Genomic DNA, 144,179 nt, shown 5'->3' with positions numbered 1-144,179 from the left:
TCTGACCATTACTCACCAGAGTCGGCAGTCCTGCCAATTCAGTGATTACCAGGCAGCAGGAGCTGAGTGGGGAAGGGAAATGTGCAGGCCAGCTGACGCTGCAGGGGGGAGAAGACCAGCCAAAGTACAGTGACTGAAGCTGGCATTTGGACAGAGGATGGGGATTTTGCTGGTCTTTGGCCAAAGGTCTGGCAGTGTACCCTTAGGTCTTTGGGGCACAATGTGTAATCTGAAAAGGTAAGTCAGAGCAGTCTATTATCGGGGATAATGCGTTGTTTGTAGCCACATTTACAAAGATTAGAGGTCTGAGAAGCGTTACAGTGTTCCCTCTATCACGAATCCATAGAGTTCAGAATATAATCCAAGGCCGCTTGAAATCGAAGTGAAGTGTGACCAAAACATTCTCTGTTACAAAACTACTGTCCGTGCAAGAGGAAAGTGTTTACTTTTGCACCCAATGAAGGAACTTTTTAGATATCCTATTTATCCTGCTACAGTATGCCATTCACAGAACCTATAAATCGTCTACTCCTCAGACTCAAAAAGGTGGGACATCCTGAAAAACGCAGTCAACTGAAGGAATTCCCACCTGCCTGCTGTAGATGAAATCAGACTGAACCCTAGGACTCTGTCTGATGATCCCTCAAGAGCTCTGCCACACCTAAGTTACCTAGTATGTGAACAGGGAACAAATTGAGAGTTTCAAGGAACCTTAGAGACCTCCCAGTCCAATTTCTTCTTTGTAGAAGTTGTGTTTCAGAGAGGATAACTTGCCCAATGTCAAGCAGCTGGCTCATTCCTTTTTTTTTTTTTTTTTTTTTTTTTTTTGCGGTACGCGGGCCTCTCACTGTTGTGGCCTCTCCCGTTGCGGAGCACAGGCTCTAGACGCGCAGGCTCAGCGGCCATGGCTCACGGGCCCAGCCACTCCGTGGCATGTGGGATCTTCCCGGACGGGGGCACGAACCTGCGTCCCCTGCATCGGCAGGCGGACTCTCAACCACTGCGCCACCAGGGAAGCCCTAGCTGGCTCATTTCTATTCAACATATGTTTACTGAATATCTACTATGTTCCAGGCATCCTAGTAAATACTAGGAATTCAGGTAGCATGAATCATTATAAAACATGGCATATTAGTGAAGCATGTACACTAGAGCCAGACTCACAGTAAAGCACTGAATGTGCGTTTACCTTAGCTTCACTGCTTACTAGCTGTGTGACCTTGGGCACACTTAACCTCTCTATGCTTCAGTTTCATTATCTGCGAAATAAGGTAATAATGAGACTATAACTCATGGGATTGCTATATGACTTGAAAGAATCAATATACTTAATGCACACAGAACAGAACAGTGGCTGGCACATAGTTCTCTCTAAGTATTTGTCAATTAAAACACCAGGTTTCTGCTCTGCAGAAGCTCTCCATCCTTTGTTTAGACAGTTAGCTTAGCACACTGGGGGAGCGCTAGGCTAGCCATCCTAATTGGTGCTATATGTGGCTTGAAGGCACAGGCTCGTCTAACTGACTAGTGAGTCCCCCCACCCGGTGCCAAGTACCGCTCCTGGCATGTGATAGACTTCTCAGTATTTGCCGAATGGATGATTGAATGGGTCCCAAAATTAAAGAGTCAGGGAACAAGTATCATGGGAAGCAAATAAATATTTGAATGGTACCTTAAACGCTGAGAAAGAAAAGCAGCATTTCTTCCTGTAGAGAAGGGACAAGAGATTCTAGACAGTTGAAGCAGCAGGAGCAAAGTCACTGGGTTGTCAAGGCGACTAGCTTTCTTCCTCTCTCCATATAGCCTACTCTTCTCACTTCCTTTACCCAAGAGATTTGGGAATTGGATCTGGGTGTGCCATGGAATCTGCAGCTCTCAGCTCCTGATGGATTATAGAGCCCCATTCTGATGAAACCAGGTGCTGATGAAGATGCTCAAGGGATATCCGTTTTTCTTTCCTTTAACACATGTTCCTTCAGAGGGAGCTGGCTGATTTCAGAAATCCAGCAGGGATTAAAGTACTGAATGTGTATTTACTTAGCCCATCTGTTCATGGCGAGAGTTTGATTACATTTGACTGTTAATGTAATTGATATTTTCCTTGAGTTTGATCCTCCTCCACGAAGGACTAGTTTTATAGTTACTTTCAATTAAACTACGTATAATTAAATAATTTACTTTAGAAAAATTTTGACATTTATTAATCATCTGGTGGTTCTCATGGCAGAGATATCTGATTGTGCCCCAATATCCATTCTCTCCTTCTTCTATAGCAATAACATCCTTTTTTTTTTTTTTGGACATGCTGTGAGGCTTGTGGGATCTTAGCTCCCCGACCAGGGATTGAACCCGGGCCCTCGGCAGTGAGAGCACAGAATCCTAAGCAATGGACCGCCAGGGAAGTCCCAGCAATAGCATTCTTGATTTTTATCTGGGCCCATGAACACTGAGGATAAAGACTATATTTCCCAGCTTCTCACACATCCATAGGTGGCCAAGTGACTAAGCAGACATGACATGTTCAATTTCCAAAAACAGTGCATTTTAAAAGAATGACATTTTCTTCTCCATGTTTTCATATCCTCCCCTCTGGATGGAATGTCGATGTAATGGCTAGAGTTAAAGCAACCATGTGAACCTTGTGAGGTGAATTCGGGAGTAGAAGAAAATGTTTAGGAGAGCAAGTAGAAGTCTGGGTTTTGATACTCCATGGAGTACTGTATCGGAGTGCCTACCTCCTGACTTTTCCTTTTTTATTTTAAATTTTTTCCTTTTGGCTACACCACGCGGCACGCGGGATCTTAGTTCCCTGACCAGGGATCAAACTCATGCTCCCCCGCAGTGGAAGCGTGAAGTCTTCCCACTGCCAGGGAAGTCCCCAGACTTTTATGTAAGAGTGACATAAACTTCTGCTCATTTAAGCTACTGTTAGTTTTGAGTTTGTTGTGGCTTTTTTTCTTGCAGCCACACCTAACCCTAACTTAAATGGCTTCGTCTTGCTACCCATCCTGACATCTCCTTTGTCCCCTCCAAGTCATTTGTTACTACTCAGAGAATAAAAACTAAGGTTTCCCAAGCAAATAAGAATAATAATGACAAAAATAATAATCAAAAGGATAAATACGTTGCAAAAACTTTGCTTCTTCCTTCCCCATCGGAAAATATCACCTTGTGAATTTCACGGCCACTTTAGTTTTTGGAAGGTCTCATTTGCATTCTATAAATGTAGATGATTAAGAGTCATTCTGGGAGTGGGAAGGGAAGTAAGGGATAAAATACGTGGAAAAGGAGCAGCAATGTTACTGAAAGCAGTTTAGGCAGAGGAAGATAAGACTCCAGCAGTATGTAAAATTATGATACAGCCATAATGCAAAGCTCCCCAATGATTAAAGAGTGTGTTCTAGAATCACATGTATTGCTTTGGGGAAATCTGCAGGATATTTTGTCAAGTGAAAAAGTAGATTCCAGGCGTGGGGAGGCGCGGCGGGGGAAGCCCGCGGCGCCCGCCTCCAGGGGGCCCAGACCCGCCGCCGGGCGTCTTGGCGTCCCCGCGAGTCCGAGCCGGAGCCGAGCCCGAGCGCGAGCGGGAGCCGCCCGCCCTGGACCACAAGCCCCTGCTGCCCGAGCGGCCGCCCGCCTACCACCTGGAGGCCGGCCAGGGCGACTAAGCGTGCGGCCCGCACCGCTACGGCGCCCTCCCCGCGGCCGCCCTCCCCCTGCCTCGTCACAGGGTTACCCCATCACCACCCCAGGGTCTGCAACATCCACAGTCGAAATGTCAGCCGGCACCGTGCCAGTTCCATCGTTGTCGTTGGAGGCTGCCCTGTCTGCGGGGTCGGGGCTCTGGAGGACTCCTTCACCTTCCTGGGCATCTTCCTGGCCATCGTCTTGTGCCCCTTTGGGTTCATCTGCTGTTTTGCCTTGAGGAAGCGAAGATGGCCCAACTGTGGAGCAAACTTTACTTAAAGGGAACAGCACACCTGGTTTCCCCACACCCAGCTCTCTTTTTCTAATGTAAATGTCGTGTACAATAGCTTTATGGGATTCAGCTTCAGGACTGTTCTGTAAAGTGAGGTGGGACTGGACACTGCCAGGAGGAGCTGAGGGCACAGCGGTCGGGAGTGTGGACGCGCACGGCACTGCTCCCAGGTCAACGACAGCTCAGTAAAGCACTGCTTTTATTTTTCACAGTCTTCCATTTGAGAAAGGTGAGAAATAGTGTTTTAAATAAATGAGATCCATCCCATTGTCAAAAAACAAAAAAAGATTCCAGTATAATAAATAAATACATATTTATATAGACTTAGAACAAACAGGAGCTACGGACACCAAAATGTTACCAGTTTTTATCTCTGGCTAGTAGGATTATAGATGATTTTTATTTTCTTTTATTCTGTTTATTTGTATTTTCTAATTTTCCGTGATCAACACATATGATTTATATACATTTTAAGTTGTTTAAAAAGCAATTCTTGGGACTTCCCTGGTGGTCCAGTGGTCAAGACTCGACGCTTCCAATGCAGGGGACACGGGTTCGATCCCTGGTTGGGGAACTATGATCCCACATGCTGCTCGGCCGAAAAATAAAGGCAATTCTTAGGTGGTGGCAGGAATAAACCTCCACACTTGCCTGAGTCAGAGCAATGTCAGGTTATGCTGTGATGACAAACAAAACCCTAAAATCTCAGTGCCTTAACGCACCAGAGGTGGATATCTTATGCATGTGTGGGTCAGTGGGGACATCTGTCCATCACGTGTGGCTCAGGGATCCATCTCAGCTTGCAGGTCTCAAGGTCAATGCAGGGGAAAGGAGAGGTAGAGAAAACATTTCCACTTCTAGTTGACCTGTCAGAGCTTGCGCATAGCCCTTACCTACCTGCAAGGGAGGCTGGGAAATTGGGGGAAATTGGGGGAGTCTATGGGGTATACTAAGTGAGCACATACACATACAGTGATTACGTTTTTCTCATCCAAAACCCAAAATTTAAAGCATGACAAGTAAATAATTGACTTTAAAACTGATTTTTAAAAGTACACACACAACAGAATAAATGGTTGCGTACTACAGTTTTTAAAATAGTCAACAATGGCCTCGGCTGTGAGGAAGGGGGAGGAAACTGGGAAAAGATGAGGCCAAGACCAAAGGTGTCCTCTTCCCCCTCCTAGCTCTTTAATGCATAAAGTTAAGTCTCAACTGTAGTCCGAGTGGAGAGAGGGAAGACAGGACTGAGACGGGAAAGGGCTGGCCAGGAGAAAGAATGAGGATTTCTGAGGGACTAGGAGGTAGAACATGGACCTCTCCTCGTAGACCATGGAAATACCAGGCAGAAGCGTGAGCTGGCTAGAAACTGGGGAGGAGAGCTGGTCCAAGTAGGATGGAAAAAGTTAGGAAGACTGCCAGATCTGGGCAGTGCCCAAGGTGGGAATTAATGTCGGAATAAAAAGCCAAGAATGTGGGGTGGGAATGGAAATGGAATTTGAGCAACTCCCTTCAAATGTGCCCTACCATTTGGTTCATACTCTCAAGAAACTGCAGGTTGCGACTCGTCATCAGTTTGATTTAAAGGGACATGGGTAAGACAGACAACAGAAACCAACTCAGCAGTACCCTGGCCTACAAGAAGAGTCCACAGTCTAAATTAGGGACCAGGGCTACATGGAAAACTGAAGGCTGAATCAGACATCATTCCAGACATAGACTGGGGCAGACTGTGGAGACAGTGGGGAAAGATGGCTGACATCAGGAAGGCAGCAGTGACTCCAGGTGAACTGATTGGTTGGATCAGGACCCCAGCAAGCAGCTGGGGATGGTGAGAGGAGGGTCCAGCTCCCCAAAAGGTTCTAGCAAGAGAGACTGTGACTGGGGTCCTACTAAGGGACAGGGCTTCACAACAAGTGCCACCCGAGAAGGAGAACTAGAATACCTATGTGGAAAGCAAGGAAAATAGTCATCGTAGGCAAGGATAAAGGAGAAAGGGAGACCGCAGCTTTGAGGGTATATGGTTGCCCAGAGCTTCACTTCTGATAAAGGGGTAGGACAGAAAGATCTATAGATGAGGCAGCTTCTCTCCTGCCTGACTTGGTCTGCATTGGCTTCGGGATGGAGTAGAGTTGGGCCCATGGATAGAAGGCATCAGTACCTGAATCAAAGCAGGTTTGGTGAGGCTGGATGCATATCTACTAACAGAACTTGCCCAACAATTCAGAAAAGCTTTTCTGAGACAGCCTTGTAAAGAGGTTATTCACCTTGTAGGTAGGTTCTTCCACTCACCCAACAACAACGTCCACGTGGCTAGGTATCACCAGTTACTGACACAGAGAAGGAGGAAACACTTAGACTGGCCGAGTTACCATTATTTACCAAGCTACTGCTATTGGTTTATTGAATACCTTGAGTGAAAATCCCGTGTTTTGTCTCCTTGAAAGATATTTTAAGACACAGATAACCTTTTTTTAAAAAGTTAGCTTTTTTGTTTGTTTGGTTTTTTTTACTTCTTTAGCTGAATGTATCTATCGTGCATGAATGCCTGGGCTTGAGTGCTCAGGACAGCACGGTGTGGAAGGAAAGCTCTGGATTAAGAATCAAAGATTCCAAATTCTCATATGGTTCTAGTGAGGACCAAAGAAAGCAATGTTTAAATGACCCAATGTAATCGAAAAATGAGGTGCGTGTGGGTATCTACCCATCCAGCAACTTTGCATTAGTGTGATACGAATAAGGTGCCGAGGGCATCTCACCCCAGGGTCATGCAGGGACCCTGCTAAGTGAATGAGAACCATGTGCGAGACCAGGCAGCCTTTCAGAAAAAGTGTCCCCGGCTGGGACTCCAGGAGTAAGAGCAGTGGGCGGGGCTTGTCTGGAATGGTCAGATTTCTGAAAGTAACCCTTCCAGAAGCTGCTGAGAATTGAGGTGATTGCGAGGCAGAGAGAAGCCCAGTAAACTGAGTCAGTGTGATTTGGCCTCCTGGCAGCAAGTAAGGGATGCCCGGAAGGGCCAGAAGGGACAGGTTAGGGGGCACGGTCTCACCTACCATTCCTGGCTGAGAAAACCTCCCTCTGCCTCTGAGCTGCCACACATGGCAGGCCTTAGGGATCAACATGTCTCACTGCCCCTCCCTCCGCTATGACCCCGAGTAAAATGTTTCCTTTGAGACTGCAAAAGATTTTCATGTTTTAGAAGCCACTTTGCAGGTGTGATAGGAGGTCTAGCAAAACAAGTCAGGCTGGGTTCTCAAGCCTTTATCAACTAATGCCTTATCACTCATGCCTTATCTCTTAACACCTCCGTAGGAATTAATTAGCTGAGTGTCAGCTGAAAGTAAGAATGGATCAGAAGAGGAGGAGGAAGTAGTTGGAGAAAAAGGTCCTTTGTCATGACAAGTAAGTGCATCACAATGTGCTTACTGCAGTTTTGCTTGCCTTGGTCCTGAATATGCCACCTCTTCCCCTTCCCAAACTATGGGGACCATTGGATACAGATGCTTAATTATCAAATGGTGTTAACTCATTGTCATTGTAATTTGTTGATGCCCCAAATCACCCAGTTGCAAAGGATGACTGATCCAAAAAGGTATCCTAAAAATTAAGGTATGGGAATTCCCTGGTGGTCCAGTGGTTAGGACGCCACGATTTCACTGCCAAGGGCCTGGGTTCGATCCCTGCTTGGGGAACTAGAATCCCACTGGCCGCTCGGCTTGGCCATAAATAAATAAATAAATAAGATAAAAATCAGGGTATGCCAGCTGGTATTTATTAAATGTCTCTATCCTCAGAGAGACTAGGCATTGGGGGAAATATATATATATATATGGAGAATTCCTATAGAGTTTACATTCTAGGATTCAGATTCAACTATTATTTACCAAGCTCCTCTCATGTGTTAAGTATATATCATCTCATTTAATTTTACCAAATCCCTACATAATAATAATATAAGTATTATTATCCCAGTTCTTATTCCCAGGGCATTCAAGTCCAAGCCCAGCACTGTTTCTACTATGTTACGGTGGGGTGGGGGGTAATATAGTCAGTACACAGAAGCTTGAAGAGCTGAGATACATAAACATACTCATGAGTCACTAACACAGCTTGACACATCGTAATTAAGTGTCACGTATTTGGGAAGGGGGGTGACAAGGATAAAAGCTGGGAGAGGGAATTGACTGAAGGGTGGGGAGGGTGAAGCAAGGTGGAGCTCCTCTGAGCTTTCCCGGATGAGGTGAGGGTGGAGCCGATTATCCCGGGGGGACAGGCTGGGACCTCGTGGAGAGGTGGTAGTGGCAGGAACAGCCTGCTGTCTGAAATAACAGAGACAGTGAATCTGTCGGTGACATCCTTGTAACCTGTGGTTAAGGGTGGACGCTCCCAGTCTCCTGGATGCAGGTAACCAAGGAACTCCACAGCTGCTCAAGGTAAACTGTAGAGTATCAGCCTCCAGCATAGACACTGATGTGCTAATTCCAGCCCAGGCTGGCAGACAGCAGGGGCTCTGTCTAGGAGAGCTGGAGACAACACATTGGAAAGGAGGGAAATGAGCTTTGAGCTATTTTTGGTGCTGCATCTCTGCGCAGAGCGGACTTGAGGCACGTGCATGCCTGCAAATTCATCAGATGGGAATATATTCACGTACAGCCTGCTCACGAATGTCCTCTCCAACCAAAAGATGCCTTTCTACAACCTAACTTGTGGTGACATCATTTTCTACCCACTGTCATATACTGATTCTCTGCTGGGCAACTTCCTAAGCCCTCTGCCGAAGGTGTGTCCAGGGAAATAGCAACCACTGAGAAATCAGCAGCTTTTGACATCATAGAAAAAGGAAAGTTTCTCAATTTCCCAAATTTTTAACAAGTGCCAAATACAAACTCAGCTTGGTTGGAAATATAAGCACAATGGAACTCTGTAGAACCTTAAAGGAAGCCACAGACGATTTTCCCTGAGCTGCAGTGGAAACTCTACACCCTCAAAACACCCAAGAGCTTTCCCACCAATAAAACTTGTTGGCAGAGCATTACATCATCAGAAAAAACTCTGATTGGCTGAGTACCGTCCTCAAGAAAAGACCCATTTCTGGCAGCAAAAACTTTTCCAAGAGCCTTTTGGGGCATCAGACACCATATTTAGTTTCCTCCTTTTAGCGCAGAACTTTCGTACGATAACCAGCACGTAGGTCCTTTGGGAAGCTGCTTCTGCCAGCACTTAGGCAAAAACTCTGAAGTTGCTTTTGGCGCCTTGGCGCTGGCCTCTGGGCTGGTGGTACCTACCCTGGTAGGTGGGAAAGTGCAAAGAGGTTTAATGAGGAGCGTGTTACTCCTTCTGTCACCAGCTTCCAGATTAGACATGGCTAAGGTGTCTGAGAGCATCTGCCAGGGAATGTCATAACAGAGGCTACTGTGAAGCCAAATTAAAGGAGCCCAGCGAGCCAGGTAGTCTTCAAGTTAGAAATGTTCATTCATTGCTTGTATGCGATGTATTAGGCTAGGCAGGTGGGCCCTTGCCTTCAAGGAAGACAGGAACATTCATTCAGGCCGCCTTTCCCATGAAGAGATGCAAAGAAGAAGCTGAAACAGAGCAAGTCCTACATATTTCCTGAAAGAAAACATCGAGGGTTTTACTGATTGTTCTTTGGCTGGAAATAAGTAAAAGGAAGTATAACCCCACTGTTCTGACCATGCTCTCCCCCCAAGCCCTGCCCCCATGATTTTCTTCTGCCCTGTATAGTTCCTGTTCATCTGGAACAACCTCTCAGGTGAAAGCTGTAACTTGAAAACAGGCAGACAAGTTAGAATTGTGTGGCACCCAGCTACCCCTGCTTTATTACTCTGTGTTTACTCTTTATCCTTCCCCATTTCCTCTCTCATTTTTCTTTCTTTCCTTCCTTCCTTTTCTTCCTTTCCTTCTTCCTTCCCTCCCTCCGTCCCTTCTTTCCTTCCTTCCCTCCCTTCCTCTCTCTTTCTTTCTTTCTTCCATTCTTCCTGTCTTGCTTTCTCTCTGCCTTACTCTCTTACAATACAGATAGATCTCCTTGGTTCTCCCTTAGAGAACACCCTCTTTCCTCCACATGAACTCCCACCTGACTGACTGTGGTTAAGAAACCTCTTTGCTCGAGAACATCCTTGTTACTGGTCCTGAATTAAAATATCCTCAGGGTGGGGCGGGGATGAGGTGGGACCAGTTTGCCAGAAGACCAACCAGTCCCTATTCGGATCAGGATGGCTATTTCCTGCAAATCACTTTCCAGGTAAGCACAGCACCATCGTCAATGGGTCTTGAATCCAGGTCATAGTTTCCCAACACTCAAGGAGAAGGAGAAGGAGGCCATAAATCCTCCCTCAGGAAGTAGGAGATGGATTACATCACTGTGGGCAAAATGAGGGTAAAGGGTGGATTTTAATATGGTTAAATCTTTCGTCTTCACAGTTTGGGTTTCAGAGGAATGAAGATAAGAATAGAAGGATGCAAGGCTTCCCTGGTGGCGCAGTGGTTGGGAGTCCGCCTGCCAATGCAGGGGACACGGGTTCGAGGCCTGGTCCGGGAGGATCCCACGTGCCGCGGGGCAGCTAAACCCATGAGCCACAACTGCTGAGCCTGAGCTCTGGAGCCCGTGAGCCACAACTACTGAGCCCACACACCACAACTACTGAAGCCCGCATGCCTGAAGCCTGTGCTCCGCAACAAGAGAAGCCACCACAATGAGAAGCCCGCGTGCAGCAACGAAGACCCAATGCAGCCAAAAATAAATAAATAAATTTATTTAAAAAAAAAAAAGAATAGGAGGATGCAAGTTTCCTGTGATAGAAAAGAAGAGCACTTGGGAGGAGGATGAAAGCTGGGAGGGATCACAGGGGCAAACAGAGAAGCATGTGAATTCCCAGGCACGAGAAAGCAGCGGGCACATGGCAAGTCCAGCCTCAAACATCTAGAGAGGCTGCCAGGTTTCTGGTCGTGTCTCATTCTTTTAAATGGAACAATCCGAGATGACGCCAGGCCGCCAGCCTGGGGTCAGAATGATCTGTCACCAAGCCTGACTCCTAGTCTTCCTCCTGGACCACGCTCTGCCTTGTGACTCCCTCCCCATCTCCCGACTCTTCCTGCGGCCACGAGCCCCTGCCCTCAGCTTCACTGCGACCATCAGCTCCTCCAGGACTGATCTCAGCTTGCCTCTGTGAACATGGCAACTGACCCTTTAAGCATGGTCAGCTCAGCAGGCCCTGGCTGGCACAGAAAAGCCTGTGGCAGACAATAGTGTTTATTCTAGGCAATTGTCCCAGACTGGTTACTCCCTGCCAACGCCCCACCTTCTGCTGTGTGCCATCTTTTTTCCCATCGTCTGAATTCATCCTCCCCAAGCCTTGGCTAAGAGGCTCCGCCTCCCAGTCCCACCCAGAAGGACCCAAGCCCCTGCGTTGGGGGAAGGGAGTGTAAACAGCAGGTGAGGCGTGATTTATGGTTGCGCTCTGGCTGTTTTGGGTAACAACTGCCCTGGGTCAGGTCAGCCTCAGGGCTCCGCCCCAGCGCCAACCTGCTGGGCCAGGTTTGCCTCAGCCCCTGCGGAATGGACAAAGGGCGAGGTTTGCAAGCAGCATGGGCCGAACTTGGGACCTCTAGTTACTGTGTGAGGGAGGAGAGTGCGAGAGGTACCACCGCCCAACCTAGACCCTGGCCGTCCTCTCACCCTTCCTGCCTCATAACTGAGGAGCATTCTGCCTTGGAGAAGGCACCTGCCAGTGCAGGTCCCCAGCTCCAGCTCTGGAAGCTGGGCTGCAGTTTGCCCACAGAGCGTGAGCTGTGGCCTCACCTTCCTTGGGTTGGCTGTCTCGCAGGGAACGCACCTCTGAGCCCCACCTCGGGGTCCCTGGCTCCCCACCCTCTCACCCTTCCCAGCCATCGCTCTCCTCCTGTCTCTCTTGCCTCATTGAGATCCCTTCCCTTCCCAAATGATTATTTTTTTAATACTTATTTATTTTATTTATTTGGTTGCTCCAGGTCTTGGTTATGGCAGGGGTGCTCTTTAGTTGCGGCTGTCAGGCTCCTTAGTTGCAGCTCGTGGCCAGATGATGATGATGATTATTTTTTAACAAATTAATTTATTTTATTAATTTATTTTTGGCTGCGTTGGGTCTTTGTTGCTGCACGCGGGCTTTCTCTAGTTGCGGCGAGCAGGGGCTACTCTTCTTTGCGGTGCGCGGGCATCTCATTGCGGTGGCTTCTCTTGTTGTGGAGCACAGGCTGTAGGCGCACGGGCTTCAGTAGTTGTGGCACACAGGCTCAGTAGTTGTGGCTCGCGGGCTCTAGAGCGCAGACTCAGTAGTCGTGGCGCACGGGCTTAGTTGCTCCACGGCATGTGGGATCTTCCCGGACCAGGGCTCGAACTCGTGTCCCTTGCATTGGCAGGCAGATCCTTAACCACTGTGCCACCAGGGAAGCCCCAGATGATTACTTTTTAATCTCGTGGACTTCGGGATAAAGGACGAGTAAGGGCAGAGAAAGCCTGGGGTGGGGAGCGAGAGGCTGGGGTCACAGTGGTGACAGCAACAGAATGGAATGTCTGTCATTAAACTTCCAGGACAGAGGGCAATTTTGGGAGGAGGAGAGAGAATCTCACTTCAAGGTTTTCTGTAAGTCTGATTATTTCCATTCCCCACCCCACCCCACCCCCGCCTCCCACAGCAAGACGGGGGCTTCAATCCTACAAGGCGGTGGTGAGGGGAAAGGGAAGGATAGGATTTAGGACATTCTTGCTACACTTTGATGGCGCTTGTGTCTGTCTTAGATGGAGTCGTCATCCCTGGTCTCATCTGAGCCTCCTGAGGATAGCAAGCGTGTCCTGGAGGTGCAGGGGGTGTGTGGAGCGGTGCAATCCGACCACTTAATGTCTGCGTGACTGCAAGCAAGGCCCTGGGCCTCCGTGAACTTCAGCTCTTCATCTGTAAAAGACGAGTAATAATAAACGGAATAATAATAACTCCATTTTATAGGGTCCTGAGGACTATGTTTAAGATACATCAAGACCCTGCCACATCGTAAATACTTAATAAATGTCGCGATGACAGGCAGGCTTCAGTTTCCTCAGCTGTAAAATAGGGATAATAAAATACCCATCTTTGTGAGTTGTTTTGAAGATTAACTAAGTTCATGTTTATACAGTTCTTAGAAAGGTGCCTCGCACATGGTGTTAGTAAGTAAAATTCATCCTCCCGTCACTTTCTACAGTATCTGGACTTTGCCTTGCCCAGGCAGGGGCTGTCATAAGTGTTGCTGACATGAGTCCACTGCAGCCATAAAGCTCAGGAAAGAGACGAGGAAGGCGGCTATTGATTCGACTGGGAAGCAGGCTTCTGTTTTCTCCCTCTCCTTGCTTATTCTCCTGTTCCTGGTTCCTTAGTCTGTACCCTCCCACCAGCCCTCTCCCCTATTCCCCCGGCTGGTACTTCATCTTTTAAGGAAGGAACAGCAACTGACTCCAGGCTCCCCGCATCTACTGAGAAAGCCTGTGACTGTCCAGCTCTCCATCTGCATTTCCTTTTGTGACCTCAGATTGAAAGACCCAGAGTTTCCACTGAATGAAGTGTCTCATCCTTATGAAGTACATATTTATTAAATTTGGGTGAGGAATTCAAATGCATATTCCAGGGTACGAAGTCCAGCAAGGAAACAAATCCCCCAGAAACAGTGTTAGAACAGTCCACTTAGTCACTCTGTTGACTTTCTTTCTTCCCAATTCACAGAGTGCCCTATTCATGATTAAGATAACGTTTACGGTGCCTTTACTATGAATCAGGTGCGCCCTAAGCCGTTTCCCATCTCATCCTCAAATCACCTCTATAGAGTAGCTGTTATGATGTCTGTTTTATAGGTGAGGAAACTGAAGGTTACAGAAGTTAAATAACCCATCCCATGTCACACAACTAGTCAGTGGCAGAGCCAGTCCTTAAACCTGCTTCCAAAGGTCATGCTTCCTCTGTTATATTCACAGGAACCAGCAAGTTCCCATAGAAGTTACACTTGACTGTTCTCTTGGCCTTCTCCAATCTGCTCTTTAAAATACATAAGGTGTCCTCGCTGGCATTTTTGGTTGTCAGAGAAACCGTGTGCATAACTGCCCTGTAAACAAAGGGTCTTTTGCATCACGCTTCCTTTACATCCAGAAAGCATCTTTCCTGCTGGACCCCCTCCCCAGGGCCAGCCCCTTCCGGCTCTCAGCTCCGCAACCTGTCACTGACTCTAAGAGAAGTTTTAACAAAAGAACTGGAACAGGAAGGGTTTTTAAACCGACTGTCCCTTTCTTTAAATAATTAAAGAAGCTGCTATCTGGGAGATCAGGTTTTTATTAGCTCTTCTCAAGTTCACCGTCATTTGGTTTCACCAAGGCAGGATTGAAGGCTGGGGTGAATGGTGGACAAGGAAACGTGCTCTCATTTGGACAGAGTTGGGGAGCCCATTGTGGAGGCCGGCCATTCACCTCCGTCTTGACTCTTTGCCAGTGGAATAGAGGGTGGGCTTGAATGGCAGGTTACGGTTCTTTGGAAACAAATTCATAGGAAATGAATGAACGAAGTAATGAATGAAATACTTGTTGAACCCCGACAATAGCGGGTGGATCGAGGGCGGTGACGCTTTGAGAAAGCTGGCTCCAGGGCTTCGGAGGGTGCAAAGCAACTGGAACACTGGGAAATAAGCATCAAGAAAACAATTTCTAAACTGGGGAGTGGGAACACAGCTCCCATTCAAAATTGTCTCCTAAATCTCAGTCTGAGTGGCGTGTGTTTGCGGCAATTCCTCTTTCTGGGGTTGGGGGGGAGGAATAAACGAGCCGGGAGCCCCATCCTACACAGCGGGGTGTCTCCCAGCAGCCTGTAGGACAATAAGGAGGAAACTGGTTTTCCGGGAAGCAATTTCTCCATCAGCAGAGTAGTTCTGCTTTTGCATAGAGGAGAGCTTAGGCATACTCTTGGAAGGAGTCCATCTGCTACTTGGAGTCCTAATTTGGACTCCACAGTGTTAAAAGGACACGATGAAATGCACTTTTAATATGGGAAGGAGTGTCGGTCTAGAGATTGGGGGCCTCCAGGCCAGAGGAACTGTCTGGGAATGGACTCATCCTGAGCCCTTGAGCTGGTTTTTTGGTCTGCTTTTCTCCTACTAAATATAAAATGAGGTCACACAGTGCACGAGGCAAGAGTTAGGGGCAAATTGAAGATTTAATAATACATATTTATAGTGCCTAGCTCATGACAGGGCTTATGCAGATCCTTATTAAATACTTGTCAACTTGACTTGTTTCTTTGATTTACACCAGAATTTAGAAAGCCAGAGGAGTGATTATTTTATATCTTGTCATTTTAACATCTTGTTTCTGGGAGGAAAAAACAAAGGAAACCCCAGAAAATAACATCTCCTTTCCACAGAATGCCACCCCCTGAAGGAAAAGGACTTTTAGTTTTCCAGATCCCTTTCGGCCTAGCTGCCTAGGTCTGGAAGAGCTCAAGACCCCAAGATTTATCTGGCTTCGAATGTTATTTCTCTGGTGTGTAGGGGACAGCCACACCCACTCTGGATTAAAGCAGGCACTGTGGAGTCAGATCAGTCCACTGGAGGGCAAGCTGCCTGCAACAACAGCCCCTTCTTTATTCCTCCCACCCACACCCTGTTGACTCAACCTTCAGAGTTGAGAAAACAGCAAACATTTCTGCCTACGGACCTCCGGCAAGTCACTGAGCCTCTTCGGGTTACAGTTGCCTTCACTGTGAAATGAAGGGGATTGGACTGGATGATCTCTGAGAACCACAGCCATAAATCCCTCTTTTCTGGGGCATCACCAATTCAAATAATCTGTTCGCTGTCCCTGTAAGTACACTTGGGTTTGCCAGACTGAATGTCCTAGTTTTGGGTTCTGCAAATATGGTCCCTGTACTTCTAAGATCACTTTCAGCACTGACATTCTATGCCACTATAGGATTCTAAGTAGGTAATAGCCTTAAGTGACTGTTCTAATTACTCGAGATATGACCTTGGGCAAGTCGGTTAACCTCTCTGGGATTCAGGCCCTTATCTGCAAAATTAGGGATAATAAAATCTTATCTCCAGGCAGGGATCTGGGCTAGATAGAGATCCCTCCTTGCTAAAGATTTATGATTCCAGGACTGGGGCCCATCTGCTTGGGCAAAGGCATAGCTGGACTCCTAGGCTTTTAAAGGAGGCCTGCAGACTGTCCCCAAACGGTTGAGTAGAGGGATCAGTGGTGTCCCCGAGGGCAATGTCCCTTCGCAACCTGGCGAAGAACCAGAAGCACCATCCTAGCTGCTTGCTGTGGAGAAAGGAATTCTTCTGGTGAAACATCGGTGGCCTCTTAAGCCGTTTCCTGTGCAAACTTTCTTTTGGGAACAGAGGAAAGCCTCTCAGGAATTCACTCCAAGGTCCTGGGAATGTCAAAATATTGCCTCTCCTTCCATTATCCAAGAAGATTCTAGAGAGAGAACATCAAGGGAATTCAGGTACTCTAAATCTGGGTCCAGTACCAATCTGGGTGATGCTGGACAAATCCCATAATCTCTCTGGGTCCCGTCTCCTCATATGAATAATTAGAATATTTGATACCATGAGCTCCAAGGTCTCCTGTGTGGAGGTTCTATGGACTCAAATGGAGGATTTCAGGCAACAGTAGGGAGATATTTGGGGGGCAGAGAAAACTCCCTTTTCCTTCAAGTCGTAAGTAGGCAACCATGTCTCCCATGGACCTGCTAGGCTATCAATAGAGCAGATTTTTTTTTTTTTTTAGTACTTTTATCCATGTCTCCACACATCCTCTCTAACTGCTAGCACTGTGCATGGCATACAATATAGGCCTCCTGGTAATTTCGGTTTCTGTTAAAAAGAAAAATAATAAGGGGACACATTGTAAATACTCATAGTTGATTCATATTTGGTAAAGAAAAGGCTGTCAGTTGCGTGCAGAATACAATTTCTTTGTGTGTGTGTGATATATATATATATATATATTTTTTTTTTAATTGCAGTATAGCTGATTTACAGTGTGGTGCTCATCTCTGCTGTACAGCAAAGCGACTCAGTTATACACAGAGAGACATTCTCTTTTTAATATTCTTTTCCATTATGGTTTATCACTGGATATTAAATATAGTTCCCTGTGCTATACAGTAGGACCTTGTTGTTTGTCCATCTTATATATAATAGTTTGCACCTGCTAATCCCAAACTCCCAGTCCTTCCCTGCCTCCACCCCTTGGCAACCACAAGTCTGTTCTCTATGCCTGTGAGTCTGTTCCTGTTTTGTAGATAGGTTCATTTGTGCTGTACTTTAGATTCTGCATATAAGCGGTATCATATGGTATTTGTCTTTTTCTGACTTACTTCACTTAGTATGATAATCTCTAGTTGCAATTATGTTGCTGCAAATGGCATTATTTCATTCTTTTTTATGGCTGAGTAATATTCCATTGTATTTTGTACCACATCAAGATATGTACCACATCTTCTGTATCCATTCATCCATCCGTGGACATTTAGGTTGTTTCCATGTCTTGTCTGTTGTGAATAGTGCTGCTATGAACATAAGGGTTCATGTATCTTTTTGAATTATAGTTTGGTCCGGGTATATGCCCAGTAGTGGGATTGCTGGATCATATGGTAGTTCTATTTTTAGTTCTCTGAGGAACCTCCATACTGTTCTCCATAGTGGCTGTATCAACTTACATTCCCACCAACAGTGTAGGAGGGTTCCCTTTTCTCCACACCCTCTCCAGCATTTGTTATTTGTAGACTTTTTGATGATGGCCATTCTGACCGGTGTGAGGTGATACCTCACTGTAGTTTTGATTTGCATTTCTCTAATGATTAGTGATGTTGAGCATCTGTTCATGTGCCTACTGGCCATCCAGAGTAGAATTTCGGTTGAAGAACGGGGAGCCAGGTGACCCTGCCAGGAGGCTGCTTTAGTGACCCCTGCACAAGGCACTGAGAGCTGAGAGGCCCCCAATTTTCCAGCCTGACCACTGAGGTTGATTCTTTCTTCTCCTTCCCTTCTTCTCACACCTCGTTCAACCTCAGTCCCTGTGGGGTCTCCCTCCTGGTCTGTTCTCAAGTCTGTCCACTCGTCTGCATCTTCCTGGCCTCTGCCCGAGTTCAGGACCTCATGAGGGCATCCCGAGGGGTCACCTGCAGCAGCTTCTTGCAGGTTCACTGCAGCCAACCTGCCCCCTTCCTGTCCACTTAAAAACAGTTTCAGAATATTGTGAGCACGGAGAAAAGTTTAAGGAATAGTATAAAAACTGTCAGGAGAGGCAGTAAGGCTCACTTGGGAACTAGTAAGAGAGGATCTCTTTAGTAATAAACAGTTTCGGCTCAAATCCTGGTTTTAGCACTTTCTAGCTGGGTAACGTGAGGCAAGTTCCTCGATTGCTCTATACCTTAGTGTCTTCACTGATGAAATGAGGGCGATGAGACCGGGCACGCATGGGGCTGAGAGAATGATTCATTCATTTACAGGCTGTGTGTGTTAGCCTTATTCTCTAGCTTTCTCTAATTTTGTCAAACAGCCCAGTCTATTTTCTCCTCTTTCTCCAGAGCGAGCCATCCACAGTACAGATTGAATGCTGTCACACACCTCCCTAAATCCTCTGATGGTTCCGCGTTGACCTCAGGACAAAGTCCCGACTCCTCAACAGGGCTTAACTAGAGCCTCCAAGGTCGGACCCAGTTTCATCCATCCTATGCAATGGAACGAGGCCCGGGAGAGAGGGCCCTCCAGCTGGGAAGGCTTCCTGAGACGCAGAGACAGGCAGGTGGATGCAGACACAAGCAGCTCGTGGCTGTGCGTAAGCCTTGGTCCGGCAGCTGGATTGCAGAGTTTCCTACCTTGGTTCACTAACTTCTCTGTATCTGGGTTTTCCCATTTGTCAGGTTTTAAAAGAGGTCGCGGCGGGGGCAGGGTGGGGCAGGAATTGCACGAGCCACTAGAAGTAAACTGAGAATAGTTCTGTGCACGTAGCACTCAAGAAATATTCGTTATTTTGGGTAAGAGTAAAGGTAAATTGGTGCAGATTGTGTGGACTCTCAAAGGCAGATGGAGGAGTTAGGCTGGGCTTGGTCAGATAAGGCGATGGGGAGTGTACCGGATAGAATTTGGGTTGAAGAACCTGCCCCGGGCTGCCCAGCCAGGAGGCTGCTGCTGGGATCAAGGTATGGGGGTGGGGCGGCCGCGAGACAGATCTCGAGACTGAATGACAGATCAGATACAGGGGAAGAGAACTGCTTCTGAAAATTTCCACAGCAGCATTTTCTAGAACACTAGATCCAGAAACACTCCATGACATGAAAAGTATCTGTTCATCTAAATTTGAGAAATGCCACGTATTTCCCTGTTTGAAAAGTCATGACGTACGCTAACAGGTTAAATCAGTCTAAGAACTCTGCAGTAAACAAATAGTTAAAATGTTGATAAATCCAGTACTTCTGAAATAGTTTGATCACAGGACATCCCTCCCCCTCATCCCCCAGCAATAACACAGATGAACATCTCGAAGAACAGCCTCTGTTGGGCAGGACCCCTCTGGAATCCACTGCCCTGGTACATGTGTGAACCGTACAAACAGTTCAGAGAGAAAAGGACACACACACAGAGCCCAGAATGTTACTGTTTTCCCTTCCTCTGTTCGCTGGTGGGCTCAAGCAGTGGGGAGCCCGGGAGGACAGCTTAAAATGAAATGCATATTTCCCTTTCCGTGCCTGGTGTGAAGCTGCCTTTCTCACCCTGCCTCCTACACGCTTCCTTCTCCAACAGAGTTTGCTTGCCCTAGAGAGAGCCATCTGGATATTAATGTTACAATATTGACTCTTTCAAGGGACCTCCTTTTGGCATCCATTCTAGGTCATGGTGTTTTACTTCGGCTTCTCTGTGTTAGAAAATCATCTGACTTCTCTAAGTGGTTTCTTTGGGGGTAGTATTATTATTACAATTTTTCCTTTTCTCCAGATTCAAGGCTATTCTCCCCCCTCAAGGACTTCTTGGCATTTCCGTGAGACATATTATTCTGTTGTGCTTGAATTAGGTGGCATCCTGTTTGCACGGCAACAGTAAAATGAGATCCCCCCTCAGGATCGCCAAGGAGCCTCAGGCTACTTCTGCCAGAAGGAATCCCATCTGTCCTGGGTCGGCATCTTGACCCAGGAGACGCGTCTGGACTGGAAAGGGAAATCGTACCAGCAGAGGCGATGCTGACTTTGCAGGTTCACGTTTGGGTTGTGATGTGAGTAGGTGCAGGTGAGAGTGATTCAGGGACGGCCAGAGGCCACGAGACTGTGTTAGCCATTGAGATTCAGGAACTGAAAATGGACTGCCCAGGCCGGTTCCACTTCCCTAAGTCCGGGCAAGTCACTCTCATGCATAAAGAAAATCCACCAGGGGATTCTCCTGAAAATCTGGTTGTTAACTCACATGACAGAGCTGTGAGGAACCACCCACGGGGCAAGCTCCCGGACCTGGGCTCCTGGCCGGGCTGCCATCTGCAGTTAGAGTTTGGTCCTCTTCTGTCTCAGACCTTCAGACGTGGTCTGCTCTCTTTTCCTTCCTCAGCAGGTCGGTGTCATCAGCACATTTCTGCTTGGTTGGCCATTAAGAAGTGTTCGTAAAAGGGAGGAATTTGAGGGTTAAACAGACCTTTGGCTTGGAAACCGTCTGCTACACAAAGCTCACCACATTCAAGTGCCTCTCTCCTGTCCACACCTCTCCCCTGTGATTCCAAGATTCTTGGCCCAATTTTCTGGGCAAACCAGGTTCTTTGGGGTTGGGATTCAGGTACCAAGCCCAGTTCCAGGTCAAAACTGCATCTACTCAGCCACTAAGTTCTGAAGCTCTTTTTTCCACCCTCCAATATGCTGATTTGGCCGCATCCAGTAGCCTCCAATCCCACACCAGTTCCCCAGCAAGCTTCCCCCTCCAGCTGTGACTGTAATTCCGGAGCTTGCTCTGCAAGGATTGCCATGGTTTTCAGTTCTTAAGCCTCCTTTTCCTGGTTGGCCAGATAAGAAGGATTTATCCTAGGAGACTGAGAAATAACCGGAGAGACACTTTAAAGGAGGCTTATTTCTGGAATTTAGGTAGGTGGGGATTGGTACTGAAATAACTTTAGTATATAAAAAGTAAGTGGGGGACTTCCCCGGTGGCGCAGTGGTTGGGAATCCGCCTGCCAACGCAGGGGACACAGGTTTGAGCCCTGGTCTGGGAAGATCCCACATGCCGCAGAGCAACTAAGCCCCGTGAGCCACAACTACTGAACCGGCGCTCTAGAGCCTGCGAGCCACAACTACTGAGCCCGCGTGCCACAACTACTGAAGCCCACGCACCTAGAGCCCGTGCTCTGCAACAAGAGAAGCCACTGCAGTGAGAAGCTCACGCACCACAACGAAGAGTGGCCCCCGCTCACCGCAACTAGAGAAAGCCTGCTCGCAACAACGAAGACCCAACGCAGCCAAAAAAAGTTTATATACCTTCAAAAAAAAAAAGAGAAGTGAGTGGGCTATCATTCTGTTCTCCAGTGGCATATGAATTACTTGTGGCGCTGTTACTTGTTGATATTACTTTCCTACCCGACTGAGACCATACCATACTCAGCTTTACATCCTCAGAAGCTAGCCCAGTACTTGACCATAGAAAGTATTCAATGAATGGTTATTGAACACATTTCCCTCTTCAAAAATAATCCCTCAATGTGACCGGTTAACTCTATGTGATTATCTGCAGCACAGGGCAAGTTTCTGACCTCACAGACTAGCCCATGCTGGAACTGCACAACTCAGACGGGCCTGGAATGCGCTGGTCGGCACTCGAAACCAGCCAAAATTCAGATTGGGACTTGAGCCCACTGTCTTCTAATTGGGATCACATATCTGGCCTCAGGACTTAACGAAGCTCAGGTTCTTTATGTCTCATCGCAGAGAGAATTCAGCGAGAGACAAAGTGATAGGTAAGAAGTGGATTTATTTAGAGAGATGCATATTCCATAGACAGAATGCGATCCTTCTCAAAAGGCAAGAACGGCCTTGGGAGGAAGACACTCCACAGACAGTGTGGGCCATCTCAGAAGGCGAGAGGCCCCCAAATATGGCGTGGTTAGCTTTTATGGGCTGGGTAATTTCATAGGCTAATGAGTGGGAGGATTATTCCAACTATTTTGGGGAAGGGGCGGGATTTCCAGGAATTGGGCCACCGCCCACCTTTTGGCCTTTTAGGGTTGGCCTCGGAACTGTCACCGCGTTGGTAGGTGTGTCAGTAGCTAATGCATTACAGCGAACATATAACGAGGCTCAAGGTCCGCTGGAAGTTGAATCTTCCACCATCTTGGACCTAGTTGGTTCTAACCAGTTTTTGTCGTGTGCTATGGCTACGTCATTCTTTTAAAGGTTGCACCCTGCGCCCTTCCCTCCTGTTTCAATTCCACTAACAGGCACTTATTAACTTTTTAGGAGATTTTTCTTACATGGAATTGAAATCTGCCTTTCTATTACTTTCAAATATTCTTCCTACTTCGCCCTCTGGGGTCAAAACTGCAAATCAAATACCTCTTCCTGTGTGATATTTGATATTCTAAGTCTCTTCTTCTCCATGTTAAACATTTCTAATTCCTTGAATTTTCTCTTACATGACAAGCTTTCTTAGTGCTCATTGCCTGGGTGACTCTCTTTGAATATTTGTTCATATTTATGAGCATATGTCTGAGTATTCTCCCCTGAAACCACTCCTGCTTATTTTTTTTTTTTTCTTTTTTGCATTACGCGGGCCTCTCACTGCTGTGGCCTCTCCCGTTGCGGAGCACAGGCTCCGGACGCGCAGGCTCAGCGGCCATGGCTCACGGGCCCAGCCGCTCCGCGGCATGTGGGATCTTCCCGGACCGGGGCACGAACCCGTGTCCCCTGCATCGGCAGGCGGACTCCCAACCACTACGCCACCAGGGAAGCCCCACTACTGCTTATTAATAACCCTTTTAAGGTGAGTGCCAGGAATTGCCCTCCAGGCTTTGGGGCAGGCTCACCTAGGCAGAGTAGCTGGGTGTAATCTCCTCCTTTGCCTTCTGCTTTCTTTTTCTACGGACTGATGGAGGAACCCGAAGAGCACTTAGATTTGTTAAGAGGCCACCACAATAGAGTGCAGATTCACAGGAATGCAGCCCTGGGGAAATGCAGGACAGGGAGGCTGAGTTTTGATGAGAATAGGATGGAGAACTATCTGGGGAGTTGGAGTTCTGTGGGAGAGGCAAAGCCGAGTTGGGAGTTATCGTGGGCGGAGAAATGGGGAAAGGGAAGGGATCCCGAAAAGTCAAAGAGGAAATAGGAGCAGGGGTGCCTGTGGAGGTCATCCCAGCCAGGAGGCCAAGAGGAAAGGCCTGGGGGTGTGGCGGGGAAGAGAGGGGTGCCGAGAGAACCTTCCCCTCGCCCATAGTCCAGTGCTTAAAAAGTCTTCGAAATGGCAACTTCTGAACTAAATCTGACGCTACAGTTATTGAGTTTAAATGTCAAAGAAAAAGGATTCCATTTTAATTTCATTTTCATAGGCTTCTTCTCTATGAATTTTGCATCAAAATGTTTTACATTTCCACTTATACAAAATGTATGATTGAATTCAGAATAAAAAATGATAAATTACAGAGATACATGTTAGATCTCCTATTCTAACGCCAGCCTATTAGTTAAGCAAATTCAGTCTTCAATTCAATTCAAATAGGCAAATATTTTCACTAGTAAAAAGCTGAAATATAAATAACTGGCTTATACCTATAGTTTTTTTCCTGGTCAGTTGGTAGGATAATTTGCTGTGTATTTGGTCTCTTTTCATCAAGAGAAAGCAGTGAGCCTCTAATTCCCTATCTATCACTATCTCTTCTCCTTCGTCTCGACAATTTCTTTCTTCAGAAAAACCTCCTTGGGATGGCTTAGCAGAACGAGGCTTCCATAGCTAGATGGGTGTCTTGGCAATCATCGAGTTCAACCATTATTTCATTGCAGATGAAAGGACCAGAGATTGCTTACTTGCTTACAGTTACACAGCTAGCTGCTAGCTGACTGTTAGTCACTTAAGAGAGTGTTGTAATGCCTTTTCGTAGACTTCTGGCGTTTGTTTGGGTAATTCGTCTTCTGTGCCAGAATTCCCAGTCCTCCATCTCTCCTCCCCAGCTCCAGTGTTGCCTCCTCTTAATTACAACAAGTGTACACACTTGGAACGAACAGAGGCTCTGCCTTTTCTACAAGAAGTGTGAAGACCACGCAGAGAGATTTAGGGACTATTTCTAACACATCATCTAAATCAGGTGGGGAATATTGGTGTGGAGGATGCCTGAGAGAAAAATACAAGGTGAGTATAGAGTAGGCAGGTTGCAACTGGTTATGCTTTATGTCTAGCTAGTCTCTAGGTGCATCTGCCTGATGTAGACATGGGGATAGGGGAGAGCAGGGAGAGGCTGATGAGACCATTGTGTTTTTAATTTGATTCCCCTGGATGACTGGGAATGAATGGAAACTTTCTGAGTAAACATGTTAATTAACTTCTTTGTGACTCAGTTTCCTCGTCTATTAAATGGGGATAATCACAGTATCGTTTTTCCTCGTCCGGTAAGTGTGAGAATTGAATGAGTTATGCATAAAGCATACAGACTTCTGCTTGGCACAAAGTAAGTGCTATGTATGTGTTGGCAACAATAGTTATTATTACAGACGAGTATACCATATGGGCACAGAGGAAAGAACAGATAATTCTGGAAGATCATAGAGGAGATGACATTTGAGTTGAGCCTTAATATAGTTGTTTGCTGGCAGAGATAGGGCAGGAATAGGTACAGGAGAGGTTAATCCATGCAGACAGAACATCGCATGCATGAACAAGGACTCATGAAAGAGGATGGGGTGACTGGAAGACTAACAGTCGACCGATTACTCGTAGGTCCTTAAATACATTTCTTTTCTTTCAAAGATGCAATAAAGGGAAAATTACCAACTTACTTGGAGAAAATATACTCTTACTGTGTTTTGTTCTGCCATTGTCTTGAAAGCACTGATTGCATGTGTATATGTGAAGGCAACCCCCATAAGCTGACGAAAGCTGTCTTTACACCTACAAGAGTATATAGACACTTCTATGTCCACACGCATACCAGTTTCTATGCATGGAGACAATTGTCCTTTGTGGTTGGTTTGGAAATCATCCTGTTCCTGGTCTTGTAAAGTTCAGACTTGTATTGACTGTCGTGATCACAGACTTTTAGACCACAGAGATGACATAATCCAGTGACCTCATTTTATAGCCAAAAGCCTGAGGCCCAGAGAGTAACTTGCTCAGCGTTACTACATCACCTGGTTAGTGGGAGAGCCAGGATGAAAACTGGGGTATTGTTATTGGCTGGGTTGTGTACCCCCAAATGCATATGTTGAATTCCTATTCCCCCAGGAGCATAGAATGTGTCTGTGTTTGGAGATAGGATCTTTTTTTTAAAATTTATTTATTTATTTATTTATTTAGGGCTGTGTTGGGTCTTCGTTTCTGTGCGAGGGCTTTCTCTAGTTGTGGCGAGCGGGGGCCACTCTTCATCGCGGTGCGTGGGCCTCTCACTATCGGGGCCTCTCTTGTTGCGGAGCACAGGCTCCAAACGCGCAGGCTCAGTAGTTGTGGCTCACGGGCCCTGTTGCTCCACGGCATGTGGGATCTTCCCAGACCAGGGCTCGAACCCGTGTCCCCTGCATTGGCAGGCAGATTCTCAACCACTGCACAACCAGGGAAGCCGGAGATAGGATCTTTAAAGAGGTGATCAATTTAAAATGAAGTCATCAGGGTGGGCCCTAATCTAATGTGAGTGGTGTCCTTATTAGAAGGAGATACTGGACACAGACACCTGCAGAGGGAAGACCATGTGAAGATACAGGGAGAAGATGGCCATCTGTAAGCCAAACAGAGAAGTCTCAGAAGAAATCCACCTGCTGGCACCTTGATCTTGGACTTCTAGCCTCCAGAACGATGAGAAAACAAATTTCTGTTGTGTAAGTCACCCAATCTGTGGTGGGCTGTTACGGCAGCCCTGGAAACTAATACAGATGTCCAACTGCAGGATTCACACTCTTGTAACTACCTCTACAGATGAGTAAGATGAGGCCAGGATGCCCGGCAGGATTTTTCTGCAAGTCCTCAGCTGCTGAGGGGAGATCGGGGCCTGCACTTGGCACAGGGAGAGGCCTCTGACACTCGGCCCTTCTCCAGCCCTGGAAGACTCTTGGAATGAGTGCCTACACAATGTACAACCACACCCTATGAATCAATTGGTACCCACAAGACTCCGAAGGAGTTTCACCAAGTCAACTCAATGAAAAGCTGACACCAATGGTATTTATTCATTGATAATAACGATGGTGATTTAATTTGGGTACAGTCGATAAATATTACTGGTTTATTTGCATGTCTTTATCTTGATTGTAGTCTTGTCGTTGGCAAGGACTATAATAATGTTCTCCTTTATGTATTCTTTGCTGTCAATAAAAAATCTTCATTACATGATAAAAAGAGAAATTATCAGCAATAATTCAGACAAACAGTGCCCCTGCTTTGGCATCAGCACAGGGTCGTTTAATTGGGGCCTCTTGGAAACTCTCTGACTCCCTGTTGACACACTGCCATCTGGTGGAGCAGGGCCTGTGGACCGCCTTTCACAGTCTGATGCGCCTGTGTCTTGACATATGTTTGTTCCCGTTTCCTACTGCTTTTCCTGACAGCTGTCCAAATCCAAGGGCGAGATCCATGCAGGTCTAGGTCTTTGCAAAATACTGCAGGAGGCAACAATTGTCTTTGATTTTCTCCTGCTTTGCCTTTCAATGATGCTAGCAGCCTGGTGTTCCCTGTTTTTGGATGAAAACTTGAATCCCATTCACCATATTAACATCTCTCTCCCTCCCCCAAATCCCCTTTATTTGCATAGAACTCACAGTTTAGAAATTTCTTCTGAAACTACTCTCTCATTTGATCCTCAAACAGATTTTTGGAGTAGTCTGGTCTAGAATATTACCCTCATTCAACAGAAATTTATTGACTATTGATCATGCTCAATACTGGCATCTACGGGCACAGAGATGGAAAGACCAGGGCCACCTTAATCCACTGGGTACACAAGGCCCAGTGCCTGGACTCCACAATATTTTTAGGGACCTGTGAAAATGTTTTAATTCTTTTAAAATCAGAACCAAAAAAATGAACTTTTAGGTGGAATAAATATCACTTGTTACGATGTATGATCCTTTTAATGTATTGTTGAATTCAGTTAGTATTTTGTTGAGAATTTTTTTTTTAATAAATTTATTTATTTTTGGCTGCCTTGGGTCTTCGTTGCTGCGCGTGGGCTTTCTCTAGTTGCGGCGAGCGGGGGCTACTCTTTGTTCAGGTGCCCGGGCTTCTCATTGCGGTGGCTTCTCTTGTTGCAGAGCACAGGCTCTAGGCACGCAGGCTTCAGTAGTTGTGGCACATGGGCTCAGTAGTTGTGGTGCATGGGCTTAGTTGCTCCACGGCACGTGGGATCTTCCCAGACCAGGGCTCGAACCCATGTCCCCTGCATTGGCAGGCAGATTCTTAACCACTGTGCCACCAGGGAAGTCCCTGTTGAGAATTTTTGCATTCATATTCATCAGGGATATTGGCTGTAGTTTTCTTGTAGTGTCCTTGTCTGGTTTTGGTATCAGGGTAATACTGTCTTTGTAAAATGAGTTGGAAGTGTTCTCTCCTTTTTTATTCTATGGAAGAGTTTGAGAAGATTGCTACTAATTCTTTTCAAATGTTTGGTAGAATTCAACAGTGAAGCCATCTGGTCCTGGTCCTTATTGGGAAGTTTTTGATTACTGATTCAATCTCCTTACTACTAATTAGTCTGTCTAGATTTTCCTTTTTTTCATGATTCAGTCTTGGTAGGCTGTATATTTCTAGGATTTCATCCATTTCTTCTGAATTGTTCAATTTGTTCATAGTAGTCTCTTATGATCATTTCTATTTGTGTGGTATCAGTTGTGATGACTCCTCTTTCATTTCTAAAGTGGCATCGGATAGTCGGCCCTCTGTATCTGCAGATGCAAAACCTGCAAATATGGAGAGCTAACTGTTCTCCAAAGATAACTCATTAATTTAAAAAAATAGAATTTTGAACTCATATACTAAACCTGTTTGAGGGGTTCCAAACACTTGCAATTATTTTCATTTTTGAAGCTCAAATTGTATTTTCTTTGACCAGTGAAAGCCTCTTTACTTTGGTTCCTGATTCTTTTTGGCAAAATCCTAGTAGTATTTGATAGCTTCCTTGCTATCTAGAAAGACAAGATGTTCTAGGCTTATCTTATACATTTCCTTCCCTAGACCTGAAAGTCAGCTGTTTTTGTCAAGAAGTACTAGCTTCTTTTAGTGGGAAACAGTGTTTCAATTTGAAATCTGATACTAGGTACTATGGTCTGAATTGTGTCCACCCACTTCCCCAAATTCATATGTTGAAGCCCTAGCCCCCAAAGTGACTGTATTTGGCAACAGGACCTTTAGGAGGTAACCAAGGTTAAAAGAGTTCATAAGAGTGGGGCCCTAGTCTGATGACCAGAGAGTTCTACTATGTGAGCACAAAGCAGGAAGGTGGCCATGTACAAGCCAGGAAGGGAAGTGAATCAGCCAGCGCCTGGATCTGGGACTTCTAGCTTCCAGAACTGTGAGAAATCATTGTCTGTTGTTTAAGCCACCCAGTCTGTGATTTTTATTTTTTTTTAATGGCAGCCTGAGCAGACTAATACACTAGGGGTGCTTATTGTTCCTGGATTGGTGATTACTTCTAGCTTCTTTAACGGACAAGGCCAAGTAAACTTTATTCCACATTATACAGTTTACAGCCCCAGGATAAAAACACTGAAACTACCAACTAGATTATATAATAGAATATTTTTGTCACTAAACACTAATTCACTAAAAAGTGATTTAGTTATAATCACTAAAAGGTTGAAAGCTTTTCCCTATACTTTCCCCAGATAGCTGTACTGTATTTTTAGGGAGCATAGAATTGCCATTACACAATGTTCTCTCCCTTTTAATCTTCATTTAGACTTACTTTTACAAGTAAGCATGGGCTTAATGCTCATCACCCATCTTTTATTTTTCTATGTATCTGGTGCCCAGGATCTTGAGTTTTCCTCCAGCCTTACTGACGTATAATTGACAAGTAAAACTTGTATTTATTTATTTATTTTTAATTTAATTTTTTTTTTTTTGGCTGTGCCACACGGCATGCGGGATCTTAGTTCCCCGACCAGGGGTTGAACCCGTGCCCCCTGCAGTGGAAGTGCAGAGTCTTAACCACTGGACCACCAGGGAAGTCTCCCAAACCTGTATTTATTTAAAGTGTATAATATGTTAATTTAATATATATACAATATTTATATCTGTATCTATACTGTGAAATGATTACCACAGTCAAGCTAATCAACACTTGAATCACTTCACATGGTCATCTTTTGTGTATGTTCTGAGAACACTTAAGATTTTCTTTCAACAGTCCTTGTATCATTCTCTCTCTAATCAATTTAGTCACCTGAAACAAATTCTCTTAAAGAGTCCTCAAGGAGGCCTCATGAGAACCATACTCCCTGTGTTCTTGACTTGATAAGAGGAATATCACAAAAGTGATGCTGGGCTCTTCCCCTTGGATCGCATCCGGTACCAGGTGGTGTTAATTTCGTCCATCTCTTTTGCATTACGCAGGCCTCTCACTGTTGTGGCCTCTCCCGTTGCGGAGCACAGGCTCCGTACGTGCAGGCTCAGCGGCCATGGCTCACGGGCCCAGCCGCTCCGCGGCATGTGGGATCTTCCCGGACCGGGGCACGAATCCGCGTCCCCTGCATCGGCAGGCGGACCCTCAACCACTGCGCCACCAGGGAAGCCCCCACCTCCACTCCTATCAGAAAAGATAAGCAGAAGCATTTTGCCCTCACCTGGGAGGAATAAAGGATGACCTTTACAGTTCTGTCTCAGAGCCTCGCCAAGTCTCTTGCTCTCTAGCACATATAGTCTAGAAGGACTTGACCATCCTGATCTCCCACAGAACATCATGCTGGCCCTTGACATTGATGACATTTTTCTAGTTGCATCTGGAAGATGGAATTACAAGGCACTCTGGTAAGATGCATGTGTGCTAGAGGGTGGGAGCTCAAAAGTGCTTGCTCTATCAATGAAACTTCTAGGGTCCTGTGGTCTGGGGCATATTGGAACAGCCACTGTTTTTTTGTTTTTTGTTTTTATTGCGGTATAGTTGCTTTACAATGTTGTGTTAGTTTCTGCTGTACAATGAAGTGAATCAACTATATGTATAATTATACATCCCCTCCCTCTTGGACCTCCCTCCCACCCATCTAGGTCAGCACAGAGCACTGAGCTGAGCTCCCTGCGCTATACAGCAGGGTCCCACTAGCTATTTATTTTACACATGGTAGTGTATATGTGTTGATCCTAATCTCCCAATTCATCCCACCCCTCCTTCCCCGCCCCCGTATCCACACGTCTGTTTTCTACATCTGTGTCTCTATTCCTGCCCTGGTTCTTCTGTATCATTTTTCTAGATTCCACATATATGCGTTAATATACGGTATTTTTTTTTCTCTTTCTGACTTACTTCACTCTGTATGACAGACTCTAGGTCCATCCACATCTCTACAAATGACCCAGTTTCGTTCCTTTTTATGGAACTGTTAAGCGAGGCACATGCTGCACCTCGCACTGCTCTCCACAAAGGAAGGACATGCTGTTTGTGGGCCTCTTTGGATTTTGGGGCTTCATATCTGACGTTTGGCTGTGCTGCTCTGACTCAAGCACTGGCTAACCCGTTAGGTCGCCAGTTTTGAGTGGAGACCAATACAAGAAGCATTGGCAGAGGTCCAGTCTTCATTTCAAACTGTCCCACAAATTTCACTGTAAAATCCAGCAGACCTAAAATTATTGTATCTCTGGCAGACAGAGATGCAACCTCCAGCCAGCTCCCATACGAGACCCCAGGGCAAGGCCATGCCTGTTCCGTGAACAACGATTCTCTATTTGAAAATACAGTCAACTTGCAGCTGGGCCCTGGTAGAGACGAGATGTCTGACTTACAGGACACCAAGTGAGTATGCAGCCTGAACTACTGACCTTGAACTGAGTCTTAACTGCTTGACTAAACTACAAGACTCATAATACAACTAAATTCAACTACAGAGCAGCATGACAGTGTAGGATGGAAACAGTATCTATGAGGTCAAGCCTGAACACGCCCAGAAGGCCCAAGTGTTTCAAGTTATCTATGGCTGTGCAAGAAACTGCCCAGAACTTCGTGGTTCAAGACAAGCACTTATTTATATGTCAATTCTAATCTCCCAGTTTGTCCCACCCTCCCCTTCCCACCCTGTGTCCACACGTCTGTTCTCTATGTCTGCGCCTCTATTCCTGCCATGGAAATAGGTTCATCTGTATATACACTACCATGTGTGAAATAGATGGCTAGTGGGACCCTGCTGTATAGCACAGGGAGCTCAGCTCGGTGCTCTGTGGTGACCTAGATGGGTGGGATGGGGGAGGGGGTGGGAGGGAGGTCCAAGAGGGAGGGGATATAGGTGTACATAGAGCTGATTCACTTCATTGTACAGCAGAAACTAACACACTGTAAAGCAATTATACTCCAATTAAAAACAAAAACCAAGGGCTTGTTATTTCTCATGATTCCATGGGCTGAGAATTCAGGCAGGACTTGGCTGGGCCGTTCATCGTCTCCATGCTGTGAGGTCATGAATGTGCTCAGGCTGGATCATCTGAAAGGGCTTCCTTCACATGCTGGGCTCTTCAGGGCTCCTTCACACGGCCACTCTCTTGCCACGTGGCTGATTTGGGTTTCCTCACAGCTTTGTGGTCTGTCAGGGTAGCTGGACTTCTGACCTGGTATGTGGCTTCCAAGAGAGTAAGAGTGGAATTGCCAGTTCTCTGAAGCACTAGGCCTAGAGCTGCCACTTCTGCTGTAAGGACTTGTCAAAATGAATCAGAAGGCCAACTCAGATTCATGGGAGAAAGGAAACTAGAGTTTAGGACCAGCAAAGAAAATGTGTCCCTTGATCTGCTTCACAATTTCAGGACAGAATAGCAACTCGTGGCACTTCTGACACAGAATTGAGGTCCAGGAGGCCCCGGAGTGGAGAAGAGGGGAACTTGTTAGCCAATGGGGGAATTCCTTAAACGTCTGCATTGAAAACCAATCGAATGGTACCTCCTGAGGACCTCGGGAGCTGGTCTGGGCCCAGGTGATGCTCTGAGCCTACGGGCCCCTCGCTGAAGCCGGTCTTCGGTGATGGAGTTTTTTCTGCTGATAGGGGGAGACGCGGCTCCACAGCACAGACGCAGTTCTGGCTTTCTTCCGGGAGGGGGCAGTGCAGGCCACACCGCAGGCCGAGACACCGCGGCTCCCTGACAATCCGCTCCTGACTCCAGCGCAGGGTCGCTCCAAACAAAGCCGAGGCGGTTCGGCCTTAAACCTCCGTCGGGCGCCGGGCTGAACTGCTAAGAGGTGAAAAACCTGTGAGAACTCAGAGAAAGCCCGCTTGACAGTCTACACTCTACATGATTATCAAATCAGTTTCCTTGCTCATGAGATTTCTGTTAACTTTTAACACGTGATTGAGACTGTCTGTACTTATGCGGAACACATGAGATGCTTAGGGTTACTATCTGAGACCTAACTTGGGTATCTCCTGACTTTAATATGTTTTCGTATCAGCCTTCTCAGTATTCAATATATCTCAGTTTTATCTAGTGCTGGGCATTTTTTTAAATGTGGAGGATAAATGAAAAATAGACATTCGTTTAACTGTAATCCCTCCCCCCGCTTTTGTTGTTGTTGAAAATTATAACTGAGATCATTGAGGAATCACTGTCCAGTGGGAGGTATGGTGAACTTGGACTCAGAAGACCTGGGGCTGGACTCGGGTCTGCAAAGTCATTAGCTGTGCATGGGGTCCTCAAGTAAACCACTTACCCTGATTCCTCATCTGTGAAACAGAAACGATGAGATATGTCCTTTTTTCATTCACAGGACTTTGTGACGCTCCCATGAAGCAAGGTATCTGGAACTTTTCTGTACATGGAAGTGTTCTGCACATGTAAGGTATTGTTGAATTACACTTTATACTTTTGAACTTAAATGTTTTTGAGGGAAAATGATAGAGGTTAATTGTAGAACAATTCAAACAATACTCAAAACTACAGAAAGGAATGTAAATCCCTCAAAATTTCACTATCAAGGAATGATCACTGTTAACATTTGAACATGTCTTCAGACAATTCTGCATGTACATATATACACATGTATATAAACAATGTTTCAAAAATTGAATTGTATTATACATTGTTATTTAAATGCCTCCCCCCACACCCTCAACATTGCGTAATAGCCAATATCTATAGATCTTTAATAATGCGTCAGGCTTTGTCTAAGCCTTTTAAGTGAGTCCTTATTTAATCTCAGAGCAGTGGCATTGAGTGTGTACTTTTTTGTCTGAGTATGTACTTTTATTGTAAAGACAGGAAACTGAGGTTCAGAGAAGTGAAATAACAGATTTTCCGATTTCCTGCCATTTTAAGGAATCTTACAACAAACATGTTTGCTTCTGCTTACAGCTTTTCCCACTTTTAGTATGTCTTCAGCATTCTGTTTGTTAGTAGACAAATCAAGAGGGCTGCTTGTTCCAAAATGTCAATTCTCACACCTACAAATCTCTAGGGGAAGAGACATGGGTTGAGAATTTTTAAACAAGCTGTCCTTGGAGGTTGTTATATGTACAATCATGTTTGAGAACCACAACCTTGGTTTAAATTCCTAGATTGGGATTGCTGGCTCGATTTTGAACTTGAGACATAATGCCAAACGGCCCTTCAGAAATGTCAACCAGTTTCCATTCCCACAAACCGTGTGTGACTAATTTAGGCTCTTTTGTTTGGATCTCTCTGTATTCCACAATATTACCTTGTACATTGCTTCCTAGTTTGTCGTCAGGACAGTAACGTACTTGTAGGCTATTTAGCGCACGCGTGTGTGCACCCACTAAAGTTTCAATTTGAGGTTGAGCACTTTTCTTCAAATATGTTAATTATTTTGAGGTTCAGGAGGCTTTCTGCATATTCTGTTTAATGATACCCTCTCTTTCTCTCTCATCTCTTCAACACCTTGCCTCATGTGCTGCTCTCTGTCTGGTCTCTAAGCCGTTGTCTTCGGGGCTGTAAAACCTACTTTTCTAAAATTATACTGGATAAATGAAGGTATAAACTCTGCACAATTAGTACCTCCAGATGGAAAACAAATTCTCGTTCTTTCCACAAGAAGTCAACTACAGTCTGCCCTCTGCCCCCCGTTGGATCCCCCTAGTTTATCCTATTCTTAATCTAGAGTCCTTCTGCTGAATTCTCCAAAGTCTTAATCCTACCAACTTCCAGTCTCCCCATGTCAGAACTAAAATCCTTCCCCTTAGCTACGTAAGCATCGTTCCTTTACTGAACTCCAGATTTTGTAAAGCAAGATTCTCCTCGTACTAAAGTTCTAAATAAAACTCTTTTTCTCCTTTTCAAAAACTATCTTCCTCCTACCTAGGAAACTAGATTTCTTTGAATTTCTTTGTCCTCAAAGTAAAGAGCTATTTCCTCTCCTAAAGGAGACAGAAAGACTTTTTTTTTTTTTTTGACTAATTCATTAACAACTAACCTTTGACAATTAAGATACAGACATCTTACAAGGTATACACAGACAGCAGCCTAAGAGGTCATGTACCCTGGAATATTTAGTAGGAGGGTGGGTCATCTCAGACTTAATATAAAGTTTACATTAGTCAGTTTATGACAATTATTATTTCTAATTGTTGTGTCTTAAAAACAACCTTTAAATCTATGCAGAGAATAAAGCTGTGTAAAACTAGACATAGGTAGGTTATCTGTATTTCATGTTGCCCCCAAAAATATAAAAATGTCTTTTTCTTCTAATACATTTATGCAAGTGGGAGCTTGCATTCTAATACAGCTTTCTGAACCAAATCATTTTATAAACTCTTTTGGATCAGAGGATTTTAAATCCATGAATGAGAACATGAACGTGAAAGGAAAAATGGGTTAATACAAGCAGAATGTTGGGCTGGGGACCTGAAACTTTCTCTTCCCTTCTCTGAGCATTTGTTTCTCCCTGGGGCTGTCTCTATGTGATCTGTAAAGATAGTGAGCTGAAATTCCAAATATTCTTTGACAATTTCACATGAGACTGAAAAAAATAAAAGGATTGTATGGTTTTGATTTTATAGAGAAGCATTCTGTGCAACAGCGATTTAAAGAAAAAGCTGTATTCGCCTATATTTGGTCATTCAAATAATGTATCAGATTTCCTGAAAATGAGGACACAGGCGAACAGGAATGCTAGTAAATTCCAGGAGAATAAACACTATTTGGTGATTTCTAGTACTGCTGATTTTATTTTTCAACATTTAACAAACACCAGTCTGGCTTAGTTCTGGCGTGGTCTCAACCTTGAGAATGTAGAATTCAAATGAGCACAGAATTGTCTCAGAGACATGGCTACGCCATCTTCATACCCATGACATTTTGGACTGAAGATCTGTCAGAACCCCTCCCAAACATTAACTGATAAAAATCAAAACCTCCTTCAGGAACTGATTTCAGAAGAGAAAATTAAAACCTTTTGAGCTATATCCACTTACTGTCTACCCTGAGAAAACAACCCATTGTTCTGCTGTACAAATGACTAATTTGACTAATTTTTTCCCCTGGCTTGGCAGAATCTTTTATTGAACTGATTGAAATGACCAGATGTTTCTGCAGCTTATGTAGACATAATCTAAGAGACTCAATAATTGACTTAAGTAAACGTATCAGGATGTGGACTGGCAATAGAATTTGAGGATTCTCTGTTCTGTGATGACTTCAAATCCCTTTTTTAAAAGGCAGGCTGCTTGTGTAATTGAAATGCGCAGAGATTGGCACCATCTCAGTCATTTACTTTAGTAATTTATAGCCTATTTAGATCTGAGCATCTCTGTAACTTTTGAAAGAAAGCAAGGAAAAGCTTCAGTATTAGAGACCTATAAAAATTGTCTGTGAGGCTGTCTGCTCAAAGTGAAATGAAATACTTCTCTGCAGAAAAATCCCCAGATGAAAAGATTGCAGCAGAATTTCATTTGACTCAGATTATCTAGAAAATGATACAATTGCATTTTCCTTAAGTTTTTGAGTATTTTTTATGAGAATGTTTAATGCCAGAATTCTCCACATTATTTTTTGATTCTCCATTTTGCTTTGAGCACAATTGCTGTGTTGTAATCTCTAGTGAAGATAAAAATATTCATTATAAATAACTCACCGAGGTCAACTTTCTCTTAAAAGCCTATCACCAGAAGAAAGATTTCAAATTGTGGTTTATTCCTTAGAAAAGGAAACAGTCTGCACATCTTTCCATGCCTAAAAGCCTGCTAACCTAGGCTGAGCGTGGGACGGAAAGATACAACAAATGTCAAACTTTGGGCTGGACGACTCACTTAGCCTCGGTTTTCTTTTCCCTCCTCTAAGATTAAAGATTCCTCTTGAATTTGTTTAGTAAACAAGGTTTCCGAATGTTTCTTATTTCCTTTTTTTTCCATTGTCCTTTCCTACCCCTCTCTTCATTCCTATATTAAAGAAAAAAACGTTTATAGAACCTAGGCACAGGCAGGCGTGCACACGCCGCCCCCTACACTTAGACCTAAGTGGGTGATTAGCACCTGTGTCCAAGAGTGCATACAAACTTCCTTTTCCTTAGAGCTTGGAGAGCAGAGACCATTCCATTCTGGTTGGCACTCTGCACCCAGTGCTCTTGGTAAACATTGTTCTGTATTAGCATAATAACAATCACACCAGCAAGTTAATCATTCGAGCGTTGTTTTTCCTTCGTATGGTCAGAGGCAGACTGGCTCCACAAGTCTTCTCCTGCGCTGGCTGACACAGGAACCTTCTTGTCCTTGATAACAGCCCATGCCAACGACAGACTGACTGCTCATTTTCTTTGCAACCCTGCCTCGCTGGGTTCATTGCTGCTGGCCGGCTGTGTTAGGGCGGATTACAGAGAATTCACATGAAACCTAATCGAGGCCTGCGTGATGCAGAGAAGAGAATAAAAATACTTTACGAGATGATTTGGATGAGATGTCACCCAGTGGGTGCAGGATCATGGCGGGTTTTTTCTGCAGACAGAAGCCATAACAACGATATATGAGCCATTCTCTTGTGAAGTGCTGGTTAGAATGATTGACGCCTGCAGATGTGCTGAGTCTGTGGCTGCAGGTGCCAGATGTTGAGTAGCACTTAGGGACGCTTGGTGGCCAGGGCCATTTCCTTCGGTTAACGATAGTCCCTCACTCTAACGCCAGCTCCTCTCACTCTTTATTTCTTGGTTGATTCTGGGTTCTAAACATTGAACAAAAACCAACTCCAAACACATATGAAACAGCAGTGGCTCTGATGCTTTTTTAAAAATGCAGTTTTATATGGTAATGGTTTTTGAAAGAGAATTGCTTCCCATGTTCTGAACATTGAACAAAAACCAAACACATGAAACAGCAGTGGCTCTGATGCTTTTTTAAAAATGCAGTTTTATATGGTGATGGTTTTTGAAACAGAATTGCTTCCCAGGTTCTGAACACTGAACAAAAACCAACCCCAAACACATGAAACAGCAGTGGCTCTGATGCTTTTTTAAAAAGGCAGTTTTATCTTGTGATGGTTTTTGAAAGCGAATTGATTATTTTATTGAACTCAACGTGAAGGCAGTGGGAAGCCTGGCATTTCATGAGTTAGTGCAGTGCACACAATCTTCCATCAAATCCTCCAGTAAAGCTGAGTTGGCTATCATCACCCCATGTTGTGGTTGAAGACCAGAGGTCAGGGAAATTACTAAGTGATTGGGCTGGGAATGGAACACAGGTTCGCCTGACTCAAAAGTTCTTTCCACTTGCCCCAGGCAGCCAGGGCACTGCTCCATGACATATTCAAAGTGATTCTCCTCTCTTGTGGTAGCTTTCTCATTAGTGAGGGGTATCATGTACAAAAAAAGAGTCAAAATCAGTGATACTCCAAACATCAATATCCATTTCTACAATATTATGGAAAAGATAGGAGTGATTCAATTTTATTTTCCTGGCTATATCCAATGGGATAATTGAGACACACAGGCAGAAGTAAGGCTGTTTCATGTCAGGATAGCACAATTTTAAAAGGGAAATAATCAGCAAAACAAATGGCTTTTTAAAAAAATGTTTTTAACGAATGGTTTTAATCTGTATACCAAGCTTCTAAAAAGTTGGAAACTTTGGGATGATTTACTGCATTTTCACTCTTCACATAACTGTTAGGTGCTTTGTAGATACAGCCATCGTCTTTTTTTTTTTTTCTGTAAACTTTTGCTCCAGAAAGATGTTTCGAGAAAGAAAGACCTATTCAGACATTTCCAAGCCCATTTGTCAAGTGGATTACATTTGTGCCCTCTCTTAAAAAGATGCTTTACAGTGTATGAGAGCAGTTTTTGTAAATTAATATCATCATTAAAAATAAGCTGGCTTTCTTCTCTTCCTTCAGCTTCTTGTTGTGCAAGTCTGCGGTGCTGGGCTCCACAGGCAGGAGTTTTGGCATGGCCCTGGGGCCCAGGGGAATATTAACTTACAAGGCTTTCCCTATTTTGTTTTTACATGTCTGAAACCATTTCAAATCTTAGCAACTGAAATACAAGTTATTAAACACACTTTACTGGAGTGTAAGGAGGGCTTCCGCTCCACTCCCCCCACTTGTAGAAGATGATTGCAAATGAGTTCATGTATTCGGAAGACTTGTGCCCCGGCCGCTTCTGACATCTACCTCGACACAAAGCCCAGGATTATAAAAGGATAGTTACACAAAAAATGAAGCTGAGCTCATTTACCTAGGGTTAGATCCTATTTAAATGCCATCCTAGGGTTTCTAAATACCATTTTGCTTTAATAAATTTCATGTGTTCTAGTTGAATGGAGACACTGGCTGTCAGCTGAAATGGGAAAGAGTGATTCTTTGGTTTCTAGTTGTCAGAACCTTTTAACTTTGCACAGGTGTCTTTGCCTCCTTCCTTCTGGCTGGGCTCTATCCCCAGGAATCAGGCGCCGGATGGGGGAGGGGAGCTGATCTCCTGAAGCCTGCTGGTGATGTGCATTTTTATCCCCTTCCATTCCTGCCTGAGCAAGCGTGGCTGGGTACAGACAGGTCTGTTCCTCTCCATGTGTGTTCCTCCCGGTAGAGGGGCAGACACTGCCGGGGTACAGTCACAGGAGGCTGGGAAGTGTCTGTGGGTCTCCAGCAGCTGGAAAAGGTTTGAGGCTCTTAGGCAGATGTTTGCTGTTTCAGCCACTTCATTAATGTTGGAAACAAAACCCCTGACTATTCCTGACCAAAGCCCCACTTCATGATTGACAGCTGGGGTGTGCTTCTTCCCACGAAAGCCCTTTACAGTCTGAGATCAGGCGAGAGGGAGTGAAAAGAGAGAGATGAGTGCAAAATGGGAATTGGGCTGGATGCCGTTACTGAAAAACCAAAAATATAAAGGAAAGAGAGGCTCATTTAAGGAGAAAGACAAATGTAGTACAACTAGTGAAGATCTGAAGTCCCATCGTGTGCTCGGGTCTTACACACATTATATAATTATCTCAGCTTTCATGCATTAATTTATTCATGACGGGTACTGAGAACCTACTATGTGCCAGTGCTATGCTGGTATTGGTGATACAAGACGAATTGTCCAGTGGGTGAAAGAAATATGCAGGAGGCAATAATACAGTAAAGGAACCTCTAAGATAGAGGTAGGAACAGCAAGGACAGCCTTGGGGAGTGTGGGATCTTTCCCAAAGGAGGTGACATTTGAGATGGGCCTTGAATTAGTTTTCCAGGCAGCGAAGGAGGGAGGGGATGGGGTGCCGTGGGCATTCCCACTGAAGGGAAGAGCCGTGTAGGCATGGATTATGAAAGGCTAACCTTGTGAAGTACGTATTATGATTATCATTTACAAATGAAAAAACTGAGGCTCAGCTTTGATTATAAGCGACAGAAAGCTGAAGGTTCCAGACTCCCAAGATCTGGAATCTCTCTTTCCAATACCTGGGGACTTGTGCTCTCAGACCCCCTATGAGATTTCTTGCCTCTGTGGTAGAAAATAGAAAAGATGGAAAATCCAATAAGCTATTATTTAATTTATTGGGTCTGAAGAGAGGGAAGGAAGAGAGGAAAGAAAGGAAAAGAAAGAGATGGAAGATGCGGAGGAGAGATGGGGGAATTCGATCCAGCAGAGGAGGCCCGGAGTGCTGGGAACAGTGGGTAAGGGGAAATGGACGGAAGCGGAGGAAAGGGGCCTGTGGCGGTGGAAGGAACCGGAAGAGCCGGCGAGGCTAGAGGACGGGACAAGAGGTGGAGGAAAAGACTGGGCCCGAAGAGTGACGGGGCGCGCGCGTAACGTGAGGGCCCGACAGAGGGTCCGAAGGGCTAACGCTCGGTCCCTCTCCAGGGTCACCGGGTGCGGTGCAGAGACTCGGGGGTCTCCCCCACGCCGCGCCCTCCAATCCCACCAAACACGCAGTTTCTCGGCGCTGCCGACAGCTCTGCACTTTCCAGCGGGACATATAACTCCCCAACAATGTCCTCGGTGCGAACCCCGCGCCCCTGGGAACGGTCCCCCGCTCGTGGTGCATTGAGTCCTTGCTCCGCCGGCGTCCAGGAGGACCCCTGGGTCGCAGCGCCCAGCGGCGCTGCCCGGGCTGAGCTGGGAGCGTTCTCGGCCCCGCGCGGGGCAGCGGACAGGCCTTGGGACCGGCCACCGCAGCCGCAGACGCGCCGGGCCCAGCGCGGCGACCTCTGGGCTCTGCGGCGGGACGCGCGCCGCCACCGGGACACCCGGCCGCAGCTCTCGCGGGCCCTCAAGCCGCCGCTCCGGGAGGAGAATAAGCATAAGGAGATATCGTGAGAATAAACGAAAACCGTTCTAAATGGAGAGGAGGAGGGGAGGGGAGCCAGGGCGCACGCAAACACCTCGGGAATGAAGTTCCTCAAAGGCGCGTTGCGGGCCACGTCTAATGCAAGGCTCTGATTCGGTTTATTACTATTTTCTCTCAGTGCCTATTAGTTCTCCAGGCTTTCCCCTTCCCTCTGAATTGAACCACTGGCCCTGGCGCGCGCGTCCACTTGCTTCCGCGGCGACTCGGGCTGCAGGGCGAGCAGCTCTGCAGCAAGCCCGCCGTTACCCGGGGCCGCGAGATGTCACCATACCCAAACTCGGTCTCGGAGAAGACCATCCGCGTCTGTAATTCTCAGTCTCTTTACCGTGCGTTTCCCTTCCGGCCCCGTGCAAACTAACTCCCAGGCATAATTGCGCGAAACCGGCAGCACCGGCAGTTTCTGCCGAGCGCGGGCGAGGGGGCAGGACGCGGGCAGCGGGACGGTCCGGGTGCCGAGGCTGGGTGGGGTCCCCTCGCCCCTCGCCCAACAATTCCAACTGAAAACAAAAGTTCGTTCAGATACTGATTGGGACAGACTCGGAAGTTAGGCGCCCAAGAGGCAGAAGACAAACCACCTAATGAACGCGTGTCTTCGCGGCTCCCCCAACCCTACGCGTCGCCAGGGACCCGGGGGACGAAAGCCGTGGTGCTAGAGTATCGGGCACCAGGAGCCACGACCGGGCTGACTCGCCGCACCCGGCAGTCCCGCTGCGCTGGCCCTTCTGGGGACGAAAAAATGTTTATAAACAGAGCTCAAAAATAAAAACGGAACACGTGCTTTTGATTACTTTTTTTTTTTAACAGTTTACTATGGGGATAACGGACAGGGCAAAGGTCATTGATGGTTTGGTATCTCCGTGGAACGGTCAAGTTCGCGATCGCGGCGTAGGCTCCGGGTGCCAGAACGCGCGGGCTGGGAGCCGGCTGCGAGCGTAGGGGACGCTAGGGGCGGGCGCCGTCCTTGGGAAACGGCGCGCGGAAGTCCACGTGCGGAGGCAGGAAGGCACTCAGCTCCTCGGGGGAGCCGGTTCTGGGGCCCGCAGTCTCGGGAGCCTCGGCGAAGTCTTGACTTCTTTCTACTAACAGACCAGGACGTGCCCGCCCGCCGGGTGCCGGCGATGGGAGCACGGCTGGGAGCGCGGCATGCCCGGCGCGAGGGTGGCGCGCGGGGCTCCGCGTGGGCAGCGGCCCCCGGAGGCCTAGCCCGTTGGCGGGGGCGGCGCGCGCTCCCCGCACCGCGCGCACACACGGGCGCGCACACTGCACACACACACACACCTGGAGCTCGTCCCAGGAGGGGGGCGGGGAGGAGAGCCGGAGCGAGTGTCTTAAAATAGGCACGCAGACAAGCGTGAGACGCTGAGAGGCTGGAGAAGGCTATCAAGAGCGGCGGGCACGAGGCGCGCAGGTCCGCCCCGGGTGGCACACGCGGGCTGGGCGGGGTGGGCGCCGAGCGGCCGGCCCTCCGCGCGGCTCAGCACCAGGCCCTGCGGGAAGCGCGCGGTGATTGACAGCTGCACTGTCCCCAAAAGGCTCGGCGAAGATGCTGATCCGCGGGTGGGTCTAGACGCGCAGCCCGCGCGCCCGGTGCCGGCTCCCCTCCGCACCTCCTGAGCCCCGCCGCCTCCCGGTCGCCGAGGAGCCGGCCGGAGGCCCCCGCCGGCGCGCCAGCCCCGCGGCCTCGGGCGGCGGGCGCTCGCCCGGGCTCACCATGCACTGCCACGCAGAGCTGAGGCTGAGCTCGCCCGGCCAGCTCAAAGCAGCCAGGAGGCGCTACAAGACTTTCATGATCGACGAGATCCTCTCCAAGGAGACCTGCGACTACTTTGAGAAACTTTCCCTCTACTCCATGTGCCCGTCGCTGGTCGTGCGACCCAAGCCCCTGCATTCCTGTACCGGTAAGACGGCCCGCGGGAGCGCAGTGGGGTGTGGCCGCTTTCGTGCCGGGGTCGGGCGCTTGACCACCTCTGTCCTCCCACCCAAGGGCGAGAGGAAGGGGCCCGGGAATTGTGGGCCCCCGCAAGAGGACTAGACTTGTCCGAGGCGAGCATTGCAGAGGCCTCTGCAACCTGGAAGGGGCCCGGCAAGGTGTCAATGGCAAGGTTACAAAGGCAGTCAAGGCAGCGCGCCCCCGAGAGCCGGCCGCCCCGCAGCGCCTGGGATCTGCTGGCAGGAGAGCCTTCCTCCTTCCCAGCGCTGCTGTGGTTTTCAGGAAGAAAGTTCAAACCCTTGACCTGGTTGAGCACTTAAATCATTGTCTCAGGAAGTGGCGTTGCTTCTCACCTTGAGTTAACTCGTCCAACTTCCTCCAGTCTCCACTGGGAATTTTACAAGTAAGTCAGTATCCCGAGGTTCCCCGCAAAATCCGCTGAACTTTACTTAAAAGGATCTCCCTCTGGGGAAGTAGTTCTGGAATGTGTCGTGTTGTGGAGCCAGCTGAGGAGGTCAACCCTGTGAGTTTTAAGTGACTAAAAAACAATGATCACGATAAAAACACTCCTCAAATCTGGTTTGCTTTCTCCACAAGAACGAGACCCGTAGTAAAAATAAAGAACACTTAATAAATATACTTTAAAAGTCATAGGTTTATGTAGAAAATAAATCCAAAGTTATTTCTAAAAAACTTGCATTAAAAGAAGCTCCAAGTTTCATAGTGCCCTGGCATTATAAGGATTTAGGCTCTCCAGACGTGGGTATAGCGAAAAAAAAAAAAAAATTGAAGCAATTTTTATCAAAAAAGTTATTGACCCTGCTTTCAACTGAAGGTAAAAATTTAGTATTTCCAAACCGAAAGAACCTTTGAGGGTATATCTGTTGCATGGGTAGCATGAAATAAATGAATTTAATTGTACTTACTTTGAAAAAGTAAAGTGAAAAGATAGCAGTGGCTTTGAAAGATATTTTTGGAACGTTCAGGCCAAGAGCTGCTAGCACACTGTGCTTGGAATACTGCATTTTCTGTTGATTCCATTGATAGGCTCTCTAGGACAATCAGTAAATACGTGTGTAAGTACATACAGTAAAGTTCTTTGACAACCAACTTGTTCCTACATGTGTTTGGTAATAAAATGAGTATTATACTCAATTACTCCTTTGTAAAACACATTTTGTCTGTAAGGTGGAATTAGGCCTGGTAGCCCAGAACAAGACTTGTAATACTGCATTTTAAAAGCCAAGAAATATACGAAACAAGATAGAAGAAGAAATTTGAAAAACAAGATAGATATGGTTGATGTTTTTACATTTGTATGTCTGCCATGCGTTACACCTGGGATGAGTTGTCTGCTTAGATCTTGGAGCGGAGAAGTAGGCTGATTCTTGTTTTGAGCATAAATAATCATTTGCCATGAGAACTCAAATCCCTTAAAGGAAAAAGAGAGGATCCGTTTTAATCGTAAATCTCTCGCACCCTGAAAAGACACTGTGTACCTGGAGGTCCCTAGGACAAAGCAGAACGGCTTCTCCTAAGCACCTAGGCATAGCCTGTTGCGGGCAAACTTTTTAGCGACTTCGCGCCATGCATTGACTTGAAGGCAGCTTTTCCTGGCCTTTAGCAGTCACAGAACTGGATCATAGAAATCATGCCAGAGGAAGAGTAATAAACAGCCTCCAAAAACAATGACCCAGTCATCCGTTGAGGCTGAGTAAGTTTTGTGTTTCATTGAACCTTGTGTGGGACATACATCGGAGGAAAATACAGCGATTCATGTGTACTTTTGTGAGTGTTAAAAGTGAATCGCACATATTTCACGAACTAAAAGTTGTGCTCAGCCTCGTGCTTTTGAAGTTCTTTGATGGTTTGTGGGAGAGGGTGGTTGTTGGCACTGGCGTTCTTGCCTTATTGTTCCCATGCTTGATTTCTTTAGGTTGTTCTTTTGAAAATGTGTTGTGATTTTGCTCTAGTTGAGATTTAAAATATAGAAACTGGGATTTGCCCGTGGAATTAAACCCACAAAAACTGGCTACAATAGTCCATCCTTTCAGATCATAAGCTTTCCGTGGGTTTACGATTACAGTTAAAGCCTTACATGTATTAGATCATGGGAATACCATTAGCGACTTCTCAAAGGTTTTGCGAATACCATGCTTTCAAAGCATTTTTGTTGCTTTTAACAGTTATGTTCAGGATCACAAATCTTAAATTGGATGAACTTAATCTTTTTTTATTAATTAAAAAAACAGCAATAAGTTGCTGGCATTCATAATGAAACTATATATATATATTTTTTTCTGGATAGAGATAAATATTTAGCACTTTTGGTGGAACCAATGCATAAAATGTTCAAATCAAGTGAAAGGCATAAATTGGAATTAAAGTTACTGAACTATCTCATCCTTTGGTTTGCTGTTTTAAGATTTATATAACTAACAGAAGTGACCTTTCTCAGCTAAAATAATGAAAACTAAGATAATAAAGTGACCACCGTGCACAGTAAATACATGAAATTGTGGTGGAAAAAAAGCTACAGCGTTTAAAAAGCCGCTACGTAATTAGGCAAACCATGTCGTTCAGATTTAGCAAAATCCTAATGTCAGTTTATGACCCTGATCTCGGGCAGAAGAGCATGTATATTCAAGTACACTGAGAAATGGAAACATTTCTCATCTGGTAGGTAATCACTTGACAGTCATTTATTATTAGACACCCTAACCTTGACGGACTACTCATCTTCAAAAACAATTCTTTATTTGAACAGGCCCTTCCTTATTAAAATAGAGTAATTTTAGTTTTAGGGAGCAATCTCCAGATTGATTTAAGTTTCCCAATAGATCTCCTGCATCACATAATAGATATTGAGTAAAGGAATCCTCCTCTTAAAGCCAAACTAAAGGAACATTTGTCATTAAATTTAAAATAAAATTTAAAAACCAAGCCCAAAGAGATCCTCCATTTGAAAAAAAAGTTTGTTATTCAGACTGTTGAGGAGGTATGGAAGGTGTTTAGAATGAACTTAGTTTATGACATGTTGTTCTTACGTTAAAATCTGGTAACAGTAATCGTCACTCATAATGGAACTGTATTGCCCCTTAGAAGCTGGTGATGATCTCTCATAAACATTAGAACGTTGACGGTGATTGAAGGCCAAAAATGACTTGCAGTTTATGATATCATAAATATTGTTTAACTCTCAGGTGCATTGTTTTATTTTTCTGGTTGTGATTAATGTTTCTTGGTGGAAGAGTCCCTTGAACTGGCTTCTCAGGACGGAATAGATTGCAGAGGTAGCGGCACGGTTCCTTCTGAGGGATCTCTCTTTCAGTTTGATCTTTAGAAATAGGCAGACTCTCTAAATTTGAGGGGTGTTTGGAAAAAATGAGTAACTTGCTTCACAAAAACAAGGATGTAACAATTTACCCTAAGAGTTTTCATAAGATGATACTGAGAAACCTAAGTACTGTGCATAATTACTTATAACTTATTATAATTACCGATACTTATAACCTAGAATTACCCTAGGACTTGTACACGCACATTTGGGGGGAGGTGAATATAGGTATTTGTACATTTTACAACCCATGGCCCCTGCATGACTTTTAGTGATTTCACTAAAACCTATAGTTTAATTCTTTTTGTCTCCTCTGGCAGAAGGGTTCTGTAGGCTCTCCCCGTGACCTCCAGTGGCCAGTCTTACAGAGCTGACTGGGAGGAATCACAGTGACCACAGACCAGCCTTCCTAAGCAGAACATACTTTTTTTTTTTGCGAAGTGCTAGGGTCACATCAGGGCTTAAACATAGTTTCAGCCCGCACTGTACACCGCCGTCTTTTATATTAGGGTACTGAGAAATCAGGAAGATTCTTCCAGCTCCATTACACACCCGGGATAAAGCTGTGCGGTCACACCCGAGGGACAGTTAACCAGCCATTTGAAAGGGGCATGTGGGGAAGGGTGTTTATCTTAGGAGCGGGCTTTGAGAACATTTTAGTCTTTGGTGGGTCCAAGAGAAACAAGTTCTTTGGGGTGGTGTCCTTGGGCTCATTTTTATCACAAAGATTGGGTGTCATCCTGGTGAAAAATGAAATGAGGTGTGGACCTGTGCGATGGGGGTCAGGGAGTCTGCTGCCACTTCATGAGTTGGCTCCAGTGATTCCCCCAATCCTAGCTCAGTCTTTTAGTTGGAGACCAAAACCTGTAGTATCTTGGGAACCTGGATCCTGGGCACTGGAACGTTGATAGAGAAATGCAAACTGAGGGTGTGGAAAATGATCTTTATTAACAAGCGTTTGTATTTCTACCAGAGGCAAATACGCTTTCATTAGCAAATCACTCATCACTGCCTCTCCTGTTCCCATTCTAAGGGTAAATAAATTGAGGGAAGCCCAGGATAGAGGACTCATCCAAGGTCAGGATATATTTGGAGCTGAGCTCTTTCGGGATCCTCAGCTGTTGTCTCCTTACTCCTTAAATTTTATGACACCTTTGTTAAATAGAGACACTGAGGGATTCCTTAGGGGTCAGTTTTAATGAGTGAATAGTTTATTAGCAATTTATTCGCCGGTTCTTATTTTTCTAATAGCGAATGGGAAAATGATTAGAAATTAGCAAGTTAAAATGCCTTTCCAAAGGTCTATAATCTTCAGTATCATTTAATTCAATAATTTAATTCAACAAATATTTACACTTGCTTGTTGACGGCACTGCCATTATTACTTTTTTTAATTTATTTAATTTATTTAAATTATTTTTTATTTTTGGCTGCGTTGGGTCTTCATTGCTGCGCGGGCTTTCTCTAGTTGTGGTGAGCAGAGGCTACTTTTGGTTGTGGTGCACGGGCTTCTCATTGCAGTGGCTTCTCTTGTTGCAGAGCACAGACTCTAGGCACGCAGGCTTCAGTAGTTGTGGCACATGGGCTCAGTAGTTGTGGCTCGCAGGCTCTAGAGCGCAGGCTCAGTAGTTGTGGCACACGGGCTTAGTTGCTCCGTGGCATGTGGGATCTTCCCGGACCAGGGCTTAAACTCGTGTCCCCTGCATTGGCAGGCGGATTCTTAACCACTGAGCCACCAGGGAAGTCCACTGCCATTATTTTTAAGTTTATTCTAAGTCTTGGCTAACAGTTGGGATATTTTAAATCTTTCTCTGAAACACCTGTAGAGCCACTGCCAAGCTCTTTTTTGTGGTCCTCTAGAGTCTATGTGGGCACTTTGGAATTGTGAAACATTATGATAATTTAATCCGTTTGCTTACCGTCTGGAATTTTCTCTTTGAACTCCACTTAAAGGGTATTATCAACACCAAAATTGTCATATTAACCTCCTTAAATACAACTCAACTGAAATTGTATATGCAGTAGATCTTTTATGAAACCAATTTCCTGCAGTGTTGGTTGTTACCTCTGGCTTGAAAATAAAATTTGTGATCCCAGCCCGGCTGGTATATAGCTGCTGGTTTTAACGTACCTCAGGAATCTAAATGAGAAGATTGTTAGGTTTTTACATCCCAGGAATCTATTTGAAAAGCAGTAAGGACGGTAAATTGTTGTTTAGATTGTAAAGAGAGATGAAAACAAAAAAAGGGAAGGAATAGGGAAAAAGAAAAAGGGTGGGTTTCTTTGAAGTTCTTGAAGCCACTTGATTCCGCCTGGTATGTAGTTCAGCGTCCGAATGACCCTGGGGGCAACACGAAGGTGGCTTCTGAAATTCTTCTGTCCCTGCTTGGAGAGTAAATGCCCACGTTGATTTGACTTAGACACCTGCTGGGGCGCCTTCAGGGAAGAGCCTGGGCGGGGGTGGGGGTGGGGGGTGGGGAGTGCCCTGCCCAGCATTTAGCGTGACTGAATCAGGGTTAACCCAGAAGCATTTTTAGGTGCTGTTTGCACTTTGTTTTGAGGTCGGGAGGAAGAGGAACAGAGACGGAAGTTAGGTGGGGCACAGATCTGAGGCTCCCGCCTTAGTACAAAGCCTGGGAACTTCTATGGGGGTTGCGGAGCCTGCGGACCACGCCGGCCACTCTTCCGCCCCCAGTGAAGTCAGTTCGCGTCCCTTGGCTTACACCTGCTGCTGAACCCTTAGCTGGAACATGGTTAGAGGGCTGCAAGGCTTTGGATGAGGTGGACAGGTGGAGGCCGCATTTTGCATTCTCTCTTGGGGAATGCCGTTTTCCATTCCTGTCTCGAGGAGGTGGTGTTTGTACTGGGGCATCAGAGACGGACCCCACTGAGCTGGATTAGCCGCCTTCTAACCCAGGACTTGCCAAAGCCCACAGGTGCTTGCCAGGCTGTTGCGAATCACTTGGCTGCAAGTCTCTTGGGAGCAGCAAAACAGGGAGGAAAAAAGAGAGAGAAGGAGAGAGAACATTTGGGTGAAGACTTCCCACATGTGGCGAAGGCCCTCCGTCCCGCCTGGCATGACTGCCTCCGGGTCAGCTGCCATGACGGTGGAAGGGTTGTTCCTCTGTCCACAGCACGGGTGACAGGGTTAGAATTGGCCTTAGAATTTACCGGGAATGGGGTTCAGACCAGGACCGTGTACCAACTTAGTGATGTTAACAAAATAAGAAATACTCTGACTCTAGGAGAAGAGGCGGTTTTTCTTCTTCTTCTTCTTTTTTGTTTTTATTTAACCAGAAAACCTTTGCAGATCCTTAGGATTTAATTTATTTTTATTGCAGCTTAATAACAGTTGGAAAAAGAAATGTCTTGTTAAAATGAATGCTCTAAATAAAAACACAGTTAATTTTCCATTACAGTGTCTAATTACTTATCACCACGGCATTTCTACATGGCAGTTTAACTTCTTGGAAGTGGAAACTTGGCACACATTTAAGGAAGAAAGCAGTACACCCAGATAGATGTCAGAAGATGGCTTAATTATATTTGGTCTGGAGTTGACTCTTACCTATGACTACTATGCAAAAGACAGGCAGAGGGTCACTAAGGAAAGTCTCTGGTTCCTTTAGTGCCGGTGGAAATTGAATATGGAGGAAGATCATTCTGAATGTTAGACGAGCTGCAAGTACGTGTAAAAAGGGACTCCACTAGTCACCGGTTGAAGCTGGTGTCAGGACTGCTTGATCGGCCTGGAGGTCAGCTGTATACGCTCCCTGACTCCACTGGCAGAGTTCATAAAAATGAACATGGCCTTTCTCCAAGGAGAGGCCAGGACGCAACTGAGTAGAAGCCGATCTGGAGGATCTCAGCACAAAACTAAATATCTTAAGGGTCCAGGCAGAGAAGCTTATGTGATTCCTTTTTTTTGCATCTCTCTAGCTCACCACCATGTCCTTAGGAACACGTGCTTCTGGATATTGGATAAATATTGGAGAAGTATTTTCACAGTGTGCCTGCCACCAAAGTGATGTCAATGTCCTTTTGGTCATTATTGAAAAACACACTTCTGTATGTGATAAGCGATAGGATGATTGTCCTTTCACTTTTCTTATGCGAGGATCACTTATGACGTGTGGGGACATGGTGAGGTCTTGGGCCTGGTGGTATCGCATGTAGTCATGGCTGTGTTTCCACCCCGGCAATACCGGACAGGTCCCTAATACTGATTTGCCTGCCATTCTCCACTGCCCACTTCCCTCTTCCCAGAGGTCTTTTCATGCAGGTACTTAACCATTGCTGAAATTCAGGATCATGGTCTCACAGACAAGATCACAGCCACTTGTAGATTGGAGAATGTGTAGCTCTGATGTTTCTTTTAAGCACTATCTGAGAGAGTCAACGTTGCACACTTTCCTCATGGTAACTTATAAACAACAGAGTCCTAATATTATGTCTTTGTGTCCTGGGGAAATCGGAGCCAGAGGTACTCAGGGTCATCTTCCCGAGTTCTGCAGTGTTTATCCTAAAGGGGGCTACAAATTGGGGAGAAAGGCTAGAAACGTATACTCTCAACCCTGAACCTCATTATTCATCTTCATAACGACACAGTGAGTCCCCTACATACGAACCTTCAAGTTGTGAACTTTCAAAGATGCGAAAGTGCGTTCACAGGTCCAATCACGTGTTAATTCACGTCTCTGGCAGACGCTGTCACGTGCGCATATCCTCTCCAAGTGGGTGTGCTTTTGTGTACTTTACAGTACTGTGTAGAGCACAGTAGTACAGTATCTTTATTTCAAGCCTAGGATGTCTGGAAGCAAGCGTAAAAGCAGTGGTGATGTAGCTGGTACTACTGTACTTTTCAGGGTACTGTACTGTAAGATTAAAAATGTTTTCTTTATTTTTTTGTGTTTTTTTAATGTATTATTTGTGTGAAAAGCATTATAAACCTATTATGTACAGTACTCTCTAGCCAATTGTGTTAGTTGGGTACTTAGGCTAACTTTGTTGGACTTATGGACAAATTGGACTTACAAACATGCTCTCGGAATGGAACTCATTCGTATTTAGGGGACTTGCTGTAATAGAAATAGTGACTTGTTTTGAGGCTTAGCATGTTACAGGCACTGGACCCAGTGATTTTCATTCAGCTTCCAATCATTCCTAAGAGATAGTAGCTCTGCTTTACTAATGGAAGCTGAGAAGTTAAGTAACTTTATAAAGTCACTGAAGGTATAAAGATCTCTTCCAAAGCAATAAGAAAAAAGGCACGTAGAAAAATTGGCAACTCATAGAAGTGAAGATCTAGGTGTCCAGTGAGCATGAAAGGATGTCCCTGGTAATCAGGAAAACACAAATGAAAACGAGGTACCATTTCATACCAGTCAGACAGGTAAACATGAAAGACTCTGATGGTATCGCTCTATGACAAGGTTGTGGAACAATAGATGTTCTCACTCCCCGATGGTGGGAGGGTTATTTGGCACAATTGCTTTGGAAGCAGCGTGGCAACACCTGGAAGCAGATACACACATGCCCTCAACCCAGCAGTTCCACCTCTGTTTGTGCCCTGAGAAATCACTGCATGTGTGCAATAGGACACTGGTAGAGGAATGCTCATTTCTATGTTGTTTATGATAGTGAAAAATCTCAGTCTAACTGCCCTTCAGAGGAAAAAGGACAGAATTCTGTGTATTATATACAAGCAGTGAAATTCTACGCAGTGATGAAAATGAATGACCCAGATCTACTTGTATTAATACAGACAAGATTTAGAAATACAAGGCTGAGGGAAAAAAACGCAAGTTGTAGATTGGTACTTACAGTCTGATACCATTTATATAACGCTGGAAAACATGCAGGCCAATACTGTATATTGTTTAGGGAGGCAAGGGCATGGGATTGGGAGGGCTATATACAGATTTTTACTTTCCTGTGTAGTAATTTATTAAGGAAAAGAAAAGGCCTAATGTAAGTACAGCCAAGCATTAAGATTGGGCAAAGCTTGGTCATGGGCACAAGATGTTCTTACATTATTCTTTGTACTTTTCTGTATGTTTGAAATTTTCTATAATATAAACATTGAAAAATGATAGTATGGGAGACCCCACATATCCATAAAACTCTTGATCTTGGGGGACTTTTTTTTTTTTTTTTTCGGTACGCGGGCCTCTCACTGTTGTGGCTTCTCCCGTTGCGGAGTACAGGCTCCGGATGCGCAGGCTCAGCGGCCATGGCTCACGGGCCCAGCCCCTCCGCGGCATGTGGGATTCTCCCAGACCGAGGCACGAACCCGTGTCCCCTGCGTCGGCAGGCGGACTCCCAACCACTGCGCCACCAGGGAAACCCCTTGGGGGACCTTTGATGGTTTTCTTAATAGCTTTCTATCCTGAGAGAAGCTGTTAAGTACAAGCTTCTTGTATACAGTCACAGTGGGGAAAGAACTTTATAATTAGACACATGTGTACAACTCACCCTGAAACAACCACTGCGGCTTCTGAAATTGGCTTTTGGATCTCACTTACCTCCCCTGGCTGGGTGGGGATGTCATTTTTCACCAAGATAATTGCTTTCCCCCAGGTAATGCTTCGGCATGTGAATAAATGGGCTCTGAGCTGGGCACTAGGGCTGGAAGGAAGTGCTGATGAAGTGTGTGTTTGTTTTCTGCAACTATCCATTACTGAGCATGCAAGGGTCAGTAGGTTCTTTCCCCTTCTTCTTAATGATGTTTCAAATCCCAGTAGATTGCCTTTGATTGCATCTTGCTTTGATATGTAACTGCTCAAATGATATACCACCCTTGGCTTTTTTTTTTTTTTTTTTTTTTGCGGTAGGCGGGCCTCTCACTGTTGTGGCCTCTCCCGTTGCGGAGCACAGGCTCCGGACGCGCAGGCTCAGCGGCCATGGCTCACGGACCCAGCCGCTTCGCGGCATGTGGGATCCTCCCGGACTGGGGCACGAACCCGTGTCCCCTGCATCGGCAGGCGGACTCTCAACCACTACGCCACCAGGGAAGCCCCACCCTTGGCTTTTGACCAATGGTCACTGCTATTGACAATTTAACTTAAAAAATTGTCTAGGGACATCTGTGAATACCAAAGAATCAAAAATATATTAAAATGTAGCTTCTTGGCAGGGAAGAATCATGTTGGTATTGGTATGTAAGCTGGCTGAGTTTTCTTTATATTCTGTAAACATGATTTGATTTTAACACTTTGGTGTGTGGTATCAGGGATGGTTAGGAAGGGATGAGAACTGTTACCATGGTAACCACACAGAGAGCTGTCTGTTAGGGATGATGAATGGTGGTCCTGTGGTTTGGAGAGGGTAACCTGGACCACATTACTCCCCAGCGACAACTCTGGTGACAGGTGTTTTGTTCAGCCTATCTTAACAGCCAAGGCATTCTTCTTTTCTCTGCAAAATAGTTCCAATGTAGAAATATTGCTTTAAGATATTGTGACAAAAACCTGGTCCTTTGGGAGCTCTTTCTGTGTCCCTTCAGAGGGAAAATAGTCCTTGGTGTGAATGAAACAGTTTGTACAGTCAAGAGTTTGCCAAAGCATTTCTCCTTCTGAGACCACCCCTCTCTGTCCTAAATCCATATGTAAACAGAGAAGCAAATAGATCAAAGCCCTCGGAGCCCACGTCCCCCGCCAGCTATCAACAGCCAGGGTCGCTGTGCTGTCTTTGGTGCTTGGCAGTGCAGCCGTGGTCAGCAGGATCTAATGACCACATCTAGAGGAGGGTGGCCAAATTGGACACGACCGAAAGGCCGGTGGATCTATCAGATTTGCTGTCAGTGGACAGACTTTCAGGGCTGCAGGAACGAGGCCTTCTGCATGTTGTCTTACCTGGATGGATGCACAGGACGGCTGCAGTGAAAGGAACAGATTGAACCTTCATTTGTGCCTTACTCTGTCCCCCTCCTGCGTCTCTCCAGTGAAACCTTATTCCTCGTAAAATGGACTCTCCAGGCTTGGGGCTATGAAAGGAGTGAATGTTATCAGGAGAGCTCTTCCAAAGGGCTGTGTGCGTCTGAGGGAGATGACATGCAGGTGCTGCCCCTGCTGCCCTGACAGTCCATCACTGGCAGCAAATCTGACAGCTCCACCGTGGATCTTCCCTTTGGAACGACTTGGGAAAGTACAGGTGAGGATTGGGGATATTTATGGTTAACTTTGAACAAGTTTCACTGAGGGAGAGGGATATATTTTAATAAGGTTCCAATCCAAATCCTCTGTTTTTCATGACTGAACATTTGACTGAAATAATTGGTTGAAACGTTTGATTGAAATCACCCCAGAGGAGATTTTTGGGGGAAGATGTTGTTAATTTTGTTATCCCTGGATATTATGCAATTCATTATTGCTCTTAGCACGTTAGACAGCTGTGTGTCTTGGAAGCATGCTTTCAGTCCTCGGTTTGGAGGGTGGCATAAAGGAATGTCCTATTGGAGGGCTGATTTTTTTAAACTGGGACATTGAGCCTTGACAGAACAATTAGCTGCGTAAACAGAACGTGTTTCACTTTTCAGGGAACTGGAAAGTAAAAATAACAACAATTATAAATGGTAACTGTGAGCCAGACGCTGGGTGCTTCTCTTCACTAAGGAATTTAAACTGCATGGAGACCCTCTAGGAAGTAGTTACTATTATCACTGGTTTTTGGGGGAGGAAAGCGACACTCGGGGAGGTTGAGTAAATGGCAACACGGCCACATGAGGAAGTGGCAGAGTTGAGGTTGGAACTCAGGTCTGTCTCTTTCAATACACACAATCTTATGTCAATTAGAAGTCACGTCTGTCTTCTTCCAAGGAGGCCCCATGCTTTATGTAAAGAAAGGTCCAGTGAGTGTGCCGGCTGCCGAGGGGTATATTTTGAACCTGTTGACTCTTTTACACATATTTATAACCATTTGACATGTGCCAGTCTGTCTTTCATTTCCTGTGATTATTTGTGTTTCTGAATGATTCCAGACGAATTCTAAGCAGCAGTTCTGTCTTTGGAGGAAGTGGGTGTTTGGGAGATTTGGGGCCTGCTGCCGTCCGGCTGGGCGACCCTGAACTCATCCCATTGCTGCTGGACGTCAGTGTCCGTATCTGTGTAACATTCCCAAGTCTCCTTTGGTCACAGTGCTTCCACGAGCTTTGGAAGCTTCTTCTGGATAAAGCTTTTCTATGGGAGTCGAGGGTGGAATTCCCAGGCACGCGTGCGTTCATTCATTTATTCATTCTTGTGAACCAGAGAGAAAGTACTTAACAACTGAATGCCAGCCAATCGCCTTGAGACTTAAGACTTGGAATATTTTTCACGAAATACTCATTAAGTTCAGTGGGAAAAAAAAAAAAGTCTGGCCATTTGTTTGGCATGGCTTAAAACAAAAGAATAAGAAATGAATTTTTTTCGCCCACATTCTATCCAGTCAGGCTGGTGTGGGTTCTGGGGAATCTGTATTTTTAAAAAGAGATTATAATGAAAAGTCAAGTTTGAGAATCACTGTAGTGTAGATGACGGCTTAAAGATGAGCTTGAGGTAATTTACAGCCATGACTCAAATCTATGAAGCAGTTTAGTGGAGTGATCTTACTGGATAGGTTTTGAGTCAGATGGTCCTGGGTTGGTTTGTGTTTTCTTGTCTGTGTGACCTTAGGCAAGTCATTTAGCCTTTCTGACCCTCAGCTTCCCCATCTATAAATGGAAGATAGTAATAACTACCTAATAGGGTTAGTCATGTAGGTTAAATGAATAGTGTGTGTAAAGCACTTAGCGTAGTTTCTGGCACATAAGTACTCAGTAATTGATAGCTTCTATTACAAATGATTATCTTATAATAATAACCTCATCTTGGTTGGCCGAAGCACAGCCCTTTAGAGAAAGATTACTATTTGTGGTGGATGAAACTCAAGAAAAATTAGATATCCTTTAAAAACCACTTCACTCTAGGGCATTCTTGTGGGTTATGTCATTACACTGGCTGCCTCCTAGGGCCTCCTCTTGCAGCCTGGGTGGGGTCCGTGAGCTGTTGAAGTTCAAGGCTTCATGAATAGGTATGTTTCATTCCCCCCATCTTTCTGTTTTATAGTGTGAATTCAGAATTTTGCAAATTCATACATGAGTGGCAAAAACTGGTCAAACACGACAGCGTCACAGAATGTGCTTTGTTACTCTTTTTTTTTTTTTTTTTTTTTACAAGAGTTGCTCAGGATTAATTACCCCTAGGAAGTGTTTCATCATGTAGCTGTGCCTCTCAGGAACCGTTTTTAGAAAAGTGGCAGAATTTCTCAGCACGTTTAACTTTTTTTTTTCCTTTGAAGAGTAGAGTTAGGGATAGTCTTTTCTTTTGGAAGAGGCTATGAGTTTTTTTTGTTTGTTTGTTTTTTTGCGGTACGCGGGCCTCTCACTGCTGTGGCCTCTCCCGTTGCGGAGCACAGGCTCCGGACGCGCAGGCTCAGCGGCCGTGGCTCACGGGCCCAGCCGCTCCGTGGCATGTGGGATCTTCCCGGACCGCGGCACGAACTCGTGTCCCCTGCATCGGCAGGCGAACTCTCAACCACTGTGCCACCAGGGAAGCCCGAGAAAAATCCTTTTGATGAGGGTGAATGGAATTCTTCCATGGGTTGAAGGAAGCCCCGGTGACCAGGGCAGCAACCCCTTCCAATCGTTTATACTGATGATTCCTTCAAGCAACCTCTAGTGAAATCATCCAGGTTCAGGGGTGGGTGGGGGCCAGCTGGAAGCAGGTGGGCTAAGACACGTGGATGTGTCGTTCTGGTGCCGTGGGGTGGTATCGATTCGTGGAGAGAACGCCGACGTGGTCCCCTAAGTGCCTCAGAACCATTGTGGAAATAGGACTGAGCTGGAGATATGGACCTTTGGCAACTTGTTGAGAGCATTCTGTTCAGTCTGTGAATTCAGAGAAGCCAAGTGTTTCTACTCTGGTAGGAGGGGAGTAGGCAGGAGTGGGTGAGGAGTGAGAAGCAATGATGGGGAGAGGAGAGTCGGGGGCAACGAAACGATTATCCTCCTGACACAGGGATCCTTACGTGCTTGTTCAGCATTTGTTGTCCAAATCTGAAAATGAGGATGGAACATTTCATTTGGGAAATTGCCCCGTGAGTACGTGCTTCTTCTCAGAGGCATAACTCAGAACTGACAGCCAGCCGATGGCTTGGGGTTGGGCCAGGGCCCGCCTAGCCACACAGTTGTCTCATCATCATATATATTATGATGATGTATATTAATGATGCAATAAAGAGTTGCACCATCCCGGGTCACAGAAGATCACTATTATCCTATTAAGATGCAGTAATAGTGTTCATGCAGCCCAGTGCAGGAGGTGTGTGCACTTGAAGTGAGCAGGCAATGGGGACGCAGAGTTCAAGGTAGAAGAGCTGTCAGAAAGCCACCCCCAGGGCTCCGCACGGGCTCATTCTGGGCTGGCTCAGTGCCTCAGTTTCTGCCATTGATAAAATAGACCCTCCTCCCCTGTGTGTGGGGAAGAGGGGTTGATTAAGGAGTATTAGTGTAATGCCTTGAGGAGATCAAGGTGAGGTGAACAAGCACAGACTCCACATGAGGGAAGCTGTTAAGTGTCAGGGTCATTTCGTACTTTTCTAGACGACTAGACCCCAGGGAGGCCAAACCTGGATGGCCGGCTCTCTTCCTGCTGCCACGAGATAAGGATGGCATTTACATCTGTGCACAGAAGAGAAGAAATCAGAAGAACAATCTCCTGTGACATGTGAAAATGATATGAAGTCCAGATATTGGTGTCCACGAAGTTTTACTGGCGACAGCCACTCTCCTTTGTGTACATATGGAGTCATTTTGACGGAGAGAGTGTGGCCCACAGGGCCTGAAATATTTACTGTCTGGCCCTTCTCGGGAGAAGTTTACAGACCCTTGAACGAGACTGTTGGAAACAGGGTTCCTCGGCTGTGAAATGAGGTTGTTACTAATCCACAACATGTGATGTCATTCTCAGCCCCCAGATACCTCCTTTGTTGTGTCACAGATCGGGGTCTCTTGTCATCCGTGATGTGTGGAGGCGTGAAAGTCAGTTTGGTGGGGAATTTTACAAGGACTCTCTGAAATTGAGATCAGGCTCTTAGCTCTACGGAAACATTCCCAAACCTTTCTAGAAATAACACTAGATTTTTCTGCACAGAGAGAGGGGTGAAAAATATTTCCAGGAAGGTGGCTGGGATTCCACTGAATTTGGGGGACTTTTCTCTGCATTTCTAACCCTCCCTGGTTTTCCCAGAGGAAATCTGAGGATGACAACTGATGAGACATTGGGAGCATCAGAATTACTGACCTTTTTCCATTTGAGGTTTGGGTGACTTTTATATGCTTCTTCTTTGACTTTAATTTGTTTCCTGGCCCTTGAACGTTGTGTAATCACACAGGCCCATCCGGAAGGGTGTGCATCACTGGATAAAGCACTTATTGCTGGGGTGCTTTCTGCGGTGGAAATGCACATCTATATGTGCCTGTCAGAACTGTCACCTCGTGAGGGTCAGGGCTGCCAGGCCTCTCGGGAAGGACCCAGCATGATTCTCTTGGTGCCTCTGTCCCATTCTCACTTTTGTTTAGGCACTTGGGAATGGGTAAGCCTTCAATATTTTCTATGGCAGCCCCCGAGTCATGAAGCGCTAGTTAAGTGGGAGATTGAAATTAATCTGACTTGGCGATAACTTCCTATTTGTTGTTGGGTTTCTCCAGCCACTAGGCTGAGAATCCTTTAGGTTTAGCCCTTCCCACTGGGATGGAGTGGAGAGGGGTAAGGACAAGAGGAAGGTAGAGTACCTTCAGAGGAAGAAGTGATTGATGTTGCAGGTAAAATTCTACCTCAAAGAGAAGTACGTGTGGGACACGCTACATCTGACTTTCTTTCAGAGTTGAAGTCACAAGACGACAATAATAACAATAATAAAATAAATATAAAAACAAATGAACATAACAGCAGACACTTACATAATACTTCCTATGTACCAGGCACAGCTCTGAATGCCTTACATGAATTAACTTATTTAATTCCTACCCCAATCATATGAGGTACTATTATTCTTCTCATTTAATAGAGAAGAAAGCAGAAAGAAGTAGGGAGATAGACCTCTTCTTGGGTGGAGAGTACAGAAAAGAAGAGGACAGGCAGTAACATTCTAAGTCATATACAGACTGACTACATGAAGGGAGAATCTCTGATCTCCATGATGCTAACGTGGAAAGACAAAAACCCTACGCAAAAGATACAGGAGGAAAAGCAGAGGAGAAGTCAAACCTTGTCACACGTAGGGAACGGTGTTGCCTCATTTGGAGCTTAGACGCTTGAAGAATTACTTATTTTCAAAAGCATGGGATTGGGTACAGAGTAGATCTTCAGCAGTATTAAAAATACTTTTTCTTATATTACAACTCATTTGACTTTCCTTACCTAGTTCTTTACTTCTAGGCTATACGCCCCTAGAGTGGTGAGGACATGTTTGTTTTGTTTTGTTTTTTCCTAAGGAGCAGTAAAGTTCTTACATAGCTGGAGCCCTAGGGAATGTCTTGGTGCCTAAATTTGCCAAGTGAGTTAGTGGTGGATGAGGTTCACTATTTTATCCACTATGCTTCACTGCCTTAGGCATTGTTCCAGGCTGCGTGTGATTTAAATAAATTTCACCTGATCGTTAATATTTAAAAAAACTAAATGTTGGGTAGATAAAAATATTTATAAAATATATGTAGGATAAAAAGAATAACAATACAGAGGGGTTGGGGGAGGGATGGACTGGGAGTTTGGGGTTAACAGATGCAAACTATTATATATAGGATGGATAAACGACAAGGTCCTGCTGTACGGCACGGGGAACTATATCCAATATCCTGTGATAAACCATAATGGAAAAGAACATGAGAAGTATATATACACAGACGTATAACTGAATCAGAAATTAACAGAAATTAACAGAACATTGTAAATCAACTATACTTCAGTACAACACAAAGAATAACAATACAGCGAACACCTGTGTACCCACCACTTGGTTTAAGAAAAAGGGCATTTAGTCTGAGTCTGCCTGTGCCCTTCCCTGGCACTGTCCCCAGCCCTTTGCCCATTAGAGGGAACCCACATCTCAGTTCTCTGTGCATAGCCTGCTTTTGTTTGGCGTTTTACTGTATGTTTGTATCTCTTAATCACATGTTGTTTAGCTCTGCTCGTTCTTGAACGTGACATAAATGTTATCATACTGCATGTATTTTTGTGACTTGCTTTTTCATGTAGCATCCAAGATTTGGAATCACATAGATTCCAAGAATCCCCTATGCTGTGTGTAGCTGCAATTCATTCATATTCATTGCTATATAGAATCCAGTGTATAAATATTACACAATGTATTTACCCACTCCGTTGATGGACTTTTGGGTTGCTTCCAGTTCTTAGTATAGATATTGCTGCTTGAACATTCTTGTTAAATTCTTTTTTAAAAACCAGTGGCCAGGAGGACTTATTTAATTAGTTTTTCAATGAAAAAGCATAGTCTTAGAGCTTAATGAAAATTATAATGTCTATTCCTTGCACAGATAAATGTAGTTTTCATTTGGGGGCACATACTACATATTAAATGGGTTTATTTATTTATTTTAGGATTTTTTTTTGACGTGGACCATTTTTAAAGTCTTTATTGAATTTGTTACAATATTGCTTTTGTTTCTTGTTTTGGTTTTTTGACCGCGAGGCATGTGGGGTCTTGGCTCCCTGACCAGGGATCGAACCCGCATCCCCTGCATTGGAAGGCAAAGACTTAACCACTGGACTGCCAGGGAAGTCCCCGGTGGGTTTATTTTTAATTGCCGTTTGGGTTAATTATTTTCCAGAATTGTCAATGATCTGTGTATTTTATTTTGTAAACAAATCGAAGGATTTATTGTAAAAATCACTGGCAAAAAACTCTGCCCAATTTTACAGTAAAGGCTTTGTAAATATTTTGATAAGCAAATTTGAAAATACTTAGTGTAAATTAGAACGTGAAGTACTTTCTTCTCTAAATTACACATTAGATAAGCTTTTGTCATCCAGAGCAACAAACAAACACTATTGCATTATGTAGCTCAGAGGGTCTTTGCCCACTCCTGTTTACTTGGAGACTAGAAAAGAAATTCTTAACATTTTCCAACTTAAAAAGATAGGCCTGAAAAAGCTTTTGAAATCACTTACAGAGTTGTGCAAAGGCACAGAGATTTAAAGCTGGTAAGGAACTAGAGTCCAGTCTGCTTTTTTTGACTGGAAAGAAGACCAAAGCTCAGAGTAATTAAATGACTTACCCACGATCACAGCGAGGCCCGTCAGCCTTTTGAATACAACTTCTCTAAAACAGCAATGTGATCTGTAGTTTCATCTCTAAATTAGAAGCCACCAGCTTCTTTTCATAAAAACATGTATATATATATTTGCTTCAATGTATCTTGAATTATTTAGTAACCTTCCAAAAAGAAAACCATGAACACAATCTATCATGACGATTTGAGGTTTGATTTTTCAAATTGCTTTTCTGCACCGTGTCCACTGCTGACCCTGGAGAGGTTTCCACTTGGTTCCCAGAGCCCGGTTTCTGGCAGTGAACAATATTCCCACTGTCTTGCACCCTGGCCGCTGAAGCTGTTGGAAGACAGACATAGAGCTCGAAGGATCCTGGGTCATGTCAACAGGTAATGGCCCAGGCCTGGCTCAGCAGCTGGTCCTGGGGCTTTCCCTCTTAAGGAAGCAGCAGCTTTGCAGGAGCAATCTTTTTATTTTATTATTTTTTATTTTTTTAACATCTTTATTGGAGTATAATTGCTTTACAATGGTGTGTTAGTTTCTGCTGTATAACAAAGTGAATCAGCTATATACATACGTATATCCCCATATCCCCTCCCTCTTGTGTCTCCCTCCCACCCTCCCTATCCCACCCCTCTAGGTGGTCACAAAGCACCGAGCTGATCTCCCTGTGCTATGCGGCTGCTTCCCACTAGCTATCTATTTTACGTTTGGTAGTGTGTATATATCAGGCCTCGGTCGTGGGCAGTGAGTACCGTGCATTTGGGGCGGGGTGTGAGGCTTTTTGTGCTCCTGGAATCGCCCCAGCCCTCCCATCCCTTCCGCCCGTGCCGCCTCCAGCCCTCGCCCGCTGCCCCATCCTGAAATAGCCATGGCTCAGCACGGAAGAAATGTGCTCCTCTAATCCTAAGGAGCTGATGAGTCCTGCATTTGCCAAGGGGACGGGTTTTTACTTTCTTCTCCTTTCGGGAGAATCCCTGAAAGCTTAAAATCTGTTTTAAGAACCTGATAGGGGGCGTCTCTGGTGGCGCAGTGGTTGAGAGTCCGCCTGCCGATGCAGGGGACGAGGGTTCGTGCCCCGGTCCGGGAAGATCCACATACCATGGAGCGGCTGGACCCGTGAGCCATGGCTGCTGAGCCTGCGCGTCCGGAGCCTGTGCTCCGCAACGGGAGAGGCCACAGCAGTGAGAGGCCCGCGTACCACACACACACACAAAAAGAACCTGATAGGAACCTGGAGTCCCACCATGGAGACTGATTTTCCACCTCTGCTCCTCTCTTGGTGACTCTGGAAAATCGTGGTCCTTTCCTGGGCCTCTCCTTTTCCATTGTGAAGTGGGTATAATAACACCGATACTCCTGGGTTTGCTGTAGAGATTGAATGATCTGAATGATCTGAATCCCCTGAATCTTATATGGACAAAGGATTTCACCTCTGAATTACATCTAAGAAAAAGAAAAAAAAATCCTACGTGTTTCCTTATGTTTCTGCATCAAAGACAGGAACCCATCTGCCAGAGGCCAGAGTGGGAGTGGTGTCTGGATTCAGTCTGTCCAGCCCCGTCACACACCAGCCGCCCCCTCCCTGTGCCCCAGCAGTACGGGCTCAGTGGGGACAGTATGTCGAGACTTTGTGTCCGACTGCCCCTCCTGTGGGGCTCTGAGCTTCCATCGGGCGAAGATTGTGCCTTATTCCTCTTTGTGCCTCAAGCGTCTAGCATATTAGTGTCATATGGGAGGTGCTAAAAGCAGAATAGTTTTACAAGTCACTGAACTGTTGAGATTTGTCTGTGCCTGGTGTTTCTTTACAGGACTTTTTTTTTTACTGTAGTTAATAGGTTTCTCTCTCACTCAATCTTCCCTTGCTTCCTCCACACCACTGACCTTTCTCCCCTTCTGGGGACCACCCCGATCCTACACCTGTGGTTTTCAAATGTAGCTGCTCCTTTCCATACCCACTTTTTTTTTTTTGGTCTAATTATTTATAACATGCAGCTTGCCACGTCTAGGTAATAGACTTCATTATCTGGAATGGCCTGCTCCAGCGTGAGAATCCTTAAGTGGAAGGCCTTATTTACCTATTTTAAAGTGTCCGCTGTTTTGTTTTTTTTTTTGCTGTTGTTTTTAATTCTCTCAGTTCCTCTTGATTGTACTTTACCATGAGGGATAACGGTTCATTTCAAGTTAATCTGTGAGACTAAAGTGTAACCTGTTTGGTGGGGGACCGGAGTTAAATGGCAGCTGTTAAACAGTGCATAGCACCTCCTCACAAAGGCTTAAACATGAAAAAGGAGTCGGAATAGTAGAATATGTTGGAGTTTGGTGAGGACGGTGAGTGCTACAGGACATGGGATGTGCACGTACAGTTGCAGACAATGACTGCGCTTCCAAAGACAGGGCTCCTGAACCTTCAGCCCCAGAAGAAGGGCTGCTGGAATTACCAGCAGGGTTCCAGTACAGCTCATGGACCTTTATGCTGTGTCATCACACACCACCTGTTCCTTTCTTCCTTAAAGTTCCCTATGATAGAGACATACAGATTTGCCCCCTTCATGAACCATAAAGTTGATGATCAGGATAACTGCAAAACCTTTTAAAACTTTCAGAGATGAAAAGTGATAAGAAATTGAAAGACGTTAAGTTACCTAATGAACATAACTGGCATTAAACATCTTTCCATGAAAGAATCTGGCCTAAGCTAGTGGATATGGGAAAATGCCCGAAAAATGTTGAAAGCATCATTTAAGAGTGCAGACCCATTTGGAAATAAAAATTATTTTTATTATTTAAATTAATTATTTTTGGCTGGCGTTGGGTCTTTGTTGCTGCACGCAGGCTTTCTCTAGTTGCGGCGAGCAGGGGCTACTCTTCGTTGCGGTGCATGGGCTTCTTATTGCGGTGGCTTCTCTTGTTGCGGAGCAGGGGCTCTAGGCATGCGGGCTTCAGTAGTTGTGGCATGCGGGCTCAGTAGCTGTGGCTCCTGGGTTCTAGAGCGCAGGCTCAGTAGTCATGGCGCATGGGCTTAGTTGCCCCGTGGCATGTGGGATCTTCCCGGACCAGGGATCGAACCCATGTCCCCTGCACTGGCAGGCGGATTCTTAACCACTGCACCACCAGGGAATCCCTTTTAGTATTTTTTTAAATTGAAGTATAGTTGATTTACGATGTTGTGTTAATTTCTGCTATACAGCGAAGTGATTCAGTCATATTTATATATAATTTCTTTTTTATATTCTTTTCCATTATGGTTTATCCCAGGATATTGAATATAGTTTCCTGTGCTTTGCAGTAGGACCTTGTTGTTTATCCATCCTGTCTATGGATAGGATGCATCTGCTAACCCCAAGGATAATTTTTTTTTTTTTTTTTTGTGGTATGCGGGCCTCTCACTGTTGTGGCCTCTCCCATTGCGGAGCACAGGCTCCGGACGCGCAGGCTCAGCGGCCATGGCTCACGGGCCCAGCCGCTCCGCGGCATGTGGGATCCTCCCGGACCGGGACACGAACCCGCGTCCCCTGCATCGACAGGCGGACTCTCAACCACTGCGCCACCAGGGAAGCCCAGAAGTTGTGTTTTAAAAATAAGCCAGCAGAAACTCAACATCCTATTTGTGTAGTAGAAGATCAATGCAAATAATTAGGGTGAATTGTGTGTTTTTGAATCATGACTTATTGTTGCTTCATAAATCCATTTTGTTTGTTTTTTCCTTTTCATCATTTTTGCCTTGGAAGGTTGGGATATTATTCATATCTCTTGATGAAGTTAGGGCTTTGTGTTTTACCAGGAATGGAGGTTCATTTGCTGTACTGAGTTTACTTTTAATTTTGTAATGAGCCCCTAGAGTGACAGGGGTAGTTGTTTCACTTCTTTTGAACTCTATTCCTTTTGAACAGAGACAGTATGCTCGTTAGTCAAGTGCTTGGAGGTCCTTAAATATCAAACAGGAAACTTAGGAGAATGCAAAATATGATTCTGTACATACAGTTGTTTTCCTCTTCCAAATAGATGTTCAATAAATGTGTCCTTATGTAAATTTGAGAATTTAACAATTCACAGTTCATTGTAAAGCATTGGAATCCTAGCTGCAGCAGGTGAAAACAATATCTCATTGCTGTTCCCATTGGACTTTCAGGTGTGTGAGTATTTTTTTTTTTTTTTTTTGCGGTATGCGGGCCTCTCACTGTTGTGGCCTCTCCCGCTGCGGAGCACAGGCTCCGGACGCGCAGGCTCAGCGGCCGTGGCTCACGGGCCCGGCGGCTCCGCGGCATGTGGGATCCTCCCGGACCAGGGCACGAACCCGTGTCCCCTGCATCGGCAGGCGGACTCTCAACCACTGCGCCACAAGGGAAGCCTGTGTGAGTATTTTTGATTCTGGTGCATTCATCATTTGGTTAGCTCAGTTCATCAGATCCTGCATGGGAAGTCAGGAAATGTATTAGCTCACTTTGTACAGAACACAGCTCAGCACCATTTGTGAAAGATGAGTTTGATTTGAGTTCTAATACTTGGCTTATGGAACCTCAAGCGAGCCAAGTGGCCATGATGGGGTTTGTGAGAGAAGAGGGCTGTGCAGCTCTGAGTTTTCTTGTCCTCAGAAGGCTTGGGATAACTGTGTTTTGTTCCTTGGTAATACAGTGGTTTGGAGAAAATCCTTTCTGACTACTTTACCTCCTTAGCCTACCATTTTTGGGATTACAGTTCAACTCTAGGGATATTTTCAGAAAGAGAAAAAGCATAAGCACTTTCTTCAATAGCTCTTCAAGGAACATCATATGGACCACTTGACGGTCCATGGACCAGCTCACACCCACCTGGTAGAGTAGCCCATCAGTATTGCATTTGTAACACACATGCCTCAGCACACTAGGCTTTCCTGGAGTGGAGTTAATTAGACAGCTTATTGTTTGGATTACTGTTCTTATGGGAAGACTTCCAGATTGACTAGAGGGGCAGAGCGGGTGGACCAGTGGTTCTGGAGAGCCAAGAGAACAGATTAGACTGTAAGCCAGCTGCTGCGTCTCCCGCATCTGGAGCGTCTGTGGCTCTTTGATTAGAACCATAGACCTTTAGACCTGACGTGCTAATGCTGATCATCTCAAGCACCTTTATGTGGGGGAGGAGAAACAGGTGTGCGTCAGCTCAGGAAACATTCATGGAGCGCCTGCTCTTTGCCAGGATGAGGGAGCAGCTACAATATGAATTATCCCCTCAAAGAGCTTACTGAGTAGTAAAGGGCTATAAGCATATTATAAGTGCATGTAAATACTCTGTGGAGAGCACTGTGAAAGGTCAGCACGGAGGCACTGTGGGAGCACAGAGGCAGGGATTCAGTCCCATCCATGTAGGAAGCAGCAGGAAAGGCTGGGGGAGGCTTTATGGATGAGAAAACCTGAGCTGAACCTTAAAGGATGAATGAGAATGAGCCAGGGGTCTCTACAACCATTGGTGGTTGAGGTTAAGTAGCTCTCCCCAAGGTCGCACAACTAGTAAATGGGGAATCTAGGCTTAATCTCCACACAGTGTGTCCTCAGGGCCCCTAATTTTAATTTTTTTTTTTTTTTTTTTTTGCGGTACGCAGTCCTCTCACTGTTGTGGCCTCTCCCGTTGCGGAGCACAGGCTCCGGACGTGCAGGCTTAGCGGCCATGACTCACGGGCCCAGCCGCTCCGCGGCATGTGGGATCCTCCCGGACCAGGGCACGAACTCGTGTCCGTTGCATCGGCAGGCGGACTCCCAACCCATGCGCCACCAGGGAAGCCCCAGGGCCCCTAATTTTCACTGTAGCGTCTCTAAATGATTCACTCTGACAATGTGGCTTCATTTTCCACATTATTAACTTAAAAACTTCATAGGAAGCAAATTGAACCTTAGCTGATATTTAACCTTATTATCAAAAGACTTAACTAGTCCTTATTATGCTGACACCGGTCTCCTAAAATAAAATAGCTCTGACCTTTTAAGGTTTAAATGTTTCATTGTAATATGACATTTCAGGTTCCTGGGAATAATTGCTGTGCTATTTTATTTTAATTGCCATGCATAGCATATCATGGAATGGAGAATTCTTCCATCAAACATGAACTATCAGATACACCTATGGTAATAAATCTTGGAATTAAAAAAAAAAAAAGAATTAGCCAGGGGAATAAGAGTCCCGGGGTGAGTCTGGGGGCATCCTGGGAAGAGGGGAAATATGATCAAAGATGAGGTGGCTTGGGCTTCCCTGGTGGCGCAGTGGTTGAGAGTCCACCTACCGATGCTGGGGACACAGGTTCGTGCCCCGGTCTGGGAGGATCCCACATGCTGCGGAGCGGCTGGGCCCGTGAGCCATGGCCGCTGAGCCTGCGTGTCCGGAGCCTGTACTCCGCAACGGGAGAGGCCACAACAGTGAGAGGCCCGCGTACCGCAAAAAAAAAAAAAAAAAAAAAAAAAAAAAGATGGGGTGGCTTGATACAGCATAGTGTGCATCTGGGAACTGCAGGCATCTCAATAGTAACAGGATGTGAAGTGCAGAGAGCAAGTGCTGAGAGGCGGGGTCAGAAAGGAAGGGGCGCACGCCGCAGGGGTTTCATTCTGTAGGCTCTGGAGAGTCCCTGCCTGGGTCCAAGCAAGGAAATAACAATTGGATGTGGGTTTAAGGAGAATCACTATGGGGATGACTTTGACAGGGACAAGACTGAAGGCAGGAGAACCAGTTAGGAGGCTCTTGCCATCATCCAGGGAAAAGATGACGAGCTAGGACAGTGGTGGGATTGGGTCAAGGAAGGAGCCTTGGGGAATCCCAGTGTTTAACGGGCAGGAGAAAATCAGGAGCCTAAGCAAAACCCTGGTCAGGGAGATAGAAGAAAGAATCAGCCAAGAGTGTCAAGAAGAGAATTTCAGAAGGAACGAGTCTGAGGGATCCAGTTGATTAAAGGCTGAGAAGTGTCCAGAGCGGTGGTCTGTGACCTGGCAGTGCCAGCAGTATCTGGGAGCTGGTTACGAAAGCAAACTCATGACCCACACTTCAGAGACACAGTCTAAATGTGGAGATGGTTGTCGATGACCTGGACAGATCATTTTCATTGGAATGGCTGGGACAGAATCAACACTGCAGACAATTTGGGAGTTGATATAAAATGAGAAAGTGGAGATAATATCGCCTTGCAAGAAACTTGGACAAGATAGGAAAGCAAAATTGTTAGAGATGGATGTAAGTCAAGAAGACACATTTCTTAGCATTGGCCAAGACTTGAGCACCTGTTTTTCGGTTTAAAGGAAAGTAGGAAGATTGAGGTTTATGCTAAGGAGGTGGATAAAGAACAAACAAATATGTAGAAGACATAAATATCCTTCCATAGAAGTATATGAATAAATGTAAATTATTGTAGTGTGGGATGGACTGAAATGGTTGCTGCCCTGGGGTTGTGAGGCTTGGAGTTTAGATCTGGCTCTGTTTTTCAAGGTTTCTTTGAGAAACCTTGTGTATTCTTAATACATTGTGTATTAATAATAGCCCACAGCTTTCTTTTTTTAACATCTTTATTGGAGTATAATTGCTTTACAGTTGTGTGTTAGTTTCTGCTGTATAACAAAGTGAATCAGCTATACATATACATATATCCCCATATCTCCTCCCTCTTGCGTCTCCCTCCCACCCTCCCTATCCCACCCCTCTAGGTGGTCACAAAGCACTGAGCTGATCTCCCTGTGCTATGCGGCTGCTTCCCACTAGCTATCTATTTTACATTTGGTAGTGTGTATATGTTCATGCCACTCTCTCACTTCGTTCCAGCTTATCCTCCCCCCTCCCCTTGTCCTCAAGTCTATTTTCTACGTCTAGCCCACAGCTTTTTAAGGCACAGACCTGGTTTGAATTCTGAGTCCCTCACCATTAAGTGTGTAAATGTGGGCAAATTATTTAGACACTTTTTTTTTTTGCGGTACGCGGGCCCCTCACTGTTGTGGCCTCTCCCGTTGCCAAGCACAGGCTCCAGACGCGCAGGCTCAGCGGCCATGGCTCACAGGCCCAGCTGCTCCGTGGCATGTGGGATCTTCCCGGACCGGGGCACGAACCCGCGTCCCCTGCATCGGCAGGCGGACTCTCAACCACTCTGCCACCAGGGAGGCCCTATTTAGACATTCTTAACGCTTGTTTCTTCGTTCCTAGAAAAGGCATAGTAATACGCACTATGGTGAGTGAACACGGCGATTAAATAATAGAGTGTGTATGAGAACTCTTGGGTGTCTCATGCTAGCGTAGATGGGATAAGCACTCAACAACCATATGAAGGAATGTCTAAGGGAGTTGATGTAAAAATCAGCACATGACCAGGCAGGCTGTTTAATATTGGAATGTTGCTATTTTCCCATCTGTGGAAAAGGGCGAATAGTAGTGCCCTTTCATTTACGGGATTTTATAAAGAGAAAACGGAGCTATTTATGAAACACTTTTATGACATTTGATGTTTCAGAAGTGAAAGGAAACATTTCGCAGTACTGAGAATTAACTGGCTGGTTACCTCCTTCTGTAACAGTTTCCTGGTAGATCCTTTAAAAGAGAAATCAATTAATCAGTCAGCAGTTGCTCATCAAATGTCTAACGTATGTAAGAGAACATTCTAGACACTGAGGGAGATCCAAAACAAACAACAGCGAGAACCCACGGGGAGCTTAAAGTCTAACAAAAGACAGGACACTGCAGGCAGGAAGGAAGTGATTCTGGCCACGTCAGGAGCTCCACTGGTTCACAGTAAAGAACTTGTTTAGAGGAGGAGGATGGCGTTTGCAAATCACTTCTTTTTGCAACTGCACGGTGTTTGGAGAAATTAGCAGCTGCTAAGACCAGTGGTGTCCTTGGAATAATTGCGTCCCTTGAGCTGCGATGGCCTCCCTGGCAGCTCCATGGCTTTGCGGAGCTCTGAGCCCAGTGGCTTCCTCAGCCTCTTTATGTTTCGTAGTTAGCAATGAGCTGGTTTGGAATGGTGGTCACTGTTGGTCGATTCCTTTGAAATTTCTTCCTTTCCACTACTTCTTACCTACAGAATAGGTGGTGGGAGAAATAGGCGTGGCTATAACAGGACATTGTTGCAAACTTCATGTTTATCGTGTGAAAGGGGTGATTGCTGCCTTGTCGTCTTGGCCATCCTTGAAGGCTGTGTGAAATTTGGATCTCCCTCGCAACTGTTATTCCCAGTTCATCCACCAGGCTGCTGCTGGTTTCTCAAGCTTCAGCCTCCCAGGTGGCAGCCTCCATTCTTGGACCACCATTTCCCAACCTGTCCCCCCACCTTTGGTCACAGTGCTCACTCAGCACGAGTATTTCTCAAGCTGGTGGTGATGAGTCCATCTTATGTTTCCCGTATAACTGACTGGCATTTCCTTTTGTAGAACTGATATGGAACTGTGGGTGCCGGATGTGAAAGCAGGAACTTAGCCTCCATCCCTGTTTCTTGCTGAGATCGTTCATGATTGCTTCCACTGCAAGTGGATTTTGGATCAAATGGAAATTTGTACTTTTCTGTAGGCAACAAAAGGTCAGTAGGGGTAAGGACAACATCAGAACAAGGGATGGGATGCTGAACCAGGAACCCATTCTTTTTCTTTTAAATTGAAGTATAGGTGGTTTACAATGTTGTATTAATTTCTGCCATACAGCAAAGTGACTCAGTTATACACATATATACATCCTTTTTCATGTTCTTTTCCGTTATGGTTTATCCCAGGCTATTGAATATAGCTCCCTGTGCTATGCAGTAGGACCTTGTTGTTTATCCATCCGAAACATACCAGTTTGCATCTGCTGATCCCACAATCCCACTCCATCCCTCCCCCACCTCCCCTCTCCCACCTCCCCTCCCCCACCTCCCCTCCCCCTCGGCAACCAAACTGTCTGCAGGAAGCTGTCCTAAACAACGATTTGATCGAAGCTTCCATGAAAGATTATCTAGTGTCCATTTCACCCTGCAATTTTTCTGAAGGAGAACTGTTGAGACTCACAGCCACACCTGCTGACACAGCCATTTTTGTTGCATTTCTGACTGCTCTTGTCACATCCTGAAGGAAACCCAGATCGGAGGGGTCATCGCAGGAGGCTGCAGGCTCACCTGGGGAACAATGCCCTATTCACAGGTTACAAGGGCAGGCCTGTCTCATGAGCCAACCAAAATGGTGCCGGGAATAGATGTCACTCTTCTTGTCTTGCTTCAGGTGATGAGAACCAATTAAGAGGGTGACACATAGCAGAGATGGGGAAGGAAAACACAGAGGGTGTCGATTTGTTTCCCTTGGCCCAAGAGAGAGAGCAAGTATTTGCCATCTGCCTGCTTCCCAAGTGCCCTTGTGAACTGCTGGATACCTTCAGCTTGTCGGCTGACCTTTCCGGGCTCCTCTCCCTCTTGGTTCATAAAACAACCGAGATGCTACCTGCTCAGTGAGAGTCACGTTGTCTTAATGAACCCGGTGGGAAATGCTTTTCTCTTTGGAGAGCCTAGCTGTTATTGCACGGTTCCTTCCCAGGAGCACGCAGAGCCTGTCCATTTGGTGTGAGCCGTGGAAGGAGGAGGCCACCAGGTGCCCTCCGGAGCTTTCAGTGGGGGAGCCATTCGGGGGGCACCAGGCTTGTTTTGATCTTAGCTCAGATGGGAGGCTTTAGTGGAATCCCCTCTCAGGCTGGGAAGGGGACTCTTTGATCTCCCTTTGCCTAATAGGCAGAACCCTCTTCTCTGTTTCCTCTAAGGACAAAAATAAACAGAGAAGCTGAGTTTGTGAACAGCTGTATAAACAATGCAATTTGGAAGTATGCAAAAAATATGTGGGTTATATATACATTCGTACGTATATCCTCTTGATCTGCTTGCATCCTTGTGACCACTGCTTGATCTGAGAGAGATTTCCATCGGATACAGTAAAATCCAGTCCCTTAATGCTTCGACGGGTTTAAGGCCTCAGAGCATTTGGGCAGAAGCATTTTTCTCCCCTGGACATGCAGCAGTTCTGAGACATTCCAACTGCAGTGTTTACAAGTATAATAAGACAGCCCTCCTTAATGTGCCAAAGGCAGTCTACTCACACTCTAGAGGGTAGGTAACTTGATTGTCCAGTAGAGGTGATTAAGTTTCCACTTAGATGATAGAGTCTGCAAGTCTGAAGCCAAATTCATCTTCTTTTCTGTGCCCCTCCCTCCCAAGGAGGTCTTTCTTTTGACACCTGTCACTTCTTTAATGGGATCACCATTTGCCTGCTGACAGGCACAAAGCTCTGGAGTGCCCTAGATTTGTCTCCTTTGTTCCCAACCTCGGAGCGGTCTCCGAAAATTTTCTCTTTAGTCTGTCTCTTCCTTGACACTGTGAGTTCAGGCCGTGGACCTGACCAGGACTAATGAAACCGTTTCCTAACTGATAATATAACTTAACATTTAAAGGTGATACATAAAATTGTTTGGATAATAATATGATAGGATAGAAAGCTCACACACACCCTTTAGACGCTTGGGAGAATAGAGAAGAAACAATGACTTTCAAAAGATTGCAGAGGTTAAACGTTTAGAAACTGTTTCACAGGGCTTCCCCGTTGGCGCAGTGGTTGAGAGTCCGCCTGCCGATGCAGGGGACTCGGGTTTGTGCCCCGGTCCGGGAAGATCTCACATGCCGTGGAGCAGCTGGGCCCGTGAGCCATGGCTGCTGAGCCTGCGCGTCCGGAGCCTGTGCTCCGCAACGGGAGAGGCCACAACAGTGAGAGGCCCGCATACCAAAAAAAAAAACAAAAAAAGAACTGTTTCACAGTCTAACATTGGTCTCTGGTTATTTTCTGTGGCTTTTCCTCCCTGACCTGTCCTGCAAGTTTTTGTCTTTATACCTGTGTCACAATGCTCCCTCTGCCTAGAATACTTGCATTCATTCCTTCCTTCTGCCCATCAAAATCCTCTCTGTTAATCAGAGTGGGTCACGGCCATGTCCTTCCAGAACATTCCAGGCAGAAGTCTTCACTCCCTTTACTGAATTTCTAGAACTTGTATATATATATATATATATATATATTTTTTTTTTTTTTTTTTTTTTGCAGTACGCAGGCCTCTCACTGTTGTGGCCTCTCCCATTGCGGAGCACAGGCTCCGGACGCGCAGGTTCAGCGGCCATGGCTCACGGGCCTAGCCGCTCCGCGGCACGTGGGATCTTCCCGGACCAGGGCACGAACCCGTGTCCCCTGCGTTGGCAGGTGGACTCTCAACCACTGTGCCACCAGGGAAGCCCTAGAACTTGTATATTCTTTATTCCACGTTTAATTGAATACCTTGCTTTATAGGTTCCTGTGTATACTTCTTACCTGTCTCCCTACTAAGTTATGGATTCCTGGACAAGAGGGGTTTTTATTTTATTTATTGTGTTTCTTTTAATTGAAGTATAGTTGATTTGCAATATTGTGTTAGTTTCAGGTGTGTAGCAAAGTGATTTGGTTATATATGTATATTTTTCAAATTATTTTCCATTATAGGTTACTATAAGTTATTGAATATAGTTCCCTGTGCTGTACAGTAAGTCCTGTTGCTTATCTGTTTTATGTATAGTGGTGTGTATCTGTTAATCCCATACTCCTAATTTACCCCTCCTCTCCCTCCCTTTCCCCTTTGGTAACTATAAGTTTGTTTTCTATGTCTGTAAGTCCGTTTCTGTTTTGTATATAGGTTCATTGGTATTATTTTTTAGATTACACATATAAGTGATATCGTATAATATTTGTCTTGCCTGACTTATTTCACTTAATATGATGATTTCTAGGTCCATGCTTGTTGCCATAAATGGCATTATTTCATTCTTTCTTTGGCTGAGTAATACCCCATTGTATCTATGTACCACATCTTCTTAAACTAGTCATCTGTTGATGGAAGTTTTTTTCCCTTAAACGTATTTGTTACCTACAGAGTATAGCATGGTGCCCTGCATAAGGTAACTCCTAAATAAATACTTTAAAAACAGAGGGACGGTACCAACCATGATGACCACACATTCATCTAATATCCCTTGTGTGTGGGGCAGGTAGGGATAAATTGGAAGATTGGGATTGACATATACACGCTACTATATATAAAACAAATAACTAATAAGGATCTACTGTATAGCACAGGGAACTCTCCTCAATATTCTGTAATGGCCTATATGGGAAAAGAATCTAAAAAAGAGTGGATATATGTGGATGTATAACTGAGTCACTTTGCTGTACACCTGAAACTAACACAACATTGTAAATCAACTGTACTCCAATAAAAATTAATTTAAAATACAATTAAAAAATAATATTATTTTCGTGCCCATCATTTTGTGCCCTTGTGCCTGCCCGTCATTTCTTTTTCCAACTTTATTGAGACGTGGCTTTTTCCCCTCCAAGAGCTCATAGCCTGATTCAATTAGCAAGTCTTGCTACAACATTGTTTCTAATTACCCTGTTCCCATCACCCTCTCCTGGAGAGTGAAGTCTCCTTTAAAGGAGACTTTAAAAACTGCTTTCAACAGTTGGGCCCAACGCTCTGCAGTGGTCTGTGTTTAGCACTTCTATTAAGGAAGCCTTGGCTTGGCTCTCTTTGAAATGTGATCAACTCACACCCCCCCCTTTCACCCATCCACACTCCACAAACAGCTGATAAATCAGATGTTTTCCATGTTACATGTATTTAATTCATTGATTCATTCAGTAAACTTTGAGTATCCACTAAATATTCAGTACTCTACCAGGTGCTGTCTCTAAGATACAGTTCGGGACTAAGATGCAGTTCTGAAATTGAGCTCCGTTTAGTAGGAAAGACATAGATAAACAGAAATTACCAATAGAGTGCGACAGTGCTGTGATAGACATGTTTGCAAGATGTTACACGAAGGAGGCGCATTTAACCAACTCTCTTGGAATGGAAGAGGGTTGGGGGGAGGGCAGAGAAGGATTCCTGGAGGATCTGGTACCTCCGTGAAAGCTTGGAGCATTAAAAAAAGTTAACCGGGCGAAGGAGGAGAACCAGGCAGACAGAACAACCTTCGTAAGAGCTGGGGTGTGAGAAGGCCGGGGGTGTTTGGAGGACTGACCAGAACAGGTTCCATGATGAGTGAGGAAGCTGCAGAGGTGGGCAGGGCTTTGCACGCTGTGCTAGAGAGATTGGATTTTGTCCTGAAAAGCCATTGAACTGTATATTTATATCTGTTGATTTTAGCCCATGCCAAGCTTTACAAATTCTGATGATGTCATGCAATTATTACTTTGTTGTGACATGAGAGGGTTTGATAAGAATACCTTTTCTGTTTCCAGACAAATTGTGGATTAAAATGTTGGAAAAGGAATAATAAAACAAGGACGGAGGCCCCTAACGTGAAGGTAGCCGTTGAACAGCGCCGAACACGGGCGGTCAGCAAGCAGCGTGCAGGCCTTGCAGAGCCTGCTGCACCCGCCCGACCTGGCTTTTCCCGCCTCCCCAGAGCCCCGCTCTGCTTCATGCACATCCTCTTTGCTGTTCCTGGAATGTGCTAATAAGCTTTTCCCTGCTCTGGTCCTTCGCCTCTGTCATTCCACATCCGGAAACACTGGTTCTTTCTATGGCTGGTTCGTCTCACCCTTCGGATTTCTTCTAAAAGGTCTCCTCTTCAGAGACTGTATCTCAGCCCTCATGACCCCCAAACCTCACCTAGATATTCTCCACCACTCAACCTGAATACTTCTTTCATAGTACTTATTGTAAGTATGATTATATATTCCTTTATTGTAGTATTTGTTCATCCATGTGCTGTCTCTCTAGACTGTAAGCTTTCTGAGAGGAGAGGCCATGTCTCTTCTGTCTACCACAAGTGCTCAGGAAATATTTAGGTGCTGTGTTTTTTTTTTTTTTTTTTTTTTGTGGTACGCGGGCCTCTCACTGTTGCGGCCTCTCCCGTTGCGGAGCACAGGCTCCGGACGCGCAGGCTCAGCGGCCATGGCTCACGGGCCCAGCCGCTTCGCGGCATGTGGGATCCTCCCAGACCAGGGCACGGACCCGCGTCCCCTGCATCGGCAGGCGGACTCTCAAGCACTGCGCCACCAGGGAAGCCCCTGTTTTTTTAAATTTATTTTTTGGCCATGTGGGATCTTAGTTCCCCGATCAGGGGTCGAACCCGTGTCCCCTGCAGTGGGAGCGTGGAGTCTTAACCACTGGACCACCAGGTAACTCCCTATTTAGGTGCTATTAAATGTGGAGGTTTCTACGTGAACACCCATTAAATATGATTGAACATGAGCCCTAAGATATGGACAATGACCTTTGTTGACTTCAGGCTAAGCAAGGAGGAGTCTAATTATTATCCAGAATCCAGAGTGATGGCCATATTATAGATAAGGCTGAATTATAGCAAGATTCTTTCCAAGTACATTCCTGGACAGGCTTGAAATAGGTCTGTGATTCAGAAGATGTCACAGTCTCTCTGGTTGTGCTATGGTGACCCTCCCTGTAGAGCTGAGTCTATAAAGAAAGGCAGAGAGTAGATATAAATGAGAATGATATGGACATGATGGAGTTACGCTCAGTAAGTAGCCCTTTAAATCATTGGGGAGCTGTGCTTATATGGGGATTTTGTAATGGAATCTTGGGGTGATGGGCTGTGTGAAATCAGGGGAGGAGTGGAATTGTCCTGAGGCTCCTGTAAGGCAAAGTTCAGAGAAAAGAGGTTTATTAGCTTAGAGACAGGAAGACTGGGAGGCTTCATTATAGTTTATAAGCATGTCAATCAGTAAATCAATAAGAATTTGTTGACTTACGGTTTGTACTTGGTGATAAGTTACTTCTCAACCCTGGCTGTAACAACAGACTCCCCAGGCCTCACTTCAGGTCAATTAAATCAGAACCTCTGGGAGTGGGGCCTGGGAATTAATATTTTTAAAAGCTCCCAAGATCATTTTAATTTGCAACTGGGATTGAGACTCACAGGCGTGGAGTCTCTTTGGAAGATAATCAGATGTACAGTGGGACCCCTGTCCTTAATGTGCTTGACTGGATCTTGGAATTTAACAGGAAAAACTTAAGTAATAATACAAGGTATGCCACATAAGTAGTTTGCAACACATGTGGACGAGGTTGGAATAGCGACATATTTTTGCACTTGGGATAGTTGGGGACAATTAATTGAATGCCAAGTATGTACCCAGCCATGGGATAAGCTCTGAAGGAGATACAGATGAGAATAACACACAAGAGACTTCTGTTTCAAATAGAGGAAAACAAAAATAACCAGAAGACTATTTGCTGCTGCTAAATTATGGTTGAGAATTTAAGATATTGAAGAGGAATTTCTTGGCGGTCCAGTGGTTAGGATTCAGCTCTTTCACTACGGTGGGCCCGGGTTCAATCCCTGATTGGGAAACTATGATCCTGCAAGGTGTGCGGCATGCCCCCCGGCCCCGCAAAAAAAAAAAAGATATTGAAGATATATCATTAGATATCTTTGGAAAAAGTTTCTAGTTGCAGGTGGAATTTGAATTTTGCCTCAGAGAACTGCAAATAATTAATTTAATTTTACAATTTAAAGGGCAAACAGTGAGGACATACTTCTTCCCAGGAACCGTGTTAAGCACTTCACGGGAACTCTCACATTCAGTCTCACAGTATAGTTCTGAGCTATGTGTTATTATTATCTCTCTTGTGCAGGTGGCAAAACCAAGGCTTATCAGGGTTAAAGACATTTGTCAGAGGCCACACAAGGTACTGAGTGGTGGAGTTAAACTCAAAGCCAGGGCTGTATGGCCCTTGGGCTGGGCTTATAACCACCATCTATAGGGCCAGTGTGAGCAGAGAAGGGAGGCCAGGGTAGGCAAAGTATATTTCTTGCACATTGAGTAAGTAGCAGGTGAGGTTGAGTAGACCTTTGATTGGAAAGGTGAGTTGGGGCCCAGTTTAATTTATCAGGGGTTTTGATTGCCATTACATGGAATTTAACTTTATATCTGGATACTGGGGAGTCCGTGAAGGTTTTTGAGGCAGGAAGTTCCATGATAAAAAGCATTTTTTAGGAAGACCTTAAAGCCTGAAGATATGGAGACCAGTTAAAAAGATCTCTTAGCAGTTGAATGGATCAAAAAGATGCAGTACATATACACAATGGAATACTACTCAGCCATGAAAAAGAATGAAATAATGCCATTTGTAGCAACATGGTTGTACCTAAAGATTATCATACTAAATGAAGTAAGTCAGAAAGAGAAATTCAAATACCATATGCTATCACTTATATGTAGAATCTAAAATATGATACAAATGAACTTATTTACAAAACAGAAACAGACTCACAGACATGGAGAACAGGCTGTGGTTGCCCAGGAGGAGGAGGCAGGGGAGGGTTGGGCAGGGGAGAGTTGGATTGGGAATTTGGGATTAGCAGATGCAAACTGTTATATATAGAATGGATAAACAACAAGGTCCTACTATATAGCACAGGGAACTATGTTCAATATCCTACAATAAACCATAATGGAAAAGAGTATGAAAAAGAATATATATATAGATGTATATATATATGTAACTGAATCACTTTGCTATATAGCAGAAATTAATACAACATTGTAAATCAACTATACTCTAATAAAATAAAAGAGAAAAAAAAAGATGTCTCAGTGCTCAAGGCATGAAGGCCTAAGGTCCTGAACAAGGTCAGTGACAGAGGGATGGGGAAGGATGGGAAAGGTGTGGGGCACTTTGGAAAAGAATGACCGTTCTTCATGTCCAAAGATAGCAGGGCATGTGGGACTGGACAATAAATACCTCGGGGGTCATTTTGGTTTGATTTGAATTTGAATTTCCTTATATTTCACTAAGGTAGGGAGGTTTTGGAGTTGAGAATGTGTATCCTTCTTTTAAGAAAAAGGCAAATGATGGGCTTCCCTGGTGGCGCAGTGGTTGAGAGTCCGCCTGCCGATGCAGGGGACACGGGTTCGTGCCCCGGTCCGGGAGGATCCCACATGCCACGGAGCGGCTGGGCCCGTGAGCCATGGCCGCTGAGCCTGCGCGTCCGGAGCCTGTGCTCCGCAACGGGAGAGGCCGCAACCGTGAGAGGCCTGCGTACCGAAAAAAAAAAAAAAGAAAGAAAAAGGCAAATGACAATTTTTCTTAAATTGTTTGACTTTTATGTACATTAGCTCTAGGCTTGTAAGGGTTATATGACCTTTGATTCAGTTCAGTTCTGGGTATTATTTAAGTTAGGCCCTGTGACTCAGCTACTTTATATGGCTTTATCTTAAAGCTTCTGAGATAAAGGAATTACGTAAGTTCCATATTTCATTCTGTTGTAGGACCGGTAATGTTTCTCAGGGAGCTAATAAGCCTTAGTTCTTATTTCCTCTGTTTTCTTTTCTTTAGTGTTAATTACAGCTCTTTAGGTTGGGTACAGATCTTTCTTTAACAACCCAAGACTTTACCGAATGAGCTCTTCTCCATGCCTTGGATGGGAAACGTCTCCAGTTCCTTTCTTAGACTTCCATAATGCTCTGTCGATACGCGTATCTTCAAGTCCTGTGTTTGCATTGCATGGGGTGACAGCAGGGGAAAGCAGGGGACAGATAGAGCCTGCTTGCAGCTCTCTGCAGTTGCTGTCCTGTGCTAGCTTAAGAAAGACCCTGTGCCTGACTACAAGGATCCTGGGTGTGTGAAAATACGACCTCAGCTAGGTGTGAGAAATTCCAGTGTATTATTACTAATGATTTTCCTAAGGGCTAAAGTGTTCGGGCCAAAAATAATTAGAGTGAGCAATAGAGCTGTCAACAAATCTCCCGAATGATGAGATAGCAGTTAATGAATGGGCTCGCTGTTCTTTTTGGCTCTGACGCATTAAGCCTCTCATTTTAAGTCATGATGACGAGTACAATAATTGCTCATTTATACCTTTATTTAATAGTTGTTTTACTTTTCATTTCTTTTACTTTTAATTTAATATCAAGTCTTTTGTTTTCATTAGAAAGTTAGATGATTCCATCCCCCACACCCACCCCATGGTAAACATTACAAGCAAGAATGATTTTGGTGCTTTGTGAGTTTTTCAGTTCCTTCCCTGTGACAGGCCCCATCGTTAGGGTCCTAATAGGCGTTTTGATGGTGTTGGAGATGATGATGAGTTATCAGCAGGCTAGCATCGCCCAGTAAGACCGACCCTTTGATGTTTCTGTGACTTCATGTTGTCGGGCTGGCCGGCCGGCCAGTTGTTCTCCTCGGAGCCGTTTTCCCCTTTGAGATCCAGGAGCATCAGGAAACACCTTTCACCTGACTTTTTTAGGCAAACCTCCAGGATGTCATGGGAAGTGCCCCGCAGAACTATTCCGGGCAGCAAGCTTCCCTTTCTCCAGCTGTCCAGAGATTTCAGATGAGCAATGTTTGTTGCTCTGCTGAGCCCATTTCTCATAACTTGTATATTAAGTGCATCTCCCATCACCTTCGGCCTCTCTCCCTTCTCCTCAAGAAAGACCAGATGCTTGCAAACCGTTTCCCAGATCGCACAGCACTGAGTCCTGGAATCTTTTGTCTCCTTTTTGTAACTAAATTGTTCAAAGAGTTGTAAACTAAGGAGGACCATGTCCTTCATTGCACAAGATACGTTTGGACAAGGCATTTATCAAGACTTGTTTTAATAAACTCTTCTCCCCTCACCCCAACTTTTCTTTGTTCTCCTCCTCCTGCAGGAAGGAGGCCAACAGGCCATTTTAGGTCTTCTCTGAAGCCTTAGCTGATGGTTTTGAAGTAAAAGTGTGGCTGCAGACCCACTAATTTCCCTGAATCGTCCAAGGATGCTGTTTCTGGAAACTCTTTGCTCCGGGGTCCGACCTCCCTGGGGCTCTTCTCTCCCTTCTTAGGCTGAATCCACACCCAGTTTCCAGTTTCAGAGATGTGGGTTTTTTGCACATCTCCTGTCTCGTTTCATCTTTGTCTGCGGGAAGGATTGGAGTAGTTGGGCTGGCTGACCTCCACGTGGATACTCCATTTGGTCTGCAGGTGGGTTCAGAGCCAGGGCTGGCACAGAGGGTAAGGCTGGAGGTGCTTTTTAAATCCTCACGTGTGACTCTGAGCTGGGCCTCGTGTCTCTCAGCGCTTGGGAGTCATACGGTGTCTGGGTCCTACATTGCTTGCCAGCCTTGACAGGAGGTAACGCTGGTGTAGGGACAGTTGGGTGTGGCTAGGGGCGGAGGTAGGAAAGCTGGTTAAGAAACAGCAGCAAACGTTAGTGTGTGGACAGGAGAAAGAACAGCGCTGGGGATGGGGAAGTTTGTCAGGACAGGCCCTTCCTACACGAACGTTCTCAGAAATTCCTCAGGAGAAACGAGCTGCCTCAGTGTTTCTGAAGGATTCTCTTTGGATATAATGCCCAGAGATTTTTGAAACTAAGGATCCTCTAGATCCTTGCTAGTTCAGAATAAGAAGAAATGTAGCGCCCGTCAGCTGTACTTGGAGTTGGCGTGTTGGGGCTGATTATTTCCCCTCTGAACTCTGACCGGCCAGGTGCCCTAATCAGTAAGTGAGCGCGTTAACAAGCGTCACCGCTTGTTTGTATTTAATTGCTACCTTAGAAGAGTGACGGCTCGAACCTGACGCTAATAATTTCGCTATAGACCTCAAAATATAAAAGACCAACTGCGGTTCTTCCTCTCCTCTGTGAATGGATGCTTTTGCCACTGAGATACTGGTGGGGTGTAGATTGGCTGCTGTGTGAGGCTTTTTGGAGGCTTTTGCAGTGTCCTAGGAGTACACCCATCCAATGTCTTTATTTGTACTTTGAACAGCATTGCCACGCTCCTGCCTTCTGCCGGTCCTCTGCTGAGCAGTGGGATAATGATGTGGACACAGCGGACCAGAGACGGACCCCGCTGTGCTCTGACTCACGCTCAGCTCTGCTTCCTGGACGGGGAAGATGCTTCCCTGGGGCAGTCCTTACCTCAGCTGTCAGATGCGTGATGAGAGAGGGGAGGCAGGATGTGGCCTCCAAAAGGGACCTAGGGGTGCTGGGTACAGGGCCTTCAGGGTTGGGCCAGAAGAGAGCTCATGCCTGCAGGACAACATGTGTGTTAAGCTCTTCTCATTGGGGCCTAGAAGTTGCTTTGGTCAAAAATCGTCTTTTCTGTGCTGCTGAATCCGAACAGCAGAGGTGAATACTTTCCGATTGTTGGAGGGATGTGGACCTACTGCAGAGCTGCACTGAGTCTGCGCTGGTGGTTAGTTATGCTTTGCTTGGGTTCTGTAGTGTTGACAGCAGGAAGGGAGATGTTCTGGGAAGGACTGTGCTTTCCCAGGGGTCCTGGCCAGATGATGCTATCAGCCTACAGGTGTATTGCCCTTTTCAGTTTATAATAGTATGTATTTAAAGTGAAATATATCAATTATTACATTGACATTTGTATAATTTTCCATTTTCCGATTCAATTTCAAAATCTCGTTCTAATGTTCATCTTATTAAATAGGCAGAAAAGATCCTAATTTAAAAAAATATCCATCCTTATTGATTTACTTATTGTATTGAAGTATAGTGGATTTACAACGTTGTGTTAATTTCTGCTGTACAGCAAAGTGATTCAGTTATACATATATACATCTTCTTTTTTATATTCTTTCCCATTACGGTTTATCTCAGGATGTTGAATTACATATGCTTATTTAAAAAATCTGTGTTTTTGTAAATTTACTTCAGTTTAAAAAATATCTGTGCTTTGAAGTAATCTTGGTAAAATTCTGCACTGCTATTTATTGACCTTATTTTTTTTTTTTCTGTTAATAGAATGACAATTTTTGAACCGATTATCCTGAGCTCAGAATCTAGTGAGGAGAGGCAGTATTTATTTGTGTTTGTACAACTTGTCCACAGCATTTGTTAACTTGCTACCAGCTGGGGAAGTAAATTTGACTAATTGGGAGAAGCAGTATTGATATATATCTCTAGGAGTAGTTGCAAGTTCTATAAAAATGCCTCTCTACTTCTCACATGGTCAGTGGGGAAATGGCTCATGGAAAATTAGAAAATACCTGGGCATCTGGCTACAAATTCAAGTTCTCTGCCCATGTGTGTGGCTTGGCTCAGTTCTTTGGTCTTGGTAATAGGCCCATTATTTCTGTGTTAGATGGCTTTCAGAATGTCATACTCATACTTTGTTTCAACCCAAGCTGTTCCCCAGGAAACACAACTGTTTGTCCTCTTTTTCTTGCTGGACTAAGACCATGATGCCATCTTTCTTCCGGGCAAAGCAGAGCCTCTCCAAATAGGACCTCCTACATCTTTCAGAAATCTGTGCGCTTCACTGGTTTTTCTGTACATGGGAGTGTACACAACCTTTTTTGGCGTCTATATTTCTGTAGATTTAAATTTTCTACGTTGAAACATGTTGCTTTCTATTGGGAAAAAATTACTGTGATTTAAGAAGAAACAAAAATACTATATCCTTTGCCTGTCTTTTCTGGGGAGGGGGAATAGGGTGCTGAGTCATGAAAATTATGAGGTCTTACTATTTTTATGCCATGTGAGCCAATGCCAGGACCTGAGTCACAAGCACACCCAGGAAGAGGCGGTGGGTTTGAATGGTGCATGAATGTACATCAGCTGTCTGGAACACTAGACTGTCAGAAAGGAAAGTCCCTGGGAAGGTGTATTTTAGGATTTTGAAAGGTAGCATGATATAATTATGAGCATGGCCATGAATCAAACAGATTTCTATTCAGATTCCAGATATGTGCCCTCGTCATTGGATAATTTTTGTGAGGAGTAAAAGAGATATGGTGTGTGCAAAGCCTAGCCCATAGTGGTGTGCAATAAGCTTTCCTTCCTTTGTCCCTTCCGTCAGTCCATCGCCTTGAGATTATGGGTGGAATTTAAGGGACATGAGATTGACTTAGCAGCTTGTTGAGCCTCTCTTCTTTTGGAGAGATTGACCCTTTCTCAGACCTTACCGTAGGGTGACTTATTATTTTTTTAGGAACAAATCAATGCCAATGTTGTGGGCCATTGAACTGTAATATAGTCAGAGGTCTACCCTTACTTCCTCCTTCCCTCTTAAACATCTACTAGTTCAATTTAGGAAAAATTTCCAAGCAGAAGTCTTTCAGACTGGCTGTTAAAATATCAGATTATCAGCTGTTAATCTCTAACATGCTCAAGCTTCCTAGAAAATGGACCACATGATTACAGCCATGATGGAAAACAAGTATGGAAGTTCCTAAAAAAGTTAAAAATAGAATTATCATATGATCTGACAGCCCCTCTTCTGGGTATATATCCAAAGGAAATAAAATCTCTCTCTTGAAGAGAAAAATGCACCCTTATGTTCAATGCAACATTATTCGTGACAGCCAAGACATGGAAACAACCTAAGTGTTTGTTGACAGATAAATAGAAAAAGAAATGTGAAATAAATAAATAACTATTCTGTACACAGTGGAATATTATTCAGCCTTGAACAAGAAGGAAATCCTATAAACAGGACAAAAAGACATCCCTCAGAATGGGAGAAAATATTTGCAAATGAATCAACGGACAAAGGATTAATCTCCAAAGTATACTAACAGCTCATGCAGCTCAATATTAAAAAAACAAACAACGCAATCAAAAAAGGGGCAAAAGACCTAAATAGACATTTCTCCAAAGAAGAAATACAGATGACCAAGAGGCACATGAAAAGATGCTCAACATCACTAATTATTAGAGAAATGCAAATCAAAACTACAATGAGGTATCACCTCACACTGGTCAGAATGGCCATCATCAAAAAATATACAAACAATAAATGCTGGAGAGGGTGTGGAGAAAAGGGAACCCTCTTGTACTGTTGGTGGGAATGTAAATTGATACAGCCACTATGGAGAACAGTATGGAGGTTCCTTAAGAAACTAACAATAGAACTGCCATATGACCCAGCAATCCCACTACTGGGCATATACCCTGAGAAAACCATAATTCAAAAAGAGTCATGTACCCCAATGTTCATTGCAGCACTATTTATAATAGCCAGGACATGGAAGCAACCTAAGTGTCCATCAACAGACGAATGGATAAAGAAGATGTGGCACATATATACAATGGGAGATTACTCAGCCATGTAAAGGAATGAAATGGGGTCACTCGTAGAGACATGGATGGACCTAGAGACTGTCATACGGAGTGAAGTAAGTCAGAAAGAGAAAAACAAATATCATATTAACGTCTATATGTGGAATCTAGAAAAATGGTACAGTTGAACCTGTCTGCAAGGCAGAAATAGAGACACAGACGTAGAGAACAAATGTATGGACACCAAGGGGGGAAAGGGGGAGTGGAATGAATTGGGAGATTGGGATTGAGATATATACACTAATATGTATGAAATAGACAACTAATGAGAACCTGCTGTATAGCACAGGGAACTCCACTATGCTGTACAGTAGAAACTAACACAACATTGTAAAACAACTATACCCCAATAAAAAAAGAAAAGAAAAACGAAAAGAAAAGGAAGGAAATCCTGCCATTGTGACAGCATGGATGAGCCTGGAGGACATCATGCAAAGTGAAATAAGTTAGGCCAAGACTGCATGACCTCCTGCTATAGGTGCAGTCTAAAATTGTAGGACTCACGGAAACAGAAGCGTGGCTGTGGGGAGCTGATAGTGGGGGTGGATGGGGAGATGTTGATCCAAGGGTACAAACTTTCAGTTATAAGATGACTATGTTCTGGAGACCTAATGTGCCATATGCTGACTCCAGTCAACAGTGCTGTATTGTATACTTGAAATTTGTTACGAGAGTAGATGTTAAGGGCTCTTAGCACACACCCAGAAGGTAACTATGTGAGGTGATGGATGTGTGAATTAGCTGGACTGCAGTCATCATTGCATAGTGTATGTATATATATGCATCAAATCGCACGCTGTATACCTTCATTATATACAGTTTTTATTTATCAATCAGGCCTCAGTAAAGCTGGAAAGAAAAGGAGAGAAATTGCAAAAGCCCAGAAACTTCCAAGGTTAATATTTACCATGTCTTCTCAGATTATTTAAATCATAGTGCTTTTCACACTGGGTTGCAGACTGAAAGAGTTAACCATTAAAAGAAATAAATAGACCACATGAATGAGGAAAAACAAGTTACCTGAGGCCAAACAGTACTCAGCATTTTGGTGGCCCTTGCCTAGAAACGCAGTACAGTGACGTGAACAGCACATTTGTCCTTTCCTCTGGAGGTTTTTTTTTTTTTTTTTTTAACATCTTTATTGGAGTATAATTGCTTTACAGTGGTGTGTTAGTTTCTGCTGCGTAACGAAGTGAATCGCTCTGCTCCTAGTTCAGACGTGGACCTTCTGTGTGACTTTAACACCTTATCCCAGCAAAGCCTGGGTTAGAAAAAAATAATCTCTCTGTTTTGTTATTCAATGTGTCATTCGCTGTAAATCACATAGCCTCAAAGTCTTAATTGTGCCTAGTGAGACTTATGCAAAGATAGTCTTTTGCCTTTGTAATTAGATCTGGATCACCTAAGAGGATATCAGATGAGTAATTAGTTCATCACTCTGCTCCCTTGTGAACTGACAAGATTTAGTAGTACTGAGGAGGTTTACGTGCAGGAAGGCATTAATACTCTTTCTCTTAGCTCACTCGTTAAATTCAGCTAATATTTGTTTAGTTGATACCATTTGCAAAGTATGGGAATTACATTGTGGGAAACTGAAATATAAGACAAAGACTTTACAATCGAGTTGAGAAATGTAAGAGAGACTCAACTGTGTCTGAGTGTGATATTGCTGATAAAGTCATTGCATCTTGGTACCAAAAGGGACCTTAAAACCCAGCCAACTCCCCCCATCTACTGATGAGGAAAATTCAGAGAAAGAGAGACCTCATTGTGGACTGAAGCTAAAGCAAGCTGAATGGCGTTGTTGAGGGTAGAGTTGGATCTTAAATAGACAGGACGTGGCTCAGTGCAGGGGGCATCTTGCTGCAGGGAGCAACTGTCTTTGGTCCTGGTTGGCCAGTTGGGTACCATGGTCCACATGCTTCACAGTCACTGTGTTGCAGAGTCTTGTCACTGTTATTCCTATAATACTCCTTATTACTGTTTTCCCTTATTACCTACAAGAGCAAGACTCAAACAAATAAATATTGATGTCTGTGGTATAATTTTCCCGCTACTGTCTGGAGGTACACTCGTTGCCATTCAATCTTAACACCTTGAGTAAAAGAGAAAGGAGAGGAATTCTTTCATTCTCTCCAACAAGAGCCTTCCCCCAAGTACAGTGCTCCATCCTCCTATCTTCAATAAGTACGTTCCTCCAGAGTTTGAGTCCATTTTGCAACATAGTTCTGTCCCCTGGGCTGAGTTATCTGCATAAGTTTTAAGGGCACACTTTTATCAGAAAATAATGGGGGGACTTCCCTGGTGGCACAGTGGTTAAGAATCCGCCTGCCAACGCAGGGGAAGCGGGTTTGAGCCCTGGTCCGGGAAGATCCCACATGCCACGGAGCAGCTAAGCCCGTGCGCCACTACTACTGAGCCTGCACTCTAGAGCCCGTGAGCCACAGCTACTGAAGCCCACGCGCCTAGAGCCCGTGCTCCGCAACAAGAGAAGCCACCACAGTGAGAAGCCCGCGCACCACAACGAAGAGTAGCTCCCCCCTCGCCGCAACTAGAGAAAACCCGCGCGCAGCAACGAAGACCCAGTGAAGCCAAAACTAACTAACTAAATAAATTTTTTAAAAAAGAAAATAGTGGGGTACCAGGAAGAAGAGATTTAACCATCGAAATCACATGACCGTCTGCATGACATGGAGGCATCCTGATGGAAACTGCCTGCATTATGCTGGTCATCACAGCAGAGGGGGATATTCTGGTCATTGACAGTACTTGGGGGCCTTACCAGACACTGGTTTGTTTGAGAGGCCTCCAGTTTACTGTTCTGCCTTCACGTTCCAGCAGAGAATTTTCCCACTTGTCCACACTCAGCTGAGCCAATTTCAACATCAGAAGTTCTGTAGATATTCTCCAGTAAGGCCCAAATGCCTTTTCATCCTGTGTTTTTTGTTTTGCTTAAAAATATTTCTTTTCGGGAATTCCCTGGTGGCGCAGTGGTTCAGAATCCGCCTGCCAATGCAGGGGACACAGGTTCGAGACCTGGTTCGGGAGGATCCCACACGCTGCGGAGCAACTAAGCCCGTGTGCCACAGCTACTGAGCCTGTGCTCTAGAGCCCGCGAACCACAACTACTGAGCCCGTGTGCCACAACTACTGAAGCCCGCACACCTAGAGCCCGTGCTCCACAACAAGAGAAGCCACCGCGATGAGAAGCCTGTGCACTGTAACAAGGAATAGCCGCTGCTCGCCGCGACTAGAGAAAGACCACGCGCAGCAACAGAGATCCAGTGCAACCAAGATAGGTAGATAGATAGATAAATAAATAAATACATACATAAAAAACAAATTTCTTTTCACAGTTAGTATTTGGCAAATTTGTAGACTTTTACCTGTTTCTTTTTATTCTCTGATTAGAATCTCAGCTAACGTCATCCTTCGGTTTAGATGACACTCTTTCAGGTGGATCCTCACCACCTATACTTGGTTAAATCCTCTTGCTGAAGTACTTCTTCCTTAACTGTCCGCTGTCCATCCGCTGGGCTGGGCAAGGACCTGGTCTGTCTTGTGTACTCTTTTATCCCCAGTTCCTGGCATAGTGTCTACACTAAGTGTTCCATAATTTGTTAAACTTAATTGAATTTTACTCTCTTTTATGCCACTTTGTTTCTAATTCTTTGCAACCAAAGGCAAGCTACAGAGAATATATTTAAGCCAGAATTAGGATGCATAGGGAGACAAGGGAAATTAACTTGAATTTAGAAAATTACATTTTGGCAGGAGATGTTCTGAGTTTAGTGGATGCTTCTCCTCCTGGGTAATCAAGAGCTTGCCTGGGACCCACAGGGCCACTTGCAGAAAGTAATGTCCTGTGGCTTTTCCTCGAAACCACCCTGGGCCCTGGCACAACGCCCATTTTCCCAGCCTGCTTTGTGGAGATTCCTATACCGTGAAGACAGGTCTGGAAGTATCAGAGAAGGGGGGAGATTTTCAAAACTTACGTCAAGAGATTTCCTAGTGAGTAACCTTGTTGAAAGTGTATCCTTCTTGAAATTCTCTGGCCATTTTCACTGACCCTGTGCACTTACTTCTGCTACTTGCTTCTTAGGCTACAATGTCTGCCTGGTTTATTGGTCTTATTTCCTTTTCCAGCTCCATTGATGAAGATGTACCCCAAGACCCAGTCTTTCATCCTCTGTTGGTCTTAAGTTTTTCTTCTTGGGAGACAAATTCTGCTTTCAACCCTTCAACTCTTGTTCTGTGTAAAATCCACAGACCCATCTCAGAGTCCTTCGGGGAACCCTAGTTTGTGACCGTCCAGGCCTGCCAGGAATCATCACTTCACTGTCTGATTTCACTGCAAACTAAATAAGTCTTTGCGAGCCTTATCTTTTCTACCCAAACGTGTCACTGGGCAGAGGAAGAGGTGCTCCGATCCCAGCACTTAACCGCTGAAGTCTTTTTTTTTTTTAAAACATCTTTATTGGAGTATAATTGCTTTACAATGGTGTGTTAGTTTCTGCTTTATAACAAAGTGAATCAGCTATACATATACCTATATCCTCGCATCTTCCTCCCTCTTGCATCTCCCTCCCTCGCACCCTCCCTATCCCACCCCTCTAGGAGGTCACAAAGCACCGAGCTGATCTCCCTGTGCTATGCGGCTGCTTCCCACTAGCTATCGGTTTTACATTTGGTAGTGTATATATGTCCATGCCTCTCTCTCACTTCGTCCCAGCTTACACTGCTGGAGTCTTGAGTCCTCTGGCACCTTCTGTGTGTCTGCCCGCCTCTCCCACTGCACTCTAGTGTTTCTCCAGGTCCTGTGGGTTCTTCCTTTCCCCGAAGAACCCCGGCTCCTCTTTTCACAACGAGGCACTGTACGCTCTGGAGTGCAGCAATCCATCCTGAATTCCTGTAGGTCTTCTGCCACTCAGCATTTGCCACACAAAAATTTCTTTGTTCTCTTATTTACCTTTTATTGTAGTGTCTCATGTCTCCAGTGCGATAACTAGCTTCTGAGGACAGAGATGAGGAATCGCTTCTCTTCCCGTCTCTAGCAGTTAGCACAGAGCTGAGTAGCTACTTGGTAGAGTTCACAGATGATGGTGACAGTGAACTAGAAGATTTCTCCTGGTCAGCTTTGTGTAGCCTCTGTCCCTGTGACAATAGGACCTTAACTAGAAATTATGAAGGATAAGGGACGAGACAAAGGGATGGTTTACGTTAGCACAGGAAGAAGGGGTATGGTTTCTTAGTGAATAAAGACATCTCTAAAATTTGGAAAGTTAGTGCTTTTTGATTGCTGGAAAAAATTACTGCCTTTTTGGGTATAGTTCTTCATTGTTTAAAAATTTTTTTATACTCATTATCCAATGTGATCCTTCAACAAGCTTGGGAGAAGTATTATTAGTGTCATTTTTTTAGAAGAGAAAGCAGAAGTTTGGAAGTATGGTTTAAGCAAGGCCACGGAGCCCAAAGTTGTCAAAGGTGTCAGAACCACATCTCCAGCCCCCGTCTTCTGATTCCAGGTAAAATCAGTTCGAGTCAGGCATGGAGTTTTCACTAGGAAGATGCACTTTTTAACTCTGTCCTAAAGAAGTTTGCAGTCTAGTGAGAAATAAATGGGTAAACACATTAACCCTTGCTCCAAGGTTTGAATTAAGTAAGGGTGAATAAGGACACAAACACAAAGCTGGGGGTGCATGAAGGTGGGAGTGAGTAATTCGGTCTCTGTACTGAACAACAGCTGTTCTGGAAGCCTTCTGTCCGTGAGTGGTCATGAGGTATGGCTGAAAGCAGGTGTGGGTGTGTGGAGACAACAGAATGGCCAGGAGGAGAAAGACAGTGCCATTTCCAGTGTGTTCTTTGGCGGAGGGAGATGTGGAGTGGTGATGGCTGGAGGGTGGATGATGACCACGTTTGGGCGGTAGGGCATTTTAGGCAGCGTGGGAAGGACCATAAACCTATCTGCCAGGCTAGCTTAATTGATTTCACGGAGATCCCAGTGCAGCCCAGCGTTTTTGTGGGTGTCTATAATTTTGATGACATTGCAGGTTGAACGTGGTAAGACCGAGCTTGTCTCTTTGCAAAATCAAGACTCTGAAAAGATGGCGTGATGCAGTCAAGCCTACTATCATTGCTCTGGTCTCCTCTTTATTTCCCAAATCTTCATTTTTCCAAATCCCCAGAAATGTTTTCACCCCTTTATTCATCAACCTTTGTGAACCTTCTTCAGTTTTTGATTTAACTAGATCCTTATTCCAGAGTCTACATTATGGCAGTCGCGTGTGGATTTTGGAATAACTTTACTTCACATGTTTCTAATTCATTTACACTTAACTCATCAACATGCCCACCCGCTCTTTTTTAATGAGGTAATTAATGGCTAAGATGTTTTGTCAGCCTTTGAGTTGGCCTCTTAAAACATTTTCTCTTTTCTTTAGTCATACAAAGCCATAACCTGTAAAGGGGGCACGTATTCCATTAACTCTTACTGGGCTAGAAACTTAGTGTATCACAAAGTTAAAAGGCCACTCAGCCTCGTTATATTTCCTCCCTTCCTTGACATTCTTACAGATTAGCACATAGACAAACAAGCACTGAACTTTCATGTCTGGTTGCTACTTACCCTCAGCTCAGCCTTTCCTTAATCCACCTTCAGCATACGACCAGGCAAGTCCATTTTAACCACCCCATCTCTGTTTTCTCTGCAGTGTTCAGAAATTGACTTTGGGTACAGTCCTGTGTCCCACTGACTTCATCCTTCTTTGCCTACGACTCATCTTGGGAAGGGCTGTGAATCGTTTCTACAGGTCTGCAAAACCACAGTAGTTATTTCTGGAGTCTTGATGATTTTAGGGGGATGTCTGGCCCGGTTAGCCCTCCCACTGATATCCTTTAGCTCTCTTGTTGCTGTCAGGGCATTTGAAGACCCTCATTTGGCAAAGGGAAGCTAGCAGATCCTAGTGCTGTTTCATCTTACTTTGCATACGAATGCACGGAGGATAAGAAGATGCACCTGCATAGTTCACAAGCAGGTCTGCTTTCTTGATAAGAAAATCCATCTGTTTTCTTTTGGCTCATTCACAGAGCATCAAACCACTAAAGTGAAAAGAGGAAAAGAAAGGGAACTAACAGTGATGAAATGCCCACCAGGTACTTCACATACCCTAATGCATTTAATCTTCCCAGTAAGATACCAGGGGGAACTGTTATTAGCCCTACTTTACAGAAGAGGAAATTGAAACTAGGAAAGTTTTGATAACCTGCTCAAGTTCACTCCACAAGTCAGTGAGGTCCTGTTCTTTCCACTGCCCCAAATTACCGGCCAGTCTGCAGGGATGTGAGCCGATGGGAATACTTCGGTGTGGGTGGTTTAATGATTTTTCCCAGGAAACTCAGCCAGAGCTACCCAGTTGTTCCACTGAGTCTTTGTTTCAGGTTAACCGTCAGGGATACCATCTCTACCTGTGGCTCTGTGTGTGTTGCTTGTCCCTTGGAAGCTTTCTGCGGGTATACAGGTCACACATTCCCGGGACGTAAATCAGTAGAGCAGGCAGCTTAGAGATCCTTATCCACTCAGACATTTGGACCTCGCTTGTGTCAACCGGAATAGTGGGCGTGGAGAGCCATTTTGGGGACTGGCGTGTTGGAGCAATGGAAGAGGAGCCCCCAGGAGGTGTGTGGAAGCCAACACTGTGCTTTGGGGACTCTGCTCTGGGGTTCACGTCCAGCTGTAACTGGGGCGACTGGCCTTCGTGGGGAAGGAGGACTTATGTTGGGGAGATGTGCCTGGAATCTGCCACCCTGGACTGTGCCCATGCTTGGCCCAGGTGCGTTCGTATGCGTGATCTACACTCAGTTTGCAGAATCCACGTGACGGAAAATTCTGTTTAGCCTCCCAAATGGTCCGCATCTCCCCAGGCTCCCTGGGATGTCCCTGGGCATCAGCCTACCACGAATGTGCTCAGGTTTTCTAATCCAAAAACAGATTCTCAAGACAGCCAAACATTTGGCGGGCAGCTATTCTAGGTATAGGCTACACGCAGTTATGTGATATCCATCCCACAGCCAAACATTGGTTCGGGGGATGGGTTGAAGGAAAGCAGCTATTAGAAAATGCATTCACTGTGGTCATGTTTACACTCCTTTTGTCAACTAAAAATGTTTAAACGAAGTCTTTGGTTCATGACAGTCATGACTCCCTCTCAGTAGCAGATAATGTGCTTGAATTTCACAAGTGTATGTATGAGCCAGGGTGGCGGGACAGCTGTCTTTAGTCAACATTTTCACATAGTGATAATTCTCAGGAAAAGAGAAAGACATACTTAATACATAGTGTTATACATTATTTGGCTTCTCAGTAACCCAAGTCCCCCACCCCACAATGTATGAGCTAAGTTATAATTCCCCCCTACTTTTAAAATCTAAATTTGATTTTTAGCCAAAATATAAATAGATGGCTGGAGTATCTCACAGTGGTTTTGTGAGAATATCAGATGCGGGTGTGTAAGTGCTCTGTGAAATGAGAGCTCTGGGCCGATCCTATTTTGTTGGAAATCGGGTCGTGTTTTAAAACAAGAAAGACATAGAGCAGCTGGCGAGAATACGTTTGGTCCCACTTTTCTGGTCCCATTGGTTTGCCTCTCAGGAGACGCAGTGCTTTGCTGCACACGCATTACCCACCCTGTGTCCTGGTCCAGCCACGCTTGTTCCTTCCTTAGGGACACATGTCAAATACGAAAACCTCAACACAGTGCTTCACGGCAATTGTATTTATTTACTACAACGATGGTCCTCCTGAATCCCCCAATATTTATCAGCATCCCAGTGGCCTTGTGGGTGCATCTCCAACATCAGAAGGTGCTCTCTGCCCCTGGGGAGAGGTGCAATTTTGTCACTGAATCTGCATCAGAACATTGGGTCAGGATTCCTGAAACTACAGACTTTGGTGATTAGAATGTTGCCTTAAATCACTACCATTCTTCTGAAGTTTTTTGTTTTGTTTTTGGTTTTTAATGAAGGTTTTCATTGGGTTTAAGCTTTATGGAACCAAATGGCATAAATTTCCAAAAGCTATTTTTAATTACTAGCAATTTCTTTCAACCTACCAGAGACAAGGATCATCAAAAGAATCATCTTTCCTGATAGTAATCTATAAGGTCAATGGAAGTCTAATAAATTTTCAGTGGGATTTGCTTTTTTAGAGACTAACAAGTTGATTCTAAAATTCAACTGGAAAAATTAATTAATGACAATAGCCAAGAAAACTCTGTAGAAAAGATAAAAAGGGGAAATATGTTCTGCCAGATAATAAAACTCCCTAAACCCTACAATAATAAAAGTGGAATGGTCCTATCATAGGACATACATTAGTTCAGTAGAATAGAGTCCAGAAACAGACACATGCATTCATGATGTAACCCAGCTATTTCTAGGGCCCCATATGGCCCAGTATCTATAGAATTATACTCAAAGACAACAGAAATCTGATTACAGAAGCCTTGAACGGGAAGATCTTTACTTTTACTTAAAGGAATATATTCAAGGATTTTACCCAGTACACCCCTAAAATGTTTTTCAGAAATCCTCTCAAAGTAGCCTTCACTCTCCCCAGAGTTGCAGACTCATGGCGGCCTCAAAAAAAATCTGCCCCCCTCTCCGATCCACCTGATTTCCTAACTCTTCTCTCCCCGACCCCTCCTCATTCCGCACACCCACTGCCCTCACGTAGAGGCACCTCACCTATTTATAACCATCCCGACAGAGGGCAGCCCTTGGGAAGGGTGGTTCTTGGCCCAGTTTGGCTGCTTGTCTAGAAAGCAGAAGATTCTCAGACTCCTGGTGACTAAAATTCCCCAGTAGACTCTCAGAATTCTGATAAACAAAAATTCCCAACTTCATTTCATTGGGAACTTAATGTACCTTAAGGCCGGCATTTTAAGTCATGGGCTAGTCAATAAAGGGTCTGGGGGTTGTTGGCTATCCATTTAGAAAAAATAAAGTGACATGTTTGTATTTTACAAAATAAACACTTTGTAACTATGTGTTTGAGTAGATTAGAATACATTATTACTAGATTTGGAACATATATATGTCTGTATATACACAGGAACAATTATGGAAGTCTACCTCTAAGATTTGGGATTGAAACCTGGGAGGGGAGACTTTTATTTTATATATTTCTGAATTGTTTTAAAAAATTTTTTATAAGAAATTGTGCGACTTTGGTAATGAAAACAAAATAGCAGTATAAGAAGCTTTTAGATACTTTTTAAAATATATTGTAACTTTATTCTTTTTTTTTTTTTTTTTTTTTTGCGCCTCTCACTGCTGTGGCCTCTCCCGTTGCGGAGCACAGGCTCTGGACACACAGGCTCAGCGGCCATGGCTCACGGGCCCAGCTGCTCCATGGCATGTGGGGTCTTCCTGGACCGGGGCACGCACCCGCGTCCCCTGCATCGGCAGGTGGACTGTCAACCACTGTGCCACCAGGGAAGCCCCATAACTTTATTCTTTTTAAAATTAATTGATTTATTTATTATTTTTGGCTGCATTGGGTCTTCATTGCTGTGCGCGGGCTTTCTCTAATTGTGGTGAGCAGGGGCTACTCTTCGTTGGGGTGCACAGGTTTCTCATTGCGGTGGCTTCTCGTGTTGCGGAGCATGGGCTCTAGGCGCGTGGGCTTCAGTAGTTGTGCACGCAGGCTCAGTAGTTGTGGTTTGCACGCTCTAGAGCGCAGGCTCAGTAGTTGTGGCGCATGGCCTTAGCTGCTCCGTGGCATGTGGGATTTTCCTGGACCAGGGCTTGAACCTGTGTCCCCTGCATTGGCAGGCGGATTCCCAACCACTGCGCCACCAGGGAAGACCTAGATACTTTTTTGGAGAAGTAGCATTTCATAATGTATACAGACCCAAAACTACTGTCCCAGGTATCCTGATTTTCTCATTATAAAATATCATTTTTTTTTCATTAAAAGAATCCATGACAAAAACCCTCAAGTGTTAGCCTTGGCTGGAGAGTCAATGGAAGTCGTGATTTATTGTTTAATAGCTTTGTGGTTTCTACTGGGCCTTACTAGACATGTAGTCAAAGAACAAGAGAAGTTATCTATTTTAATAACTATGACTGGGGTCCAAAACAGAAGCATGGAAATGAGTAAGAAGAGAAATGCCAACCCAGAGGAGAGAGAGCTTGAACGTAGCACCTGGGTGCTTCTGTGACCTTGGTTGGTTTTAACCCGGGACGAGTGTGAGTGATGTTTGGCTCCGATGCTCACCTTGCCCTTGTAGTGAGCTGTCAGGTCTGGGCTGAGTCCCAAAGGGCAGCCACAGAATCTTCTCTGTTTTCATCAGATATCAAGATGGGCTTGGGATGATGTGCTTTTGTGACATCGGTATATTAGAGTTTGAAAAATTCTTCGAAGTTACCTACTTTTACACACTTGTACAAATGACAAAACTGAGCCCCAGAGGGATAAAACTGTTTCCATAGGTAATGATGGTGACATTTTAAACCCAATACTATGGAACAATGAAAAGGAAGAGCTTTTTCACTTGAACTTTAAAGTATCAGCAAACAAAGGATGTTGCAGCCATCAACCATCAGCCACTATCTATCTCCACCCCGGTGGTGAGCCTTGAGGGAACTCAGGGTGGAGACAAATGGGCTGCCCGGCTGCCTGCTGCCAAGCCCTCGGCCACTGCAGCCGCCCCCCCCCCCCACCAACGGTGCCCCCTGAGGGGACTCAGGATGGGAAGGAACAGGACACTGGCCCCAGAGAGCTGAGGTGCACATCAAAGGAATGATTTCAGTGAGCCCAGACTCTTTCTTCCCATACATAGAAAAGCGCTAAATTCATTGACTTGAGACGTCCTGTTTTCTTTTTCTTTTTTCGTTTTTATTGGAGTATAGTTGCTTTACAATGTTGTGTCAGTTTCTGCTGTACAGCACAGTGAATCAGCTATATGTATACATATATCCCCTCTTTTTTGGATTTCCTTCCCATTTAGGTCACCACTGAGCATTGAGTAGAGTTCCCTGTGCTGTACAGTAGGTTCTCATTAGTTATCTGTTTTATACAAAGTGGTGTATATATGTCAATCCCAATCTCCCAATTCATCCCACCGCCTCCCTCCCCGCCTCGGTATCCATACATTTGTTCTCTACATCTGTGTCTCTATTTCTGCTTTGTAAATAAGTTCATCTCTACCATTTTTCTAGATTCCACATATAAGTGATATTATACAATATTTGTTTTTCTCTTTCTGACTTACTTCACGCTGTATGACAGTCTCTAGGTCTATCCATGGTTCTGTTTAATTAACAGAATTAATCTTTTGATGTTCTGACCACCTGGTCTTTGTTGCAAAAACTCCTGTATATCCTAGTGCCCCCTCACCTCTTCAGAGCAGTCCCCCAGAGCTATCTGAGAGGCTGCCTCCCTGGCTTGAAGTCCTCAGAAAGTCCAAAAATATAAAACATAATTCTCAACTTTTAGGTTGTGCAATTTTTTTCAGTCGACAAAAGACAGAACAGATTCTTGGACAGAAAAGTCCTCTTGCCTTGAAATTCCTAAAGCAGAAGAGGCACAAAACTAGGGTGGAGGCCACCACACCCCCTACCCCTGCACACCCGTGACAGACATTGCTAATCAACCTCAGCTCGAATTCTTCAGCCAGGCTCCGACCCAGCCTGAGAATCCTCCTTAACACAGTGCCAGAGGCAGCCAGTGTAATGGATCTGAATTTTCACGTGAATTAAAATCTTTTTGGCCTCCTCTTCTAAATGATGCATCCGTGTGATTCATGATGTGGTAACAGCCCTGGACTTCAAGCCAGAACCTGGTTTGACTCCTGAGTCTGCTTGTTCCTAGCTCTGTGACACCATCAAGTCCCTCAGGCTTTCTGGGGCTGTTTTCTTGTCTCTGAAATGAGGGAGTTGAATTAAATAACCCTTAAGCATCCTTCCAGCTCTGAAAAATGTTATGATTCAAGGTATGTAGACTTCTCAGGGAGAATTTATAGTTACAGCCACGTATTTTTACAAAGACCCGAGGTGCTTCTCAGGTGCACTGTATATTACAGATCCTTTCCGGCTTTCTTAAGTATGTGTTTCTAGCTATATCTGAATACTTCTTCCCATCTGCTCAGTGCCATTGACCCGTATCTCTGAAACCAGCATTTAGGGGTTCAAACGGGAGAGATGGGGAAAGGTTCACTTCAAACTAGACCAGGCTGAGCAAATCTGCGTGTGCCCTGCCCACCCAGCCTTCCCCCATTTATACGTCCCTGTGAACAGGAGGCCCTGCCAGACAGATGGGTCTCGGCTCGGGGTCCTCTGAAGGCCTCTGGCCCCCTTCCCCCACGGCTCCTGTGCGACCTGCCTCCCTGCTTGTCTTCCAGGCCCCGCTTCCCTTCGGGCATATCCTCTCCTCTCGGTGATCACCCGACAGCCCACAGTCATCCCCCACCTGGTCCCCGCCACCCCGGGAGTCGCCCAGGCTCTGTCCCGCCACCCGGCCGCCGAGGCCACCTCTGCCGAGGCTGCGGGCGAGAACCACGGCAGCAGCGAGTCGGAGACGGAGCAGCCCACGCCCCGGCAGAAGAAGCCCCGCCGGAGCCGCACCATCTTCACCGAGCTGCAGCTCATGGGCCTGGAGAAGAAGTTCCAGAAGCAGAAGTACTTGTCCACCCCAGACAGGTGAGGACACGGGGAGGGGACTGTCTGCCGGGAAGGCCCTTGAGCAGGGGGACTCCTTTGGTTCTCGGCGTGGGACGGAGAGCCACAGGACTGTTCTAGAGTTTGTGCAGGACAGTATGGCAGGAATCTGTCCATCCCTCGGCTCATGCCGCCTCAGCCTGGGTTTAACAGAAGCCAGCCCACGTGCATTCATCTCAGCCCGGGACCCTACCTGCTGCTGAATTTGTACGTCTCACTATATCCCTGTATATTAGCTTCTCCAGTACAACCAGCAAAGCAAAGCTTAGCCAGTGCTTACCCAGGCTCTCCATTGGGAAACAGGTTTGGTGTTTAAAGCCACTTGCACTTAGGGTCAGATGCAGTGGGACTGGACCCACAACTGGGGTCCGTGATCTCCTCAGGCCCCTCCCCAGCCTCCAACCCCCAACTGGCTCAGTGGGTCGGCCCGGCTCCTGCCTGGACGCGCTGGGTTGACAGGACTGTGGAGCTGTCAGGTGTCTCGCTAGATCTGACAGATAGCAAGTCAGAAGCATTTGGCTGAGATCTAAGAGGACCTGGAAGAGGGGCCCTTCTTTAAACCCTTCTGAGATCCCAGTGAGGGCAGCTGCGACCCCTGCTTTACTCATAGGCTTCAATACCTCTCCGCTTTCTTTAGTTCAGCATCTTAACAAAAAACTACGCTGCGAGAGTGTGTGTCTTACCTTGTCCTTCACACTCACTCTGGAATGGCTGAGCTAATGTGTGATCCTGTTTATTGGGAGGATTTTGCAGGTACTTTTTCCCTTCTTTTGCTCACTGCCTTGTCCGTATCAGGCTTGACCCTACTCCTATTAAAGAGAAGGGAAGGAAACTCAAATGCATCTCTTAAGCTATTTTATTAGCTGTTCGATCAAAACTTAAGTGACAGAGGAGGCTGCAGATCCCTGAATGGAAGGGAACTTGTTTACCGATTCAGTTAGTTGAGCACCCACTGGCTGTGTGCCAGGCACTGTGGCAGGGATTATGGGTCCAGAAAGTAGCAGACAAGAGACCTGCTCTAGAGGAGGTCACGGGGAAGGACGAGGCTGCGGTAATGACATCACGACGCCGGGTGTGGGTGCCGGCACGTTCCCGTGGGCTGCAGGAGCACAGAGGTGTTGCTGAGCATGTTGGCGGGGGCTGAGAAGCCTTCTCGGAGGAGGCAACCTCTTCAAAAGAGCTTTCATCCCAGGAGGGAGAGAGCCCTCCACAGAGGGAGCGACACATAAAAGGCACAGATGGGCTCGACGGGCGTGCTGAGGGCCCTGCAGGTGGTCGGGCGTCTCCAGCTTCAGGTGTGGAGGGGGGCATGGTGGGAGATGAGGCTGCAGAGGCGGTAAGGACCCTGTACATCTGGCCAAAGATTAGGGACTTTGTCGTGTAGGCTGTGCGTCAGCAGCCATGAAGAGCTGGAAGCAACATGGCCAGGTTTACTTTTCAAATCCCCACACTGGTAGCACCACAGGTGGCTGTTAGGGAAGAGATGGAGCAGGGAAAGCAGGTGGACAGAGTCCAGGGAGGGTCACTGAATGTCACCACCTGAAATAAGGTGGTGACAGTGGGAGCAGAGAGGAGAGACTAGATCGGAGAACAGTTCTGAGGCTGGAACAGACAGATGTTGGCATGAGGAAGAGCGCTGAGAATTCTGTGGTTCCTGGATGGGCCACCAGGTAAGGGGGACAAACATTATCTGAAGCTGGAAGACTGAGGACAGAGTGGGTTTGGAGGGGAGCGTGTTCTGTTTCGGACGTGAGCAGTTTGGGGCACCTTCGGGCAGACAGTGGAGACAGGGCTGTGAATTGGGGATTAATAAACGGGATCTCTAGGTATCGAATGGCTGCTCCGATGCCCCGAGCGTGTAATGGGGAGCCTCATGTACTTGTCACCCAGGAAGGGTGGGCACCCCGATTTAGGAATCAACGTGCTCAGGTGACGTTTTAGGCCTGCTTTGGAAGTCAGCAAATTGTTTTCGCAGAAACGTTTGTTCTAATTAAACCTCCTGGGGCTTCCTGATACCTGCCCAGGCACCTCTCAGGTGAGCTGCGCGGGCTTCATCCACTTGCTGGGGGAGGAGAACCCTCTGGTGGGCGTGGAGGCTGCAGCCTGAGCCGCCCTGCCAGCTGTTCCCCACCTCATACGTGACCGGGGCCATGAGCACGCCCTCCTCCCACAGTGCACTCCCTATTCCCCTTTGTTTGTTTCTCCGGTTTCCTGGGTGACCCCATCTAAGCGAATATGCAGGGTAGTGAGAATTTGTAAGGGTGGCAGGTAATGAGAGAAGGCCGATGACAGTGAAGCATGTTTCTGGAGCCAGAGTGAGTCAGGGGCGCATTTTTCCCAAGTGAGCTCACCTCGTTTGCTCATGCGGTGGCAGAGCTGTGAACTTGAACCTTCCGTTCACTAATGCACCTGACGGCCTCAGGTGAACCGGCCGGGAAGGCACAGGGGGAGCCGGGGGAGACCTGGGAGACCTGTGGGGTGGCCCCCTGGGCTCTTGATGCTTTAGTGAACAGCTCCTTGGGAAGCAGGGCTTCGTTAGTGGGGAGAGTAAGGGCTGCTGGCACTGGGAATTTACTAGCTTCAGTCTGTTAATCACTTTCAGTAAAACTGTCACCTTCCAGTGGCCCTTTTACTGGGACAAACAGATATGTGTGAATGCTGACTGAAGCCAGGAGCTGAAGTTCCTGGAAGGAACACGGTTTTTATTATCGGAGATTGAAATTGGGCTCTCTGGTCACAGCAGGGGGGCTGGGCCGCTGCACCTGGAGTGCCAGGAGCTGTACCTGGAACCTTCACTCCTGTACCTGCTGGTCTCCCTGATGGTGAGATGTCGCTCGTTACTCCTCAGCTTAGAGAAAGTTGCAGCTGAGGACTCGCACCCGAGATTCCCCGCAGCCCAGGCTGGCGGCTGTGCAGGCTGCTGTGAGATGGTGGACGTTACATCCACAGCTCAACCCTCAGATACCCCGGGGCCTCCCAAAGTGGGAGGCCCTGCTCAAGCTGTGTCAGGGGTGCTGCGTGACAAGTCCACGCTGCTCCAGGGACCAGGGTTGGGACCTTGGCGGGGGGTGGGGGGGGCGCAGCTCGTGTGGGCTCCTTCCAGCCAGAGGTGGTCCTTCCAGCGGGTGCTCAGGTGGACCTGGGGTTGTCATCAGTAAACACAGGTCAACACTTCCAACAGTCTCAGGGCCTGAGGTGGACAACCTCAGCCTGGCTCCCTTTCCCGTTTTATATGCTCCGCTCGGGTTGTCTGCGGCTCCTTCAGATGCAGCGTCCCCGAAGGCCTGAGCGAGAGCCTCCCTCCGACAGACCTATCTCGTACAAAAGGCCGATGAGTGGAGGGAGCCCCTGTACAGGGGGAGGCACACAGACGTCAGCAGACTTGAGCCCTACCTCCACTTCTTTCTCTAGGACCACCTAGCAGGGGTCAGCACAGTTTTTCCGTGCAGGGCCAGAGAGTAGGTATTTTAGGCTTTGTGGGCCATGCGGTCTGTGTCACAACTACTCAGCTCTGAGGTTGTAGCACGAAAGCAGCCACAGACAATATGTAAACGAATGAATGTGTCTGTGTTCCGATAAAACTTTATTTACAAAAAACAGGTGGTGGACAGGACTTCGCCGTGGTCGCTGAGAGATTCTAGTCTCTCTCAGCCTCAGATCTCTCATCTGTAAGATGGGAATAATCATACCTGCTTCACAGCAGGAAGGAACAGACGTGAAAAGAATAAACGAAAGGCATAAAGACGCAGACGTAGAGAATGGACTTGAGGACATGGGGAGGGGGAAGGGTAAGCTGGGACGAAGTGAGAGGGTGGCATGGACATAGATACACTACCAAATGTAAAACAACTAGCTAGTGGGAAGCAGCCACATAGCACAGGGAGGTCAGCTCGGTGCTTTGTGACCACCTAGAGGGGTGGGACAGGGAGAGTGGGAGGGAGACGCAGAGGGAGGAGATAGATATGGGGATATATGTATATATGTAGCTGATTCACTTTGTTATAAAGCAGAAACTAACACACCATTGTAAAGCAACTATACTCCAGTAAAGATGTTAAAAAAAAAAAAAAAGAAGAAACGAGGTGGTACATGTCAGGGGCTCTGCACACAGCCTGGGACGTGGTGGTGCTCTGGAAACAGGTGCCGTGTTGTTAGAATTAGCTCCAACTGCATACTTTCCCGGGAACGGCTTTGACATTCAGGGCTTTGCAGGAGGCTACAGAGAAATGCAGGACCACGCTCAGCCGTGAAATGGGAAGGAGGCGGCGCTACGGGTGTAATGTTTATTTTGGAAGCTGGCATCATAACATTTGAGGGCAGCCGTGGTGGATGAGTCAATCCATCGAAAGGTATTTGTGAGCCCTTGTTCTGGATTCAGAGTGCGGTCGGCACTTTCGCGACCGTAGAAGCAGCAGTTGAGTTAGGAAGTCAACTCTTGCAGTTCAGTTAGGGAGGCAGAAATAACTCATGTGAAGCAATCAGAGACCGGCGAGAACTCAGAGCCACCTGGGTGACGGGTAACCTGGGTAGAGGAGGCAACCTGCTTGGTGGGAGGGGCAGCAGCAGGCTCACCCCCGGGAGGTGGGGCTTGAGCCGGACTGAGTGATGAGCGGGATTCTGATAAGGAAAATACGGCTTTACCTTTTCTCCCCAGTTTGGATTTTGGAGCAGAGCCTTCCTTTTGTACAGGATCAGAGTAAGGAGCCTATCGGGTCAGGAAGAGGGCTTTGCAGTGAAGGCTCAGAAATGCTTTTCAGTTCCAGTGTAGACAGTCCTTGGGCTTGGGCATCTGTTTGTTAGCTTCCCAGAGTTTCCTCCATAGGATTCTTGGAAGGAAAGCAAGGCTCTTTGGGGAGGAATTGGTTTAATGGGGAGGTCCATGCGTTGGTAGCAGTGCCTAGAGGTAGCCAACAGGACCCCACCTTTGCTGCCCTTTCCCCTCTTCCTCATCCTTCCTCTGTCTCTCGTGCCTTGTAGGTTGGACTTGGCCCAGTCTCTGGGACTCACTCAACTGCAGGTGAAGACTTGGTACCAGAACCGCAGGATGAAATGGAAGAAAATGGTAAGAAAGAGAGTAGGTCTTACCACGGGCCCATCGTGACACGAGAAATTCTTCTTACAGGGCTGGTAAGGAGGCAGGAAGGACCATTTGGTGGTTTGAGCTCCAGAGATTGGAAGGCCTTTTAAGATGCTGGCTAGGAGGGAGGCTGTTTGAATTAATAGGATAAGCCCTTCTTTCTGACCTGGATTTCCTGACCAGAAGGATATTCTTTTTCACAGTTTCATTAGAAATAAAATAAAAAGAAAGCCCCCAAGCTTCTCAGTTGTGGGTTTTAACCCCACCGGCTAGACTTTTCAAAGAACTTCCTTCCCCCTCCCACCAACAGCTAAGAATTAGAAGCCAGTTCTCCTTGTTTAGAGGATATACAGGGCACATCTGCTCTTGTAGCTGTGTGTCCCCCTAATGCAGTGATTCTCAGCTCTAGTGGGCGGGGTCAGAGTAACCTGGGTGGCAGGTACAAATGCAGAACTCGAGGCCCCTCCAGGATTCTGCTTCCCTGTCCTGTTCCCAGGACAGGGGGTGTTAACCAGCACCCAGGTTCCTCTGATACGCATGGTATAGTGACTGGTTTCCCTAGTGCTGCTCTTGTGCCTAGCTGATGAGCTCTTCCATATTTGGTTTTTAAATGAACTTATTAGTATAAACATCTCTTTAAAAAAAGAATAAACATCTCTACATTTTGAGGAACTCTATTTCATAATGGTTTACCACCCCTCTTTTTTTGAAAAAGCACAGTTAAATCCAAAGTAGTTGGGTTTCACTTCCAGTTTTGTAAACCCCAAGGGTCAAGGTCAAAGGCCAGAGAAGAGAGGAGGGTTGGGATGAGGGTGGGAAGAAGCCTTGCTCCGATTCTTTAGAGACCATGTGCACCGTGGCCTCTGCACATCCTCGCTGGATGCCACTGGCCCCCTCTCCTCTCAGGCTCAGGCCTGCCTGCATGACGTTACAATTCGCTAAGGCATCTGCTCACAAGCCATGTTTCCTGGTGTCTCAAGGGATGGAATATGAATTTTTTTTTCACAATTACCAAATAACTAAGGTCCCCCTACCACCTAGTTTTCAGAAAAAAAAAAAAAAAGTTAGTTAATCAGTGTTTTTTGATAATAGGTAATAGATTTTGAGTTTTCTCAATTTTGTTTCTGTCCAATATTTTTTTTCTGAAAACTTTAGTTCTTGCTATTGCCTGCTAAGAAAGAGAAGACTAAATAAATAAATTGCAAATGAATATTAATGGAAATGGGAAGAAAGCCACCAAGGCAGCATTTATTATATCCCTAGAAAAAAATTCCTGGGCAAATTTCATCATTTCCTCTGGGGGGACTTGCCCCCCGAGGTGGAAGGATTTTCAGATGGAGGCGGCCTGGCCCACGAATGCTCTCCCAGTGACGCGGCAATGCCAGACACATGTACAAACACACATATATTGCATGCATCAACAGATACGTATTCAGTGTCTCTTGTGAACCACGCCTCGTCCTAGGCACCATAGGAAGTCATGGAACAAAATAGAGCCCTGTCTTCAGGAATTTATGATCCAGTTGAAGAAGCAAGGTCCAGGAAGCAGCAAAGGAGCTGCTTGTAATTAAGTGCTGGTTGTTTATTTATAGATTTAGAACCCCATAAGAGTCCAGAGGAGAGGTATTGGGACAGGTTCAGGGAGAAGGTGCAATTGAAGGATAAGTAAGATTCAATTAAATATACTGTTGCTCCCCAACTTCTAGACTAAGACACCCATGAAACCTTTTGGGGGATTGATCTCTAAGGGAACCAGATTTGGGAGCTGGCAACACTGGGCCGTGTTCCCAGGCGTGCCCCTCCCTGGCTGGTTTTGGGCAAGTCCCTTCACTGCTTTCTGTGCAAGTTCCACCACCCACCTCCTTCCCTGTCCATCATTATCATCGAAATCAATGTCTCCTGAGTGGCAGAGGCATTGTTTAAGTTGGTTAGCAACGATCTTTTCATGCGTCAGACGGTGAACGAACTGACAGCCTGCCATCTGTGCCAGCATCGCCCGGTGCCCGTGGGGGACACGTGTGCCTCTGCCTCTGACGTCACCTGTTTTCCACCAGCCACTGCACTGCTGGCGCAGCCGTGGGCGGGGTGTCGATGGTTATTAATGTCGTATGAAACAAAATGGAAGTAACTTCGCACATTTAACTTCAGAGAGCATTCCACAGGCCAACCGGATTCAGGCCCCTTTGGGAAACAAGACTCCATTTCATTTCATCTCGTGAGCACTTACTTTCACCAGGCAATGGAGATGCGACCATAAGACACCAACCCATCCATTAAAAAATAAAATTCAGGGTTTCCCTGGTGGCGCAGTGGTTGAGAGTCCGCCTGCCGATGCAGGGGACATGGGTTCGTGCCCCGGTCCGGGAGGATCCCACATGCCGCGGAGCAGCTGGGCCCGTGAGCTATGGCCGCTGAGCCTGCGCGTCCGGACCCTGTGCCCCGCAACGGGAGAGGCCACAGCAGTGAGAGGCCCGAGTACCGCAAAAAAATTTAAAAATTAAAAAAATAAAATGCAGTACAACGTCACACCCGCTAGGATGGCTAGAATCAAAAAGACATAATAACAAGTGTTGGCGAGGATGAGCAGAACTGGAACCCTCATATTCTGCTGATTGGAATGGAACAGGGGGCAGCTGCTTTGGAAAACAGCCTGGAAATCCCTCCAAAGGTTAAACACGGAGTTACCATTTGACCCAGCAATTCCACTTCTGGTCACATACCCAAAAGAAGTGAAAGCAGGCACGGAAACAGGTATCCGTACACCCGCGTTCACAGCAGCGTTACTCACAGTATTCAGAAGGCAGAAGCAATCCAAGTGGCCGTCAGCTGATGAATGGATAAGCAGATTGTGGTATATCCATACCATGGATATTATTTGGCCAAAAAAAGGGATGAAGTACTGACACATGCCACAACATGGATGAACCTTGGAAACGTAAGTCAAAGAAGCCAGTCACACAGGACAACACGTTGTATGTTTCCCTTCATGTGAAATGTCCAGGACAGGCAAATCTGGAAAAACAGAAAGCAGAGTCATGGTTGCCTAGGGTTGGGGGGCAGGGGAGAAGTGGGGAGAGGCTGCTAACGGGTACGGGCTTTCTTTCTGGGGGTGATGAAAACGTTCTAAAATCGGATTCTGATGAGAGCTGCACAATTCTGTGACTATACAAAAAATCACTAAGTTGTGCACTATAAATGAATGGAATGTGTGGTATGTGAATTCTATCTCAATAAAGCTTTTTCTAAAAAAAGAATTTATGGTTTATCAAGTTACTACATTCATTCTTACAATTCAGCACCCGGAGGTCTGCTGCTCTTAGAGGAAAGAGATATAGTCAGTAAATATTTAACAACTGCATAGAAAGTTAGGTGCAAGTTAGATGCTTGGAGCACAAAGCAAGGGACAGATGCAGGAGTTACCTTCAAAGAGCTTCTGTTCAAATGAGGAAGCTGAGATCACAAAAGGCGTGGAAGCAGCGAAAGTACATCCCGCTTCTGATTATCTGCTAATCCAGGTCCTCCTGAAGCCCTTCTCACGAGCTGCCCAGGTCAACAGCTGCACCAGCCAGAGCTCAGAGCCAGTGGAAGAAGGAGTGCCTGTTATAACCCAAAGTAATAAAAATATTTTAAAAATTATCCCTGCCTACCTCATGGGACTCTCATGTAAGTCACGAATTGGGATAATAAATGTGCAAGTCATTTGCAATCAGTGAAGGCCATTGGGTTATCATTATTTTGCTTACTTTATATCTTTCTTCAATTCTATGGAAAGGCCTGTTGAGAAAGGTTAGTTCATTCGATGACAGCCGTTGAACGCCTGCTGTGTGCAGGGACTGGGGGGGAGGGACAGGCAAGTAAACATGCAGTGACAGGCGTATCTGAAAAGTGCTCTGATAGGATGCTCACAGGGCATTTAACTTGGACTTGGGAGGTCCGGTCAGGCTCCCAGGAGAGGCACTGTCTCAGTGGAGTCACCCAAGCAAAGAGGGTGGGAGGCAGGTTCTGGAACACTCAGGAACACTTCTGGCCCTTACCCTACATTACCTGTTGGTTCCCCTCACCATCGCCCTGTGCAGGAAAGTATGCTTATCCCCATTTTACAGATTAGGAGACTGAGGCTCAGAGTCTTTCAAGGACTGTCCCAGAGAGAAAGTGGATAAGGAGCACAGTTAGAATTTAATCTAGTTATTCCACTTTCAAAGCTAGAACACTCTCTTCTGTGCACTACTGCCTCTTTGAACACTACAAAACCATGTTTCATGACGTCTTTTTTTTCTGATTTCAGAAATACTTACACATGAGCATTGTTGAAAAATTAGAAAGTACAGAAAAAAAAAACAATGAAAAAATTTTAAATTATCCATGATCCTGAGACTACAAACAGGGTGGTGTGCAGTTGTCTAGCCACCAAATTAAATTATGCTGGTTTAGAACCCGTTTTTCACAAAAATATATTAATAATATTTCCCATGTTGTTATACATTCTCCTATATAATGGCTGTAATGGTTTTCAAGTGTTCTCTCTTTGCCATATACTATAATTATGTATTCAATCATACGGTGGAAGCCTTAGAGTATGTTTTTTTGCTGTTAGAACTGATTTTTGCGATTATAACCAATTTTGTGATGAACATTTTTGCACATCAGTCATTGTCCCAGTCTTTGATGACTTCCTTAGGCTAAATTGTTAGAAATGGAATTTCTGTGTCAAAGGGTATGAACATTTTCAGACTTTTGATTTGCAGTCTCAGATTGTCTTTTGAAAAAGCTGTACCAATTACACTTTTACACTAGCATATGCGTGTTAATTTTCCTGTTTGCTACAAGTATTGTCTTTTCCTTATAACTTGTCAACTTATCACATTCATATTTTAATTTTCATTTCCTTCCCCGTCGTTGAAGTTGGATTTTTTCATGTGCTTATGATCATCGTATTTAATACCAATAGAAGTGATATTGACTAAAAGTGCACTGCGTCTTTCATGGATGCAGCTGTCTTTGTAGACTGCAGGTGACCCATGGAGAATACTTTTTGCCATAACTTGCGACTTCACTGCTGGGAAGGAATGGTTTAGAGGCCTTGGGAGTGGGAAAGTGGAGGGAAGGAGTTATTTATCAGGTCTGATGACTGTTTTTCTCCCACGTAGGTTCTTAAAGGTGGACAGGAAGCGCCCACAAAACCCAAAGGTCGTCCCAAGAAGAACTCCATCCCCACATCAGAAGAGATTGAAGCTGAAGAGAAGTTGAACAGCCAGGCCCAGAGTAAGGAGCTCTGGGAGCCCTCCCAGGGCCAGGAGGGGCTCTGTGACACGCAGAAACCAAAAGTGCACGGTGTCCCCGCAGAGGTGGCTGAGTCCCTAGACCAGCCCCAGGAGTTGCCAGTAGCTTCTTCGGAACCCCCACCATCAAGCTAAAATAAAACTCTTGCAAGGAGCGGGAAGGGGGAGACTGGGAAGAAGGGAAAGAGAGAATGCAGGGAGACCAGGGAGAGGAAAGCTTCCGACAGCTGGTAACTTGGGGGGAGAAGACCACCGCCGGCTCCCTCCCTCCTGCCCACAGGTCTCACCTCGAGACTTTGAGGAAGACTTGCTGCCTTTGGCCTGCTCTTCCTGAAAGGCTGCTTTAGCCACGGATGCCCTTGACTAAGGGACACAGTGCCTTGGAACTGCCGACCCCAGCTGGGGTGATGCCGTGGGGCTGTCCGGGTCCAAGCCCCCCGGTGTGGTAGAGGATGCTCCAGCCAGCCTCTGGACAGCCAGCCGTCAAAGCAGAGCGGGATGCAGGAGTGGGCAGCATGCCCAGGTTCCTTGCTGACTCAGCACTTATTTCTGTAGTTTTAAAAGAGAATTTAATGTTTTTGGTTTTTTTTTTTTTTTTTGGCAGGGCGGGGTTGGTGAGGGTGGGCAAATAAGAGTTGGGGGAAGGGAGTTCTGAGTTAATAGAATAAAGTTTGTTTGAAGACACGTGTGCCTTTGTATCCATTGTAAGGTGGTCAGGTGACCCAAGAACTGATAAACCTTGTTTTTCTGGCTTCATTAAGTTTCCATCCCTGAAGCTGCAATGCAGATATGTTAAGATAACTTTTATTTTTTAATTCAAAATAAATCTTTCAAAAAAGGATTGGGTGTATTCTTTCTTCTGGGGAGTGTATTTAGCCCTTCTTTTTTTCTTAATCTATTTTTTAATTGAAGTATAGTTGATTTACAGTGTTGTGTTAATTTCTGCTATATATAGCAAAGCAACTCAGTTATACATATATATACATTCTTTTTCATATTCTTTTCCATTATGGTTTATCACAGGATATTGAATCAGATGAATGGATAAAGAAGATGTGGTACCTATATACAATGGAGTACTACTTAGCCCTTCTTGAATATGTCCTATGGAAAGAGAGACGGAGAGATGGCCTGGCTCCCTGGGCTTTAATTTCCCCAGAAGGAACATGTAAGATTAGGCCAGGCCCACTGGTGTCCAAGTGCAGAGCAAATGGAAACAGCACGAGAGAAACGGGAGCAGGGCCTCTGCCCCCCTCACCTCCCACCGTCTCCTGCCCAGGGGGCTCTGCTGTAGCCACTTTACACGATGAACTTCCAGCTTTCAAAAAGTGTTTTACTTTTTCAAAGAGACAATAAATTCATAGGTTTCAAAAGTCAAGCTATATGAAAAGAAGTCTTACTTCCCTCCCGCCCTCTCCACCCAATGCCCCCACCTGCTACAGGGAACCGTTTTTACTGGTTCTTGTGTATTTTTCTATAGTAAGTAGCCATTTGAATGATAGGCTCTACAACTTTTAACAAAAGAAAAACTGAGAACTACTTGGCTAGATGTGCTCTGTGGTTTTAAACTTAAAATCACGTCCTAGGGCTTCCCTGGTGGCGCAGTGGTTGAGAATCTGCCTGCCAATGCAGGGGACACGGGTTCAAGCCCTGGTCTGGGAAGATCCCACATGCCGCGGAGCAACTGGGCCCATGAGCCACAACTACTGAGCCTGCGCATCTGGAGCCTGTGCTCCGCAACAGGGGAGGCCGCGACAGTGAGAGGCCCGCGCACCGCGATGAAGAGTGGCCCCTGCTCGCCGCAATCAGAGAAAGCCCTCGCACAGAAACAAAGACCCAACGCAGTCAAATAAATAAATAAAACGAATTTATATATAAAAAAAAAATCACGTCCTACTTTTAATAAGACCAGGAAAGAGGTGGGTTCCAGGCTTCCGAAAGAGAAAACTCTGACTCTGCTTCTTGCCCGACTATCCTGCAAACGGGCCTGAGGCCTGATCTCACGGGGGCTGTTCCCCTGACATGTTCACGTGTGATGTCCTACAGGGCACAGGGCCCCTTTTATGGACCCCATAATTATTAATTACTCAGTAATTCCTGATTGTGGGCTGGGGAAATATAAACTGACTTTAATAATTGCCTCAACTAGGAAGTAAAGCCTGTCACTAGTTCTGTAAAACAAATCATATACTTCTTTCTAAAAAGTTAAACGGGAGTATCTGCTTGTTTTTAGTAATCTGGCTTCCTGCTTCCCTCCATTTACATGGACAGTGACTTCAATTGCTTTTCTTTTTGACATGTTTTTATATCTTTTATTAGTGCTAAAAATTTCAGGTACTGTGGTGACTATTCAGGGTGGCTTTTGTTTAAAATTTAAATATCAAAAACTCATAAGCCTGAGAGCTTATAACATACAACTCCTTTGGACAGGAATGGATTCAAGCCGCCTAGTGACTACCATTTCGACTTTGCTTAAGGCCGCACCTTCCTTCCCCTGGCTGTTGAGATCAACAAAGAGAAAGCAGTCTCTTTCTTACTCTGTGAATACACCAAGGAGGTAAGGGTCTGGCGTCCGAGAACCAGTCTGCGTAGCCCGCCCCAGCTGCCGGCAGGGCTTCTTGCTCCGTGCCTGCGGGAAGCTCCCTCACCTGCGGCCCACCCCACACACGGCTTTGTGATCTGCCCACCAGGTGGTGTCACCGTGGCCAAAGCAAGCAGGTGAGTCTGTGCCAGCTTATTCTCCCTCCTGAGGAACTGTTCCGTCCTGCCCTCCCACCCCAGAAAGGCCATCATTTGGACACTGTTTTCTTAGGCTGGTTTTTGCTCTCTGGGTCTGGACTCTCACAGTCCTTCTCTCAGGTGTCTGACGGTGACTGCCATTGCACAGGTACAGATGTACGTACACACACTCGGTTTTCCCCAGCCTAGTTCTGGGCCCTGTTTCTGACTTCCAGCCCTGAGTTCCTGGCCCGTCATCTTTGGTATTGTTTCTTGGCCCTAAGGGTTCATGGGATGAGTGGGGAGTTGAAGAGCCTGGATTATCTTTCCTCCTGTTTTGGAAGCCCCGAGCCCAAGGTCACCTCCACTGACAAGCCCTGGGCTTATCCTCCAGCCACAGCTAGGCAGAGCGCCCCGTGGATCAAAGATGGGTCTGAGCGAGGCCCTTCCGGCGCAGGTGGGCACTGATTTGGGGCCACGCCCTGGTCCTTCTCCACACCCATCCTTCCCTTTTCCCTCCAGTTCCCGAGCCCTGTGACCGGCACCCGGAAACCAGCTCCACAGGTTCCTACGGGGGACCATTTCCTCTCTTTTTCACCTTCTTTCTCAGAGGCCTCTGGACATCTGTTCCCCTACAGTCATCTACCTTTGAGGACCGTGCTGAACAACAGCATTCTCTCCCTTCTCCGGCATCCAGGATGGTGACCCCTGAGGGTTCAGGGTCTTACTTTAGAGTCCGGTCACCTGCTGCCTTTTGTTTTCCAGAGGAAGGGAGAGGGCCGAGGCAAACTGACCACCGAGGGAAGCTGACCACGCGGCATCCCGGCCTCCCTGTGAGGACGCGACAGGCTCTTTACACGCGCTTTTAGCTGGTGTTGCCCCTAAGGCTGCAAGATGGGCCGCTGCTTCCAGTTTTACAGGAAGCCTCATTCATCAGAGCGAGGTTCAGCGTTTAACCCTGGGTCGTGTAGCTGGTCGGGGACCATGCTGAAAACCAAGCCAGGGGGCCTGAGTCCCTGCAGAGGGTTTTCACGGTTAGCGTGCCCTCTCTCCCCCACTGGAAACCGCCTGCGCCTTTTCAGGGGTTGGAAAAACTTCCACGGCAACAGGCTCCCTGCACTTAGCTTCGTCCTAAAGCAGGGGTTTGGAGGAGGCCTCCCTGCCTCTGCTCCACCGCCTGGGTTCCTGGGGCAGGTCCCAGCCTCCCAGAGTGCCCAGGGGTGCTTGCCGAGCACTGCGCTCCTGTTCTGGGTCACGGCGCCCCCGACTGGCCTACACGCCCCTTCTCTACAGTCTACAAAGGTCTGCTGAGACAACACTCACCCAGCTTGACTCAGACATCGCCCCCAGTGGGTCTCACGCTGTGAGCTTCTGGCCCTCAAACTGGACCGGACAGATCTATCAGAAACCAACCTTAACTGGGCTGGTTTCAGGTTTGTCTCAGAGACTGGTCGGTTCTAGAACCGTCTTAGAGAGGGGGCCTGGAGACCTCAGTGACCTCCCCTCAGAGTTGTTTATAGATTCCCCTGCCCTTCTCACCACCCTTCAACTTCGTTCCACCCAGCCTTGCCCCATGCCCTGGGCCACGCCTGGGCTGGAGCTGGACTGCAGGGCACGAAGCTCTTTCCTCAAGAAGCTGTGCTCTGTCAGCCTGGTCGCGTGTTGTTGTCTCAGCAGAAAATGAGCTGGGACTTCGCAGGACCGGGTTAAAGACTGTCCCCGTGGCTTCCCCAGCAGCCCTGGTCAGCCTCTAGGCATTTGCCTGATCCACTGGTAATTTTCTGTAGGTGCTGCCTAAACCTTACCCCCATCTTATTTGAAGAGCAGGAAGTATTGGGATTAGAAAGCTGAAATGTGCTTTGCACACACACACACACAACACCTGCTTCTCAGGATTTCTATGCACTGAATTACCTGTTTGCCTAGAGCACCGGGGGCTGCTGCTGTGTGTACACAAACCTCCCCTGCGATTCTCTCCTCTCCACCACCCTCACCGAGGCTGCACCTTCCAGGCTTCTCCAGAGGCTTCTCCCTCCTCTTCTGATCCTTCAGCCCTGCTCTGTGAGGCTGCGTCCCAGCTGCTCTGTGCCCAGGAGACAATGCCCTCTCCCTGCCCGCCCTGCTTCTGCTCCCTTACCCTCCTCAGCATGAGTTTGAAGCCACCTCTTCTGTCCCTTCAATAACCTCACCTCTATCCCAGTCTAACCTGTTCCTTCCTCTCTCGCTGCTTCCTCTAACTGCATCGTTTGTCATCATCACGGTGGTCCTGCCATACTTCCAAAGAGCACACGGATTTGTTTTGTTTCCCTGTTAGAACGTAAATTCCTCGAGGCTGTTTTTCAGAGTTTCTTTTTCTGCACACGGAGACTCCCAAGGCACTTGGAGGATCTAAATGTTCCTGGTGTCCTGCTGACACCGTTCCTGGCCCAGAGCTTCTGAGTTCTCAGCAGGAGGGAAGGTCCAGCTCTTGGCCATGAAGCAGCTCTCCCGGGCACTGACCCCTGTTAGGGCCTCGCTCGCTGGCTGCAGGGCTGGGGGGTGCCAGCATTTTTCAGAGACAAGAGAGAAGGCGAGCAAAACACCTCTGTGGCCTGCAGAAACAGTCCCGTCTGCCAAGGGAAGCAGTGTCAGGCCGCTTCCCCAGGGACAGAGGGTGGAGGGGGTGACGGGGAGCCCCAACTTGGTGGCCCACAAGGCCAAGGGTCAGTTCACCCCCATCTTGTTAACTCTTTGGGGGAGAAGGTGTTGATGGGGCTCTGAAGAAGATGCCCTTGGAAGATTCCCCTTCAAGGAGATCGCAGATGGGGTTGCAGCCAGCAGCCTGGGAAAAAGACGCATACAGAAGCGTTTGTCTAAAAGAGAATTAACATCCTATTTAGGGAATTCCATGGTGGTTCAGTGGTTAGGACTCTGCTCTTTCACTGCTGAGGGTGCAGGTTCAATCCCTGGTCGGGGAATGAAAATCTCACAAGCCATGGCAAATAAAAATAAAGCCATGTGGCCAAAAGTAAATAAATGTTTTATGCAACATATTTTACTTTTTTAAATTATTTTTTATACAGCAGGTTCTTATTAGTTATCTATTTTATACATATTAGTGTATACATGTCAATTCCAATCTCCCAATTCATCCCACCACCACCCCTGCTTTCCATCCTTTGTGTCCATACTTTTGCTCTCTACATCTGTGTCTCTATTTCTGCCTTGCAAACTGGTTCATCTGTACCATTTTTCTAGATTCCACATATATGCATTAATATATATTTGTTTTTCTCTTTCTGACTTATTTCACTCTGTGTGACAGTCTCTAGGTCCATCCACATCTCTACAAATGACCCCATTTCGTTCCTTTTTATGGCTGAGTAATATTCCATTGTATATATGTACCACATCTTCTTTATCCATTCGTCTGTCGATGAGCATTTAGGTTGCTTCCATGACCTGGCTATTGTAAATAGTGCTGCAATAAACATTGGGGTGCGTCTTTTTTTTTTTTTTTTTTGCGGTACGCGGGCCTCTCACTGTTGTGGCCTCTCCCGTTGCGGAGCACAGGCTCTGGACATGCAGGCTCAGCGGCCATGGCTCACGGACCCAGCCGCTCCGCGGCATGTGGGATCCTCCCGGACCAGGGCACGAACCCGCGTCCCCTGCATCGGCAGGCGGACTCTCAACCACTGCGCCACCAGGGAAGCCCGGGGTGCGTCTTTTTGAATTATGGTTTTCTCTGGCTATATGCCCAGTAGTGGGATTGCTGGGTCATATGGCAGTTCTATTTTTAATTTTTCAAGGAACATCCATACTGTTCTCCATAGTGGCTGCACCAATTTACATTCCCACAAACAGTGCAAGGGGGTTCCCTTTTCTCCACACCCTCTCCAGCATTTTTTAGATTTTCTGATAATGACCACTCTAACTGGTGTGAGGTGATAACTCATTGCAGTTTTGATGTGCATTTCTCTAATAATTAGTGATGTTGAGCATATTTTCATGTGCTTCTTGGCCATCTGTATGTCTTCTTTGGAGAAATGTCTATTTAGGTCTTCTGCCCATTTTTTGATTGGGTTGTTTGTTTTTTATAATACTAAGCTACATGTGCTGTTTATATATTTTGGAGATTAATCCTTTGTCCGCTGATTCATTTGCAAATATTTTCCCCCATTCTGAGGGTTGTCTTTTCATCTTGTTTATAGTTTCCTTTGCTGTGCAAAAGCTTTTAAGTTTCATTAGGTCCCATTTGTTTATTTTTGTTTTTATTTCCATTAATCTAGGAGGTAGGTCAAAAAAGATCTTGCTGTGATTTATGTCAAAGAGTACTCTTCCTATGTTTTCCTCTAAGAGTTTTATAGTGTCTGGTCTTACCTTTAGGTCTTTAATCCATTTTGAGTTGATTTTTGTGTACGGTGTTAGGGGGTGCTCTAATTTCATTCTTTTACATGTAGCTGTCCAGTTTTCCCAGCACCACTTACTGAAGAGACTGTCTTTTCTCTATTGTATACCCTTGCCTCCTCTGTCATAGATTAGATGACCATAGGTGTGTGGGTTTATCTCTGGGCTTTCTATCCTGTTCCATTGATCTATGTTTCTGGTTCTGTGCCAGTACCATATTGTCTTGATTACTGTAGCTTTGTAGTATAGTCTAAGTCAGGGAGTCTGATTCCTCCAGCTCTGTTTTTTTCCCCTCAAGATTGCTTTGGCTATTTGGGGTCTTTTGTGTCTCCATACAAACTTTAAGAAGATTTCTTCTAGTTCTGTAAAAAATGCCATTGGTAATTTGATAGGGACTGCATTGAATCTGTAGATTGCTTTGGGTAGTAGAGTCATTTTCAAAATATTAATTCTTCCAATCCAAGAACATGGTATATCTCTCCATCTGTTTGTGTCATTTTTTATTTTTCATCAGTGTCTTATAGTTTTCTGAGTACAGGTCTTTTACCTCCTTAGGTAGGTTTATTCCTAGGTATTTTATTCTTTTTGTTGTGATGGTGAATGGGATTGTTTCCTGGATTTCTCTTTTTGATCTTTTGTTGTTAGTGTATAGGAATGCAAGAGATTTCTGTGCATTAATTTTGTATCCTGCAACTTTACCAAATTCATTGATGAGCTCTAGTAGTTTTCTGGTGGCATCTTTAGGATTCTCTATGTATAGTATCATGTCATCCAAAAACAGTGACAGTTTTACTTCTTCTTTTCCAATTTGTATTCCTTTTATTTCTTTTTCTTCTCTGATTTCCATGGCTAGGACTTCCAAAACTATGTTGAATAATAGTGGCAAGAGTAGACATCCTTGTCTTGTTCCCGGATCTTAGAGGAAATGCTTTCAGTTTTTCACCATTGAGAATGATGTTTGCTGTGGGTTTGTCATATATGGCCTTTATTATGTTGAGGTAGGTTCCCTCCATGCCCACTTTCTGGAAGAGGTTTTACCAAAAAATGGGTGTTGAATTTTGTCAGAAGTTTTTTCTGCATCTATTGAGATGATCATATGGTTTTATTCTTCAATTTGTTAATATGGTGCATCACATTGATTGATTTGCGTATATTGAAGAATCCTTGCATCCCTGGGATAAATCCCACTTGATCATGGTGTATGATCCTTTTAATGTGTTGTTGGATTCCGTTTGCTAGTATTTTGTTGAGGATTTTTGCATCTATATTCATCAGTGATATTGGTCTGTAATTTTCTTTTTTTGTAGTATCTTTGTCTGGTTTTGGTATCAGGGTGATTGGTGGCCTCGTAGAATGAGTTTGGGAGTGTTCCTTCCTCTGCAATTTTTTGGAAGAGTTTGAGAAGGATGGGTGTTAGCTCGTCTCTAAATGTTTGATAGAATTCACCTGTGAAGCCATCTGGTCCTGGAGTTTTGTTTGTTGGAAGATTTTTAATCACAGTTTCAATTTCATTACTGTGATTGGTCTGTTCATACTTTCTATTTCTTCCTGGCTCAGTCTTGGAAGGTTATACCTTTCTAAGAATTTGTCCATTTCTTCCAGGTTGTCCACTTTATTGGCATAGAATTGCTTGTAGTAGTCTCTTATGATGTTTTGTATTTCTGCGGTGTCCATTGTAACTTCTCCTTTTTCATTTATAGTTTTATTGATTTGGGTTCTCTCCCTCTTTTTCTTGATGAGTCTGGCTAAAGGTTTATCAATTTTGCTTATCTTCTCAAAGAACCAGCTTTAGTTTTATTGATCTTTGCTATTGCTTTCTTTGTTTCTATTTCATTTACTTCTGCTCTGACCTTTATGATTTCTTTCCTTCTGCTAACTTTGGGTTTTGTTCGTTTTTCTTTCTCTAGTTCCTTTAGGTGTAAGGTTAGATTGTTTATTTGAGATTTTTCTTGTTTCTTGAGGTAGGATTGTATTGCTATAAAATTCCCTCTTAGAACTGCTTTTGCTGCATCCCATAGGTTTTGGATCGTCATTTTTTTTGTCATTTGTCTTTAGGTAGTTTTTGATTTCCTCTTTGATTTCTTCAGCAATCTCTTGGTTATTTAGTAATGTATTGTTTAGCCTCCATTTGTCTGTGTTTTTACATTTTTTCCCTGTAATTTATTTCTAATCTCATAGTGCTGTGGTCAGAAACAACGCTTGATATGATTTCGATTTTCTTAAATTTACTGAGCTTGATTTGTGACCCAAGATGTGATCTATCCTGGAAAATGTGCCATGTGCACTTGAGAAGAAAGTGTAATCTGCTGTTTTTGAATGGAATCTCCAATAAATATCAATTAAATGTATCTGGTCTATTGTGTCATTTAAAGCTTGTATTTTAATTTTTTGTCTGGATGATCTGTCCATTGGTGTGAGGTGTAAAAGTCTCCCAGTATTACTGTGTTACTGTCGATTTCTTCTTTTATAGCTATGTATTGAGGTGCTCCTATGTTGGGTGCATATATATTTATAATTGTTATATCTTCTTCTTGGATTGATCCCTTGTTCATTATGTAGTGTCCTTCCTTGTCACTTGTAACATTCTTTAAAGTCTATTTTCCTTTTTTTTTTTTTGTGGTACGCAGGCCTCTCACTGCTGTGGCCTCTCCCGTTGCGGAGCACAGGCTCCAGACGCGCAGGCTCAGCAGCCATGGCTCACGGGCCCAGCCGCTCCGTGGCATGTGGGATCTTCCCAGACTGGGGCACGAATCCACGTCCCCTGCTTCGGCAGGCAGATTCTCAACCACTGCGCCACTAGGGAAGCCCTTAAAGTCTATTTTATCTGATATGAGTATTGCTACTCCAGCTTTCTTCTGATTTCCGTTTGCATGGAATATCTTTTTCCATCCCCTCACTTTCAGTCTGTATGTGTCCCTAGGTCTGAAGTGGGTCTCTTGTAGACCACATATATATGGGTCTTGTTTTTGTATCCATTCAGCGAGCCTATGTCTTTTTTTGGAGCATTTAATCCATTAACATTAAGGTAATTATCGATATGTATGTTCCTATTACCACTTTCTTAATTGTTTTGGGTTTGTTTTTGTATGTCCTTTTCTTCTCTTGTGTTTCCCACTTAGAGATGTTCCTTTGCATTTGTTGTAGAGCTGGTTTGGTGGTGCTGAATTCTCTTAGCTCTTGCTTGTCTCCATTGAATCTGAATGAGATCCTTGCCTGGTAGAGTAATCTTGGTTGTACGTTCTTCCCTTTCATCACTTTAAATATGTCATGCCACCCCCTTCTGGCCTGTAGAGTTTCTGCTGAGAAATCAGCTGTTAACTTTACGGGATTTCCCTTGTGTGTTATTTGTCATTTTTCTCTTGTTGCTTTTAATAATCTTTCTTTGCCTTTAATTTTTGTCAGTTTGATTACTATGTGTCTTGGCATGTTTCTCCTTGGGTTTATCCTGCCTGGGACTCTATTCACTTCCTGGACATGGATGGCTAATTCCTTTCCCATGTTAGGGAAGTTTTTGACTATAACCTCTTCAAATATTTTCTCAGGTCCTTTCTCTCTCTCTTGTCCTTCTGGGACCCCGATAATGCAAATGTTGGTGCGTTTAACGTTGTCCCAGAGGTCTCTTAGGCTGTCTTCATTTCTTTTCATTCTTTTTTCTTTATCTGTTCTGTGGCAGTGAATTCCACCATTCTGTCTTCCAGGTCACATCCATTCTTCTGCCCCAGTTATTCTGCTATTGATTCCTTCTAGAGTATTTTTCATTTTACTTATTGTATTGTCCATCTCTGTTTGTTTGTTCTTTAATTCTTCTAGGTGCTTGTTCTTTAATTCTCCTAGGTCTTTGGTAAACATTTCTTGCATCTTCTCGATCTTTGCCTCCATTCTTTTTTGAGGTCCTGGATCATCTTCACTATCATTATTCTGAATTCTTTTTCTGGAAGGTTGCCTGTCTCCACTTCATTTAGTTGTTTTTCTGGGGTTTTATCTTTTCCTTCATCTGGTACATAGTCCTCTGCCTTTTCATTTTGTTTATCTTTCTGTGAATGTGGTTTTCATCCTACAGGCTGCAGGATTATAATTCTTCTTGCTTCTGCTGTCTGCCCTCTGGTGGATGAGGCTATCTAAGAGGCTTGTGCAAGCTTCCTGATGGGAGGGACTGGGGGTGGGTAGAGCTGGGTGTTGCTCTGGTGGGCAGAGCTCAGTAAAACTTTAATCCGCTTGTCTGCTGATGGCTGGGGCTGAGTTCCCTCCCTGTTGGTTGTTTGGCCTGAGGCAACCCAGCACTGGAGCCTGCAAGCTCTTTGGTGGGGCTAATGGCTGACTCCGGGAGGGCTCATGCCAAAGAGTACTTTCCAGAACCTCTGCTGCCAGTGTCCTTGTCCCCGCAGTGAGTCACCCCGTCCCTGCAGGAGACCCTCCAACACTAGCAGGTAGGTCTGGTTCAGTCTCCTATGGGGTCACTGATCCTTCCCCTTGGGTCCCGATGCACACACTACTTTGTGTGTGCCCTCCAAGAATGGAGTCTCTGTTTCCCCCAGTCCTGTCAAAGTCCTGCAATCAAATCCCGCTAGCCTTCAAAGTCTGATTCTCTGGGAATTCCTCCTCCAATTGCCAGACCCCCAGGTTGGGAAGCCTGACGTGGGGCTCAGAACCTTCACTCCAGTGGGTGGACTTCTGTGGTATAAGTGTTCTCCTGTTTTTGAGTCACCCACCCAGCAGTTATGGGATTTGATTTTATTGTGATTGCGCCCCTCCTCCCATCTCATTGTGGCTACTCCTTTGTCTTTGGATGTGGGGTATCTTTTTTGGTGAGTTCCAGTGTCTTCTTGTCGATAATTGTTCAGCAGTTAGTTGTAACATAAATATTTTATACACAGTAAAAAATAATGTGAAATAAACAAGTTAATTAAATCCTATTTAGACCAAAATCATATTTGTAGCTGGTGGTGGGTGGGTGAGAGGCGGCTTCACCTGGCGCACAAGGTGCTGTGCAGAGATGGCTGAAGGGGGCTGAGTTGGTCCTGGCGGATGGGGCAGGGCTGGGGCGGGTCAAGGGCAGAAGGTGACAGCTGCACCCGGTGATCAGCTCCAAGCATGGCGCCTCCTTCTAAAGCCTCGGGTGGGCAGCAGCCTGACACACCCTTCCTACTAGTAGGCAGGGGCTGGGGGAGGCTGGGGGAGATGGCAGCCCTTTGAGAGAGGCTCCAGCAGCCAGGTGGGAAGCCAGGGGCATCCTCTGCCCTCAGAAAGCTGGCTGCCCGGGCTTCTAGGGCCACCACCAGCGTCAGCAGGTGCTTCCTCAGTGTCTCCCCTGTGCCTGCCCAGGGCAGGGGAGGCAGGAGGGGGCCAAGGAATATGTCTCTGCCCTCAAATAAACAAACGTCTTGCTGGAGACACTTATACTTCAGTGAGTTTCAGAGTGAAGGCAGGGGCTCCAGGTAGATTTCTGTGGTGTTTGCCCCTGCCCCTACCCTGTGAGCTGGTGTTCTTTCTGGGCAAGGAAGGTGACTCATGGAAGATGCATCCGCACGATGTCCTCCCCAGGCTGGGCCGCTAAGAGAGGGTTAAGCTGGCCCCTTGTGCACCTGGGAGGGTGATTAGCGCTGGAACAACAGGTGTTTGGTAAGTCACCTGAATTATGCCTCTAATCCCAGACTGTCACCCAAATCCTGGGTGGAGGGTGGTTTGGGGCGGCAGAAAGGTCCTGGTAACAACAGCTGTAATCCGGGTGCGGATCCTGAAAAGGATGGGGTTCGGCGCCAGCATGTTTCGGCCTCCCAGTCTCCTTCTGCACTTGCCTCTCCAGTGGGTGGTGGATGCGCGGCCCTCCCCACCTCCTCCCCCGTCCAGCCGCGTGTGCCCATCCAGCCGTGTGTGCCCGTCCATCTGTGTGTGCCTGTCCAGCCGCGTGCACCATCCGTCCCTTGCTGCTCCGGGCCCGCGGTGGCCAGGAGGGTGCAGGGTGGACGCTGCCTGCTGCGAGGGCTGGTAAATCACTGTGACAGGCTCTTTTCATACCTGACCTCCTTTCCTTCCCAAACCCTCTTCCCTCTGTTTACTTTGGTTGCAGATTTATTAGACACACAGTTAAGTGCCCATTTAGCTCTGCAAACTGTCATCACCCCTGCTTTATGAATAAGATCATTCACTGACAGAACCCTTGAAACAGTTTTAACAAGAAGGTGGGGAGGGACTGCGGGAGGAGAGGACGAGGAAGTAGGGCCTCGGGTCAGTGAACGACCCGAAACCCAAAGGCGGCCTCTCCTGCAGCTCAAGAATGCAGCCAGGGCCTGCGAGCTGCCTCACGTTCACCCTGTCCGTCAAGACGGGTGTCGTCTGGCCGGCAGGACTGCGGGGTCTGGCGTTCACCCCCTTGTCTCAGCTTAGTGCACCTGCCCCAAGTGGTTCCAAGAACCCCAAGGCCTGTCGGGCGAGTCCTTGCCCCTCGGGGATCCTCGGTCGACGTGCCGGTGCTGCCGGGGCTCCCCTCCTCCGGGCGGCATCCCTTCCCAAGCACCCAGCTCCTTGAACACACAGGTAGGTCTGCTGAGAGTAGCAGACCCTGGTCTGAGTCTCTCTATGCACTCTGACCAGACGCCGGGCCCCGCAGTGAGGACCACTTACATCATCACACCTAACACCTCAGCAGCCCGTGAAGCTGGCACTGTTAGCATCTCTGCTCAGAGACAGGGAAGCTGGGCCAACGTGGTGAGGTCTCCCTAACACAGCTGTGGGTCCTTCTCCCCCCACCAAGCTGGGCTTGCTGCTAAGAGGGCCGAGGTGACTGAACCTGATCTGAGGTGGGCAGACCCCCGTGTCCTCAGCCTCCCCTGCTGGTGCCCTTGCCCCGCCTCCCACAGCTGTCACTGCGGTACCTGTCTCAGCACGCCCTCGCAGCATGGGGTGCAGAGAACAGAGCTCAGTCTGCCCCTCGAGTGTGAACGATCAAGCCCTCCATCCACCCACCTGTTCTGGGAAAGAGCCAGTCCTCCTCCCACCTCTTCTACTGTGTTTCCAGAAGCTTGGGAATAGTAGGGATTTGGGGGTCTGTTGTCATTAGCAGTGACCTTGGAAAGGGGTTCTAGCAGTTGGAGGAAGCTCGGTGGGAGGAGTCACATCTGAGGCACAGTGACAGCACCGGTCCTCGCTATGGAGTGGCAAGCAGAGAAGTGGGAGTGGTACAGAGAAGCTGGGAGACCCTCGGTAGGAGCTGCCTGCAGTGCTGAGCTCCGGACATGGGCGCTGCTCTTTCTTGGCAGTCTTGGGTGAACCCTGAGGTCTGGGCCATCCTTGGAGCTCCGGTTCTGGACCCAGATCATCATGCTTCGGCCCTCAGAGGTCCCAGAGCTAGTCTTCCTTTTCCTGTTCCCCCCTATCCTCTTCCTTGGCTTCTCCTTCAGCCATTTATTCCTTTTTATTTGCAGTATGTGTTCAATGCAAATAAATTCCATTATTTGAGAAAGTCACTGTGAATCAAAGCATAGCTACAGAGATACAAGGACAATCAAAGCAGACGTTCAACATGCAAGGAGGAGTATTCATGCACACACACGAACGCCTGAGATGTGCTGGAGCTGGTTGTTTTGTATTGCTTTCTAAGGATTGGCAAATATTTGCTTTCACTATCAAGGCTATGTGCCTGTCTGGACCTTGGAACACCAGTGTATCGTCATGGCAATCAAAGAATTCAATGAGTGCGTATTTCTTTAAAAAGCTTCTTCACGGGCTTCCCTGGTGGCGCAGTGGTTGAGAGTCCGCCTGCCGATGCAGGGGACACGGGTTCGTGCCCCGGTCCGGGAGGATCCCACATGGCGCAGAGCGCCTGGGCCCGTGAGCCATGGCCGCTGAGCCTGCGCGTCCGGAGCCTGTGCTCCGCAACAGGAGAGGCCACAGCGGTGAGAGGCCCGCATACCGCAAAAAAAAAAAAAAAGCTTCTTCACACAGAGGTAGCTGTACAAGACTTACTTTCCAGAATCAAGCCAGTTTTAGACCCAGTGTCAGGTTCTAACTGTTTAAAACACTGATTGACACAGAGTTTGCTTCAAAGCTAGCTTCATTCATAAAGGTGAAAAAAAGTATTCACAAAAATAGCATAAGAGAATGTGTATGTGCTCAATTCAGATGAGTTTCCAATGTTCAATTTACCGCATTTTTTACTTCTTTCAAGATTTACAAAAAATGCTCCGTGTATCTTTTACATTTTTACATATTATTTTACATATGCTGAAACAAAAAGCACTAATTTAAAGTTATTTGGGGTGACATTCTCATAGCTGGCATATCCCTTAAGTCTTTTTGTTATCTATAGGTTTCCCTTCCATCTCTTTTTTCAAACTTGCAATTTATTTGTAAATTGGATGCTTTGTTTCCATGAATGTTAAAGTGACTGACATCAGTATGAATTCATGATGTATTTTATCTTAAAAAAAAAAAAAAAGTGTTTCCTAGCTCTGCCTTCGGAAAAGACCAAGAAACAGTGGCTAACCCAGTGGCAATGGAAACTCCAGGCACCTAGATGATGGTCTCTATATTTTATTTCCCACTGAAAGGAATCAGGACTCCTTGGAAACGGCTCATTCCAGGTGTGAGGCGGGAACTACATAAGTCTGTCTTGTAATGTCTGCTTGTTGCAGAAGGCAGCGGAACTATTAAACGCCACTAGGTCATGTGACAAGGATGTAAGGGACACAGGAGCTAACTTGAAGAGGCTTCCACTGACCGGAAGTGGGACAAGCAAGTGTTGGTAAGAATAAAAACTACAATGGGTTGAAGCACGTCAAATACGTGTAAATCCACATCTTCAGGATTTTAAAAATAAAACTAATTCATCACCTTTGGAGGGATGCCAGGAAGGCAACTCATGATTTTGAAAATTAGTAAATAAACGGAAAACATCAAGCATTTACCCCTTATGAACTGAATCTTCAGGTAACTAAATAATTGATGAGGGGAGTTTTCTCTTTATGGAAGATAGTAAGTGAACAAGGAATGACTGATTTAGAACGTCACCATTCAAAATAAGCAAATCTCGGTGAAGATCACCAGCGTATGCTAGTATCACAGAAAGAGACACGACCAGACACCACATATGTCCTGATAAAAGTACACACCACTACCTGTGAAGGAGCCTTGCAAAAAAGAAAAGACGAAGAAACAAAAGCAAACAAACCTGAACATGATTAAGTTTCTACATCAAAATATCAATTTACAGAAAATAAAGGAAGAGAGAACATGTTAAATGATGCGCCAGTGATGGCAATCAGCAAAATCCAGACAACCTTCCCAATAGTACAACCTTCCCAATAGTACATCCACATAGACTTTCTTAAGTTCCCACTCCAAGGCCCCCAGCGTCCAGCTCAACAATCACACCATGAACTTAGTTACCATCCAAAGCTTATCTACCTTGAACGTAACTAGTTCAAGCGTTTACTCTCTGCTCTCTGATCACTGCTTTCAATTCCTCCCATTCTTAATTCAACTACAGTAAGCCCCCTACATATGAACCTTCAAGTTGCGAACTTTCAAAGATGCGAACGTGTGTTCGCATGTCCAATCACGTAAGTTAGTTCACGTGTTTGGCGTACCTTGTCACATGCGTGCATCCTCTACAAGTGGTTGTGCTTTTGTGCACTTCACTGTGCAGTACTGTGTAGAGTACAGAAGTACAGTATCTTTATTTCAAGCTAGGTCTGCAAGAGGATGACTTCATTGAACTCCTTGCTGTGTAACATGAGGGGCTTACTAATGAAGACCTGATGGAATTGGAGGCCCAGAGAAAGGACGAAGAGAGACAAGAGGAAGAAGAAGTAACTGAGGAGCTGAAGAGATTCACGATGCGGGAAATGGCATCTCTCCCCAGCCTCTCTTTTCTCCCTCCTGTGACCAAAGGGGTGTCCCTACCTGTATAAAAAACTGCTTTGACCTGTGTTTTAGATGCCCCACCTCCAACTTTTAGAAAAATTTACCATATAGATCAGACCTTCTCATTCCCTCTTCTTTAAACTCTGCATCTATCACATAAGTATTATTTTAATAACTTTATTGAGGTATAACTGACACGCAATAAACATCACCTATTTAAACTACATAATTTGACAAGTGTTGACATATGTATATACATGTAACACCATCACCACAATCAAGAGAGTGAACACATCCAACCCCGCAAAAGGTCTCCTCACCCCCTTTCTAATCCTCTCCTCCAGTCCCTTCCCCCCCCAACTCTCTTCCCCAGGCAACCACAATCTGTCTTCGATCACTGGAGATTAGTTTGTGTTTTCTAAAGATTTATATAGCTGGTATCATACAAGATGTACTGTATAGCTGATTCACTTTGTTATAAGCAGAAACTAACACATCACTGTAAAGCAATTATACTCCAATAAAGATGTTAAAAAAAAAAAAGATGTACTCTGCTTTTGCCTGTCTTCCACTGGGTAATTGTTTTGAGGTCCATCCATGTTCGGCATAAATATTTTATTCTTTTTTATTGCTGAGAAGTATTCCAAACATACGAGAAAATCTAGATAACCTTGGGTTTGACGAGGACTTTTTAGATACACCACCAATGACATGATCCATGAAAGAAATAATTGATAAGCTGGACTTCATTAAGATTTAAAACTTCTGCTCTACAAAAGACGTGGCCAAGAAAATGAGAATACAAGTCACAGGCTGTGAGAAAATATTTGCAAAACACATACCTGATAAGGAATTGCTATCCGACATATACAACAAACTCTTAAAACTCAGTAATAAGAAAACAAGCAACCTGATTAAAAATGGGCCACGTACTATAAAAGGAGCAGGTCATTTTCAAAGCTTGCCTCTAGAGACCTGAGCATCAGAGTAGACTGCGTGAAGCAAGAGCTTTAGAAACTCATAACCAGATACCCGGAAAGCAGAACTGCTTTACTCTGCCTAGATACCAGTTTACGAGGCCCTCCCAGAGCTTTGGGGTGTGTCTTTTTACCCGGTTTGTTCAAAACCAAAAGAAAAGGAATGAGAATTTAAGGACTTTCAAAGGCACAGAAGTGAACACAGTTGCAGGACGAGAAATGCGGCACTTCCAATTCTAAATTCTACAATTTCTATGACTTCACTGGGATAGCCATTTCACTATTTTTCCTTCCTAGTGAATTCTTTTCAAATTATACCATGATACTTTCAAGCTTACGGCAGGAATTGAAATTGAGATTAAGTCGAAAAGTTGAAAAGAAAAAATGTATTAAAATAGTAGATTCAAATCATTATGAAGCCAATGGCAGAGCAGCAGAAAGCCAGAAGGGTCCATATGCAGAGAACAGGAAGACAGGGAATCCCTTTGGCCTGGAGATGATCTGCACACCTTAGAAATGCAACTGCTTGGACAAAGCCTTCCTCTCCCATGACTGTTCTCGAGAAGCTCCAGGTCTATTCACTAAATAAGGCCCTCCAGGTTTCTCTGAACTTAAGGCACTGGTTCGTCTGTGTCTCTAGCTAGGCTGTAAGCTCTGCCTATCAGAAATCATGTCTGCCTTGCTCACTCTGTGTGTCCCAAACAGAAGCTCAATAGATACATGTTGAACGACTGAAGGAAGGAAGGAATGACTTCTTGCTGCCCTGCAACTTTTGGGATGCTCCTGGGTCACCAAAGGGCAAGTTAAAGCACATGTCACAGTCGGGTACCCACACCTATAGATTAAAATCTTTGGAGGGGGAAGCCTGGACATCGGTTTACAGACTGCAAGCTAAGAATGGCTTTATTTTTTCAAGGCGTTGAAGAAGAAAGAGGAAGGGGTGGGGGATCTTTGGCATACCTAGCTGTACAACCTGAACACTCTGGGCACTCTTTCTTCACCTGAAAAGTGGGATAATGATAGTAAATAGTTCAGTGATTGTTATGAAGATTTGTAAAGTGCTTAGAAAAGTGCCTAATGCAAAGTAAGTGCTGGGAGTTTGGGAGTGACATGTACACACTGCTATATTTAAAATAGATAACCAACAAGGACCTCCTGTATAGCACAGGGAACTCTGCTCAATACTCTGTAATAACCTGACTGGGAAAAGAATTTGAAAAAGAACAGATACATGTATATGTAGAACTGAGTCACTTTGCTGTACACCTGACACTAACACAACACTGTTAATCAACTCTACTCCAATATAAAATAAATTTTTTTTTAAAAATAAAAGGAGCAATAAATTTTTCTGGAAATATGCAATGTCCAAAATTATGACAAAAAATTCTGTGATAAACCATAATGGAAAAGACTGTGGAAAAGAATATATATGTATAACTGAGTCACTTTGCTGTACAGCAGAAATTAATACAACATTGTAAATCAACTATACTTCAATAAAATTCTTTTAAAAATTAAAAAGCACAACAAAAAACCCCAAAGTAAGTGCTACATAAATGTTTGATATGTGGGACATGAACAACAGTGAGACCCTGTAATGATTAATTTTATGTGTCAACTTAGCTAAGCTACAGTGCCCAGCTGTTTGGTCAAAAACCAGTTTACATGCTGCTGTGAAGATAGTTAGATATGAATAACGTTTACAATCATTGGAAAACTGTATGAAGTCTCCTCAAAAAAATAAAACTACCATAGGACCCAGCAATTCCACTTCTGGGTATTTATCTGAAGAAACCGAAACACTAATTCAGAAAAAGATATCTGCACCCCCATATTCGTTGCAGTGTTATTTACGCTAACCAAGATATGGAAGCAACCTAAGTGTCCATTGATGGATGGATGAATAAAGAAAATGTGGTATACATATTATATATACACAATGAAATATTATTCAGCCATAGAAAAGAATGAAATCTTGCCATCTGTGACAACATGGATGGACCTTGAGGGCACTGTGCTAAGTGAAATAAGTCAGACAGAAAAAGAAATATCATATGCCCTCACTTATATCCGGAATCTAAAAAAAAAAAAGAAAAACCCCACACATACACACACACACCCAAAAAACCAAAAAACTGAACTCAAGGATACAAAGAACAGATTGATGGTTGCCAGAGGTGGGAGGGTGGGAGTGGGCAAAATGGGTGAATGTGGCCAAAAGATACAAATGCCCAGTTATAAAATAAATAAGTCCTGGGGATGTAAGGTACAGCATGGTGACTACAGTTAATAATACTGTATTGCATATTTCAAAGTCTCTAAAAGAGCAGATCAAAAAAGCTCTCACCACAACAAAAAACACCTTGTGACTATATATGGCAATGGATGTTAATAAGACTTACTTGAGTGATCATTCTGCAATATACACAAATATCAAATCATTATGCTGTACACCTGAAGCAATGTTATATGTCAACTCTATCTGAATTTAAAAATAGGCAAACTAAAAAAAAAATTTACCATCAGCAGCGGACTTTGAGTAAAGCAGATTATCCTCCATAATATGCGTGGGCTTCACCCAATCAGTTGGCGGCCGTAAGTAAAAACACTGAGCCCCCCCAAAAGGAAGAAATTCTGCCTCGGGGCTTCCTTCAGACTCCACTGAAATCAACTCTTGCTGGAATTTCCAGCCCGAGTATGCCTCGAAGATTTAGGACTTGCCAGTCCACAGTTGCATGAGCCAGATCGTATCTCTATCTTTATTTCTATCATCTCTATCTATAGATTTTCTATATCTCCCATTGGTTCTGTTTCTCTGGAGATTCTTGAGTAACACTGACCCCAAGTCCCGTGTACAGCTCCTAATTCATAGGCTGCAAGGGAAGAGCTTGCTTCCCTGCCCTGCATTGTCTCTTTTGTTTGCTTTGTCTCTGTCTTTCATGTTGGAGACTTGCCTCACCCATAATCCTTGCCTAACTATATACATGATGCACGAGGTAGTTGAGGGAAACTGCAGGCAGAGTTATCAACTGGTGGGCTTTATTTATTGTAGGGTTTGCAGGCATGGACCTGGCCTCTTCTGGGGGGAAACTACGTTTGTAAGCTGTTTGGAATGAAGGAATTTATCAAAGAAATAAATGTGCTAACATTTCCAAGAATTTAAGTATGTTAATTTCTAGATGAAGAAAGTCTACTGGGACTTCCTTGGTGGCGTAGTGGTTAAGAATCCACCTGCCAATGCAGGGGACACGGGTTCGATCGTTGGTCCAGGAAGATCTCACATGCCTCGGATCAACTAAGCCCATGTGCCACAACTACTGAGCCCATGTGCCACAACTACTGAGCCCATGTGCCACAACTACTAAAGCCCATGCACCTAGAGCCCATGCTCTGCAACAAAGAGTAGCCCCGACTCACCGCAACTAGAGAAAGCCCGCGCACAGCAACTGAAGACCCAACGCAGCCAAAAATAAATAAATAAATTAAGGAAAAAAAAGTCTACCATGTGCTTAGCACATGAATGAAAAAAGACCCACATCAAAGCAACTGTCATGAAAGTTTGGAACACCAAGAATTGGGAAAAGATGATTGTGTATGTCTCCTGGAGCATGTTTGCCAGTATCTTAAGAACAGACACCTAGACTTTCTAGTGTCTGCTAGGCTGTACATCACCAACCAAATCACTCTCCTAGGTGTACCAAGTGACAGCAGTGAACGGGAGTGTTATCAGACTTAATGTTTTGCAATCTAATTGGTATGAAATAGTATTTAATTATCATTTTAATTTGCATATTTCTATTTATTAGTGAGGCGGGGCATTTTTTTATTTTAACGTATTTATTGTTCAGATATATTTCTCTGTGAATTGTTTGTAAATATCCTTTGTTAATTTTTCTTTCTAATTTCAGTAGTTGTTTATATTATAGATATTAATCCTTTTAAAATTATAATGTGTTGCAAAAATAGTTTCCCATTTTGTAGTTTTTCTTTCCACTGTGTTTTTAATGTTTTCTATAGTTTCTCCTATAAGGTTTGAATGTTTCTTTTTAAACCATTAATACCTCTGGATTATGCCTTTTTTGTGCATCATGTAGGGCAGGGACACAGTTTTCCTCCCATATGGATAGGTATCATTCCTTAACTAGCCATTTTCCACTGGCTTACAATGACACCAAGGTTATATGTGTATATACTTAGATCTGTGTTTCTCTGTTCTCCCCATTTGTCTTTTGTCTATCCATGTTACAATACCATGCTCATTTAATTACTTTACTTTCTAGTGAGTTTATTTGGTAAGAGAAGATTAATTCTTCTCCACAGTCTCTTCACCTACACAATTGTTTTGGATATTTTTAAATATTAAATTTAGAATTAGATGACCAAATCATGTGAAAAAAACCCTACTGGTAATTTTATTTTTTGCACTGAATTTGTACATTAATTTGGAAGACATATAGTCTATTTAAAGTTGTTTTTACGTTCTTTGAAGTTAAGTTTCTTTTAATAATTTTTAAAACAACTGTCTCCACAAATGTCTTATGCATCATTGTTAGAATTATTCCTAGGTACGTTATAGTTTTTGTTGATGTTACAAATGTTATTTCTTTTCAAAATTATATTTTCCATTTGATAATTGTTGGGCTATAAGAACATTGATGATTTTTATATATTGATTTTATATACAACTTTGCTAAAATTCTTTCATTAGTACTAATATTGGGATTGTAGACATTCTCAAGTATTCTCAGTAGACAATTATATCCTCTGGAAACAATGGCAGTTTCGTTTTAGCCTTTCCAATCTCCTTTCTTTCTTCCTACTGTATGAGTTCTTTATATACTTTGTATATTAATTCCTTACCAGATAGATGACTTGCAAATATTTTCTCCCATTCAGTAGGTTGCCTTTTCATTTTGTTGGTGGTTTCCTTTGCATTGTAGCAGCTTTTTAGTTTGATGTAGTTTCATTGCTTTATGCTTCTCTTTGTTGCCTTTACTATTGGTATCAGATCTAAAAGGTCATCACCAAGACCAATGTCAAGAATGGCTAAGCCTTTTTAAAAACTGATTGACCTATTGTTTTTTGGGTTTTTTAATTTTTATTTATTTATTTTTGGTTGCATTGGGTCTTCGTTGCTGCGTGTGGGCTTTCTCCAGTTGCGGTGAGCAGGGGCTACTCTTTGTTGTGGTACGCGGGTTTCTCATTGTGGTGGCTTCTCTCGTTGTGGAGCACGGGCTCTAGGTGCACGGGCTTCAGTAGTTGTGGCACGTGAGCTCAGTAGTTGTGGCTCACGGGCTCTAGAGCACAGGCTCAGTAGTTGTGACGCACGGGCTTAGTTGCTCTGCAGCACGTGGAATCATCCCAGAACAGGTCTCAAACCCATGTCCCCTGCATTGGCAGGCAGATTCTTAACCACTGTACCACCAGGGAAGTCCCTGGCCTATTGTTTTCACAGCATTCTCCTAAATTTAGAAAGAAATTTTATTTTATTTGTATTTATTTTCACTTTTAAACTTCCTGTTATTCCTTATTGTATTTAACCATTTTTTCAAGTTTTGCTCTTTCCTTTATTATACTTTCTTCTTTTCCCCCTCTGTATGCCTATGTGTGTGTGTTTAGTCCTTTGCATTATTTCTCTTTGTCTATTTATCTTATTAATGTTTAGAATATCTTTCACTATAATACATACATGTTAGGCTATGAATTTTCCTGTCATTACTGCTTTAACAGCATCCTATAAGTTCCTATCTTGTTTTTCTTATGATTTAGTTTTAATTATTTTATAATTTCAATCTTTGTTTTTTCTTTGACATGCGATGCACTCAGGAGTATGTTTTTAATATTAAAAAATACTTTTACTATGGTCAGAGAATATCATTTGTGATATCAATTCTTTCGATATTTGTTAAGATTTGCTCTGCAGTATAGTAGTCAGTTTTTAGAAATACTGTATGTGTAATTAATACGAAAGTATTTGTCTAATATAGATTTTCCAGTAAGTGTTAATTTCACTTTTTGTGTCCTTATGATTCTGGTGTGTTCTTATAAAGAATATATATTCATATATATAAATAATTTTTAAAAACATTATTCAGTTGTCTTTCTTTAACATCAATATTTCTTAGGTCCTCAAACTAATTTAAGAAGTTTCCCAGGGAAGAATATGCTTTATTTCTTATTTGATGCTAGAACTTCAGGTTGAAGTTATTCAACAAAACACAATTAGAGTAATGTGAGAATATGTTGAATTTTTCATACGATAGAACAAAGCTGGTTATTTTTGTGGACTTGTAATTCTAAAGATGTGGTCTGTGATTGTGCCCTAAGTCAGTTTTAAATTTTGAGCATAAATATTTAAATATGAGAGTTTCTATAATTATATTTTAGATATTATTCATTTTGATATTTATTTTTTAAATAGGCTTAATGTTGTTGCATGTGAAATAGAAATCGTTGTTCCATGTACTATAGAAGTGTTTTGGAGGGTAGTTAGGAAGTAGATGTGGTGTTCTGGTCTGTCATTAATATCAACTAACTCAATAAGTTGGACCATTAATGTTTAAGAACAGTTTCTAAGTAGTAGAAGTATAGAATTAGCTTTGATTACATTTCTTTAGCTATTCATTAACTACAACATAGGCCTCAGAATTTGCTCCTGTGAGTCTGATTACCAAATGTGGACATTTTCTCCATGTTTTCTGGGTCCTGACTTCAATGACCCTCAGACCCAACAATTTTCTCATTCCCAGGGCATTGCTCTGGTTCTGGCCCCTATCCTCTCTCACGTGGACTGTTTTAATCACCTTTCTAGTGGTTATCTTGCTTCCAATATCTCTCCTTTTTCAAGCCAGCAAGTACCCTGGCACCTGACTTCTTTTTCTTTTTTGAGAAATGAATTGTATGAACCAATGATGAAAGTGTGTACTTAACTATCATTATTAACCAAGGTATGTGCAAAAAATAAAATGTAACGTTTACGTAAATTATAAAACATGATAAATATTCGTGAATTCCCCACCTAGCCTAAGTAGATTACATCTACTGTTGTAGCCTCCAAGCTGAGCCTCAGGGACCTCATTCCAGGGGCTCTGTCATCTCTTAATGTCTCTCTGACTCCTCTGCATCCAGCTGGCAAATGAGGGGCAGAGAACACAGTGGAAGTTCCAGCCTACAAACGGGATACGTTCCTGTACCTGGAGCGGCTAGAACTTAGACATATGCTGTATCTAATTGAAGGGGACCCAGGAAATACAGTCTAGCTGTGTTCCCAGGGAGAAGAGGAAATAGGTTTGCTGACATTTAGCCAGTCTTTGCCAAAACAAAGATGATTTTCACGATGACTATACCTATCTGAAAAGGAGAGCATACTGTCACTGGAAGTTCTTGGGGTCCATCTGATGGAGCAGAGGTGGTTACATATTGGTAGCCTCAGAGAAAACTAAAGGTCAACTAATAGCCATAGCCATAAAAGATAATTAACGTGTTAGCGAATAGTGGTTCCATTTGCCCTTCTATTCTTAAGGCCAATTAGCTGTTTATGTAAGGCTTGCACTGTGATTAGAGGTGATGACAAATGTTTGGTGAACCTGGATAGATTTCTGAATTTCAGGCATACTTGAGGAAATGTGAGTATACTTTTGTGTATTATTACCTATAATCAGGCCAAAATATTTACTTAAGTGAATAGTTGCCTCTGGTGATGAAATTATAAACTAAAGTACCATGAACACACTTACTAATTACTAGTGTTTGTTGAATCCTTAGCCATGGCATTAACAACACACTCTGACTCATAGCTGCCTTAATACAGCAGTCTTTGTACTAACCCTTAATTACAAAACGTCAGGGGGGGGGGTCTCACAAAAAGATTTATCTCTCACCACCCCAAAGATTCAAGGGGCTGCTCTTCCCTATGGGGTGGGGGGAGCTTTAAAGTTATAGTCCTTACCCTGAATTCTCTTTTAGCAAACTTCCTTTGTCATGTGAAAACTTAGTCATTATACCACTTGGTCATTAGAAGCACAGAAATACTGCAAAAGGGGCAAGTTCATACATGGAACGGAAGTAGTTTCTACCATTTTTATAATGTTTTATACTATACATATTATAATATATTATATAATAATATCCATATGCATTATAAATATGTATGTATTATAAAGCATATTCATTCTTTCTGTCTTTCAACAGATATTTATTGAGTTTTTAGTTGTAACAGACAGTGCATTAGGCACTGGGGATTACATGGGTAAGATAAAATTCTTTCCTCAAGGAGCTCTTAGTCTAGTAGAGAGATACAAACATGTTACAAAATGTGTTAGAAATCTCTACGAAGTACAATAGAGCACAAAGTGTGAATGATTATTTCCAACTAGGGGATCAGGAGGCTGAGAACAGAGAAGTTTCACAGAAAGGGTCATGGTTGAACTGAGTCACTCATCTAATTCTGACAACATCCCTGGGAGGCGGATATTATTTCCATCGTTTGGAGAAGGAAGCAGACTCAGTGAAGTCGTGTGACCTGTCCAAGCAGAGCTGGGCGTTGAATCCAGGCCCACAGCGCTTTATGCTCTACTATACTTATACGAAGTATACACAGGTGCTAAATTATAGATACACAGCAGAGTTACAGAGCCCAGTTTTAGTGCTCAGCTGGTATCTGCCTTTAGTTCCCTTCCCATTGGGTTATTTAAGTTCTTTTGGGGGACAAGGCTAGCTAAGTTCTCTCTTGAGGACACAAGGCTCTTTGGGCTGGTGATGCTCATCCAGGCCGCCTCCTCTCCCTCACATCACCCCTTCCTCTCCCCTCCTAGGTTCCCATTCAGCTGTGAAAGGTTCAGCTGTGAAGTCCTGCCCTGTGGTCCTGGTCTGGTAGAGCCACCTTCTGCTCCGACCTTCCCTGTCACTGAAACAAACGTGAACTGTTCTTTAGTCAGTGACTCTTACCCCGTGCCCCACCTTTCCCAGGCTATAGGCCCCTCAGGCAGGGATCATCTTGCAGTGTCCCCCACCTCCCACCAGGACCTGGGCCAGGGCTGAGCCCACACTCAGGGGCTCCACCAAGTAGTGCTGATGGGGTCATAGTTTTATCCAGGAGACATAAATGGCAATGTGCTTTTCTCCTGATGTTTTATAATATCCTTATTGAGCAAAATATATGGCACCTGCATTGAGTCCCTTGATTGTGTGTGTGTGTGTGTGTGTGTGTGTGTGTGTGTGTGTGTGTGTGTGTGTGTGTACGTACATGCATATGTAAACTCTGCTGGTTTTATGTGAAATCCAAAAGTCTTGGATCTGTAGCCCTAGTGGGTGGGTCCTGAGTCTGCGGGACTTAAGAATCATTTAGGACAATAAAAAATAGATTCCTGGACCTTGTCCCAGAACTAAGGAACTAGAAAATGAGAGTCCAGGGAAGCTGTGCTTTAAAAAAAAAAAAAAAAAAAAAAGATGCAGATTATTTTGATAGTGGGTGGCATTTAAATTATGCCTCAAACAATTGGGAGAGTTTGGACAGCTGATGTTGGAGGGAGGTATTGGCAGGAAGAGGCCTTCAGAGCAAACGGGTGAGCAAAGGTGGAGAAATGGAGAGCAAGCTTTTTGAGTGGCTGGTGGAGCACACGGATTAGATGGCCCATGAAAGGGAGCAGAGGGCATGCTGGCCGAAAGGTAGGTGGTGGTCAAACTGTGCCAGATTGAGCCTTTACCGAGAATGGCAGAACCTCCAAGGGAGAACAGGGCAAGAAAAGGAAAATGACTGAAATCCTTATACGCAACAATCGCTGTCTTTGGGCAGAATAAAGTAACGTTCTGTGTACTACTTCAAACGGATACTGTTTGGATTAACAAAACATAATATACATGAAAGATTTCCTGAATTTTAAGTAGCGTTTGGTTATTTTTAGCAGATCATACAGTACAATTTCCATAATGTGGGAGGCTATGAATTCTTTTAACCAAAAGATTAAGAAGGGCCTGTGGACTCAGGGGGAGCCCCTGGAGATCTGTTCACCTGTTTGGGTGGTATCATTCTTTTATGAATTGTTTTGTTGAAATATATTTTACATATAAATATGTGTGCAACATGTTAACTTGATACATTTTTACACTGTAATATGATTGCCATTGTAGCAATAATTAGCACCTCTATTGTGTTACATCATTATCCTTTTTTTTGATGGTTGGAATAATTAAGTTCTAGTCTCTTAGCAAGTTTGATGATTATAATGTGCAGGACTTATGTAGTACTTGTTGCAAATTTGTACCCTTAAACAGCATCTGTCCTTTCCTCTCACCCCCCATCTCCTGGTAACCATTTGACTCTCTGCTTTACAACTCTGGCTTTTTTAGATTCCACATATAAGTGATATCATACAGTACTTGTCTTTCTCTGTCTAACTTATCTCACTTAGCATAATGTGCTCAAGGTCCATCTATGTTGTTGCAAATTGCATCATGTCCTTCTTTCTCAGGCTGAGTAGTATTCTGTTTTATACACACACACACACGCACACACTTCCATATCGACTCTATCCAACATCTGTTGATGAGCACTTAGGTTGTTTCCATATCTTGGCAACTATAAATAATGCTTCTATGAACATGGGGGTGCAGACATGTCTTTGAATAGCCAAAGCAACCTTGAGGAAAAAGAACAAAACTGGAGGCATCATACTTCTTGATTTCAAACTATACTACAAAGCTACAGTAATAAAAACACTAAGGTACTGGCACAAAAATAGACACAGAAACCAACGGGACAGAATACAGAGCCCAGAGTTAAACTTCGGCATATACGGTCAGCTAATATTCAACAAGGGAACCAAGAACACCCAGTGGGGAAAGGATAGTCTCTTCAATGACTGGTGTTGGGAAAACTGGTTAACCACATGCAGAACGTTGAAATTGCACCCCTATCTTACACCACTCACAAAAGTAACTCAGAATAGATCAAAGACTTAAACATAAGACCTGATACCATAAAACTCCTGGAAGAAAACATAGGGAAAAAGCTCCTTGACATTGGTCTTGGCAATGATTTTTTGGATATGACACCAAAAGCACAAAGAAAAGCAAAAAACAACAAATGGGACATCAAACTTAAAAGCTTCTGCATAGCAGAAACAATTAACAATATGAAAAGGCAGTCCTGGGGGGGTTTGAGCAGAAGAGTGATGGACGCTCAGGGTGAACTAAGGAAGGAAACTGTTGAAGGTGGAGACACCAGTGAGGAGGCCACTCAAATAGCTCCAGGATGAGGTAATGAGGACCTGCAGGAGGTGAACAGCAGTGGGTTCGATGTCAGCACCATATTTTGTGGTCTGGCTATGAGTCAACTGCTCCCTGCTCTTCTCCATCACGTGTCTGTCCTTTACAGACCTGTCCAAGCCCTCATGTCTGCACCGAGCCATATGCCCCCGAGGCAGGGGGTGTGCCTCATGCTTCTCTTTGTGCAGAGTCCTGGCAGACCACCTGGTAATATGGTATCTGATTTATCTTGCTAATGATGATCTTCCCACACAACCCTCCTGGCTTGAAAAGATCCTCCTGAACCCAGAGATCTATCTCTCTGGATCAAATTACAGTCCTGAATGAATGATGGTAGGAGAAAATGGGCCAAAGAACAGCCTTACTAATGACTCAGAGAGATCAGATTTAAAGAAGCGGCAATCCCTTAATCCCAGGTGATACTGCTTCCGCTGCAAACCCTGGAGTCCCCATCACCATGCGGAACAGCCCTGGCTGCAGTCCCCAGCTACCTAATCCCCAGAAGGGGCAGGGAACATTAGCTGTTCCAGAAGTGGGCACGACGGACTGGCTACTGGGGGTCAGGCGGGGCTGGACACTGTAATTTAAGCCACAGCCTGCCTCTATCTATTCTGGGAGCAATTGGTGTGATCAAGATGTAGAGAATCCTAATCCTAGTTTGGCATAGAGGCAGCCCAATATTCGCCAAGGCTCCTCTACCCAGAAATTCTGCTTTATAAATAGAGGAACCAGTATGCAAGACTGCGGCGACAAAGGGTCACTGAGGCATGCTGCATGGTGACAGAGCGACGGAATTTCCAGGAGGAGGGACATTCTTGACAACACATCTAGCCTTCCTGTCTCAGGCAAGATTGCACTGTGGGCTAATTTGGCTTCTTTATCTCACCTGCACTTCCATTTTACTGGAGGAAAGTAGTATTTGCATATAAAATCTTTTTATTTTATTTTTTATTTAAATTTTTGGCTGCATTCAGTCTTCGTTGCTGCATGCGGGCTTTCTCTAGTTGGCAAGCGGGGGCTACTCTTCATTGCAGTGCGTGGGCTTCTCATTGCAGTGGCTTCTCTTGTTGCGGAGCACGGGCTCTAGGCACGTGGGCTTCAGCAGTTGTGGCACGTGGGCTCAGTAGTTGTGGCTCGCGGGCTCTAGAGCGCAGGCTCGGTAGTTGTGGCGTGTGGGCTTAGTTTCTCTGCGGCATGTGGGATCTTCCCGGACCAGGGCTCGAACCCGTGTCCCCCGCACTGGCAGGCATTCTTAACCACTGTGCCACCAGGGAAGCCCTGGATACAAAATCTTAAACTGAGGTCTTTACTGATCCCCAAAGCTCAGAGACCTCCAGGCAACTGAAATTGTGTGTCTGTGTCTATTAACTCATAAGTGTGAGCTATGGTAATGGTGTTTACAAATGGATATATAATATGAATGATCACATAGTATAGTGGTCATCCTACAACTTTCAATTCCTCCTTAGATTCTGGTAACTTACTATTTTATGAATCCTCTCTTCCCAAGGTAGAAGCCAGAAAATTCACAACTGCATACCTCACCCAACTACAGTACAGTCATATGATCGATGTTCCGGCAATCAGACACATCCTCATGAGATCTGTATTCAGAAGTAACAAATACGAGGAGACAGCCACACATGAGCAACCATTCTTCAAGAAGGTGCAGTAGGGCTTCCCTGGTGGCGGAGTGGTTGAGAGTCCGCCTGCCGATGCAGGGGACACGGGTTCGTGCCCTGGTCTGGGAAGATCCCACATGCCGCGGAGCAGCTGGGCCCGTGAGCCATGGCCACTGAGCCTGCGCATCCGGAGCCTGTGTTCCGCAACGGGAGAGGCCACAACAGTGAGAGGCCCGCGTACAAAGAAGGTGCGGTAGCAGAAGATACCAGATCTTTTGCAGTGGCAGTGCTGGTTTCTGGCTGTAAACTGTTATGAGAACAACTGGTTGGACCTTGTTCTGTGTCTGGTTCTCTTGGCCTCCAGAAGATTAGATGAGTTACCTAAAATTCTTAAACCATATTTTTAGCTTAAAGTGCCAGAACAGCTTCTGCTGTTGGCATCTAGAAGACCCTGACGGATGCACTGATTGGTACTTGGAATGGTTACCAACAACAGACTGTCAAGGAAATGGGGGCATCATGGTTGGTTATGTGAAGTGGTTGGATCTGAAGGCAAGGCAATGATTATTGAGTTAGCTTTAGAGGATGGGTTCTGGTAGTCCATGATGGACAGTCATGAAACAATTATTTAAATTATCACCTGACCTGCCTGCTCAAGGCTCTGGTGGCCTACATGATGGAGGCTCTGGTGGCCTACATGATGGAGGGCTCGGGGAATGCAAGTACCATGGGCTGAGCTTGCTGCTTCTGACTCTGTTGGACATTTTAAAGAAAGAAAACGTGAAGTCAAAAGTTAGAATTTTTAGCTCCTGAAACTATCCTACAATTACCTGGCTTTTATGCTATCTCTTGAAGCCACGAGGCTGGTGTAGCTGAAAATCAAACTCACACTGGGATGCTGAATTATGGAATTGGTTGAATTAACAGTTTTAAGAGGATTCTGATGTGGAAATTAGGACATCGATTGAGAAAGAGTGAGACGTGGAGAATTGGTATGGGACATCTGAGAATACCTCAATTCCCAAAATCTCAGCAGGAGAGGAGAGGCCTTTTCTCCCTTCTTCATTGAGGCTGTTCCTGCCTTGATTAAATACCTGTAATGACCTTGGTGAAGGATATTGCCTTAGAGGTAACATTTTGTCCTCATGTACTATGCTAACCACCCCTTACTGCCTTTAGACTTGTAACTAAAGTCAGATCCCAGGATATGCCAGGGATTACAAAGTCAATCTGGAGAAGTGAAATCTTCCATGACAAAAATAATGACAAGATTTTGCTAATTTATATGGTTAAAAACTGGGAAATACACATAAAAATGGATAATAAGGGGCTGGATGAAGATGGGGGTAGAAATGAATTTTAGATTGGGCCAAATTCACTAATATGGGTTCACTGAGTGGACATTCTGGGTTGAATTTGCTAGCTGAAATAGTTGGGAGTAATTTTACTGGTTCATTTGGTTGGTTGAAATTTAGTCTCAGCAGGGATCTACAGCAAATGGAAGTTGAGATGCTCGACATTGTCAAGGGAAATGTAGAGAGAAAGAAATTCCAAGACTTCAGGAAGGAAAGGAATGTTGGAGTGGATTTATCATATCTGACCCACTCGCAAACCCTAACCTATACCCTTGAAGGCGCCCAGAACACACTCCATATCTGCAAAGGTGTCTGAGAAAGGTTGTTTTTTGGTTTGTTTTTTTTTTTAGCTTTTCAGCCTCTGTTGTACAAGAAGGAGGTGAAATGTATAGCCACCATAATAAGTAGCATGATTTATCAGGGCTAAAGGAGTACCTAGAATGATGATTAGCAGTGACTAATTGATCATAGGTTCTCAAGGGCTGAAATAAGCAGTCAGTCCATTGATGTTCTATTTGACCTCCTGAAGAGAAAACAAGTCCTAGGTCTGATGAAAAGACGTGTGTCTTTAGCAATTACAATAGAGTGTCAGGGGATCTTACCAAATTCCCAGTTCTCACAGCTTGAAACACAAGCAATTCTACATCCCCAAGGGCATCACAGAGATTTGTGTCACTTTAAAGACTAAAAATGTAGGTGTAGTGATTCCTATTATGTCCCCACTTAACTGTTTGCTTTGTTTAGAGGAGAGACTGTTTTAGCAGCCAGCACTTTAAAACGTCTTCCACTATTTTGCTAATTTCCTTTATTTTAAGACCTACAATTCTAAGGAAGAAACCAACTGAGGTGCCTGGAGGAATGTGATCTAGATTCTATCAACCCATCCACTCTGCTGGGACTTGAATTCAGAAGTGAGTCACATAAGGAGGTGGCTACAATGTGGGGGAAGGCTTATCTGAAATGCATGCTTGGGGAAGGGAGCTGATTCTTCACAGGTCACAGTGGTAGCCTTTGTGGCGTTTGGTTCCAGGCATTACGGGTGCCAAGCAGCATCTGGCCCAGATTCTGTCTTTCTGGCTCTCCTGGAAATTTGGTGAGCTCCCTAATACCCTTTAACAACTCCACACATTCCTTTTCTGTATCAGGTGGCCAGGGTGGGTCCTATTGTTTGCAAACACAAACCCTGACTGATACAACGAACCCTCGGGTATACATTTTAAACAGGCCTCTCAGTGGAACCAGCTTTATGGCTTCCACAGTAAGGAAGAAAAAAAAGGAAAAGAAAGGTGGCGGGGGGGGGGGGGGGGAGAAAGAGAGAGAGAGAGAGGGAAAGAAAGAAAGGAAAGAAAGAAAGGAAAGGAAAGGAAAGGAAAGGAAAGGAAAGGAAAGGAAAGGAAAGGAAAGAAGGAAGGAAGGAAGGAAGGAAGGAAGGAAGGAAAGAAGGAAGGAAGGGAAGATCCTCAGAAAACAAATGCGCTGTAGGGTTGGCAATACGGAGCTTTTCATTGCCTGGAAAAGAATCACATTCCTCCAGTATGTTCTGGATTCAGTAGATACTTCACACAGATTTTCAGGCCATCTCCATAAACTGGGCTTCCAGTGACAACAGACATTCACTGAGGCTCTGCAAGGTCATCCACCATCAGAGAGAGATTCTGGATATAATTCTTTTGTCAGATATACATATCTCGCGAAACATTTTTTCCTAGCCTGTGCCTTGCTTATTCATTTTCTAACTGTATCTCTTGTGGAATAGAAGTTTTTAATTTTGATGAAGTCTAGCTTATCAAATATTTCCTTTATGGTTATTGCTTTCTGAGTCTTCTTGAAGAAATCTTTACGTGTCTTTTGGTCACAATAATATTCTCTTAAGTTTTATTCTACAAGTGTTATAGTTTTAACTTTTTATATTTAAGTCTATGATCCATTTTGAATCAATCATTATGTATGACATGTAGGAGGGTGTAATTATTTTCCATGTAGATATACAGTTGTTCCAGCATTATTTATTGAAAAGACTTTTCTTTCCTGTTGGGTTGGTTTTGGCATCTTTTTGAAAATCAAATTACCATGTAAATGTGGGTCTATATCAGGGCTCTCTACATTGTTTTATTGATCTATTTGTTTATCATTATGACTGTAGCCCACAGTCCAGATTATCATAGCTCCATAATAAGCCTTAAGTCAGAA

At 45.0% G+C, this 144,179-nt stretch overlaps 1 protein-coding gene and 1 pseudogene across 2 annotated transcripts in view; both read left to right on the top strand.

Moving 5' to 3' along the window:
• LOC309825625 (membrane protein BRI3-like) overlaps positions 1-4,061 on the top strand; it is an 8,119-nt pseudogene extending 4,058 nt beyond the window's left edge. Inside the window, exon 2 of the transcript in view lies at positions 3,469-4,061. The product of the transcript in view is annotated as a membrane protein BRI3-like (transcript). The remainder of the gene's footprint in view (positions 1-3,468) is intronic.
• A 38,759-nt stretch (positions 4,062-42,820) lies between these two features.
• BARX2 (BARX homeobox 2) lies at positions 42,821-110,563 on the top strand (the record flags this gene model as incomplete). Its single annotated transcript, XM_082659528.1, has 4 exons — positions 42,821-43,007; positions 99,131-99,428; positions 104,424-104,508; positions 109,671-110,563. 4 exons carry the CDS (start codon positions 42,821-42,823, stop codon positions 109,935-109,937), a joined length of 837 nt encoding a protein of 278 aa, XP_082515654.1. The 3' UTR covers positions 109,938-110,563.
• Positions 110,564-144,179: the final 33,616 nt, after the last annotated feature.

This window comes from Grampus griseus (assembly GCF_964374135.1).
Source record: "Grampus griseus genome assembly, chromosome: 8".
Classification (NCBI taxonomy): domain Eukaryota; kingdom Metazoa; phylum Chordata; class Mammalia; order Artiodactyla; family Delphinidae; genus Grampus; species Grampus griseus.
Note: the sequence above shows the minus strand (reverse complement) of the source record. Positions and strands in the feature narration are given on the sequence as shown.